At 40.5% G+C, this 142,132-nt stretch overlaps 3 protein-coding genes and 1 long non-coding RNA gene across 4 annotated transcripts; 1 reads left to right on the forward strand and 3 right to left on the reverse strand.

Moving 5' to 3' along the window:
* Positions 1-41,204: 41,204 nt before the first annotated feature.
* On the reverse strand, positions 41,205-78,244 carry LOC311426888 (chondroitin sulfate proteoglycan 4-like). Its single transcript, XM_084503679.1, has 10 exons — positions 78,119-78,244; positions 69,908-70,071; positions 65,731-69,297; positions 64,374-64,844; positions 63,457-63,633; positions 58,297-58,495; positions 54,591-54,722; positions 50,555-50,727; positions 47,378-47,561; positions 41,205-46,853 (listed from the first exon to the last, which is right to left on the reverse strand). The coding sequence occupies exons 1-10, from the start codon at positions 78,204-78,206 to the stop codon at positions 44,800-44,802; spliced, it is 7,209 nt and encodes a 2,402-aa protein (XP_084359805.1). The 5' UTR covers positions 78,207-78,244; the 3' UTR covers positions 41,205-44,799.
* Positions 77,577-115,408, forward strand: LOC311426890. Its single transcript, XR_014687095.1, has 5 exons — positions 77,577-77,897; positions 80,117-80,273; positions 104,454-104,496; positions 109,910-110,063; positions 114,661-115,408. It is a non-coding gene; the product is annotated as an uncharacterized lncRNA (long non-coding RNA).
* On the reverse strand, positions 109,601-118,197 carry ESM1 (endothelial cell specific molecule 1). Its single transcript, XM_084503680.1, has 3 exons — positions 117,613-118,197; positions 113,642-113,797; positions 109,601-111,492 (listed from the first exon to the last, which is right to left on the reverse strand). Exons 1-3 carry the CDS (start codon positions 117,911-117,913, stop codon positions 111,392-111,394), a joined length of 558 nt encoding a protein of 185 aa, XP_084359806.1. The 5' UTR covers positions 117,914-118,197; the 3' UTR covers positions 109,601-111,391.
* Positions 118,198-131,521: 13,324 nt separating this feature from the next.
* Positions 131,522-139,348, reverse strand: LOC311427456 (granzyme A-like). Its single transcript, XM_084504818.1, has 6 exons — positions 139,253-139,348; positions 139,021-139,162; positions 137,367-137,514; positions 133,717-133,986; positions 132,644-132,819; positions 131,522-132,092 (listed from the first exon to the last, which is right to left on the reverse strand). Exons 1-5 carry the CDS (start codon positions 139,311-139,313, stop codon positions 132,649-132,651), a joined length of 792 nt encoding a protein of 263 aa, XP_084360944.1. The 5' UTR covers positions 139,314-139,348; the 3' UTR covers positions 131,522-132,092; positions 132,644-132,648.
* Between the last annotated feature and the right edge of the window lie 2,784 nt (positions 139,349-142,132).

Raw genomic sequence — 142,132 nt, forward strand, 5'->3', positions numbered from 1 at the left:
CTCATCATGAGATTTTCTTGCCTTAGATCCAACTGAAATTTGGATAGGTGCCTTTTCCCTCTTGTCCATTTGCTGTGCTCTTCAGTGAAGGGTCTTGCTCTGTCTTGCTCTAAAAATTTCCTTTTCATAGCTTTGTAATAAAGACTTTTTTTTTTTTTCCTTCAGGATGAGTTTTGAAAAAATATTATTTTCTGTACATACTTTTTGATATGCAAATATTGTTAAAATATTTAAGAATACTTTCATATGTTTCATAACTAACCCTATGTTTTTCATTCTGTGATGTGTCTTCTATAGTTATTCTCAAGAAAAATACTTCCTGAGGACTGCTTTTAATTCCACTTCCCTTTGCCTTGCCATCTGTATTTACTTGAAATGCCTAGGGTGAATTGAAATTTATTTGTAATATTGAGGATAGCTCAAGTCTAATTAAAGATTTTAAACTCTTGCTTTTCCATTTTAACTACATTAACTAATGTTTTATCTAAAGAGAAGTTTTTTGCTTTGTCTTCTTAGCTCATATATTTTTTTATTTTTTCTGAGCAATAAGGCTCTTTTTCAGGCCTGTTCTACATGCAATGCTAGAAGTAGGGAAAAAAATGGCAAGAGTTAAGTAGTAAGTAGAGACTGTTCTCTCCACAGCCTCTCTGTAACTTCTATAACTTTGGAAACAGTTTGGAAGCTGGTGTTATTAAAGATTGATAAAACTGTCCTGGAGTACTAGCATAAAGTTACACCAAAACAAACAAACAAACAAAAACAACAGGAAACAAACAAATAAAAAACACTTTATATTAGCATAAGCTACTCTCTCTTTCTCTCAGAGGTAAAATTTGAGTTCCATACTCCAAAAAAATATTTCTGTCTATCAGGCTGGCTGTTTCACCTCTATGCCTTATCGTCTGTCTATAAAATGAAAATCGTCACACTTCCCTAACATATCTAGCTACAGTATGGAAACATTCATGATATTTCTGGGAACCACAGGTATTATAATTATGTTGGAAATGAGTAATAGGAGAAAGGAGATGATCTGACTCTTTCTTTTTAAGGCCAGAAACAGCAGGAATAATTCTGAAGTTCATTCTAAGACAGCTGAGCTTCTGAATTTCTAAGTGTTTTTCAGACACTGAAATTCACCATTGCAGTTTGATCGCCACCAGATGCCAATGTGCTAACTTTGTCTGGTCAAATTTTACCCGAGGATATTCTTGGACCACAAGACTTCTGTGAGCATTTTGAGCTTTCTGATTCAGGGTCAGTGTCAGTCTTTCAATTTGTAGCTAAACCTGGTCACTGAGGCCTGAAATAAAATCTAAGCTCCTGGAGTTATGGAACTTTATTTATTGAACTACTTCTGTACTATAACTTTCACATTGTATGAAGACTACTGGTATCAGAAATGGCCATGATATATAAGTTGGAGTTGAGTTTCTTAGCACAGATATTTCAATCATTATAAATATACAACACAGGAGAAAACAAACAAATTAGTAAAAAAAAATAAAAATAAAAAAATTCCAGTGCCCAGGGCCAAAATCAAAAGATTACTCAAAACACACCTGATGTGCTGTGGCTGATAATTATTAAGGCAAATTTTTATATAATGTGTCTTACTGTTAAGGTTGTCTCATGCCTCAAATGAAAATGCATATGTTTGAAGTCCTATTGATTTACGCAATAACACTTGCTTCTCAAAATTTCTCTGCTAATGACTCATCAGAGTATGATCTCAGAGAAGAGCAGAGGCAGAAAGAGCATTGTGGCTGCAAAGGTGAAGGCAAGTTACTGAGGGAGATGCAGGGTCATCCATCAGTTGTTAACAAAGTGCTCTTTACATGGGGTACACATGGTGTGTAGGAAAGGATGCAGTGCCTTTTCTCCACCAGGGTATCTTAGAAATGCAATATGGGCAACCAATCAAGCAGTAAAGTATTTTTCCTCCTTCCTAAGCCGTCTTTTATGCAAATAAATTAGTAATTCTCATGATGCATCTGCAAAGCCATAGCTTTGGGCTGCCACTAGGTAAGACACCTCTGACTGCTGAACCACAGCTCTGTGTTGCCTCCTTTATGCTGCATGGGAGAGCTGAACTGGGGGATCAGGCAAGTTCGAGGACTGAACAAGGGAAGGGGGATAAGCACCCACCAGCCACACCAAGGACGGAGAGGGGAGTGGGATTTCTTCTTTGACAGGGATGAGCTGTTCAGTCTGCTCAGCCCATTGCATGGAACACTAAGCTGCTGTTCAGCAAAACAACTTAAACTAGTGACAGCTTGAGCATGAGAGGACAGATCTGGTGTCCTCCACTGCTATTTTCAACTATGGCAAGCTTCTAAAAGAGCTAGACTCTTTGACACAAAGTGCTGACAAAATTTTGCCACTTTATATAAGAATTTGTCTTAAATAGAAACTGATTGAGAACATATATTGCAGTCAGAGAACTGAACTTAGCTGGCCTATTTATAGGAATGCTTTGACTTTTAAAAGTGTTGGATTTTGGTAATTGCTCAAAAGGAAGGATGTGTGGATTTTAGGTGTTGTGGATACCCGTTAGCTAAGAAGTGTGTTCACAGCAGGCCATACGTCTTCCATTCACCACTGTCATCAACAAGACGATGGAAACTTCAGGATCTGACAATGAACTTTGTTTTTTTTTTTAAGTACAATGTCCCTGATCCTAAACCTCCAGGTACCACTGTTCCTTTTTTCCCTCAACTTTAATGATCAAACACTTTCCTTGGAATACACAGTTGTATTTCTAAAAGGTAAATAGTGCAGCTTTCAAAGCTCCAGGCAGAAATACACCTCCATGAACCAAATACCTTGAACTAAACATGCAGGGAGTGCCATGCTTTAGTTTAAGTCTTGCAGGAGCTTGAAAAGATAAGAGCAAATGCAGCTCTGGTCCTGCCTTTCTTTCTTACAAAGACTGGTGAAGTGGTACACTTGTGAACATACACCATGAAGAACCAGCCTGCTAGTGTGTGACGCTTAGGTCAGATTTAATAAAATGTGCTTGCACCACAGGGTGGCTCAGGTGGTGTGCAAAGAAACAAAGAGAATTTCTTTGGGACAACTAGCCCTACTAGCTCAGGGGAGCCAGCCCTAGAAAAGGGGCCCCTGAGGCCCCCCAACCCTCCTGCTTCTTCCACGTGAGAGCATCTTCCAGGCTGCTCCCAACACAGCCTCCTCTGGCCATGCGTGGGCCACTCCATCACAGAGGCTCACGGAAGTCACAGTGGCCACCACTGTCCTGCCTTTCCTCTGGGCCCTATAAAACCAGACCCCTACAGCTGGCCCACCATTCGCTGAGTTTTGAGGATCTCTGACAGCCAACTTGTGTGGCAGGAAGAAGAGCCAAAGCAGCAAGGCAAGTGGCAGGCCTCCTCAGTGTGAGGACATCAGTGCAGTCCAAGGAAGCACCGAGAAGGAGTGCACCTAACAAGAAGTGTCATGGGCAGAGGGATCGCGCCTGTGGCACAAAAGACACCAGTGCCCAAGGGACATTTGGTGCCCAGCCCAAAGACACTTACAGGCGGTACCACTGGCACCGCAATGATGCAGGGAACAGGCTGCCCCCACAGCTGTACAGTGACAGGGGGCCGGGGCCTTCCCGTTGGTGCCATGGTGGCATGGAGCAAAGCCAGGAGCATCAGCTGGACTCATGGAGGAGAGACATGCCTATCGTCCAGAGTACAGCGTGGGACCCAGCCATGGCAGTAAACCAGACGTCAGTGTTGAAACCATGCATGGAAATGAAGCAGACAGTGGCATGGGACCTATGCGTGGAACTGTACGACCTCTTGGTTCAGCAACCTGTTCTGAAAACATTCCAGATGTAAGGCATCCCATTTGGGCAGTCCTGGGCAAGGACTGGCTTGTCCTCCTGCCAAACACTGTGGAGTCCATGGAGTTGGTTCCACCAGAAGATATGGAGGAACCGATGGAAGTGGATCCACCTCGGCCAGACCAGACCTCTGACTACCCCACCATGTCTTTGCTTTCTGCCATGCGAGTGCACCAACAGTGTCGTATGAGTGCCCGGCGAGCTCCTTACTCGTCATGCAGACTCCATCCCAAGCATTAGCTTGGAGCTGCCAAACACCATGGACATCCCACAGGCTTATCTGCAGGATGTCCAGGCAATAAAAAACTCTGTTGCCAATTCTCAGGGGTTGTGTGAGTGCTTCTTTCCCATCCCCCAGCCCTCGTGCAGGAGGCGGCATCCCTTCTGCACAGAGCCTCAAGGAAGAGCACAAGAGAGGACCCAGCTCCCTTTGGGCTGCTGCACTGGGGTGACAGGAGGAGTCCCCAAGGGCCACCATGAGCCTTTAGCATTTGTGAAAATAGAGTGAGGGGTGAAAATAGTAGTGTGTAAGCGATTATAGATGGCTAATTTCTTATATTAGGAGTGAGTTTCTATATCTGAGTAATTGGTAATGACAGACATGGAGAAGGTTGAGGTACTTGACAATCTCAGAGTGCCTCCAACTGCACTGGTCGACAGACTTCCCAAATCTTTAATTTCCATGAACCCATAGATGGAAGCTGGGTGATCAAAGTCCCACCCACTGTAAGTGAAGAGCAGGTTTGAGACCACCTGATGAATCTAAACAGGTACAAGTCTATGGGACCTGATGACATGAATCCCAGGGTCCTGAGGGAACTGGCTGATGTAGTTGCCAAGCCTCTTTCCATCACAGTTGAAAAGTCCTGGCATTCGGGTGATGTCCCTTGTGAGTGGAAAAATGGAAACATCATGCCCCTACTCTACAACAATTAAAACAAAGAATTGAACTAAGAGCACTCCAACAATTACAACAATTAGGAAACATTTCTTCTCAGAAAGAGTGGTCAGGTTTTGAAAAGGGTTGCCCAGTGAAGTGGTTGAGTCACCATCCCTGGGGGTTTTCAAGGAAAGATTGGACCTGGTGTGTAGGGACATGGTTTAGTGGGTGACATTGGTAGTAGGGGGCTAGTTGGACCAGGTGATCTTGAAGGTCTTTTCCAACCTTAATTTTTCAATGTTTCTATCATTCTAACTCTGCTGCTTTACTGTATATTTTGGGCACCACTGAGCTAACTGCTATTGCTGAAAATAACCCCTTCCCAAACACACTTAGGAAATACCATCCCTCATCTTATGAGCAGAAAAAAGACATCATCTCTCACAGAAGATTTGCAGGCATACATTACCATGGCTGCTGAATATATCTCAGACTTGCAAGATTTTATAAAATTTAAAATTACCCCAGCAAATTACAGATATTTTTGGAAGATGACAAGAAGTCAGTGCATACAGGTGCAGGTGCAAAGTAACTGTGAAGAGTGGTTGCTGGTTGTTGCCAGCTGGTGAACTGCCAAAGAGTTTGACACATCTTGCACTTGGGAAATATCTACTCCAAATGTGGTGGTACAGACTGCTCTGTTAACTGTGTGAAACAGTCAGCTAACCGATTTTATCACAAGATGGGAGCTTTCAAAGAGCTTTCATTGACATCCATTCCTCTCTCTAGGATTATCTTTGTTACTATAATGCAAATATACTCTGGCTATGATTTGCATGAACCTCTCTTGATGTGGCCTGTTGTGAACAAGATGTTTCTCTGTGCATCATCTAAAGCACAGAATATAGGCCAAGTGTTTCAGAAGTATATTCATTACTTCACATAGGGAATTGCCACAGTAAAATATTAAATACTGACAGGCCAAAATAATAGCTACATTAAGGTCTCCATTGTGTCATCAATCAAATGCAGATGTCCCAATTAATATTATGCAAACTCATTATTTTGCCTGGAGAATTTCTGGCAGCTAGGGTCATGACAGAAACTGCCTCCTAGGAAATAAAGGATAATCAGGCTAAAAAGGTTCAAAATCTCCTGAAGAAAAATTATAACTGTCAATTTAAAACACAGTGCCATAGCAATCTCTAAAAAAACTTTTATTTAAAAAAAAATGGGGGGAGGGTGGAATATGGGGGGAACGTGGGATAGACTCCAAAAGATCTTGGCAAATGCAGCCTAATTAATGTGAAACACAAAATAAAATTGAGGTCTAATGTATTCCTATGCTTTTAAATTTCAGAAGTTGCATAACATACAATTCAGAACTGATCAATTTTCTTGTGGAATTAAATAAAAACATAAAATATGATTAAGATATCTTCCTTGGCTGTTACCAAATTCTGTACATGCTACATAATACACTTAATTAAGAGCATGGCATGAAAAACAAACTTCTTCCTCCAGGGCAAGTGGAACAGTAGCAGATCATCTTGCTTGATGCTTGCAAATGAGCATGTCTGCAGGTGAACAGATAAACCTGGGCTTCTTTTTAGCGCTAATGAAGAGAAACACATTTTAGATGTAATTCACCTTGTCTATCTGAGGAAATAGGTAAATTAAATCCTATTAAATCCTTACCTCTGTCTTCTCTGTCATCCACGACTATAGTGACAGCTTAGAGACATTAACTTAAACCACAAACAAGGTGAGATAATTTTCATCCACTATGACTAAAATGTTACCAGGTGTTCAAAATAACTATATCAAGTCTTGAAAAATCAAGTCCTAAAATACAAAATATTAAGTATTCAGTAAGGGGTTTGTCTACTTTTACCTAAAAAATATTCCTCTGGCCTCTCAACTTGATGTCAGTAGGTGCTTGTTTGCTCTGCTATCTCTGCAATGTAGGGACATTAGCTACTGGATGATTAGAAGAAACTTCACTCTTCACATCTAACTTTCTTTGGGAATAGGAAGAATTCACTGAAGCCAACTATTCTATGTGGACTGAACACACACAAACCAATGGGTTCAGATGGGATGCATCCACATGTGCTGAGGGAGTTAGTGGGGGTGATTGCTGAACCACACTCTATCATCTTTGAAAGGCGCTGGAGAACAGAAGAGGTGTCTGAAGACTGGAAGATAGCCGGTGTCACTCCAGTCTTCAAGAAGGGCAAGAAGGAGGATTCGGGAAACTACAGGCCACTCAGTCTCACCTCTGTCCCTGGAAAGGTGTTGGGACAGCTTGTTCTGGAAGCCATCTCCAAGCAATTGGAAGAGAAGAAGGTTATGAGGAGTAGTCAGCTTGGATTCAGCAAGGGGAAGTCATGCTCAACCAACCTTGTTGCCTTCTATGATGGCATCACCAGCTGGGTAGATGGGGGGAGAGCGGTGGATGTCATCTACCTTGACTTCAGCAAGGCTTTGATACTATCTCCCATGACATCTTGCTAGAAAAGCTGAGACAGTGTGGGATTGAAGAGTGGACAATAAGGTGGGTTGAGAACTGGCTGACTGGCCGAGCTCAGAGGGTGCTGATTGGTGGCACAGAGTCTGGCTGGAGACCTGTAATTAGTGGTGTTCCCCAGGGGTCGGTGCTGGGTCCGGTCTTGTTCAACATCTTCATCGACGACCTTGATGAGGGAATAGTGTCTGCCCTCAGCAGGTATGCTGATGACACAAAGCTGGGAGGAGTGGCTGACATGCCAGAAGGCTGTGCTGCCATTCAGCGAGAGCTGGACTGGCTGGAGAGATGGGCAGGAAGAAACCAAATGAGGTTTAATAGGAGCAAGTGTAGAGTCCTGCACCTGGGAAGGAACAACTGCACGTATCAATACAGACTGGAGGTGACGTGCTGGAGAGGAGCTCTGAGGAGAAGGACCTGGGGGTCCTGGTGGACGACAGGTTGACCATGAGACAGCAGTGTGCCCTAATGATCAAGAAGGCCAATGGGATCTTGGCGTGCATTAAAAGGAGCATGGCAAGGTCAAGGGAAGTTATCCTCCCCCTCTACTCTGCCCTGGTCAGGCCTCACCTGGAGTACTGTGTCCAGTTCTGGGCTCCCCTGTACAAGAAACACATGGACTTTCTAGAAAGAGTCCAGTGGAGGGCAACAAAGATGATACAGGGCCTGGAGCATCTTTCTTATGAGGAAAGACTGAGTGACCTGAGTCTGTTCAGCCTGGAGAAGAGAAGACTGAGAGACGATCTCATCAATGTGTATAAATACCTGAGGTGTGGGAGACAGAGGGATTTGGCCAACCTCTTTACAGGGGTTTGCGGGGACAGTACAAGGGGCAATGGCCACAAAAATGGATCACGGGAAGTTCTGCACCAACATGCGAAAGAACTTCTTCATGGTGAGGGTGACAGAGCACTGGGACAGGCTGCCCAGGGAGGTTGTAGAGTCTCCTTCTCTGGAGATTTTCAAGGTCCATCTGGATGCCTACTTGGGCAACCTGTTTTAAGGAACCTGCTTTGGCAGGGGAGTTGGACCCGATGATCTTTCAAGGTCCTTTCCAACCCCTACAATGCCGTGATTCTGTGATCCACCTGGACTTCCTATTACAGCTAATGGTACTAGTGCCTTCAGTGTTATTATTTAGACAACTCTGCATTTTCTGTATCTTTAATAAAGGAGACAAGTTCCCAATTTCTTTCACACTGCTCTTCTTTTAAAGTTGTGTGAAGCCAGCTGGCCATGCAATCCACTGACAAAACAACACCTTTACACAGGTCCAGCCTCTTTCATTCACTTATCCTTCTATTTCCCATTGCTGTTCCTCCCAAACCACCTTGATCCCTCCCCTTACATGCCTTTGTTTCCTTTCCTGAATATCCTGTAATCTTCCCCAGCATCCCCTGTCCCCTGGCCATAACCCCTGTCTGTGTCTGGGGAGCCTCTCCCACTGATTCACTGTGTAGGATTTTGGTTTAGGGAGAAGAAAAGAGACATGATCGTGTACTTTTAATTGTCTATGGTTTAAGTAATTAATGTCTTACTTTAAATTAAATCCTTAAAATTTTAATGAAATTTATAAACATCAGACTCTACAATCATCTTCCAAGTTAAAAGAATTAGATTGGGTTTCCTCCTGCTTCTGAAGCTTAAGACACTGTGTGACTTTGATAGCCAGTTACCAGTCACAAATAGCAAGAGTTTGCATAAATTACCCAAAACCAGACAGAGAAATATCTACACACACTGTATTAGTCATGCAATTACAAATGAGTAATCCACTGTTGAAATCATTTTTGTATGTGTTTAGTCCCCAAACAGGAGTGCTACATGCATAAAAACCTGAATTATTTCAAATGAATAATTATTTGAGTAGCTCTAACCACGGCTTAGTGAATGAAACACAGAATGTGATTATCTTTACAACTGGACAATATCATATGCTGTTCCATCAGATGAATTAGCTACTCAAGCCTGTTACAAGAGATGTAAGAAAATGGGGCCATGCTATCAGTCAGTGGCTGCACCACTGGGCTGGTTGCCATTTCACCGCCTTCATAATAAATCCAAATTCTTCTGCTGCTGCTTAGCATAACAATAAAGCCAATCAATTTACCGGCACTGACAACCTTTTTCTAGATTTGAATGTGCAGGTGTCATAAAGTTACTTTAGAGAGACAACTAGCTCAGAAAGTATCTGCTTGCCTTATTTTTGTTAAGCAGAGCCAATTTCTCTAGTGTGTATAGAGGAAGTAGCAGTCTTATTCCCTGTGAAAATTACTGAACCAAACTGTCTTTCCCTTGTGTCTGCATCTCACCCTGCAGCACTGAAAAGGAACAATTAACACAAGTGTCACCTTCAACATCCTCAACAGAGAAGAATTATGCTGTGGCCTCACTTTTCTTTTCCCTCTTCCTGTAGAAAACATGCCCATAATAACATACAAAACTACTGCAAGGTGTGCTCAGATGCAAGACTAAGTAGCCAGGTGGTAACGAAAATGAAAACACCCAGAAATTCACACTGCAGAAACTACAACCAAGGAGGTTACAGCTGCGAGGTCATGCCGATGCCTTTGTATTGGGTTGGGCTGTTTCTTTCCTTTGGGGGTCCACTACCTAGATTCCATAGTCTCACAGAAGAGATTCTGATAAAAGAACTCAGTCTCTTTTTCATTAGGTTTTATATACTGCTTCTTTAAAAGATTTGGAGGTTCAAAAGCTCATCTTGGCTAAATGCCACAGTGGGTGGATTCCCAGCTAAATTCTTCAGGTCTGTAGTGATTTGAGCTATTCCTAATAACCATAATACAGCTCTTGAATTTTCATCTGTTGTCACAGACTTGCTTGTTCTTTGTCAAGACTTACAGTGTCCTAATACCACGGTCAACATCCCTGCTAATGTTTTGTTCTTTGAATGAGAATAATCCTCTTCCATTGTCCCTTCCAATACTTTATTCTGGCATTAGTAATATGCAAATACTAAGTGAAGATTATTATACTCTATTTTTGCTGGCTGTTTCCCTGAGAAATGTATTCTATTTATGGGACATGTAGACACAGCCGGTTCCAATTTTCCTTTTCATGCATAGCAATTTGGGGAAGCCTGCCATATTCCTGTATGTAAAAGCAATCATGCCAGGCTTTTGTTTCAGAGCGCACCCCAGCCTATGGGTCCTTTCTGCTGCCTGGGGAGCTGATCCTTGTGTTCACTTGCCAGATTGTCCTCAGCTTCCTCAGCAGATGTTTCGACCCCTCACTGGGGTCACGGCCAAGGATAATACCAAGAGGGAGACAATACTTCTCAAGCCTAAGGCCTGTTCTCCTCCCACTATTCTGGAATAGGAGTGTCCACACATGGAGTTAATCAAGGGTAAGTCCCAATGCAGACAAGCCCTCACACTAAATGTACCACTCTAAAAGATGCTGAGGCCTCTAACCACATCCTGGGTACGTTGCTACAGGCTCCCTCCGCACCGTGATTTTATGCTGCAATCTAAACCTGAGCATTCAAACTTAACAAAGATGGAACTGCAGGTACCCAGAGATCTGCTATTAACTTCAAGACCTTATGACAAATATTAATGTGATAGCTGTCATACTTCACATAGCCATATAAAAAAAACCTTTGAAAAACTAACTAATTAATCTCCACAATGCTACTGTAGAGAAGATTATCAAATCATAAAGAAGATTATCAGGTGTCTCACACTGCAAATGTTTCAAAACTACATTTAACCTCTACATGTGGATGTCAGGAAAATTATGATTTATCTTTTATCTTTCTAGCTAAGCTAACAAAAGAGAAAACAGTAAGTTTTCTGAGTTTTTTTTTTTTTTTTTTTTTTTTTTTTTTTTTTTTGTAGGGAGGCATGGGGAGAGATTGGGAAAATGATTCAATGTGATGACCCTCTAAATTCCTGTGGGACTCCATGAAAAAAATGATACTTTTTCTACTTTCAAATTTTTTGGACAAAATTAAAGGCAAAGTCCCAATTTCAATTCCCAGTTGCTGCTTTGTAAAACTGGAGTAACTCCACCAAAACCATTGGTATTACACTAGATTTATGCTGCTCTGAGATCAGAATTTGGACTGCAGGCTTTGTGGTCACTGCTTGACTACAAAGCTTTTCAACTTAAGAGTTTTGTAATCCTTTCTCCCAGAATTCTTTTCAGATGAATTTAGGAAGGCACTTCAGACAATGTTGCATTTTTCTTTTAAAAATCTGTGTTTTAGTTAGTGAGCAAGTGTAAGTGTAGTCTTACAAGTACAAAGTAGAATAAAAATAGGAAAAGGAATTAAGAAGTCTGAGTAACTTTCCTTTGTTCTTTCACCAATTGCTAAGATAGCTGGATTTGCTCAGCAAATGCTGGCAGTGGAATTACTATCCAAAAAACAATCAGATAAAGTTCAGATAAACTGTCTTTTTCTGCTCATTTGTCAGCACTTGGCAGGGGTTGCATTGGAGAAGCATTGTCTACAGGAGCATGCTGGGACCTGGCATTTGAAGGTCCTTCAGTTGCATCATCTCTGAAAGCTTGGTCACTCCTGTAGGTCTCCTTTGCCTCTTCCTCCTCCTTGCAGCTTCCCTGTCACACCCCACAGTGGCCACAATCTGGCTGTGCAGGTTATGTCCCACCATGGTGTTCTATTCCAGACCCTCTTTCTGACACCAGACCTGGTGTCTGTCTCTGGCCCAGCCACAGGCATTCTTCCCATGGCAGGTGAAGAACTGTCTTCTAATTCATGGGTACACAATGATCAGGATGTGGTCAAAAGGCATGTAGACTTTCCTGTGGCCCTCCTCTGGATGCCAGCAAAGCAGATGCAATGGAAGAAGACCACGTAGGCTGAGCTGGTGATGGTGCCCAGGCAGAAGGGCCATGAGCAGCCTGCCCTGCCCAGTGCAGCTGGGTCATGTTGTCCATTGCAGCAGAGTCACTGTGCTCCAGAGCTTCCTCAGTGCTTATGCTGTGAACAAAATAACCTTCACACAAGGGATTTTTATTTCATTAGTAACTACTACTACTACCTCACCAACTTCTGAGCACTGATTTGGGTACTGAAAGTAAAAAACAGAGATCATAAACAATCATTTTTCTCCCAGCTTTCTAGTATCGACTTCCCTTATGTTCACCCCAGAGCACATTCAGATGGACCCAGTACCTTTGGTGAGGTGACAACTGGTACAACAAGTCAAATACAGAAGCCAGAGACACCAAGGGAAACTCTCATGCCTGTACCAGGACAAGGCTGGCATTGGGCAAAGGGGCCTGGGCAGAGGGAGCACTTGTGGCTCTGGGGGTTATGGTATTTTGCAGGTATTTTAAGATTTCTGAGGAGGGAGCAGGACAAAAGTGTTTGGGGCTGATAAATGTTACAAGGGCAAGTTTTTCAGGAGCTTGTGGAAGTGTAAGGCTCATACCACAATGTCCTGGGGAAGGCCTAGATATGGGGGAATGGGATGGGTCCAGCCAGATGAGTGAGGAATCAGTGTAGAAAGAGAGAAGGAAAATCATAGACTCATAAGAAAGTTCAGGCTGCAAAGAACTTCAGGAGGTCCCTCACAGTCCCTGCCCACTTTCTTACACAGGGGGATGAAGAGTTCTTGTGCTCTAAGGAAAACATCCTTAATGAGTTGCCTGCTCTGTCCAGCTCCTTTGTCCCTAAGGACAAAGCTCCTGGGGATCTCATCCACTAAGTCTTCAAATAGGTCAAATTTCGCTCTTCAGAAGTTCAGGGCACTGACTTTGCTCTTCACCAGGCCCATATTCCTTGAGATCAGAAACTTAACCAGAGAGTGGTCACTGCAGCCCAGACAGCCTCCAGTCTTAACCTTCTTAATGAGTTCATCCACACTGGTGGGCACCAGCTCCAGTAACACTTCTCCTCTCGTTGGTTTGTCTGGTACCTGAATCAGGACTTTATTTTTAATGCATTCTAGAAATCTCCTGGATTGCTTACAGCCTGCTTTGTTGCCTTCCAGCAGACATCTGGGTGGTTGAAGTCCTCCATCAGGATGAGAGCGTGCTGAGCATGATGCTTCTTGTAGCTGAAGCAAGAAGGCCGCATCCACAGGTGTTTAGATAGGAGAGGATAACTATCAATCCCATTTATTTTTTGAAATCTCACTAGTAGGAAGTCACCTGACTGATACCAATCATTTCATTTCTACTGTGGAGACAAAGTCACAAAGTCCTCAAAAATTCTATCTTGAGACTTCAGCAGCGGCCCAGAAATTATTTATACTTCTTTCTCTCATGTTTGCCCTCTCCCTTACACACACATGCTCCACCCAGATCCCATGAGGCTATCTTTAGACTTACAAGCAGTTTGGATTGTTACTCAAAATCATTGGTTACTGTTGTTTTTATTTTCAAGTCCACCCCAAGAAAACAAACAAACAACAACAACAACAACAACAACAACAAATAAACACTGTAAGATAAACTTCACTTTATCAGAAACTATTAAAAATCTGTAGATGTCAGTGTAGTTTGTAGGCTCGTGAATTTTCATAAAAGCTCAAGTTGTTTAACATCAAAGTCTTTTTTTCATTATTATTATTATTTATTTTTCTGGAAGTTTTAGTCCCCTGTGGTATCCTGCTATGCAGTAACATACTACAACTGGATGCAACAGAAGATGGATGAATCATGGCAAAGATTGACAAATATCACTAATGGAGAATATGTATGAGCTTGTTTGGACATGGACCCCTAGGTCCACACTGATTACAGGATTTAGGAAAACAGGACCTGTCAGCCTGTCATGATATGACGTGTCTCCATTTGGTAATCATGTCAATTCTTGGGTAGCAAGCATGTTATCAGAGGCTCAAAGGAAAGCAGTCATTGAGCTTTGCAAATTGCCAAAGTTTGAGTTAAGTTTTGCGTGTTGATATAATTCAAGATAATTTGAATAAGTCATTTTTCAGATTTTCTGGTATAGATACTATATTCATGCCATGACATAGGCCCTTTTAACCACACAACTGAGTATTTATGTACACAAAGTGTTTTTTCAGAATAACGTATGACTAAGCATTTAAATTTCAGTTTACTAAGCCGAAAATTTAGGTTTTAAAGACCACAGAGTATCTTCCCACATAGTGCAAGCTAAGCTTCAATGGTGTATTTCCTAAATTATGGAAGTTGTCTTGCTGCTTTGCTCGGCTCCATGCATCTTACAAAGAACAACAATATCTCTCCTGTGGAAATAGATGGTCTCTGCACACATTTTAATCTGAGGTGTTCCTGTATGACCCTGTAATTTTAATGACTTTGATAAGAGCTCGATTCCTTCATTATTTTTTTTTATTTTTATTTTTCCCTTGGGAAATCTACATTAGTTTCCAACATCTGTTACCTCTTGACTCCTTGGGAATAATGACTGATATCATTAGTTTGCACACATCAATCTGCCAGTCAATCTGTGCACGTCTCTTCCCCATACTTTCATTCAGTAAAGTGACCTGTTCTGTACTCACCCCGGAGAGTGGGATAAACCCTTCACCTGCACCTAGCACAGGGGCAGCTAGTGCACTTCTTTGTGAGAGGTGATTTTTCAGGTCAGTTCCACAGTGGAGGCCATGGCCCCAACAGCTATGAAACAGTTTGTGCCTCCAGGAAAAGTGAATGTGAAGCATCCTACCTTGACCAGTTCTTGCTTATCTCTGATAGCAGATCTGGAGGAAACTGGCTGAATGACAAAAGTTAAATGTATATTAAAAGTATATATACATGTATATCCAAGTCCGTCAAACACAATAGTTTTATTTGCAAGTGGAAGGAAGCTCTTCAGACTCTCATTTTGACAGTGTTTTTTAAGTGGCCGTGCATTTTACAGAAAAAAAAAAAAAAAAAAGAAAGAAAAAAGAAAAAAAAGATCTGTGTGCTGCAACTCATGCCTATTCAATTGGACCAGCTCCCTGCCACAACATCCCTTACCAGCTCATTGCCACAAACTTCCTTTCAGAAACTCTTGGGTTTCCTTCACACAATCTTATTCCTGTCATGGAAAATAAGTGCCTCTTAGATGCCAGCATTTAGATATAATGATGATAAATGCTATTCAAAGGATGAAAGCATTCAGAATATACATGATGAGGGAAAAAATTAGGCCCTTGTCAGTTATGGTGATCCAAAGTTTCATAGTACTTTTAAAAAATCATATGTATTCATTCTTCCATGGCCAAAATTCAAGTTAGAAAGCATGTTGTCAGCTTTTCAGACTGGAAAATTTTGCCTTCATTTCCTTTCACTTCCTTTTCTCCCTAGTGTAGTACTTCCAGTACTTGCTCAGTCCCATCCCAGAGGTGGTTGAGGGATGATACCTCGCATAGAGGTGTAGCTTGTAGCTGAGTTATTACTCCTGCAAATGGTAACACAGCTTCAATACAAACCACACCTTCCACCAGATTTACCCCTAATATACCTTCATACATTTTGTATACCAAAGCTTTCTGCCCTAGAACATATCATTGTGTTTGCTCTATCTGCATCTCTAATTCAAAGCCAGGGTAGCAAAGGCACAAATAAAGGAAACAGGTCACTAGAATAGGTCACTAGAGGGAGAGGTGGACAGGGTGAGATTCTGTAACACCACATGCCAGTGATGAGCTGGAAACGCCTATGTCCAGTCAGTCTCAAATGGTCTGGGAGAAAAGAAGCACTTTCTCTCATGCTCCTTAGACCTGATTTTTTGTTGCCTTTGCCCTTGTGGTCTCCTTTATATATTGATGTTTGACTGTGAAGTTTATAATAGAAACTCTTAGTTTAGCACTGAGTGCCCATACTACCCCTTAATTTCCCCAAGGACCAAGATAGCTGCTCAGCTCTCCCTTTCATGGTGTAGTAACTCCCAAATTTATCACTGGTATGCACTGCCCTGTGCTCTTCTCATTAGATGCCATTTTTCAGACAAACAATGCCTGTTGCTCCCTCAAGCTGCCCGGATGTGCATTTGTGTAGCCCTGGGAGAGTTTTGCAGGGGGATCTCTATCTAGTGCTACTTCTACAGGGCTCATGTTGCCAGAAATGTCTCAAGCCCTCATCAGCAAAGTGGGGCTTGATGATCTTGAGACTATTTCAGATGCTCATTGAGGTGGGGATTGTAAAGTGTTTTTATTGCTTAAATGGCGTTGCAGTCTGAGAGATGCTAATCCCATTGAAAGCTAATTATAGTTCTCTCAAATATGCAAAGGAAATAGAACTAAAAGAAAAAAAACACGATGGCATGTAGATGCTACTGGTAGAACAGCATGCATTTCCCTCTATTGTGATAACATGAATACAAAAAATGACAGTTTGACAGACATCAGCCATAACATGCTTCCACCAGTATCTCCAGGCTTCATGGTTATCTGCTTTTATTTATCGATGCTCAGAGATGACTTCACAGTGACCTTTTTCCACTGCATTTTGGAGTTTGCCTTTTTTCCTGCCATTTTTCTCCTGGTATTATTCTTCCTGTTATTTTATTTATATTATTTTTTTCCTTGAGGCATTCTGCTATCTACTCATTGCTTCATACTTCCTCCTTATTCACCCCCACGCTTAATTTATTTTTTTCCTTCCTCTCTCTTATTTTTCTATCAATTTCCTATGTACTTCTAAGTTTTCTTTGCTTCCCTCCACATTTTAGCCTGTTGTCTACTCATAAACTTTGAATATTTGGCATCATGATATGAACGTGATTCATCAAAAACATCTAGAAACAAAAACAGTTTCATCCTCACAAGCAGTCCCCTCATCTGATTATGACAACAGTTTGCTACTACTCACCACATTTTATTTTTCTGAAATAGAAAATCATTCCAGCTATGAATGCTTAAGTTGACCTAGCACAGTTTCTCTCACCTCGTCCCTCAGCACAGCATCCTTGGCTACTTCCTCCCTCCCCTGAGCTCACGGGGCTGTGCTCTGACCGAGGGAAGATACAACTGAAGCAAATTTTGGCCCAAGTCAGTTCTGTGGCTGGGTGCAGCAGACAGTCTTGATAAGCACAAGGGCAGAAGTGGGGCATGAAGAAAGAAAGCCATCAGGAGGGGTGGGTGGCAGTACCTCCCCAGCCAGCTCTGAGGCTGCAGGGGAAACTTGTGCCAGTTGAAACCAATGATGACACCAAGACACTACTAAAAATTACTTTGTGCCTTGTCACCATCAGTAGATATGTGAGGAGACTGAATTCAGGTCCAGGACTCCCATTTCTCACCTAAAAGCTATGGGTATTCATTGCAATGTTTCTACTTTTGTCCAATCCCTAGTCAAGGCTTTCTCCAGTCTCAGTTAGAGTCACAAGCTTCTCCTCTGCTATCAGCAAACCACATTGAACTTATAGTGACTTCTATCAGCCTTGCCATGTTTTCTCTGATATCTCTGTGCATTATATTCTGGCTATTTTCTGTATTTTCCCATTTACTGTCTGCACTAGTACAAAAAGAGACACCTCCATTAAATTCCGCAGACTTAATGAAAAATTATATACAGGCTTAATGTTTGCATTTGAAATCAAGTGAGCAAAACATTTTTATAGTGTATGAGAAATAACTGCTCTAGCAAGCATTTTGTTTTGTTTTACTTGTTATTCTCTCTCTCTCTCTCTTTTTTTTTTTTTTAATTAGAAATCAAGACATCACACCTATTTTGTTATCAGCCAGACTTCCAGTGAGTTCACTGGGGTCTAGAGTCCTTGCTACGGACAGATGCAGAGACGTGGCCAACCACAAGCACTCCAACAGTTCACTCAGTAGACCTACTGAAAGTGCCTATAAGACACAATCCATCCCAAACTGCCAATGTCCCAGGACTTGAAAATGTTATATTATTACATCCGCAACCCGAGATATTTTTGCAGCCATCACGTACTGTACAGATGTATACAAATAATATTGCCTAAACCATCACTATGTCCCAGTAGGTCCAGCAACACAGCATGGCACCCGAAGGAGCTTTGGGCAACCACAATGTCAGCAGGATTAGGTCCTTTCAGAATGGAAAACACACTAGAATTATGCTCATATGTCCTTAGTAATCAACAGATACCCAGCAAACAACAGCAGAAAACAGGACAAGCCGGAAAGGAAGGATCACCCTTAATCCACTGCTTTGCGAATGTGCATTGCCATAGACAAAGAAGAGTTCTTTCTCTTACCAAAAAGGACACATAATTTTCAACTACGTGAATGTGTGTGTACTTCTAAGAGGCCATGAAATCACAAATGAAATAGTAAGTCCATATTTATTGTATATGTCTCTACATATATGTGAAATTTGTAAGGGAAACACTGTATCCTTTCAGAAATAGAAGGAGAAAAAAGAAATAAAGGGGAAAAAAAGAACATGCAAGTCTGTGCATTGAAAAAGACAGAAATAAAGGGACTGGCTAAGATCCCATTAGGGGAAGGGTCATGAGCTGGTCAGGATTTCAAGTGCCATCCAGTGTTCAGGGATTGGCAGTGATACAGTTTTGCTGTTCTGCAGTTGGGATTACAACTGGAACACTTCAATACCTGGTGGTTTAACTTAATTCCAGGTTAAAGCCAATGAGTAAAAATGAGTAAAAAGTCATTTTGCTTTCCCATATTTTGTGACTCGAACCCAAATCACCAAAGGGAATGAATGTATACTGCTACGGCCATTGTAAGAGCCATCATGTTTAGACTCAGCTCAATACTGAACAGGTTCAAAGACAGCCTTGTGAAATGATTGCACCAGATCAGGGCTCAGCTGCATTGTTAAAAATATACAAAACACCTCCCTTCCACTAAGCATTCTCTATTTCTCCTTTCAGTATGTATAGAAGTTCAGGCTCCAGAGCTGCCCGGTCACATGCACCACATCCAATGGAGTAGGCGTTGTTGGTGGGCACTATTTCAGTGAATGGTTTAAAGGCAAAGATCAACTGTTTAATTTTCCAGTCTTTATTGTTTTAAGTCAAACCTTCTGTAGTATTTTAATCTACATGGTATCTCTTCATACCATGTGGACTGAAAAATTGGCATGCTTTCAGACACAGCACTATGAAATAACCCATTCTCAGGTGTTATCCGGTGCTTTTAAAAATCATTCATTCCCCTTCCCAAAGCTTTGATCTGAACATACATTAATACAATTGGATGAATATTTAGGGAATGTTTGATATATCTGCCAAGTCCCCTCTTTACAGAAACCTTGCTTCAGAGATTTGGGGATGGTTGGAACAAGTCTGATGCTTTTTTAATATTTATGTGACACGTAGCTGATAATATTTAGCAGCTCACAGGTAGTTTGCCATAATCAAAATAAATGTGTTTTTCAGAAGACAGCAAAACAGACTCTTCAGAGTATTGCTCTGTGGCCTCATTTAGTTGCCACCTGCATGCAACTTCAATGGTTTTAACATATAGCATTTAAATTCTTACAAACACAATTGTGCAAAACTGTCACTCTCTGAAAGATAAAAGAAGGAAGGAAGGAAGGAAGGAAGGAAGGAAGGAAGGAAGGAAGGAAGGAAGGAAGGAAGGAAGGAAGGAAGGAAGGAAGGAAGGAAGGAAGGAAGGAAGGAAGGAAGGAAGGAAGGAAGAGAGAAGAGAGAGAGAAAGAGAAAAAGAGAGAGAGAGAGGAAAGAGAAAGAGAGAAAGAGAGAAAGAGAGAAAGAGAGAAAGAGAGAAAGAGAGAAAGAGAGAAAGAGAGAGAGAGAGGAAGGAAAGAAAGAAAGAAAGAAAGAAAGAAAGAAAGAAAGAAAGAAAGAAAGAAAGAAAGAAAGAAAGAAAGAAAGAAAGAAAGAAAGAAAGAAAGAAAGAAAGAAAGAAAGAAAGAAAGAGGACTTAGTAACTTTCCCTATTTTTCTGGAAAAAAAGGTGGGGGGAGGGAGGGAGAGATTAAATGAACTTGCAGATTCTAAAGACTTTCTGATTTGCCATCTAAAAGGTATGTTTACTCCTGTAGGCCAGGATTTCTCTTTTTCACTTCAGACCTTCTAGTAGCCTACTTTAAAATGACCAGCTAAAAACCCCAGAGAATTTTTCTTTCCCCTTTCTGCTGATACATTTTTGAGTTGTGTGTGTTTTCTTTCCACATGGGGAGTTCTAGTATTTAACATTGCATTGACTGAAACTTGATTTACTTAACTTTTTATTTACAAAGATTATTATTTTCATGCTTCTTATTTGTGTCACTGGAAATAAATGATGCATACATGGCAAGAAATATTAACCAAAACAAATATCACAAAAGTAAAATTAACAAAAATATTAACCAGAACAACTATGCAGAAAGTTTGGATAACATTGTTACCTTGTTAAATACAAACAGCAAATGTTTCTGTGGTAGAAAGCTGGAGCTAACCAACTATGTGTGATAAATGAGGAACTTTATTTTTCTAGCATTCTGGGTGGTAAACATCCTGAGGAAATTGTCAAGAATGGTGTGGTCTAATCATATGAAATGGCAAGTCCTGTGAGTTTGGTGCCTCAGTTCCTCATAGTGAGACAGGAATGCTTGTTGTCTGATTTTACCTCCTACAGGATGTACTCTACCTTCCTTGCTCCTGAACCTTATGGCACACAGGCAGCCTCTGCCCTCATGGCAAGACTTGGCCATAAAAATCTGCCAGCACTGATTGCCTTATAGGACAGGGCCACAACATTTGTAAAGCATGTGGCCAATCTTCCTGAGCCTACAAACTGCATCCCAAACTTTCCTGTGTATAAGTGCCACAGAGTCAGAGGTTCAGGAGGACAAGTGACCATACCAGGGAACAAGGATATCCTGGACGGGTTTGCAAGCAGGAGCAATAATCAGGGTTGACAGCTGCTCAAATGTTGGAACTGGAGCCTGGGACAGAGCCAGGTTGCATTGCACTGTGCAGGGTGTGCAGGTGGACTGGGAAGCACTGGCCTCACGACATTCTCAGCCTCACCTTGTTCCATTGCTGAAGACGGAGCTGGGAACTCAAATGAGCTCTAGGTGGCAGTCCCACCTGAACTGCTTGAGAGCTGCCAATGGCTCAAGAGATCACTGTAGGCTTTCCCTTGTTTGAACAGAAGGGCTTCCTATCTGCTCAGTACCAGAAATAGAAGTAATGTTTATCTTACTACATTAAAAATAGCAGCTGCTAGTTTCATTGAGTCATAAATAGAGTAAAACCCAGGAAGATGCACAGGTTAATGCGCAATGTGAGCCAGATTTCCGTTCAGATTGTATCTTTGCGTGGTCTGGGCTTTTAAGGTCATCGCCATCTGGGAAGCGATATAATTCAATTAGAAGATTCACTTTGACTCAGGACCTCATTTATCTCTTAGAGCTGGCACAATAAATCACAGCTTTGTGAGCAACAGTACAAGACAGTTGCTCTGCCCTCCACCTTGCTCATTGATCTGCCTGAAAAGAATGCATCTGTCTCCAAGATCTGGCACCGGTCTTTGTTCCCCTGGCAGTCTGGCTCCAGGAGCAGAAGTCAGAGCCAAGCAACTGAAGTAGAAATAACACCTAGTAGGAAACAAGTCATTTCCATGCAACTGGAAATGTATGTGCAGTGACCAACCATGTGTAACCAGAAATTGTGTTTGCGAATAAATAGTTCAGGCACTGTTCTGAGTCTGAGTTTGTTGCTGGTGGTGGGCCTCTGCTGAACAGCGGTGCCATTGAAGCTGAGCTTAGTATTCAAGCGTGGTTGAAAAAGCACAGCAATGTGAGTTTACTGCCAAATCTAAAAAGAGCTTAGTAGCTGAGCATAGAATTCTCTACACACTCTACCTTTTGGGGCTGGAGGGGTTATTTTGTAGAGAAAGTCATGTAGGTGGGATTAGCCTGCAAATCGTCTCTGTCAGCAAGTACATTTTCACTTACAGGGATTCTACATGAGACAAAGCACTTGAATTTAGTTTTTTTGTGGATTGTTGTGTCTCCATTCCCTTGTCATGGCCAAGACTACCTACTTTGAAGGTTGCATGGCATTCAACATGCCTTTATACAGATCTAATGCTGTCTAATAGATAAGGTCCTGAACAGACTCAACTGACTGAAAATATAGAAGGGCAGCATAGACTTGGACTAGAAAGAGGCAAATCAGAAGTGATACTGTAAACACCAATAAACTTACACAAAGAGATTTGGGATTAGACTGTTCTCTTTTTCTTTTTCTTATTATCTGAACAAAGTACAGTTGTGGAGCTCCTCACACATTTTCTGGAACAGAAAACCATCACAGGCTTTTTTTTTTTTTTTTTTTTTTTTTTTTTTGAATACAAAAGCACTCCTTTGTCTCTGAAAATCCACATTGTCTCTGAAAATCATCCACAGACTGTTGGAGCACATGGACAAATACCATATGAGGTTCCTCTCTTGATTTACATTTTCAGTAGTTATCCAAGATCAGCCACTGTTGGACACAGAATAATGGAGTAGATGGATCTTTGTGCCAGTATGTTACATGTCTACATTCTTAAATCACTGTTGCATTGGTCTGTTGGAATTATCCCACTCTTCATAGATATCATGCATCATACATGCACTCAGTGTGGAACATGGCATCTTAGTAAATTGGTGCTAACATGGAAGAAATGGGCAGAATTTTTAATGCTATTGGTGTGAACTGCACACCCAAATGTCTCAAAACACTCACACAAGAGAGAGTTTTGACATTAACATTGACATGCTATGCCTCTGTCACGTATTACACATTTTCTCTGTAAATGATTCTGTTTACTCAGAAGGAAACAGGTTTAGAATAAGAAAGGCCTTGTGAACCTCAGGGATAAATGTGATTTCTGGCATACTTACATTCAAATGGCACTCCCTGCTTTTTCAGTTTGTGTAATGCTTGAAAATCAATATGTCACTTTATCTTGATAAAGGCTAAGTGCAGATAATGGATTAATCGGATTATTGGGTTGTGATGAAAATGGTCCCAGGAGAGCACAGATGCACAAAGATGCATGCAGGTTTTGGGACTGTCCAGCAACAACTGAAAAAACTTTGATTTTGTTATGCAAATCATGACTTTTTAATGTAGTGATTCAGCAAATGATTTATAGTGGAGTTTGGGATGCATAATTAATATTGTGTTGGGTTTTTTATTTGTTTGTTTGTTTGTTTTGTGTGTGTTCTGTTTTGTTTTGTTTTTGAACATCAGTGAAGATAGATAACTACTCAGAGTGCCATTCAGAGTATGAATGTCTCAGCCTTCCTGAATTAGCACTTTAAGCACTACAGGTATATAACAAGAAGCACTCTCTTCATCATTTGAAGCAATTCAGACACTGTGCCCTGTGTATGAAATCAGTGTGCCATACAGACAAAACCACAGAAGTCATTTAAAAGCATTTTCCAACACTGCTTCCTGGTTTACTGTCTTTAGTTTATGATCTGTGAACTCTTTCTATCATACTCACAAACAGAAACAGAAGAGCAAGCCAGAAGAAGAGCAAAATTCCCTCTAAATGAACTGCGTGTTCACTGGAAAGACTGGGCAGCTAGGCAAATCAGAAAATCAAGTAGGATTAAATTGTGCCACCTCAGAGAGAATTTACTAAATACACCATTTTCTCCAAAAGCAACCCCTGCTTAATTCAAGGGACCAAGAGAGTGAGTTACCAATTAATTCAATACTACTGCAACTGCAGAGAAGCAGGAAGGGGTGCGCTGCGCTTTTGTTAAGCATTGCTCAATAAGGGAAGCTGCATATGGAAATTAATTCCTTCCCTGCATTTTAGCTGTTAATGCATAAACCAGCACAAACATTCATGACCTAACGTCTGGACAAGGAACTTTCATGCTCTCTCACTTCTTTCTTTCAGTTTGGAACTCGTGGCTTTTTTTTTTTTGTTCATGCTCCTTCAAAATACCATGACAAATGGAAGAAAGAAAAATAAATTTAGGCAGCTAGTGTAATGTAAAAGTTCTTTGATTTGTACCTTTTAGCATACCAAATGTATGCACAGTCAAATTCTAAGCCTTGATAAATGTGAAGGCAGGTTGAATATTAATTTTAAATTTTTAAAAAATTATGAATAATTTATAGACAGAGAAGTTCCCACATTGGTCAGATGAATGATTCACAATGAATAATTCATCCAACTCCATTAAATAATTTTACATCACTGAAACCCCTATGCCAGGCTCCCAGCTGTCTCTTCAAAAATCTGATCACTCTCAAACAATGCAATAACTGCAGTATTAATTCTGAATATTTAAACCATACTTTTAAACTTCTGTACCTATTGAAGGACAGAACAGGCTGGTAGGGGATCAGGAACTGTATGTATCAAGTTCTTTCCACTGAAGTGAAATAATCTGAATTCCCCAGGAAACGAAGACTTATGTTCTTCATTATCAAGCATGGGTCAGCTTTACTGTCATCAGAACTGTTAACACTACAGGTGTACCTGGTCATTCAGTTCAGTTGTGTTTAAGTGATCAACCTCTCCTTGTTTCTACAGGAACTCACTTTATCTGTTTTCTTCTACCTGAGAAAAATTACCTTAAGAATAGTACTTCGTGGTATTGAATTCATTGGTAAGTCTGTTTCTTTTTTTTTTTTTTTTTTCTTTTTTCTTTTTTTGGCAGGTTAATGAGAATGCTGCCAGAAAGCTGAATTTAGTGCAGACAGCCCTAGCAGCACTTGTGACATGTGGCAACTGGGAGGATCTGGTCTTTATTTTGTCAGAACAACCACTGGCCCCAAGGATTATGACATTTCATTTAAAAATATACCAGAGCAAAGCCATTAGGTTAGTAAACAGTTCCTCTTTGCTAGCAGAGAAATCTCTTCAACTTTACTCAGCATTTTGCATCAGATGGTGGATGGTCACAATCTCAAATTCCTGTTTATTTTCAGTGACTCAGCCGTTTCTCCTTTTTCTGCCCTGAAAACAAGCAGTTTCACAGGACTCATTTTCCCTAGACAGAGTATTTGTGAGCAACAGGGCACAAGTCACTTGTCTTCCTTGCTCCTCAGATTGTGACAACTACTCTGATCACTCGTTTCTCTTACTTCCTTCACACTTGATGTCCTTTACTGCATACCTGACTATTCGACTTCACAGATACAAAAAATATGAAGGCCATTTCCTCTTTGTCTTGCATAAGAATTTAGTGTGAGAAATAAGCATCTAGCTCAACGTCTTTTAAAGGGAAGCTAAACTGTACATGAGAAGAGGTATTTTTGAAACAGCACACTGAAGCAAGCTATTGCCCTGGTTTCAGCTGGGATAAGTTAATTTTCTTCCTAGTTGCTGGCATAGTCTTGTGTTTTGGGTTTAGGATAAGAATAAGGTTGATAACATCCTGATGCTTTAGTTGTTGCAGAGCAGTGCTTATACAAAGCCCATGTCTTTTCAGCTCCTTGTGCTGCCCTGCCAGTGAGGAGGCTGGGGGTGCTCCAGGAGCTGGGAGGGGACACAGCCAGGGCAGCTGGCCCAAACTGACCAGAGTGATGTCCCACACCATGTGGCTCAGAAATGAAACTGGGGTGACTGGCTGCGGTGGGGATGGGGCATTGCTCAGGGTCTGGCTGGGCCCTGGTCAGTGGGTGGTGAACATTTGCATTCTGCATCACTTGCTTTGCATATTCTTTTGTTGCTGTTGTTGTTGTTGCTGTTATTCTTATTCTTCTTATTATTATTTCTCTCCCTTTTATTTCCTATGAAACTGTCCTTATCTCAACCCAGATTTTTTTTACTTTTTTTTTTTTTTTTTTTTTTTTTCCCAGTTCTTTCCCCCATCCCCCTGCAAGGGTATGAGGAGTGAGGAAATGGCTGTGTGGTGCTGAGGAGCTGCCTGCTGGGATAAACCACAGTAACTATACATGTCTGTGAAGCTATTGGTATTTTATATTCTCCTCTATCACAAGTAACCCAGTTTAGACATTTTGTCCCTGTGTTATGTTGATGTGAACGCCCTGTCTCTCTTTCTCTCTCTCTCTCTCTTGTGTGTGTGTGACAATAAACAAAATCCCAGCCTGGTTTTATAAGAGGAGATCTCCTTGGGGACCTTGTACACCAGCAGAAGATGGGGCTATTGTTTTCTGATTCTTGATGACACTAGAGCAGTGCATCACACAGCTTTGAGCCACAGGACTCTGATGTTTCCGTGTCGTAACCTCTTATAGTGCCGTTCTCCAGTGCACAGGGGGAAAAATTCTCTTTTCAAAAAGGCTTAAGTATTTGGAGGCTATGTACTTATATATTGGGTCCAAGAACTCAGGCTCACCAAAAAAGTTATGTGAAGGGGATCTGTCTTGTGTTGTACTTGCTGTGTGCTGCATTGAAGTATGAGGCAAACACGGTGTTTGCTAGACCAACACCATGGGATGTTCCCAGGCACTGGCACTTAATGTTGTTACATCACCAGAATTGTCCTCAGCAAGGCTTTGGTGCAAGACAACTAAAAGACTTCCCAAACTTCCTACACATGGCAGTTTCCTAGGCTATGAGCCTTTCCTAGGAGAGTGTCCCAATTGTGGCCATCGTGTCTGGGAAGGCAAGAGGGGTTAAGAGTATGTGAGCTCTCCTAAGAGAAGTGGCTCCTGTTCCAGGTAGAGATCTCTGTCATGTTTAATTTACCAGGATAGCTGCAACCACTAAGCTGAACTCTTACCTGATTGCTATAATTGAGATCTTCTGATTTTAGTTACAAAATCTGGTGTCTATTGGTGTTACTCTGGCCCCTAAACCTGCTCCAGAGGACTCCCAGAACAGCAGGTTACACCCCATCACTGTACTGCCATGCTGTCTGCACGTCTCCCCACTTAACACTGGGTTAAACCCAACCTTTCCATCTTCCTTCTGAAGTTGACGCAAATGATGAGAGACCTTCTCTCTCCACCAGCACCTTCCACTGGAACACCAGAACGGCTAACTGCACCAGGGGGATTTGGGAGCCCCAGCACACAGCTTTCTGGGCAGCTAACACAGGAAATTAGGACTTGCCTTTGGAAAAAAAATAGAAACACTGACAAGTTATTGTGCCTTTGGAATGAAACATAAAACTCATTTTTCCTGGATGGGAAGAGAGAACAAATGCAGTCAACAGCAGCATGATCCAGTGAAGCCAATTTTGTTGTTGTTTTTTTTTTTTTTTTTTTTTTTTTTTATGAGCAGACTGCATATACAATATGAATAATTCTTAGAAAAACTCAGTGGATGGTTGCTGTTTTTCAAATTTTGCTATACAGTTCTTTAGGTCCAGTTGTGGCAAACACTCTTAACAACTTGGCTTAACACAACAATGCTGTGCAACTTTCAGAAAAAGGGAATAGCATGAAGATAGTCTTCTTTGGTCACTTTATCATTCACATAAATCATCAAGGATTCTATAGAAATAAATAGATTAAGAAAAAAAATGAGAATAGAAAAGGAGTAATTTATTCTTTGTGCACTTCCAGAGTGCTTTGTTATTTAAACAGCTGGTCATATTTCTTGTCCTGATCATTTCCACTTTCATTTTTTTCCCTCTGTGTTTCCCTTTCATTCTTTAACCCTACATCAGGCAAAGGAAAAATAAAATTGAGAAGGAGAGGTCCTCATGGAACAACTAGGAAAGCAAAACAATATGTGGGTGGAGGATGGAGAGAATGCACAACAGTGGATTCAGCTGTAACTTCATGCAGTTTGTAGCCTTGCCTTTCCAGACTGCCCAGCAAAAGGCCACATTGCCCAGCTTGGCTTGTTTCAATGAAAGAAAAACCCATGACTCTTGCAACCAGGAAATGTTGACATAATGGAGTTACTAAGAAAACCTAAACTTAGTCATTCTCCAAACTAGATGCATCACAAGCAAGGTTGCACAAACATTATTCACATTACTACCAACTGTTCTTTTGTCTTGACATGGACTGTGACAATCAGGCACCAATTTTTTGTTGGTGCATGAAATAAAGCAGTATCTTCCTTGAATACATTGAAAGGAAACATTGCGCCTGTGGTATGGATGTACCCTGTGAAAAGAGAATAGGTTTATGGCAAGGAAGACTGCATTGCAGAGAATTGCCAGGAGAGGTTCAGATATGGGTGGATATCTTATTCCTCCAGCTGCTATTGTTAATATGCATCTAAAGAAATTGAAATGACCATGAAGAGACATTAATCTTATATTCAAGAATTCTCTTTTAATATCAAAAGCCTGAACAATTAAATGCCTTTAAGCCTACACCACACTTTGATAACTAAAAGTCATCACTGAAGTAGTAGTAGCTGGATATATGGAAGACTGAATCAGTTAAATGCAATTACATAGTTGGATATATGTTGTATGAGGTCTCTGTGTCATGAACTGAGGAGAGGAAAGGAAGAATGAGCTGCATTATTTGACAAGGATGAACAAGGCAAGGACAGGAATAGAAAAACAGATAACAAATGTGGGACCTTACAGAGTTTTGGTGTTATGGGTAGCTTCTTCCCTTTGTGGTGGGAAAGGAGGGGGTGAGTGTCACTGCGGGCATGGGACCATCTGCGTGCAGCACGTTGGTGTGGTTTGTGTGAGCAGCAGTGGGAGTGAGAGGTGCAAAGGCAGGACAGCTGAGCCTGTACACCTGCCTTTGCGTCTCAGCCCAATGCTAAGCCACCTACAGCAACCTCTGCTGTCTGACCAGTTCTATCCGTTAGTTCCCCTATTTTCAGCAATTCATTTTCCATCATCTCCCATTTTCCCAAGAAAGGAATATGGCCAAATTACACCACTTTATACAAAATAAATAACTCAAAAAGTTTTTTGTTTTTTGTTTTTGTTTTTTTTTTGAAAATGTTAACATATAAAGCTTTGTAACAATTCAATGAAGATGAAGGTTCTTACTCAGAAGTGAAAAATTTGAGGCAAAGATAAGGTTTTTATTTAACCATTGCTTCTTAATATCTTCATTTCTCAGGCTCATTGCTTTCTTGTAACTTCATTTTTAGGGTCAGAAAATGTGTGCAAATGATCCCCCACTAAAGCACTTTATCTAAAGGCATGGACTAAGTCAATGCCAGTTAGGATTAGAAGCCAGGATTTCTAAAATTTTGATCTTCCTATTTAATTATCTCTATTTATCTATTCTCTCCTTTTCAGATCATGCAATCACAGGGGAACCAAACAGCTACACATTTTGCCCATCATGTTAAAACAATGAAATATTTGGGTTCTATATTGAACTGGCATGTGAGGTGTATATGGACTAAATTGGAGTTGCTTCTCTTCTGTTCCTGCATACTGTTAAACTTGAGTCCTTGAATAAAAACATTCTCCATTACTACATCAACTTCAAATGAAGTAAGCATGAATTAAATAGAAGGTATATTTTCCTGTGACAGTAAGTGACCACCAGTAATTTCTGGGTAAAGAAAAAGATAGGTTTCACGGTGGAAAGGTCTCGGACAGGACTAACCACAAGCATGTGTCATTCATTATTCACTGTGAAGCTGAAATAATAAGGGGAAAGCTAGTCTGCCTTTAACATTTCAAAGCCAAAGGTCATATTCAAAACATTTTCAGGTTATTAGTAAAACTGAGGTTCTTACATCTGCTATAACCCCCTGAAATATAAATACTTTGCCCTCTCTATATATGTTAAAGTACACAGTTCTGGACATTAGCAATGTAATCCAGGCTCTTCAGAGTGTTGAAAAATATCCCTTTTGGAGTCATTGTCTTTCTAATTGAACTGCAAAAAGGTTTCTTCTGGATAGCATTACCATCAAATGACTCTAAAAAGCATAAAACTACTGAATTACTGAATCTATTTAAACTCCACTCAGAGATCAGTTAGAAAACCCACTACAAATATGTTCTTTCTAAAAATAGGCTTTTGTTTCTAATTTGTGATTTCTGTGTTAAAAGAATTCTCTCAATTGTTTTAATCTCAACAGTTCAACTATCACAATTTAAAATAGCAATGAGGAAGAATAAATGAGCTTTTTTAAAAAAAGTATCATCTTGCCTATGTAATTTGTGTCCTTTAATTTGACAAGTACATTTATTTCCAGACAAGGAATCTCAGGACAGGCACACAGCACCCATCATGTGAGGTTTAATATTAGAAATACAACAATACCAAAAACTTGGCATTAGGGACACTCAAGATGCTTCTGTTTGCAAATTAAATAAATCAAACAGAAAACCTCCATAGTTTAATGGCCTAAAAAATTAAATTAACCCCATTCATTATGGAAAGGTTACTTACACTGCATATACCCCAGAGATTCTGGTCTCTTTACTGATTACTCTGGTAATTTCAATGATAGGGACACCTGTTCTCTGGTGTCCCTGAACACATGGTTCAGGCTACCATCCTTATTTCATCTGGGACGCTAAACAGCAGCCAGATGGCTGCTTGTTATAAGCCTTTTAGGAATTTGAATCCAAAGTGGGAAACAAAGTATGCTTTTCTGAGTTTCCCCAGAGAGTGAGCTGCATCCATACTGTGAAAATCCAGTACAAAACAGCTTAAAAATTTTCCTCATGTGAAATGGACATTTTTTAGCCTGACTTTGTAGGGTAATAAATAAGTTATTTTGTGAATAAATACCAATGTCATTTCATTTTCAAAAGGATTATTAATTTCTTCTGTTTAGAAGTGGTGAAGCACTTGAATTGTGTCCAACAGGGCAGGAGGAGAAGAGCTGTGCTCTTGAAGTACTGCACTGTGAGTACATTGCTGGACTGTGACAGAGGCAAGTGGTTGTAAGCACAAGGCAAATTGACTCTTTCAGTGTAATCATTAATTAACAAAATCCAAAGCAATTATTAGGCAACCTTTCCCATTGTGCTTTTTCCTTTCCAAATCAGAGCCTTAGTAGATCGAGAAAAACATCTGGGACGACACTGACTATGTGCACCAGGGCTCCCATTTAAAACCTAAAGCATCTTCAGTTAGGCATCAAAATCCTTAGCAGGATACCTGGACAGTAGTCAAATTCAAAGATGTGAAGGGCATACTATACCTCTTTTATGAATTTTGGAGAACATCAAGACAATTTTGCTTGTCAGAGCAAGGTGTGAACTAGGCAAGAGCCTCGTGAAAGGCTGCACTTTCATCCTACCACTTCAGAAGTCCATAGTATATTCAGGAAGACGATTCCCATCACAGGTGAAGTCAGAGGCAGGAGATTGTCAGGGTGGGAGAAATGGCAGATCAGGAAGGAGGGATGTGTTCGGGAACTGAGATATGCCACCCTCTTAATTTCCTCTTCCCCAGACAAATGAGGTGGGCAGGATCCCTTTGCTTGGCTGCCGGCATTCCTTTTTCCAGCTCATTGTATCGCTAAGGCACTTCTGTTTGACAAGGCTTATCATGAATTCATAGATTTTAAGTCTCTAAGCCTATTTAAGTCTCTAAGCCTGTTTAAGCCTGTAACTCTCTTGGAGCTACAATACATATTCAGGAAAGACTTTCAGGCTTAATTTGAAGGCTTTTAAGTAAACACAAGCAGGATGACATTCCCAAGTACATTTTTGCAATGGTTAAGTTTTGCACCCAGAAATGTTTCCCATCATTTCTTCACAGTCAGCTTCATATTACTCTGCATTTTTTGGTTTGTTTTGATTCTGTGAAGAGTCACCTGTAGTCAGAAATCTCTTCTCCAGAATTGTAATCTTCTAGGCCATCATCAAAGCAAATGACTTTGGTCACTTTTCGTCTGTGAAGAGAAAGCCTTCTTATAGTCTTCTCATAAGAGCGTGAGGTTTGATTTCCTCAGGTATTCCCCTTCACTAAATCACCCTGTTTTAGATTCCTTTCCTACTTTAACTGTTTTACCAAACATGCACAACAGCATTGAAAAATCTGCTCCTTTCTGCTCTTCTTAATCCAGTACTGAGATAATACTTCATCCTTAAGCCACTTCGACGTTCTTCTGCTTATAAGGTCAAGGATTATCCTTGTCTTTGATCTAATGCAAGACATTGCAGACCAGGTTGAACGGCTTTTTTTGCTGTCACCTATAGTCATCTGCAGTTCCTGGTCAATGTCACTACTTTGTAGGAGACAAACTCAACTCTGACTTATAGTCTTCCTTCAAACACAGTTATGTTTGAAGCTGGTTGCAGGTTTTTCAGAAGCTCAGTCTCTCAGTATCAACCTTTATTGTGTTTACATGGCAAGGTTTTGGTAGAGGGCGGCTGTGGGGGTGGCCGCAGTAAGAAGAGCCCAGCAGCTGCCCCATGTTAGATAAGGGCCAGTTCCCTGGGAGAGAGAGGAGTGAGAAGCAGCCCTGCAGCCCCCAGGTGAGTGCAGCAGGAGGGCAGGAGGTGCTGCAGGCAGGCAGCAGCAGTTCCCCTGTGGCCTATGCAGGGAGAGGCCCCTGGTGGAGCAGGCTGTCCCCCTGCAGCCCATGGGTCCCACATGGAGCAGATCTCCACGCTGCAGCCCCCTCATGGGTGGAGGAGCCCCCGGTGGAGCAGGTGGATGTGGCCTGGAGGAGGCTGCGGCCCATGGAGAGCCCCCGCAGGAGCAGGCCCCGGGCCGGAGCTGCAGCCCGTGGAGAGGAGCCCACGCAGGAGCAGGGGGTCTGGGGAGAGCTGCCCCCACCCGTGGGGGACCCGTGCTGGAGCAGTTTGCTCCTGGGGGATGGACCCCGTGGGATGGAGCCGTGTGGAAGCAGGTCTTGAAGAGCTGCTGCCTGTGGGCAGCCCCCAAAGGCTCAGCTGGGGAAGGACGGCATCCATGGGAGGGACCCCACGGGGAGCAGGGGCAGAGAGGGACCAAGAAGGAGCAGCAGAGACAAAGCATCAGGGACTGACCACAGCCCCCCTTCCCCATTCCCCTGTGCCACTCGGGGGAGGAAGTAGGAGAGGGTGGATGAGAGGAAGGTGTTTTTGGTTTGCTTCTAGTTTTTCACGTGTTAGTGATAGGCAATAAATGGCATCAGTCTCCCTAAGCTGAGTCTGTTTTGCCTGTTAGAGAGCACTGTTAGAGAACTGTTGAGAGATCTCCCTGTCCTTATCTCAACCATTGAGCCCTTTTCATTGTATTTTCTCTCCCTTTCCCTTTGAGGAGGAAGAGTGAGAGTGTGGTTGTGGTGGAGTTCAGCTGCCCAGATGGGTGAAACCACCACCAAGTATCACAGGGAAGAGGAGAAACTGTAGCAGCATGGTAGCAGTTTATCTTTGACAATCACAGAGAACACATTTTAGAACTTAATTCCTCATTCTTCAGCCACCTACAAAACACCATTCTAGCATATTGCTTCTGTGTAGCTGTTTCACACATTTCAGTCTTTCAATATATGCAACACTTGAAAACTTCTTTGAACTACAAATCTCCTTCTTCATTTTTAGCCTGGTTTGCTAAGGGAACAACCCCTGTGCAACTGTGTCATTTACCTGTCTCCCAACTCCAATATCAGTGCTACAGCCAACTTCATCCAACTTTGAAAGGGGTGCAGAGATCTGTAAGATACTATGTTCTTGCAAACTCCATGAAAAAGGGCAGCTGAAAGGAGGAAAGAAGCCCTGTTTAGTATCTCCTGATGAGTGAAACACATGGTCAACTCAGCATCCTCTCTGTTTGAAGAGGCAGCAGCCATCTGGCCAGCACATACACAGATTTTGGCCAATTTGGCAGGATGGGTAGCTCTGCATCAGCCAGAGAATACACCGAAACTTCACTGTGCGAGATACGTAGGAAGAAGCTGCAGGTGAGCCTGCAGAAGAGCAGGGGTCTGTAAAACACAACTCCATGGGAAGCTAGGCCTTGTTCATCTTGCTGTTCGTCATCTTTCAGTTATTCCTTTTAAAGATATGACCGTATTTTTTCATGAGGACAAGGAAAGGAGAACTACTGATAACTTTTGGCTACAATGGCAGATCACCACTGGTCTAGTTAGTTATCATACAACAAAAAAAGGAGTATCAGCACAGATGAGAAACTAGAAAACTCCTTGGGAGCTCACAAAACTCCATGAAAAGATGACAGCATTATACTACTATTCTGTGTCTCCTGGGCCAGTGCATACTGTCACCACCTCACACTGTTGTTGCCATATGCAGATGGCTATGCAGTGTGCATGAAATATCTGAGCTGACCAAACTTTACAGCAGTTTTCTATTAAATATTGCTCTCATTACACTTGATGAGGGACCTTTCTTTCCTTCTTTGTGCTCAGCAATATTGTCGTTAATCTATTTGTAGCTTTGACACATACAGCTGCTTGTATCACTTCCAAATTAATAGAGAAACAGGTTTTGAAATACCCTGACTAGAGCAAACTGTTGGGAAGTCACAAGGGACTTTGACATTGAAACCAGCACCTTTATAATTCTGTGATTCTATAATATTATTTCTATATTCATAAAAGCAGCTTCTAATAAAAGTTATGTCTGCAGCAAGGACAGGCAGTGTTCTCTTAAGGATGTCTCCTGTGTTTTTAAAAACAATCCAAAACACCTTCTTATGAAGTGGTCCCAAGGAAGCTCAAAACCAGCATGGATTAAATGAAACTGTGATTTCATACTGCACACATCTGACAGAGAGAATCTGCTGTGGTAGATTCACATCTGCTGCCAGCTGAGCTCTTTTATCGGTTGTTAAAATAACATTAGAAGCTGGAGCAGCAACGGGAAAACAACTTGTCAAGAAAGAAGCAGGCATAGATTAATATAACTCATTAAAACTGGAAAACAAAGTAAGCATTGTTGCAAGAGCAATGGGAAAAACTGTCTGCTGGGTAACTGCTGGATGACAGTAAAATGTCAGAAAAAGTGCTTTGCATGAGACTGCAAGGAAAATTGTGATATGATTTCTGTGAGACTGTTTATCTGAAAGTAGAAAACAAAAACATCAAAAGTTGTAAAACAATGGGTAAAAAAGCCCCTGTCATTAACATCTAAGGGCAGTTCTCCGGAGAAGAACATTTATGCAATGCCTTTGTGAGAGTGTATTTGAATGCTCAGACACCGCCACTCTGGCAGTTAGCATTTTTTTTTATAATAAATAATAAATTAATAAAGTCTGCAAGCTAGTGGGTTTTCAGGAGGAGGGGAGGTGACAGTCAGAGAGGAATAAGATTTAAATCCAGATTTCCCCAGTGGTACACGGATGTCCCAGTCACTACATGTATGAAAACCATTCCTACCTGCCATCACCACCACTTTCTTTGAATGTAGGGAGTTTGCAAACACAGTGGAAAGGGAGTTTGTATTTCACTTCGTTACCCTAGCCAAGGTGCAGACTACATCAAGAGGCCAAGACTTTGCTTATTCTTCAGCTGCTGCATTTATATGCCCAGTAGCAGAAATAGGACTATTGAGAGATTTTGGGACATATTATTGCTGTCTAGCTTCATTGTCACTCTTGCACTGGTGGATAAATTTGCCAGAATGATGAAAAATTCAGGTCATTTTCTACACTGAATTGGTAGTCCTGGGCCCCAGCCCAGAGTCAAGTCTAAGGCAAGCCCAAAGACTGGCCAGTGTGATGGCAGCCTCTGCCCAGAGCTTCATGCATGCTGATGTGTGCTGTGCTGCACAGTGATGATGCAGCAGGTGCCGTGACACCCTAGTCCTTTTCCTGATTTGCCTCTAAATGAACCATAGAAATATAGAATCATTATGGTTGAAAAAGGCCTTCAAGATCATCTGGTCCAACCATCACCCTACCACCAATATCACCCACTAAAACATGTCTGCAGGCACCACGTCCAAACTTTTCTTGAACACCCCCAGGAACAGTGACTCCACCACCTCCCTGGGCAACCCATCCCAGTGCCTGACTGCTCATTCTGAGAAGAAATGTTTCCTAATTTCCAACTTAAACCTCCCCTGGTGCAACTTGAAGCCATTCCCTCTTGTCCTATCCCAAATTCTCTGCAAAAAGAGGCCGACCCCCAGCTCCCCACACCTTCCTTTCAGGTCACTGTAGAGAGCAATGAGGTCTCCCCTGAGCCTGCTCTTCTCCAGACTAAACAACCCCAGTGCCCTCAGCTGCTCCCCGTAGGACTTGTGTTCCAGGCCCTTCACCATCTTTGTAGCCTTTCTCTGGACATGCTCCAGGGCATCAGTGTCCTTCTTGTAGTGAGGGGCCCACAACTGAACAGAGTAAGCAATCGCTAGATGTTTCTCTTTTTTACAGTGTATGTGGTAAACACAGAGCAAAATCCCAGCATTCACTCCTGTTTCACCCCCTGTGACAGACTTCTCTGGGCTGGGTTTGAAAGAGAAACTTGACACAGAGAAGTCACTTCCAACCAGCCAAGCTACCAGTCAGCAGTGTAGCTGCATGAGTTTCAAACACTGTGATTTCCAAAGGATGTACCAGTCCTGTGTGTCTGCCTGGGATGAACAAGAAACCAGGCCCTTTCCTGTGCCTGGGAAGTCTTCAAGGGCGGGCTGCAGAGGCCCTGCGTCAGGCGTCTCCTTCGCTCCGAGCCACGTGCTCATACGGAAGCCATTAGTCACTTGTGTCACTTGTTCCAGAGTGGTACAAAAGGTTGAGCTCAGAGCAGTTCTTTGTAAATATAAATGCCTCCTGGTAGAAAAACAAACAAGCAAACAAAACAACAACTTCCGTTCCTCTGTGGAAACTGTAAAAATGGAAATAAAACAGCTTCGTGAGATACTTGCTAGATCCACCTTTGGCATTTCTTAAGCATGTGCTGTCAGCATAACCAGTAGCATGACTTCCCCATGTGGTACCCAAGGGATATTTCCAGCTCCTCACTTCCCACAGAAGGGCAGTCCCAGTCTCACCAGACTCTCTGGAGGTCATACAACCAGCTTCATCATTTTTGTTTTCATGTATGGATGGTATCAATTGCCAAGAAAGAAATGCATCTATATTTCTCATCATCAGGAAGGAATACAATGAAGGTGGTTATTGCTACTTATTTTAAAAAAACTCCACTGGGAGACAGAGTTGTAGAAGAGTTGGTCTCCTTTTTTCCTAAATGAATAAAGGTTGGAGAAGTTGCCAACAGCAGCCCTGCCATTCCTTGTCAGCCTTGGGGGGATAGCTACAAAGCCTTTCAGTCATCAGAGTATTAGGAACTTACTGTTACAAAATCTGTGCGCTGGAACTGCTTCTCACGGAACTCTTATGTAAGGAAAAGGAACGTGTATTGTGAGCAGTGAATATTAAACCATGTGACAGATCCATAGTGGAGACATAAATGCTCTCCCTCAGCAGCCAGAACTGTTTGAAGGAAATGGCATTACCCACAACTGACCAGGGCAGACAGTGTCAGTGAGGTAATGGGCAAAGATGAGTTTGGATATGTAGACCTATTAGATCCAAAGCTCATATCTCTAACACCTCAGAGGTGACACACAGTTTACAAACAAATTATTACAATTTCTTCTGGCAGAGGCTCTGATGTATGTATATGATTATATATTCTTGTTCTGGATTTGTGCTAGACCTTCCTCATAATAAAAAAGAGAGAATAATAATAATTAAAAGTTTTTAAAAAGCACAAAAAGGAAGTTAAAATCTAAAGCAGGAACTGGGTATGTCTATGTTTCTTAGCAGAGAACTGCCTTCTGGTCACAGCTGTCAGCCTGAGAATTTCCCAGCAAGGTGGAAGTGGGAAATCTGTGAAACCAGAGTGAAGGAGCTCTGCTACACAACAGCCCCTCCGAGCACCTCCTTCCCCTGCAGCTGTGCTCATTGGGGCACAGGAGGGGACCTCTCCCTGATGCCTGAAGCAGTGCAGAGAGGTCTCACAGAGCAAAGACCTTGCCCTTAGTTGCTGCGAGGGACACCCCAAACCCTGTTTTAGAAACTTCAAGGTAGCTTGGAAACCAAAGAAATGGGAATGGGGTATAAAGTGTCTTTACGTGTAACTTGTGGGTTCAGATTAGGGCTGGCCACATCTCCATTCAGTGGTGACCAACAGTTAAAACCACTCTGCTAGCTCTTAGGTGGCACACAGAGCAGTACCGGGCTTCTGAGGCCAGATCCCATACTTGGAGGCAAGAACCACCAAACAGATATCCCAGCATCCCAGGAATTAGCACAAAGGGGAAAGGCTAAATGATCCTAAGTCCTACAACCAGGAGCAAGGTGATTTAGGGTGGGAAAATTGGTAACTTGTCTCACTGATTCTCAAGCTGCAGCATTCCTAGCAGCATATAGGATCTTGGCTGGATAATCCTGTTTGGCCAAGAGATGGTATGAAGTAGGGAGCTATTTGATTTTTCCAGCTAATTTGTACCACTTCTGCTTACTTCTACACCTGATCTAATTTTAGTCCTAGAGCTGATCTTTAACAGCATTTTGTGCAGCCATGTGTAAATGTGAACAGTCCTCAAGCTACTTTCATTTCTTTCGGGGGCAAGTTCAGGTCCATCTCCATCTGGATTAGTTCAGTGCTCCATGTTGCTCCATGTCAGGACCTTTATCACCACACTTTCAAATACCTTCCAGCATTTACAACTAACAAGAGTTACCACAGTAATTGTGATAACAATCAGTCAAAACCTCAGAAAAGTTCACCCTGTTCCTTTCTGCACTTTGACCAAGACACTGGGTACACTGCAGCTCTATTTTTAAGGCAATATTCATGCCAACAGGCTTTAATATCTGTTATACCCTCTCCGACCCTGCTCAGCAAGACTGGGCAACGGTTATATAAGGAAGGATTTTAGTGATGTGATCTGATGAATCCCCACAACTGGACTTCTTGACAGCCAGACCCCTTTATAAGTCAACATTCTGTATGTTCATGCCATGGCAGGTTTAATTCAGCTAAATCTCATGTAAGCTGCAAAGAGATGCAGAAAAAAGAATAAAAAATAAAAAATAATTTATTTTCTTTCCTTGAATGTCAAGAAAACTTGTCATCTTGATTCTAGGTCTTCTCTGGCAGTGAGGTGACTTCCCCAAGCCCTGTGGCGTGTCGTAGCTCTCTTCCCACAGGCACAGCTCAGCACACCTGCTCTGCCTTTCAGACAAGCCCATGGCTCTGCTGCTAAAAGACCTTCTCTAGTTTTAAAACTTCCCGTCTACCCCAGCAAATGCACTTCTGTCCTGTCCTCCTAGCTACCCAACTTTAATTAACATCTTCCCCAGTGCTCCCTGATAACAAGGCAGCTTCCCCGGTGGCTTTGCATGTCTGAAACCAACTTCCTATGTGTCTCTGCCTTACCGATTCACCCTCATTTATACATATTTGAGATTATCCTTGTATAGAAAATACTTTTGATGCTTCTGATTATTTTTAATTTTCTCTCGAATCTCAGCAATATGTTTTTCTGTGTTATACACAAAAGTTGATATGTAAGATCAAGTTTAATCAGTCATCTGCTAATAATTGAACTTATTTATTCTGATCTATTGCCTCTACTCTTTCAGGAAGCTGTGACGCTCAGTCCGTTCCATACCAGTGCTCAGTCAACTCAGTCTTCTTTTCTCCCCAGTGAATTTATGAGATATGACGCCTCTCTGTGAAGCCATGAAAATGTGATGCAGCTAAAACCTCAGTCTGCAAACAACTTCGTGTTTAGGTAGTGGTTACCAGCACGTAAAAAGCATTACCACAAAAATAACCAAGAAGCAAGACTGGAATTGAGGAAATGAGCGAGCAAAGCAAGCATTTCACCATACCAAGTCTCCCTACAAACAGATGTGAAACTATAGATTTCACCAGTTGCAATGAAAGAACATTTTGTTCTGGGACTGCATTTGGGATACACAAGCTCTGGCAGGAATGATTGTTTCGAACAAGTGAAGATAAATTAATAGAGTTTCCATTGAATATGCCAGGACAATTATTTTCAGCCCATTTAAAAATATTCACAGAATGTACTTCAACATAACATCACGAGGGCTGACTTGAAAAAAAAAATGGTGCAGGCAGAATGTAGGCCTGTAGCTTAGGACACTGAAGTGTATTCACTACTGAATTTGGTCTCTCAGGTCTTAACAGGCTATTGCAGCAAACGCTGCAGCTGGTGCTTATGGATTTCTATGTTTGCTGACAGTCAAGGAGCTGCAGCATGGTGCAGGGGAAGCTGCTGTCCGGCTGCCACCAAAATTTCTAACATTTCAAAAAAGAAATTCCTCATCTCAAGTTACAGAAACAACCACAAACCATCTGAGTTCTGATTAAATAAAAATGAGAAACAGCTCAAACAAAGCATTTCATGTGGTAAGTGGGCAATAATATCTTAATTTAGTATCCTGAAGTTGGGATGAGTTTTATTGTAAATCAAGTTTAAAATTGTATCAACCTAAAACACATAATTGTTCAAATTGTCCTTCTTCCTCCAGTTTAACAATCCTGCTCTGGTATAACTGGAGCAGAAGGTTTATTTGAACAATATCAGGCCTCTTCATTGTTGAAGTCAATCAGATCAGCATTTTCTGACCTAAAACATTTGAAGAATGATTTATAATCAGCTCCAGTACTGGGCCAGGACTCTCACAGTGTGAGCTCAGATGCTGAGATCTTCCCCAGAGAGGCAGCCAAGCAAGATGCACACCAGTTTATTCTGTAAGACCAGCTGCTTAAGTTTTCTCAGTATCTGGTTAGACACTGGACCCACAATTAATAGTAAAACAGCTCAGTAATTCAGCACTACTGAGGCAAATGGCTGACAGGTCATGAGAGGCTTCTCTACTGCCTTATGAAAGAGAGACAAGACAGCACTAGTGTATTAACATTTAAGAAACTGATATTTTAAGACCTTCTAAACATGTGCATTGAAAGAGAAAAAAAAAAAAAAAAGGAAAAAAAAAAAACTTTAATCCTGAAATACACCCAACACAGTGCTGCCTGAGCCAGTTCAAACAAATGTGTTAATTTTGGTGTTATGTTCATGCCAGTGCTGAATGCAGCCAGGTGGATGCATGATGAGGTTTCTCTCCTTTTCCGGCCATGTGCATTATGTTAGAGGCACAGTGCTGGGCACAGCACAACACAGACCTCAGCATGTGTCTCATTTAAAAAAGAAACATCTGAAAGCACATTAGAGCACTGTTACTGGCAGTGGGATCCTGTTCTCTTCTTGCACCACAGTACTCTGTAGGTCTTCAAAGAACACACAAAAACCTACGTGTGTGGATTATAAACAAAACAATTTATTGATTTTATATATATTTTCAAGGCACTTTTTTGCTGCAATTTAAAACTCCATTTGGTAAGAAAGGGAATCCTTCATAAACCACATCTTCAAGAAATAAAACACACAGCTGCAGGACTAAGGAAACAACCAAAAAATTCAAACCAGATCCTGACCATAAACTAGCTATGTTCCTGGAATTACAAAAGGAATCCATAAGTACAAATCATTTGTTTTCCAGAAGACTTTTTTGATTGATAGTTATTTAGGAAACAGAGGATGAGACTTGCTCATTTAGAGTCAACAAGAAGAGACAGGCACCTCAGAAGAACAGCTCACTTCACCTGTATTAAATACCTACGTTAAAAAAAAGATGAACTCTCCTCTTCCAGAGACTATTCTGTATTGTCCACAGGGAGAGCTTACATGAAGGCACTCAATTTTTTTAATACAGACTCAGGATACAATATTAAAGTAAAAAACATACATAATTATCAAATACATTTTGCAATATAACATTTTATATGAAAGCCAGTAATCACTGATACAATATACTTCTCCATATAGAGTTCTCATCAGAATGTTCCAACGTATGGCAGGTATTATGGCAAAGCTGTATCACAGCAGCACCAACTGAGAGAGCAAACTGGTTGCTGGTACACTTCACTGATGAATTAGGCCTTAACATTGTTTTTAATAATTGGGGAAAAAAAAAAAAAAAATCTCAGTGCTTTTGAAATTGAGCCAATACTCAAAATACAACTCCATACTGCCTGATTTACTTGAACATCTGTTGACAGGCAAAAGCATTTTTTTGAAATAGAGAACAAGGGTTTAGTCAATTACGTTTACATAAAAAAGAGCCAGCACAAAATCTGCAACCTTTTCAGCATTTTTCATGTAAAATTTCTTGCTCTAAACATATAAATACAGACATTCAGCAGGTCCATTCAGTTCTGGGGTTCTAAATCCATTGCTGTTATTTTGATTCACTCAATACTATGTCATGATCTCATTTTTTACCATTATCATCATTACTGCAGACCGATGTTACATCTCCACTGCACAGTAAACACAGCAAGTTTGGGCTTCATTGTCTTTACAGTGATACACACTTAGCAACATATTTCACTTCCACATTTATATTCAGCTTTTCAGGGGGCCACAGGACTTTGTCATCAGACTCCAGCAGCCTTATTTTGGTACAGCGTTGGAAACACATCACTTAGTCTCACGGAGTACGATACCTCTTTTGCTGTTGACAGGAAGGTCTCAGTGGTAGAGAAGTGTTAGACATGCTTCTTTAAGTGTCCAGGAAGTGTTGGATTATAGTTCTTTATTCCTCGTTGTAGTGGAGCCTTGAAGAAGGTACAAAGGGATCGGGTTCCTGCTACCAGCTAAAAGGCTTTGGAGGAAGGGTTTTGCAAATGCTCAGCTGACAGCTGGGATCTGGAGGAAGCTGCTGTTTGCTTGGAGCTAGCAGAACAGGTCTCAGGAAATGGCTGGAGATGTGCAACTGCACCTCCACAAAGGATGCTGGTGTGTTCTTGCAATAGCTGACAGTACCACCGCTCTGACTGAGAGTTTCTAAAAACAGTCCCAAAGATTTTCTTTGGAAAAGTGGAAAAAGTCTATATAGAGAGTTTTGTAACACAGGGCTGCAGCAGTCCATCTGGGACATCTCAACATCCCAGCCTTTTACACTGGCAGTGCTGGGTGAGCTCAAGCCTGCTTACAATGGCACCAAGGAAAAATAGTAATGACAGATAAATAAAACTGTGTATTCGGGTTCAAATGTATTTTAGTCTGAGCATACAAAGGGTTCACATCCTTACTCACTATTGCTGTACTAACTCAACCAGCTGAAGATGTGTCCTGTATATTTCTCATAGACACTGACCTCTCTCCTGGGAGTGGGCTCTGAACAATGCATTGTTTCAAAATGCGCCAACTGAGGCTGCCTGTGGCAGAGGGAAAGATTAGAAGGATTGCCCCCACTGCTTGTGTGTTTTGTTCCTGGGACACAGCAGTAAGCAGTGACTTAGTCTGGCCTTCCTCATGGGTGAAAATTTCCTTCAGCTGAAATATATAAATGTCAAAAACATAATCAAGCAGCAACAACAACAAATAAGTACCATGAAATGAATAGCACCAAGGATGTTCAGTCCCATACATTCACTCTACAAAAGCAAGACCGGCAGTATTTGGGCTCAAATGAAAATGTCATTCCAGTGTGAATAATAATAATGCAGCAGTGAGACATCTTGACATTGAGCACAGTGTTTTTACAGGCAAGCTAATTGGAAGCTGTAAAGCAAAGTACAAAAATAGATGAGAAGTTCAGTGGTCAATTTGTCCTCTGAAGTCAACAAGAATTTTGCAGTTTTCAGTGGAAGAAAGAACAGACCTTAACAGGAGGCTGCATATCACTACTGAGGTTGGATTTCCATAAATATAAAAATATCCCCTTTACAGAGAAATTATTGCACATTTTATTAGCAGACCTAAATTAGAGTAGGTAGTACTTGTCACAGGGTATAAGGCACATTTGATCTGCATTCTAGGAGATGAAGGGTAAATTGTGAAACTTCAGAAGGGAGTATGTTTTTAGTCACAGCATTGTTTCTGTCTCTAGTTCCTCAACACATGCTAGTGTGCAGCAAAGGACTTGATGCTGCTGTCATCTAGCTGAACTCACAGACTCCAGAGAGAGTTATGCTTGCTTCACTGAAGGCAGAATTTAGCCCTTAGTCAGGAATATAAAATTTGATATGCACTTGCAGATATAACCTAAGGCTAAAGGTAATGCAGCAGACAGGCTGTCAGATACATTGTTTTTGCCATGTGGATTAGAGGTCATGGATGCATTTTACTAGTCTGCAGACATCAAAGACTAGATTTCAGCAACAAATAAGGAAAACAAAACAAAACAAACAAGAAAAAAGCAACTAACAAAAAAAAACACCTCATAATGTTTTACCAGAACACTTATCCACTGCCACTGCTGTAAATTATTGCTGAGATGAATTCTAGATTTCAAGTTCGCTGATGCAGATGAACACTTGGCGAAATAACACAGCTTTGTTTCTTTAGTACTGGCCTTTGAACAGCCTTCAGGTCAAACCAACATTAAAGAGATTAGCACCTTGACAATTACTTGTAAAAACAGTTGAAAGTTCTTACAACAGAAATGACAGTTCAGGAAAGTACACAAAATCTTTATAGCAAACTTAGTTCTTCAAAATAATTATTATGTTAAAATACACATAATCCACAACAGAAGGTTCTACTTTATCCCTGTCATGGGAAATAAGAAATATTGTATACACAGGATGCACTCAAAATCTACAGTGACAAATTATGCACTGACTTAGGTAGGAATCTTGCTTAAGTATGAACTGGAAATCTTACTCTATGGCCACTGTAACCAGTAAGATTTTTATTATTATTTTGCAGGTATTTGGGTTTTACCTAATAAACAGTGCATCATTTGACTTATAATAAATAAGCATAATAAAGAACAAATTACATGTCAATAGTGTATACTTTCTTTTCCATGCTACCTCAATTAGCATGACCGAAAGCGGCCATGAACTACACCCAGTACTGATTGCGCTTCAAAGTTGGGTTTGTTTTTCGACAATACTGGATCATTTCAGGATCAAGGTTTAACCAGCTATTTTGCAAAGGCTGTTCTACAGTTGGAGAAACCACCATAGGAAGTAGCTGTTCATGTCTTACTGCCATTGGTGTCGAGGCTGTACTTTGCTCAGCTCCCTTCAAGAGAGGGGTCACCGTAACAGTAGGCACAGTCAAGCTTCGTTCCAGACAATGACCTGGACTACTGAGGATTACATCCATCTGATTTTTGACAAGTGGTTTTGCCTTCTCTTTCTTCTGACACATTAGCAAAATGCACACAGAAATAACAGCAATGATGAGCAGCACAGACACCACGACCAGGGGGATAATGATGTACCAAGGGTTGCTGCTTTCACCTGCTTGCTCTCTGGGACTCTTGGCATCAGCCCAATCTGTGGTCTCAATCCCTGCAGATCCCCTCGTTCCCACTGCTAGGTTTAGCAATGGGCCTTCCTCATGTAGATTTCCCCAGTGATTCTGACCTGGGAACATGATTGGGACGGTCTTCTGTGGTGCTACTGTGGGTTCTTCATTATGGGAGGAAACTGGTGCATCGTCCTTTGAGGTACTGTGGATTTTTAAAGCGGTCGTACTGGTTATGACAGGCACTTCAGCTGTAAAACCCTGCACAAGCAGAGGACTATATGGCACTATGGAATACTCAAAATGTCCGACAGCAGGCTGAACATCATCTGCCCTGAGCATAAATGTGAATGAGTCATTTAACAGATCAACACCTGTCATATTTGCATCTATGTCAAGAAGCACAACACCTCTATCAATGTCAGCTTGGGTGAATGTCTGAATATCTTCAAACTCTGCATCATTCACAAACCTTTTTTTTACAATCCTTCCATGAGTTGGGGGCACTAGCACTTCAAATCTAGGATTACTGTTTGTTAAATTAGCTAGCTCAGAAGCATCCAGGTCACTGCTTCTGAATTTATACACAGCTTTATTTGAAATCTGCATGTCAGATACAACTTGCACTAAGGGCTTCATTCTGATTTTCAGTACTTGTCCTGTCAGATTACTTTCTGCAGTGAATATCATAAACTCCAGTACTTCTTCGAACACAGTGAGATTTGTCAGGTGGTACGACAGTCTTCCTGAGTACAAATCTGCTTGCTCAAATTTACTAACCTTCTCGTTTCCAATCATCAGGTGCCCATTCTTTAGAGGCTGAGTTATTTCATACATGATATTAGTGCTCTTTCCATTTGAGACAGCTGAAAGCTGCACATTAGTAATAGTGACAGATGTCTGGCCCTGTGGAAGTGCAACATCGGTAAGGTTGACCAGGACAAGAGCGATTGGTATTACTTCAAGACTGAAAAGTTTGTATAAAGGACGATGTTTACCATCAGTCACACTGAAATAAAACACGCCAGAGGAAGAACTTCCATCCTGTACAAACCAAACCCTACCATTGTCGATATCAGCTTGTGTGAAATCCTGTACAGAGACACTGAGATTGCTCTTCATTGCTAAATAACCATTATTGGGGTTGCTAACTATGGTGTATTTAAGCTCAGCTGGGTTGTTATCTAGGTCTTCAACTTTCAGATTCTCTGACCCCAGCACTGACACATCTCCCTGCAGGACTCTCAAGTGCAGCCTTTTAGTCTTCAGTTCTGGAGCTTGGTCATTCACTGGAACAACAGTGATATTAAATATCTCCTCCAAAACTTCACTATGGGGCTTTGTTGCAGACTTGGTCTTTAGGTTTAACCAAACAGCAAAAGTGAAATTGTCACTAAGTGATTCAGAATTATCGTGCATGTACACAATTCCAAATTTGTCCAGGATGTATTGGGAGAAATTAGGTTTTTCTTTTGTAACATTCCTTTCTCCGACAATAATCACACCATGTAGGGGTAAAGATACAACTTGATACCAGACTTCATACATGGAGCGCTGTACCTCAGGTAGCTTTATCAACAGATTTGAGGCATCTAAATTTGTTTTGTTGATTAACACTCTACCTCCTTCCTGGACTATGGTACCTAGTAGAAACAAAAAGAGATTCTTAGAAACTGACTGTTTCATAGCTGCAACATTTCAGAAATTAGGTAATGTGTTTTAAAAATTCATGATGCTCAAAAAAGAGACTACGGAATCACATATTTCTCTTTAATGGTATCCTCGATTCTCAAATGTCATGGCTAGAAATATATTATCACTGTTCTTAAAATAGACTTGCATATAAGAGATTACATATTCTATTGATCATAGAGCATGATTAAAGAAATATCAGTATCTCAAAGCTCCAGAGGACTCTTTCATTATCTCTATTGTTACAGCAAAATGGAGGATACCAACTACAGCAGTAGGAAGAATCTAACATAGGTGGTTAATCGCATTTTTAAAGACGCAGTGATGCAACTACTATCTACACTATACTCTGTGATGAAAGTATTCCAGTCATTTGCTACCAAAGAAAAATTATCTTTCGTTTTTTCTCATTTGTTCATTGGAATGCTGACAGATCCTAAACAACCAGAAGGCCCAACCAGCACAGCATATTTACCTGTATTTGCTAGAAGACGACTGTTCCGACCATGCCTGGTAATTTCATACGAAATGACAATATTGAACACCTGGAGGTCCAGAGCTGACGGTGGAGAGGAGACGGTAAACGTAAAGAAATCTTCTGCACTCCAGCCAGCTGACTCTGCATCTAAGTGCTCATACATGATCACACCTTCATTCACCTGTTTTGGGGTAAAGATAGCAATAGGTATACGAGGAGATTAATTTTAAATACAGGAGCGTAAGGAGAGAAAAAAATCATAAGACATTGTTCAAGAAAGGGTTTTGTAGCTTAGCTCACACACAATGGCTGTGTATGAAGCTTATATTATGAAGTTATTTTATCCTGCATTTCTCCCTTTGAACATACTCAGTGTTGCCAGACAAGCCTAGTTGAAAAACAGATTTATGCTAGATACAACCACTCATCTGTTCAGACCCAAAACCAAAAGCTAGTATTATCATACAGGATAATCACCAGCTGAAACTACACCAGAAGTTTAAGATCAATACCTTCATACGCTGACACTTCAGTAGGATTCCTAAGAGTCACAAGACTAGAACATTTGCTATTTCTCATTCACTATTTCAGCTTTGCTTGATAATTCATTCTCTGACCTAAAGAAAAGACAGCTACCCATTAAACCCTTCGCAGCTTCCCAGGCAGCTACTGACCTGGCTTGCCTGTATTAGTTTGTAATTGCCAAAGAGATCCCTGTCTACGATGGTGGCAGTTTTAAGTCTACAACTTGTAACATGGGTTACACAGCTTTGCAAACAAACTGAAGGAACTTATTAGCACATGTTCCCATGACATACGCTTGAAAGGTGTGAAAAAGAAATCCAAAAATCCCTGCTGCTATCAAGGATGAGGCACTTAAGCACTACAGAATCTGTAGCTACAGACAGAGCTAATCCTGAAACCACTGAAACAGCCCCCTCCAAGCTCACCAGGGAACAGGCTTCCAGAGGCAAGTTTTCTCACCAGCTTCAAAACTGTCTGATCATACTGCCCATAGAATTCAGACTGATGTGATAAAATCCTACATGCACGTCACCAGGTTTTCCCTATACTGATTTAATCCTTAATGGTTATTATGGGACAAAACACACAGAAGTGGTATTAAAATGTTGTGCTGCTTCAAGATAACCTTCCAAAGCATGCCTCTAGGCCTTCAATTTGGAGAAAGCAAACTAATGTAACAAGAATAGGCATGACATCCTATAAATTCAGCAGTGTTTAGTTATCAACTGTTAATCTTTCTAGTTTTTATACCTTTTTTTTTTTTTTAGTAAGTCGCAAGTCCATGCTAATATCTGCACTGACAAGAAAATGGAATTGGTTAGCATTGCCTTGTTTACCTCTGAAATGACTTTAAATGTAATGATGACATTGTGGCTTGCTGCAAGATGAAAACTCTTCTAAGTTATCATAGAACATACTGTCAGAGAGAAAAAACAACTCATTGAATTTAAAGAACAATTAATTTCCTTATATTGGCTACAAAACAACTGTTCTTGAAAAACTTCACTGGAATGTAATACTGATTTCAGCTTCTTCTTCTTTTTTTTTTTTTTTTTTTTGGCCACAAGGCAATAAGACACTGGACATAAGGAAGATGCACCTCAGCAAAAGTAATAAATTTTTTTTTAATCTAGCTGCATACTACTTTTCAGAAGTAAAATTCCAAGTTCTACAATACAGAATGGAGCCAATGAAGACAAACAACAAAACTAACGCAAAAACTTTCAAATTAAATCAGATTTACAAGCCTTTTATTACCAAACAGAAACTGAAATTCTTATTCTCTGTGTAATGGAGAATATACAATGCTTGCAATATCATTGTCATTTTTTCACTGATATTTAACTTCATGTGGCTACAGCACACTAGACAGTGGAAGTTTATTTTGGATCATTTTTCTTCCCCTTACTCCTCATTCTCTGCCAGAACAAACAGTGAGCTGGTTAGGATACCTTAATTTTACCTGCAATAAATCACTTAGTTCTACTTGTTTGAAGTGAAAGTGGCCAATACAAATACCTCCAACAGAGAAAAGACACACACACATTATTACATCTCAGATCCTTACACAATTTACGAAGTTCAAAGCAAAGTTATCTACACATTAGTAAGAATTAAAGCTATAGAGAAAAAGTGGCATGTTCTGACATGGCACTATCAAATAAACATATGTAGATCATTATCTGTAGGCAAAGAGATCTGAACTTCAAAACTCTACCTGAAAGATCTTGTCTGACATGCCTAACTGTTTCACTTAATGCTCATAAAAACCGTTCATTTTAAGAACAGAAGGAAACAGTATCATTAGTCAGGTTGTTTCAAAGTTTGGTAGGAACTAATAAGAATGCCAACTTTTTTCTCAGTCTTGTTGGTCAAGTATCTGTTTCTAAACAACAGATTTTCTCATTATTTAATTTACCAGGTCAAACAGTCACTTTTTAAATCTGTAAATGTAGACTAAATCCAAATTGTTTCTTATTTTTTCCTTCTGTAAAGTCAGATGATCGAGCTCCTTTTATCTCCCTTGCTAGGATTTTCTGAGAACAACTTACAGCGTGCAGAGCACACAGCTCCATTAAGACTCAGCACACAGACGTAAGTCATCTCAGTTGCAGAAGAATGTTTTCCATCAAGTTACATGAGCTGCCATGTTTTAGCCATTCAAGTGGGGGACCCTGTATCACAGTTAAGATTCTTTAAACACTTAGTATCACAGCCAATCAAGCCAATAAAAGTCCTCTTGGGGACACCCATGAGGACTGTGCACAGCTGAAATGAATCTGTTACCTGGAGTTTTCATACGGCACAAGGCTACTTTTGGCCTTCTGCCAAAAAGTCAAGGCTTCCAACTTCTGACTGCCGGTTAATGGCACCAAAACAGCTCTTCCCAAAAAATACTGTTACAAGCAAAACAGTGGAAATTGCCAGACTCTGCTAGTATCCAGAGAGAGGGGAACAAAGGCTCTTCTTGCATTCATTACTACATGCCAGATATTTAATGACACAGCAAATCTGGGCAATCGCACTGATGGGTCACATATGCTCAGTTACTAAACAGATATAAATGGACCAGGCAAGGAAAAAGCAATTGGGATGCCCTTTGAAGTAACAATCTACCACTGAACTATCCAGTATAAAGTAAATGCTTACCATAGACTGTGTAAAACTGAGGATTTCCTGAGTGGTATTATCAGAATTTACTCTGATCAGCCTTCCAAGTTTGGGGGAAGTTACAATCATAAAAGTTATAGTTCTGTTTCCTGCATTGGTCACATCACTGGTTACAGCTTTCAGATCATGTTGTGAAATAGGTTTCCTGGAACCTAAAAACCAGCAATTAAAAGTAGATTTGCAACAGCAATTTTTCACAAAATGGTAAAATTTTATATGTACAAATCACCCTTTCATCTAGTTATTCTATTTAGCATTTTAATAATGTTTTGTAAAATCATCAGGTTTACCCTTTTCCAGTTACTTCCAAATCACACAACTCTTCCACAATGAGTTCAATCAAAAAGCACATCAGTATAAAGTATCTTTGTTTTACAGAAATGGAAAGGTACAGTTATCTTCAGCACATGTAATTGCTAAATTCTTGTTTCTGCAAAGGCAACCCGAAGTAAAAAGTAGTGCATATATAAGAAGCCCTGCCCCTTTTTTTACATGTCTAGAACTGAATTTAACTCCAGCTGAAGTGACCACTGGCAATGTATTTAGCAATCCCAGTTGCCCACAGAAGGCTGGTTGATTTGGCTGAGAAAAGCCTTAACAAAGCACATTTTTTAATGAATGCACCCAAACCAAAATAAATAATTATCAAAAACTTGAACACTTTATTAATATGAAGGACAATTTTCATTGAATGAAGTTTAAAAAGTAAATACTGAATTAAACAAATAAGAAGGACACTGCACAACAGAAATAATGGCCTGAAATAAAGTATTATTAAGATGGATGGAGGACTGAGGGATTCTTTTAATACACAGCACTGCATTAACCAGTGCCTTCTGACTTGAAGATTATAAAGAGCTTTCTGGAATTTAGCCAAACCATGACAATTTTTGACATAGCTGTGACAAAAACAAATCTAATAGTTTCCTATAATAAAATTAAAAATAAAAAAAAAAAAGACTGGTTTAGTGATTTTTTGATGTACTGTTTCCTGATGATATACACTCAGAAAACTACAAAGGATGTTAACTAATACTTTTAGAAGAGCAATAGATTCACACAGTCCTGTTCCCTCTGAGCCCACTTCTGCCTCCCTTTTTACATTTTTTTTCCTCATCAACAAGCTTTTATAGGTATCAATGCAGAATTTCAGACACTAGCAATACATATCCTTCAGGTTTGCATTATCAGTCTATCTCCACTTAACCTCGGTGTTTATAGATGAGTAAACCAAAATAAGATCTTTCTCCTGTAAAATTTGGAGGTGGGGGAGAAAAATCCTTGAAAAATCCTCTCACTCTATCCAATACAAGGAGTCTCCCTTCTTTTCTCTCTACTGTTCTCCCTCTTCCGTGTGACAGGCAGAAAGGGAAGCATGACCACGTGTTCAGACTACACCAGATGTGATCAGGAATGTAGAACAGAGAGCAAAAGTTCATCAGACCACGCGTATCTGCAAACAGAGTTATTTCTCAATAACTTCATTTATGCAAATCAGGCCCCAGTGCCATAACAAATTGAGACAGAGTAAATCACAAACACGGTTACGCTGTACTGCTGGATATACCTGCTTCGAGTTTTCACAAAGCCCCTGGTCCTTCCCAACGGCCCTGACCTCTCTCAGGAGCTGTGGCTTGACCATGAGGGACTTCACTGTGCAGCAGAGGCTGAGATACCAAGCAGGGCCATGGACACTGGAGTCTCCCACACTCTCCTGTGAAATGGGAACCTCCCCATATATGACTGTCTCCTGTGAGTGGTGAACATCCACACTGAAAATGGGTGAGCACTTTTCTCCTGAGACACCAAAAACCTTCTCCAGCACCTGCAGTGGTTCTGCTCTGGTCCAACACCTCACCAGGGAAGCGACGGTTATTTGCCAGCCAGCAGAGTGGGCAAAGCAAAGGGAAGTGAGAGCACAGCCTGCCTCTTCCCCCGCCTAGGAGCTGAGAGGTCACAAAGCAACACCACCCAAATTCTGCAGAAAGGATCAGAGACAGGGGATGGGTGACAGAGTAGGGCTAAGCTAATCTGTACAAGCGGAACACAATAGTGTAAGGCTGTTATCAGTACCTAATAACTTTGGCCTCTGTTTTTTCTGCCAACTTTTACAACTGGGAAACTACTCTGGTATGAGCATTCTGCCTATCACTACTAAATAGTTATGGATCATCATGTGTGCTGACCAGCCTTGGCAGCTCTGCTTCTGAATACCCACAAGTCTTTCCTTCTCTAGGGACAGCTCATCTTATTCCTTCTTCAGTCAATTGCTTCCCTGAAGAGAGAAAATCTTCACATTCTAGATATCTAGCATACATAAGACAAACTCATGTATCTATCCGTCAGCTTACTGAGCTCACTGAATAAAATCATCTGCTGTTGGATAGAAGAAATCTCTAAACCATATAAACAAATCTGCTATATTCAATGCGAAAGAAGAGAGCAGTACATGCTTTTATAAAATTGCAAAACAATATGCTTGAGAAAATAGTTTATACCCAGTCATGAAAACATGGCAAATTCTTCAGAAAATATTCAAGTTTTACTTCCCTAGAGGGAAGGTTCTTTAAGTTGTCTCTTAACATTTCCCACAGTGCTATAAAATATAGCTAAACACTGGCTATTGTCTTTATGTGTGGGGGTTAAGCAACCGGCACCATCACTGTTTTAATTGTCATTCCACAGTGAGCAAGTACCACTGAAACCTGTACAGCTCCAGAATGTCTTTAAAAATATCAGAAAGAGAACAGGTACAAAAGCTAGCAGTACTTTTTAAAACCAGTATAGGAGTTCTGCTAACTCAAAGCAAGCAACTATTCAGCAGAAAATGTAGGCTTGGATAAATACAGCCTGCAGCGCTGAAGGAAGCACTGTATCTTCCAAGCTGGAGAATGGATAGAAAATCTAGAAACTATTCCCTCTATAGAAGTATCAGGCACACTTTTCTTACAATTATCTTTGCTTTAAGAGGGAATTTCTGTAAATCCCTGTGCCTGAGGCAACCTTACCCACTGAAATCACAGATTAATAAGCCTTTTAAGTGGATTTACGTGAATCTCATTTATATTGACTGAAGAAGATCATGCTGCTACAATCTCATTTTTTGTTGCCTGTGTTTAAGTAGCTTTTGCTGCAAGCCTTTGTTTATGCAGTTTATATTCAGGAAGTCTTAGAAAGTGACATGCTCCTCTTCTGCATGAAATTAATAAATCAAGACACAGATTAATACCTATAGAGATTTCCCATCTCCCTGTGGCTTCCAAGAAAAAAGAAGGCAGCACAAACATGAAGTGTGATACAAGATGTTGCTGAGAGAAGGCTAATCTTTCTTTCTCCTTTAATTCTGCAATTAAAGTCAGATTACTAACTCAATGAGGGATTACTCTTGCTAATGCAAAGCAATATACGACTCTGGTGAGAATCTCTGTATTCATCAACTCCTGTAGGAGTACAGTTTCTTCAAATATAGTACTTAGCTGCTGACACAGCTTGCTGCAAATGCATGAATACAAATTTAAACTGTTCAATCTTTCTGATCCATCAGTGAGTCTCCGCTGCTCTCCGTAACTCTGCTCAAACAGTAAGAAAGTGAACTAGAAACCTGGTGAGCTTAAGTGTGCTATTCAGAGTTCGGTGGACACAAGCTTCACTGTTTTCTCCAGGCAAAAATCCCAACCACCTAAAACAGCCTGAATACTCTAAGCAGCACTTTGCACCTCTAATTCTATGAATATTATATAGAGCTTTTAAATTAATCTGAATGAGGAATGTTGAGAGCTTAGGCAGACAGTGTTTATTGTCACACTGTGCTTATATATTTTACTGCCAAATTCCATCATCCCAAGCACACAGGCATATCAAAAATGTAAAGACCATAAAATAAAAACATTTGAAACAACATAACTGTTCTTTCAAAAAGCACAGAGATAGTTTTTTTTTTCAAGTACAGCTATATATGGTCACCTATGCAATTTTATCAAGTGGACAAAATCATGATAAGGTGTTAAAAACAGACCTGGAAAGACTCCGAGTCCTTTGTTCACTTCAAGACTAATGACTAGAGTCCGAGCTGTGATGCTAAAGATCTGTCGTGGTGCAAAGTTCAAGCCATCTGTTACCTGAAAATTGAAGCCTCCAGACATTGCTCCTGTAGATAACAAAAGCATAAATTTATTTATTTTTTAATCTTATTTTATTTCTTTGGTAATTATTTTTTTTTATTATTATTTTTCTATTTTTCATCTGAACACACACACACTGGACACCTTTTGCTGTAGGCTACAAGTGAAATAAATGCCAAGTCATTCTAAAGCAGTTTTTGATTAGCAATTTTGTGTCTTAACTAGAATTGCATAAATTCAAAATGCAGAGAACAGCACACAAATGAGGAACTCCTGGCTATTACTTACACTGAAAGCCATATATACCACAGCTACAAATAAGCAGAGTGCCCCTTCCCTATTTCCCTCACTGACCTCAGCAGACATGATACCCAGTTAAACTTGGAGAGACACTAGCTCCCAAATTTTCTCCTCTTTTTACATCTTAGGAAGGACCCAAGCACTTAAACAGTCATTTTTGGCATAGAAGTAATTTTGGGTGAAAAATAGAATACTAGAATGCACTTTCATTTCAATTTACTTTTAAAGGACTGGATCAAATCACAGGTTGTTTGCTTTGCTTCTTTGCTCTCCTTCAGCTTTGTTGAATAGGATATGTTGTGACAGCTTAAATTATTTCAGAGGTTATGTTTACTCATAATAAATGCACATTTTTTTCTTTAATCTTAAGACCTATATGTACTTTGGCACACAGTAATGGCAAAATATCTCCAGGAGACTGGGCAGATTCCTGTAAAAGTGCATCTTTTAAAACTGACTTACTGAGGTATATAGTGCTTCCTAAGACTGCCTTTATGTTGACGGTGCCCAGGGTGTTTAACCAGGTAGAAAGAGAGAATGAAAAATTAAAATATTAACTGTTGCAAATGGCTATCATTACCCTCCTGCTTGTTTTGCCTAATGCAGCTATGAGATACTGCTACATGAATATGTATTCTGAAAGTGAAATGTTGCCACGTATTTAAATTTAAAGATCAGAACTCCTTGCCTAACTCTAAATCAACCTATCAGAAGAATCAAATGTGGGTTCTAAGATTATAGTTCACAACTCCCCTACGCTCCTCTCACAACTCCTCTTATATTCAGCCAGGCACCAAAGCAGCTCTGAAAAATCATGCCATACTGTTTTCTTATTTTAAGTCTTTATTCTCTAATGTTTTATTTTCATAAAAATGCACAAGCAGTTGCACATTTGAAGAGGCACTTAAGAGTCTACTAATTGCCTCAAGTTGGTCGAAAAAGGCTTACTCAGCTTCACTTGTTTTTTTTGGCTAACGTAGAGCAACTGTCTGATTGACACAATCAGACATTTTGTCATTGACAGAGCCAGGAAGAGAACTAAATCCTGCTGCTACGGCGGAGCATGTATTGGTTTAACACAATTAATTTTTAAAGGGATATCTGATAGAGGTGATAAAAAGGACACCAGAATGAGTGTTGTAAAAACTGCACTGAGAAGACACTGAGGCTTCAGAACTGACAAGAGGTCATTTCAGTCCTGCCCTAAGAAAAAACAGTGGCAGGGTCTAAGGGCAGACCCCAAACCACAAAAGCTGTGCAGGATCACCCTGGAAGGAAGCGAGGGTGGAAAAGGGAAGGCATTCTCACACTGAAAGAGTGGTACAGAAAAGGAAAGGTACGATCTGGTTCTGCATTATGCAATAGCAAACAAAAGATTTAAGGGGAAAACCTAAGAACAAAGGGGCCGATTTGAAACTCACAGCAGGCAATAAGCAGCTTGATGTAATTCACGAGACAGCAAAGATGAAGGGAAAAAGTTATGAAGACTAATGTTAAAGGCATAAAAGCAATCTTTCTTTTGTACTGTAAAAGACCCTGAGGACAGAGAGTCAGTGCCATGTACAGTTAAAAAAACCCTCTTATAGCTGGAGCAAGCAATGCCAGTGGGTGGAAGAGCCAGTTCAGCCGAGAAGATGCTGCTCTTCCCCTTGGAAAGGCTCACGGCGAGTAGGAAAAGTAGAAGCCAGGCTGGGTAGAACATGAAATGGGCACACTTCCCAGGAAGCTCATAGGCAACAGAGGACTGAAGATGAGGGACAGAGCAGCTGAAAACGAGGTTAAGAAGCATCGTGACACCAACAGGTAAGGGAAGGCTCCAGGATAAGGCTGGGAATAAGATTAGCATAGCAAGCACACTTAAAACAACAGCCCAGGTTGAAGGAGGAAAGAAAATCTCTTACTGAGGAAGGAAAAGAAGTGAAATGTCAAGAGTACTTTCTGAAACACTGAAGGTGATGATGCTGCCAGAGCAGCTGCAAGAGCTGATGCGTGACCTGGGCAATTTTACATTTCAGATTTACTGTACATCCCACACTCCCACTCACTGAAAAATGAAATTTGCTATTGTTTTTACTTTTGTTAATCACGATTCACTTCCTAAGGCTACAGACGTGCATTCGCCCTTTCTGGAACAGAGAGTGAATTCATTTCCTCACACTCAGGCTACCATCTTCCTACCACCACTGAGGTTCTTACATATCAAAGCCTCTGTTGGAACAACATAAACAGCTTGGCTCACTTTTGCTATGTTCTTGACCTTTCATCTCCTGACCAAATTATTTGAGTAGGATAGTAACAGCTCACCAACAGCTGGTTGTAAAGCAACTTCAGCAACACATGCACTCAGCAAGATACTGCACTGGAAGAACACTTTAGAGTGCTTTAACCTGCAGCAAGCCTCAAGGAGCCACAACACAGACCTGGAGAGACTGCAGGACTCAAAGAAGCCCTGGAAGTAATTCCACCTCACCCTAGGGCTGGTGAGGCAGTTCTGGACCTCTTCCACCTCCTAGCCCACAGCAGAAGGTTTATTCCTTCTCTAGCACCAACTTTCTTCTTCCAGCTGGTACAATACAGTAATAGAGCCGGGGCAGGAGAATAGCAGCTCCTGCCTCATAAAAGCCCCACGTGTTCCTCAGACTGGAACCCCACTGGGAAGTTAATTCCTGCAGCTTCTCAGCACTGCCACTTAAGGATCCAGGAGGCTGCCCTGACTTCTTTCATATGGCCCACATATTCTTTCTGCAGCATGAATAACCCAATCTCTAGCTCTTACCACTGGCTTAAAAGAGTCAATGGTTAAAGCTGAATTCATTCACAGCCTTAAGGGAGGTTCACATTACTCAGGTGAGCCATGACTTTATTTGCCCTGAGCTCCTTAGGAACATGAGGGTACTGTGACATGTCTGAGAGACTGCCAGTCCATGAATAACTCAGCAGTGCACTAAGACTAAAAAAAAAATAAAAATTGATTATCAATGACAATGGTCAAAAACATTGATTTTGTATCTCTGCAAGCTGCATGATGATGTTCCCTTACTGCAAACAAAGGTTTCAGTTAGGAGACTGCTATCAACTGAACCTCTAGTGCTTCTTCCAACAGAACACCAGGCTTTCTTGGTGAGCATACACTTAAGTGTACGGGACCCTTCCTGTCTAGGTTGTGAGACCATGGATCACATAACTAGCCATCTGAGATTTTTGTGACATGAGAAGGAGATTCTCAAAGGATTACCAACACAAATAGACCGAATAGGAGCAGTATACTGTCAACAGGTGGTATTTTTTGAAACTACATACCATTGTGTACAAATAACAGCTGCCCTTCCAGTATATGAGCCTGAGTAAAATTAAGGATGCTTTTGTTTGGTGAATCCTTCAGAGCCAAGTGCCCATTGCTAGGTGGAGTAATTGAATATATCAGTTCTGATGGTGAGGAGTCCTTATCTTCTGCAAAGAGGTCATCAGCAGTTATTTCTGTGACTGAACCCACCCAGACCTAGAAAAACAAAAAGAAATAAAAAATAAAGAATAAGAAATGCATGCATATGAAACACAGAAGATAAAAAAAAAAAAAAGAATAAACATTTATGCTGTACAGCACTAGCAGCTATGACAGATTTCCTTATTGTCCATCCAAATTTCTGATCCTGGACTGGAATGGCTAATGCTGGCATGTGGTTTTCAAAAAACAAGATCACAAAATAAGACAACCACAGATATACTCCATCGGTTTTGGTTTTTGAAAGCTGAAGCACAAGTGCTCTATTTGTCAAGCACTACCCAAACTCTTACAAACATAACAAAATTGTATTTTGATAACTGAGTCAAGCAGTTCCCATCCAACACATACACATGAATATTGGAGTCATGTACTTCACAGCAGTCACAGCATTCAATACACTCCACTTTCACTAGAAAAAAGAAGAAAGAAGAAAGAAAAACAGTCCAAGGACAGCACAATCTCTAATACAATTGGAACACTTGTTGCTGCATTATTTCCTTTTAACAGTGCACTAAAAGCCCTTTTTTAGTGTACCAAACAAAGTGTACCACAGAGATGCTCAGTCTGGTGGCAGAGGAAAGAACCATCACCTCTAACAGCTGCTTAGCACTTTGCAAGGTCATGCAGACAGACAAAATAAATAACTAGTATTTGGGAAGATACTACAAAACCTAGTACTTATTTCTAGTAAATCAACATTCTTGGTGTTTTTTGTTTTTGTTTTTGTTTTTTTTTAGCTTAAGATACAAACAAACTGACAGATCCTTTTTTTTGAGCAGAAAGAACTAATGTCTCAGATTCATTCACATCTCACTAGATCATTTATTTGGAAGTGATAAGCAACAGCTCACTTTACTCTTCATCTCTTCTCTATATAGTTAGAATATAGACAAAAGTACTAACAAAGGACAATACGTATTTATCTCAAAATATGGTGAAATTTCTAAATATTCAGAATATCCATGTCAATTCTTTCCATTTAGAGTTCATATCACAGTGTATAATCTTAAAAGTCTGGGTTTTTAACAAACTTATCCTGAGGTTCAAAACACATATTGCATCATTCCTCTCTGTCTTCCTAGGGCCTCACATAACAAATATTTGGTAGAAACATCATACCAAGTGATTAAAGAGGAAATGTGATCCTTGAAGAACGGGCATTTTACTTCTGTCAGAAACAAAATCATCAGCCAGATTTTTCCTTAAGTATCAATACTACTTTTTATTAAAAACTATGGATGAAACCCGATGTTTTTTTTTTTTAAAAGCCACTGGGATTTTTGCCATGACACTTCAATAGAAGAAAGATTTTGGCCTAGATTGTGTCACAAAATATATTCCACAGGAGAAGAGACACTAAGATGAAATTATATATTTTCTAATTAGGAAAATAAGTTTGGAAATGTATGTGTTACATTTTGTAGTGGAAAACATCTTGCAACCAGGAAATTGTTATTTTCTCCCTTTAAATATGTATTTCTCTGAAATGCAGTTACTAGTATCTAAGTTTGATAGAAGATGCCACCTGTGAAAACACAGGATGAGAACTAAGCAAAGTCTGATTGACCAAAAGCAGCACCAAATGCGTACATCAGTGTCACTGGTTTCATAATGAGACCCTTTTGACTCATGTCAGCAGCACTCAATTCTGCACAGAAAGTAAGACGTCACATACAGAATATGCAAACACATAAGAAAGGACAATGCAAATGTTATTGCATATGACTTGGGTTAAATGGAAGTTCGGAGAAAAAAAAAACTCTTATTAAGGGAAAAAATCAGCTTTTTTACCTATAAAGCCAGTGTTTATTGCAATTGTTCCAGCACACTAACACACAATGCTTTTTAAAGTACTGTACATGCTGAGGTCCTCTGTGACCTGTAACATGATCCTCAAGGAATGAAAGGAGATACAAGAGCTGGAAAGGGCTGTAGGGAAGCGGACACTCAGTGCTGCAAGTACTGTGCAAGTGGCTTACTTTCCACTTCTGGGATCAAGCCCTCCTTGAAGAGCACCATGAAAACTGTATCTGAACTTCTAGGATGTAGCAATACACTAATTGTGCATTTGCCTAACAAATTCCACAGACCTGGTCCAAAAAAGGGTTCATGACCCTGCCCGCTGGGAAATAATCCATTCTGCTCTGCTTACAGCATTCAGCTTGTCAGTTATTCCTTCCGTGCTACGTACCCCACCAGACAGTCTATATTCACAGCCATTTTAAAAACTCCAGTAAGTGAATGATTTAAAGAAAATTAAAAAAAAAATCAGTGTTTGATTTTTTTTAAAAAAACAAACCTATTGCTAGGAAAATACGGCCCTCTTGTGGCAACGAGATGATGCAGTCATTTCAGAGCATCACTACTGAAAAATATGCTTAAATGCAGAAACAAATGGAGCAAGTAAGGCCAGGATACTGATTATCTTAGTATTGTCACATTACCCTTTCCTGTCCCCGCTACAGCAAACAAACAAACAAAACATAAAACCAACAATAAAACCAACCAGAATTTTAGGAGATGATGCATAAAATGCTGTATATGAATCCCATAAGCATTTATTGTTTTAATGGAAAAGCTATAAAATAAATGCAAAGATTACTAGCATGCACAACAAAAGCTTTCACTAGAATAAAACTTTCTGTATCTCACATGTTATGTTAATGTAAATACTTCAGCATGTCACAAATTCTCAGCCAGAGGTTAATAAATAAATAAATAAATAACTTTCACTTCCTAAAGAAAACCATAACCACCACCAGAAATATTTGGTTGTGTGTCCTTCTGAAACCCTCTGTGGTGTTCATAACCTTCACGTACACAATGGACACAGTGGTTTGAATAAGGGATGTTACAGATGCCTCAGAAGTACTGCTTTTTCTAGAGCAATGCACAGGTTATTACTCAACATTCATTCACCACTAGCAGCATCGCTGAGGAGCAGAGTCTGCTTGGTCAGCAAGCACCATCCTACACAGGAATGCCCAGCTCATCTCAGCATTTAGCAGCACCATGAAAAATCCATTTTCTCCCTCCTATTTGGGATGTGTGAGGTTGCTTTGAAGAAGGATGATCTTAGCGTATTCTTCCCAGTACGTAACTCACCTGCCACCTTTATTTCAGCATGCACATGCTGAACATATCCAACATATGTGCATTATTAGTACACACTTGTAACAAAACTAAAGCTTATTTCTCAGCAAAAGCTTACGCACGACCGGCAGACCACAGGCACAAAGGCAACATCACGGCTCTGGATATACAAACTGCCTGCACAGCAGAGAGGACCAGCTTTGGCTAAGTTCAGCCGTGTTATCATTGTTCTTGTGAAGCTTGGACTTAAAAGCCATTTTTAGAAAAAGCCACGGGATGCACTGCAGTGCACTACCCTGCCTCAGTGCTCTAAACAGACGGCAGTTCAAAGCCTGCACTGTACCAGAGGGGAGACACAGAAAGAGATCAGAGTGACATACATCCTCCTTGTCTGCTACTAAACATTACCATGTGCTGTGCTGTTATCTACAGGGTACAAATGTGATTAATTTAAGCAAGGAAGATTTTACTTTACCACCTGAATGCTTGTGAAGACAGTTTGTCCTTCTACCAGCACTGTCTGCATAGGGTAGGGTGCCCTGTGCTATGGGCACCTGCAGGTTATCACAGGTTTGCTGCCATCACTGTGAAGATGCATGGTATTACCACTATCGCTGCTTAAAAATTACAGCTTTTCTCCTGAAAAAATGCTGCATACACAACTCAAGGCTACGGTCACCTCCACAGTAACCCATTCTACCTAAGCAACACATGACTAAACATGTAAAATCAAATGTATGCTTTAGGTGCCACCAATTTTTAAACTGCAGCACTGGGAATGATGCAGCCTCAAAATAACCTGATGGGGAAGCGGGGAGGAAGGGGTATGAGGAAGAATGAGAGGATGAAAGAACAAAAGAACAAAAGAGAAAGCAAAAAACAAAAAGCACTGGAGTGACAGTAGTGACTTTTTTCATCACTGGAAGATTAAAAAGCCAGTTATGGTTATTAAGAGCAAAAAGCATAGCATCAGCCTACAATTTTATAATTTTCTTCAGTAATTGGCAGGGGGAAAGAACTAGAAACAAGTTAACACGTGATTTTTCTACCTCACCATACTGAACAATAATAGCTTCAGTGTCTGCAGTAATACCTCAGTGACCTCTACCAGCCTAGATTTTCACTGACTGCATTGTGTTATTACATAGTTAGGACTTTTTTAAAGGATGTCAAAGTCTTATTAAGGGAACATTCCTGTTCTGTATCAGGAATACCCAACACGTAGTTAATTAGCTAATGATGTGCAAGTGAGAATGCTGGTCCCTTCTCCTGTTCTGTCCTACTGGGGGTTCAGGGAGGAGCAACAGCAGGTTGCACCTCAGCAGGTCTGTCCCTTCAGTATATTTAATAGCAAGATGCACACGAGCTGATAGCCATGAAAAGGCAACAGTAAGATATTTGTACTCATTATCAGTACTCTTGGTACTTTTTTAGCTGTCTTTATTAGCAGCCCTGAAGACACCCTGGCAAAGAACACAGAAACACAGCAGTGCTCAAGGTAGAAGATGCCCAACCCCAAAAGCCCTCTGTTAGCCCAAGAGACTTCATGTATCCTTAAAGTTACAAAAAAGCTCAGTGTGCCCTCTAGATAAACTTAGTCTGCTTTACACTACAGCAGCAGAAAACATTCCTCATGACCTCCCCTAAACATTCCTCATTCTTCACCCTAAACACAGATTACCCATGTACTGCATCCCTTTGTTACAACTATTTGATTTAAATCCCAGGACTGCATTCCAAGGAATATTCCAACACTATTGCACTGAATATTCCAATAGATGCAAACCTCACATTCTGTTAATGAAAGCAAATTCAATGATACCAGATTAGAAATCAACATTTTAAAATGATGACAAACATACCTGAAGAATTCTGTTAACTTTTATAACAGGAGCTACATCATTTACTGCTTTAACTGTTACAAACACAGTCTGGGGCAAGCTTTGTTTCCACAGTTCTGTATTATTTACCATAACAGTAAAATTGTCTGTCAGTTCCTCACTGTCATCATGAATGTAGTAGATTAATTCTTGTTCCACCTGAAAAACAGAACAAACTGAAAAATGAGGAAGCTAAGAGAAAACAAATGTGATGTTAAAAAATAGAAGCTTGTAAATCTAGTCATGCCCATCTGGATTTATAGCCTTATAACTTTTTATGACTTCCAAGAATTCATTTGCACTCGCCTGCAAGGAAAAATGGAAAACCCAATCCCACTGTATTTACCACAACATTTCCTTGGAGTTAACCAAAAATAGTGAGTAGTAACAGATGGTAACTTATTATACAGTTTTGCTTCTTAGAACTAACAAACTGCAAATTAGGTTGTCATGCATATACACATTCTCTGTGAGCAAAGAAATAACTTTAAAAATATATGTATTGTTTCCACTTCCCTCCTTGTTCAATCTACATACCATTTCCTCTGGTCAGCTCTTTCCAAGACGTACCCACTGCCTGCCTTAGGTTTCCGCAGTTCCATCTCTTACCTAGCGTGAGTTGCTCATCAGTTTCTTATGATTATAGCACACTGGTATGTGTGACCAGTGGCACACAAGGCAGTGGTGCAGTAGGCCACTAAAACTGGCCGCCTACCTCTCTACACAAATTGACAAGAGAGCAACTGCAGCACTAACACTGCTACAAGGCCAGAACAAAGCTCAAACTCATGCATCTCACCACCTCCCACCAAACCCTCCCACTTCAGACAAAAATTCACATTTAGTAATACAAACAAACTAGAATCATTACTACAGTACAATGAATATAAATGCATTACCTGTTTTCTGGTAAATTTGGTCAACTTTATTCTAGGAACACGAGAATTTTCAATATACCCATGCTTTGGCTGCTCAACTAAAATAAATTCACAGCTGAGTCCTGCAAAGTGTCTACTAGAAATTTTTAGATAGTCTTCCACCAGGGCTTTTGAGCCACCTTCAATTACTGTGAAGTTCTGTACTTCCAAGGGAATCACTCTGGGAATGATGTCTACAGAGACTTCTATTCCACTCACTGTTTGGACACCGTTGGTCACATCCAGAGAAAAATGGTCGTGTAGTTGGTCAGGAACTGTCTGCACATACTGAACCTTGCCCTCATCAACATCCTGCTGTGTGAAGGTCAGAACTGGCTTTTGGTCAGCACCAAGATAACTTCCTTCTGACGAAAATTTCCGAATGTATCCATGTACTGGAACCTGTCTTACTGTGAACACAATCTCAGATGAAGAGCTGTTTTCATGAGCAACCTAAATTTGAAAAACACACCCCAAGATCATTTAAACAGAAACACAAGAAATTATTTAATTATCTTCTGAATTTCTCATTTTTAACACTGGGATTATCAACCTAATTTTTGGCATCCCTGGTTTGGTTACAGGTATATCTGCACATTTCTAGTATGTAAAAATTCTTTAAGTACACAAGTGTTAAATGGCATGGGAGTGTTTTGTAACTCTGAATATGGTTTGTAAATTGTAAAAGGACACACTCTGTAGTTAACTAGTTGCCTGTAGACTTATTAACTGTAGACTCCTGCTTGAAATGAAGACTTCAGCCAGCACAGCAATGTGCTGCAGCAGCCCCCTCGTGGTGGTTACTGTAAGGCTACATGCAAACAATAGGGAGGAAGGTATTAACCAACAAAATACAATCTCTTGTTAATGATTTCATGTTTTTAAAGTCTTATATACAATCCTCCATGTTAATGGGGATAGCTCCAAATGGAATGAAATGAAATCCTTTCTTCCTTGGCATATTCCACCAGTTCAACTAATGACCATACATACAAATGGTTGCCACATCTATAGCAAATATACAAGTAAAGCATCTACAAATATTAACTTTCTCAAGCACCAGTATGTAACAGAGTCAAAGACTACAGTCAGTCCTTCTCTTTCTTTAACATAACTGATTTTCTTTCCTAGGAATGGATGTTAGCTAGTGTCCTTACAGAATCAAGCATCCAGAACAAAGACATGCTAGTGAAAACCAAAAAGAGTTAAAAATGAAAGACAGTTTTGGTGAGCAGAAAGAGTACAGATGCCGCAATCGCTGAGAAAGCAGAGGTGAACACTCCCTACAAGATTGGAGAAACAGACAACACAATTAACTAACTTAATACAGTTAACTTACCTGCAGCTTTCCTTTACTGATTTTAACTGGTTTTCCTTCTTCAACTAAGAGATTGTTATTGTTCACAATCCTCGGTGGCCACTGATGACTTTCCAAATATATGCGAACATGTACACCAGCATCCAGAAGGACATCTTTAGCACGGACTGTAAAGTTAAATGTGTCAATAAGGTTGTTGCTGTCATCATGCCTGTAAGTCACGTATCCCTTTATCAGATCAAGTTGAGTGAAGGAATCTGTCACTAAATTATTTACAAATATTCTTCCATATTTTGGGAAAGTGGATATCTCGTAGGTAATCTCATGATCATTTCTGATGTCTTGGTTTGTAACAGCACTTAGGTTAGCTGTTGTAACAACTTCTTCTTTTCCTTTTTGAACCAGCAGGCCCGTATTATTTGCCAACCTAACAAAAGGATCAGTGGCATTAACTTCTAGGAGGAAAGACGTATAGTGCTTGCCATCTGTCACAAAGAGCACAAAACGCCCAAAATCTGCACCACGGTGTATAAACAGGACTTGCTTTTGCTCCAGGTCTGCTTGCTTGAATTGGTAGAGCCTGTGCAATGTATCATTTGTTAGCACCAAATCCCCATTGGAAATGCCACGTCTAGTGTACAGCAACTGTCCATCGTCAAAGTCAGAATCAGGATCGTGATAGCAGAGGTCTGCCAAAGTTAACAATCGCTGACCATTTCTCACTACGTTAAATACTTTATCGACTACACGTACTGGTTTTTCGTCGTTCTTCAGCTGGACAGAAATGTTGAATCTAATTTCTACTGACAAAGATCCTGCTTCTGGATCAAAGTTTGCCCACTCCCCTGGTTCTTCACTGAAAGCTCTGACAAGGAATTCATCAAACACTGTCTCAGAATCATCATGCACATACATAAGGCGCTTATCACTTATATCTTCACTAGTGAAAGAGGTGAGATTGTCATTACTCTCAAATGAACCTGAAAAATTAATGAGTTTTAATTTCCCATGCTTGGGAAACTTTAAAACTTTGTATTGTAAAGTTCTATTATCCAGTGTTTGCACAAACAATTTTGTGCTTGTTATTAATTCTCCTTCACCTTCAGTAACAGTCAAGCCATTGTTAATCAACAAAACATTTCTGAAATCTGATTTGATGCAGACTTCGAATTCGTAGAAATTTGATTCCAGATATTTTGTTGAAATGAGGAATTTAAATGAATCACGTTTGTCTTCATGGTATCTACTGATTAACTCATACGCCACTTTTTGATCAGTAATATCTTTCTGGCTAAAGACTGAATGTTTTTTCAAAGGCTGGTCATTAAGCAGCATTTGTCCACTCTTTGGTAGGGATAGCAGTTTAAAATGAAGCTCGTCTTCAGGTATTTCTAGATCCGCAAGCACAGCAAAAAGATTATCTGAATTCAGGTACTTCTTTCTTGATTTTTCAATTTCTAGAGGAGTATATTTCACTAAGCTGTACCTTAGCCATTTCACTTGGACTGGAAACACATACTCTTCACTGATTCTGTTTCCTATGCTAACTCTGAATTTAAATTGGTCAGTCACATTGTCCTGCTGAATTTCTTGAAAAGTGCTACAGTATCTCACACGGCTGCGCTGAACAGAGCGTTGAGAAAAAGAGCTGACTTGCTTCCATTCCCTGCTTGAATGCTGTCTTTGGACTTCCCCAAACTGGGGCGGCTCTGTGATCTCGTACCTTATCTCCAGCTCCTGCAGGTTGGCATTTGTTTCAACAGCCAGATGGCTAGGTGTGATCAGAGCTGCAGCACCCTGCAACAGTCTTATTCCTGAGCTGCTGACAACTTTGTAATCCAAAGGAACTGCCATGACACGTAACACAACAGTGTTGCTCACTTTCTCACCATCACTTGCCCTCAGAACAATCCTCGAGTTCTTGACACCTGTGTGAACAAATAAAATATTGCCTTTCCTTAAGTCCTCATTAGAAAAAGTAGCAATAGCTTTTCCAGGATGCTTTGAGTTTTCTAAAAATCCCGCATCTGCATTCATACTTCCAAGAACTGAAAGACTGAGGTCCAGAGGATCTGTATCATTATCTAACACTTTTATCAGGTCACTAGTCAAACGTTTCTTTGAGTTCTCTAACAGAAGAAGTACATTTCCCTCAGGCAGTGTGATCTCAGGAGCATCATTTACTGGAATGATGGTAATGTCAAACACATACTGCTCATTTCCTTGCAAGTACGGGGGCAGGGTGTTTCTGCTGCTGGCAGAAATAGAGAAATTAAAATGATCAGAAGTGTCCTCCGAGCCACCATGGACGTAGAGGATCTTCCCTTGCCACAGGTCCTGCACAGTAAATGCATTTACTTCCTGCACAGCTTCAGCATCCAATTTCAAGTTCCCATGTGAGGGTGGTTGCTTTATTTCAAAAAGAACTTGTGACTGATGGATCCCAAGTTTCTGAAAGTCTAAGTTGACTTTAATATGTTTAGATTCAAGTAAAGCTTGTCCACCCTCTTGCACAATCAAGTTACTCAGAACTAAAAGGTGACTTTTATCTCCCTGGCCCAGTGAGACAGAGCTTTGAGAAGACATGGAAAATGTGGGGGCTGCTTTCGCAGTAGGATATTTTAAAGCCATCTGTAAAGAAAGATTTGTATTAAAAGCACTTTCCGTTTCACATCCAGCTGAAATGTCCTTTGTTACCAGAACATTCTTCAGAGATTTCTTTTCTGAATTGACTTTTAGGTCTCTCAAGCAACCTTTGAAGGACCCTCCTCTGGCATACTTTCCAGACACTGAGGGTAGCTCTAACTTAATTGCTTCTGATCGTGTACTGTCATCTACACCACCTACAAAGAGAGACCCCTTCAGAAGCAGCTTGCTTTGTGGAGGGAATGATTTTTTCACAGTTTCTTCATCCAATGTCAGCTGTAAATATTCTGTGCTAAATTTCAGCTTCACATAGTGCCAATGACCATCATTGACTGGCATACGAGAGGAAAGCTGGGTTCTACTTTGATGTCTTCCAATACACGCTTTAATTAATCCATCTTCCATTTCCATTGCAATGAAATTTCCTGCTTGCCCAGGATGATAAAGCAGCAAGCCACGTGCAGCTGAGGTTTGCAGCGCATACTCCACAACTCCCTCACCATCAACATTCCACAATGGGAAAGAAACATAAGATCTGGAACTGAAGAAACTGATGGGTTCATCTTCACCTGCAAAGAATTCGTCACTGCATCCCACCGAAACTTCATGAATACTTTTAAAGCCAGGAGAAGGTCTCAGGGGCATCAGGATGTCTAGCTGATTAAATGACACGTCATCAATACATCCTCGGAAGTTGGGCAGTGCTCCAACAAGGTCAGGAATGTCAAGTTCACTAGTACCACCTACATAGAATCCATGATCAATATTTAAGTCGTAGAGAATTCCAGGCATTTTTACACTTGTTCTATCATGCTTATCAACTACCAAGGCGATGTTGTCATGTTCATGATGCAGTTCAACCAGATGCCAAGCTAAATCATTCAGCTGAGATCTTTGCTGAGAACGCAGTACTCGTTCCCCCATGCCAAAGTTAATTCTCAGCTGCAAGAGACAGAATATTAAAAATACATCAAAATCCAATGTCGTATTTTTTACAATCATATATTCATATAGACTTGAACAGTTACTTTTCATAAATTTTCGTATTTAGCGTATCGTTTATAAAATGTAATTGGGAAAAAAAAAAATCCCATTAAAATTCAGTCTGGGTTTACCTGTCATCACAACATTGACTTGTATAATTGCAGAAGAGGGAATGAACTACACTCCAGTTCTGCTGAGACCAACAACTCCTGAGAACTCTTGTGACAATAATGTTTCAAGAACTTGCCTTGCAGAATAACTATTATTTGGAACCAACATTTCTAAGATGCTAACAACATTAAATCTGAAATGTTGCCCTTACTGAACCCTCACACCTTGAACAGCGATCTTGATCTTAAACCTAGAAATCTAAGAGGCTTCTAGATAACTAGATTTTTAATAATTATCATTGTGAGAAGCACATACCATGTTTTGAAATTATCAATTATATTATACAAATTTTCCATTCTTTTTAACATAAGCTTCAGGAATTGTTACAGACAACAGCTTAAAGAAAACACTAAATAGAGGCTTTGCATTTCTTTTTTACCATAGCCACAAATCTTACCTGCACCCTTCCTGACTGTAGCTCCATCAAACAATAATCTCTCTTTCCAGCTGCAAGAAAGAGCATTCCATGTGGCTTGCTTGTTCGAAACCGCAACTGTAAAGTTGTCTGTGAGGATGTTTCTGCCTTCTTCAATGCCACATAGCTATCACCATAAAATGATACTAAAAGAAAGGAAAACAAGCAGATTTAGGTACACACACAGAATCTTGTCTATACATATATTAAAAACTCATATTAACTCTCTCTATATTTATTTATATATGTATAAAAATAGACCTCATATATTAAATTCATCCAGTTCAAGCAACTGGGTAAGAGCCCTGTGGCCATACCAGTGTGAACAAGAACTGAATATAGCCCATTATAGTATCTCCAACAATGATCATGGGGAATCATGGCAGAAGCATATTTAACATCTTCCTTCAAACACCGTCCTAGTTTCCAATTATTTTTCATTTCTGATGTTTTCATGAATTTGTCACAGTCTGCCTAAGTGCCACAGGATTTCTCCCTAAAGTACTCCTCTGGTTTCTCTTTGGCCTCATGTAAACATCTTCATCTTTAAGATGTTTCCCCATGTCTCTGTCAGAGACATCCTCTGTCACCTCTGATGAGAAGACCCACAGGTCTCCTAGCGCCTGCAGAACCATATCCTTTCAAATGCTCCCATCTGTCTTTCAGGCTGAAGAGTCCTAGCTTCATCTCTTGGTTCCTATATGCAGCCTTCAACCATCCCTGCTGTCCTGTTGCCCAGTCACTTGGTTTTGTATAGAACTCCTGCAATATTTCACTCTCTTCTCCCCTCTTTACTGCCCTGAAGTACAGTAAAATCAATTAACTTCCTCATTTGACTACTCACTGCCTTTGCCATCTCCTTTATTACTATACTGAACAGCACAAATTGCAAGAGTGACTCCTGCACAGCTCAGCTGTTAACTTCTCTCCTATGCAAAATATCATTTACCCTTTCTTCCTACCTTTTAATCTAAAACTTATCACTCAGTGCCATTTAGAATAACCAAATATGAAGTTGCAGAGAGACAATATTTTCCAGTGTGACACTGGGCAACAGTTTGGTGTTTAAACTGCACTTCCTTAAAAAGAAAAAAATAAATGTAAGCTAAAGCTTTTGCCCTCCACAAAACACTTCAGCGTCAGAATCCATCACTGAAGGTGGGACTGGAAACTCAACATCAGCCTAGGCACTGATCCAACACCAAAGGAGATCTTGGGCCAAGACCACCTACTGTGCCTTGGCGTGATTTCTGCTTCAGTACCCACCAAACTAGGCAGCATGTTATTACAATACAGGAATCAAGTTCATCTTTTAGAATGATTTCTGGCTAAAACCACATTATGAGTGACCTCAAAATGACTCCAGTGCCACAGTTTTAGAAAAGGGGACATTATGTCCTGCTCCATCTGATGTCACTTGTACCACCATGGAAAATAGGTGGAGTTCAACCAACAATACCATCCCCGAAAGCTCCCTTGACACCGTAACACATGCATTCAGCATATCATACAGGAAACAATTCCTTCAGACTGCGTGGGCAGACAATCCATTTTGCAATGTCAGTCCATACCCCAAAGGGAAAAAGAAGGGTGGAAGCAGCTGAGAGTAAGAGTTTGATCTAGCTCAACTATGATTTCCCTTTGTGGGTATTTCTATGTGCTATAGATACAACAGAACAGAACAGCTCAGTTGGAAGGGACCCTCACAGAGCATCGAGTCCAACTGCCTGACCACTTCAGGGCTAACCAAATGTTAAAGCATACTGCTGAGAGCATTGTCCAAACACCTCCTGAGCACAGACAGGCATGGGGCATCAGCCACCTCTCTAGGAAGCCTGTCCCAGTGTTTGACCACCCTCATGGTAAATAATTTTTTCCTAATGTCCAGTCTGCACCTCCCCTGCTGCTGCTCTGCGCCTATCCTGCGCATCCTGCCATCAGGTACCAGGGGGAGAGACTGGCGTCTCCCAGCACAGATACACAAGGCCTCAGAAAACAGAGGTCAAATCATGTGGGACATAAATTTAAAGATCTGCTCAACCTGAGCTACCGGCTAATTTGTGGTCCCCATCTCCCTTCTTTCTCCACTAGAGCACACTCCCAACTCTGATTAGAAAAAACACACAGGGGCTACAAACCCTTCCTAATATTTCTATCATGACAAGTTACACTTACATGAAAACCGTAAGTTTTGAGAATTTTGTTTCAAGTAATTTTACTGAGTATTCCCGAACAGCTCCATCCGTAACAGCTTTCTTAGACGTAAACACAAGAAGCCAGGCCAGACACAGCAGAAGGCTTCAGAATCACACAGCAAGGACTTCACTCTTGTTACCCTGCAGAACCATTAGGCTGGCTCTTTGACCTTTCACTTAGCTTCTTCTCTCTGCTGTTGAAAAGATTACTGAATTCAACTACACTCTGCATTGCTTTTCTCTTGGTTTCTCTCCTCACTGTGCAAAGCAATCAAAGCCTCACCTCTTTTCCATTTCCAAAACTAATAGCCTCCAAAATGTACCTACAAGAAACGACCTCAAACAATCCACACAGTTATTACTTGTGTAGTGCACAAACATCCAAAACCAAAATCAAGACTAAAGACCTAAATGAAATAATGCTTTTTTTTCCACATTTTTCTGTATTGCTCATTTCAGACTCAATTTCATGTCTTCTCAGCAATGTATAAGGACGAACTGATCTTGGAATCGCAATCCAATGCTCACTTCATAACTGGAAGTAATTTAATGCAGGCTTCACATTGCTCAACACCTTTCAGTCTACACTGTTGGCAGGAAACAGCCAAATCCCTGCGTATCTCAACCATACCTTTCCTTACCTTCTACACTCTCGTCCCAAAAAAAGTTGTAAGAGAAGGCTTAGGCTTGGACCTGTAACCCAAAAAGGCTTTTATATTCATGCCAGAGGTTTTTCAGTTCACGTCAGTTGAAAAAGAGGGGCATTTAAAAGATGCTTTCCCTGCCACCTTTTGTATGAAAAACTTGAAATACACGATTTGATCTTCAAGCAGGGAAGAAAAAGACAACATTGCCATACAAGAGAGCATTTGGACAACGTTTTTGTCTTCAAAGTGTTCAGGAGGTATCAGTAAAAATACTTCCAGGCTTTATGAAAGTACAGCTTGAAGCCCCATTAAATGCCCTCAGTGATGCAATTTGAGGTAAACAGTGAGAGACACCTTCAGACTTAATGTGCTTCTGCTGTAACTAAGATGAAAAAAAAAGGGAATGAAACAACATGAGGGCCTGGCAAGGGACAGCAAGAGAATGGGCAGCAGCAGCGTGCAGGGTGTAAAGAACAATGGAGCCTTACTATGTCTAACTGCTTTGTTTTTTCTTCCTGGTGCTGGATTGCAGAGTTGTATCAAAGGATGTGATAACCACCAAACGTCCCTAGATGCAGGCTGAACTGCTCCTTCTACACTGTGCAGGTCCCAACTTTTTTTCTGTTAAGCTAGAGGCAAAACAGCATGCAACCTCACGCACAGATATAATAGGAAGTCTCTACCCTGGGAGAGAATTTGAGTGATGGAAGCAAGTGTTCAGAGACTATGAATACCAAATTTAAGCTGATGTGATATTAATAACTTTTAAAAGCTCTGCTTCTTCTGATTGTACAGCACAAGTGAAGACATTGAAAAGGAAGATGCTTTCAGAGAAAGTGTACCAAATTCCATGTATCTAATATAAGAAAATTCTTACAGCTCTCCACCAGAAAACAAAGCAGAATGAAGGATTAAATGCATCTGCAAGTATTGCACATGGTCTGCACTACAAACATGCCTAAAGCTGGCCCACAGAAACAAACAACCTCTCTAGCCGCTTCCAGGTAACAGAGCTTCACATCCAGGTCCAAGAATCCAGCCAGTGCACCACCAGAAGAGATGTCAGTCCTCCCCAAAGTGAATTCCATAGTGTCCAAAATACCGACTCTACCCCCATAAGATTTTGTAGCATATTTTAGCGTATTTTGTTTGTGCTGAGGTAGCCGGAACCATTTATCAGAACAACTGGAGTGAAGCAATTCATTCACATGCTGCAAGTATCCTTTCCAAAATTTTGTGATTTGTGTGTTTATTTTCATATCCAGTTGTATTTCCTTTCACCTCAAAGCTGCCATTAGTACATCTCAAATCGCTGTGACTACAGGAGAAGCCTAATACAAGAGTACATAAAAATAATTCAGAGAAATAAATACTGGGCTCCAACACCATTACACAATTATTTAAAAGTTTGTTAGTAATTTATACTAAACCTTTTGAATTATACACCTGCTGAGTGATGTGAAAAAGATGATAAATTAGGATAAAGTGAAGTGTTTGTTAAATGAAGCAATCTTCACTGAAAAATAATCCATTCAGGCAGAATATTCTTACTAACATTCTACAGCATGACTAACAACTTCTTGCAACTTTTGGAAAGGTTTACATATAATTTATAGTATATCAGTGATAAAAATCACTATTTTTAAAAAAATATAATACAAATAGTAAAAGAAATAACCATTAAAGTAAACCATAGGTTTCATGGAGTTCTCAAGAGCTGCATCAAGTGGTAAGACAAGAGGAAATGGCCTTAAGTTGCAGTAGGGGAGGTTTAGGTTGGGTACTAGGAAACATGTTTTCACTGAAAGGGTTGTAAGGCATTGGAACAGGCTGCCCAGGGAAGCAGCTGAGTCACCATCCCTGGAGGTCTTCAGAAAACGTGTAGATGTAGTGCTCAGTGACATGGTTTAGAGGTGGAGTTGGCAGTGCTAGGTTAAAGGTTGGACTAGATCATCTTAGAGGTTTTTTCCAAACTAGGTGATACTCTGATTCTAGATCATTCTGGTTATTCAAAGCTCTCTCAAACTACAAGCTAGAAAAATAAAAAATGACAGCAAATACTTTCTTAAAGTAATTTCCCATTTGTTTTTTGCTTCTGATAGGTAATGAAGAAGAATCAGATCAGTAGCTGATTTTTCTCACATTCCTGATTGAAACCTGGCCTTATGTTAGAAAAACTTATTGTCTGTGTGTCCGCCCATTAAAACTAGATTGAACAGGCTTAAGAATACCAACCAGAACATCATTAGCCTGATGAAATGAATAATACCCTTACACAGGTGTAATCTGATATTGATGATAATGCTCTTTTACAGTGAATCTCAATGTCTCTCTCTCTTGCAGAGAGAGGAAAATGTGAACCTCTTTCCAGCCTGATTCAGCAGCACTCACTAGTAATCACCTGGAAAAATAATCACAAAACATATCCTCACAATTAAAAATACACTCCTGTCTTCTTCATTTGATCTTACAGCTGGATGGAACCATATTTAAAATATTCCATTTTTAACCAAGAACTTGCTGCATCATAGATATGATCTAATTCAACCAGTGAGATGGAAAAACATTATAGGCACCGCTGAATATCTTAGGTCATATGGCTTGCTTACAGATCTTTGGTGGGAAACTGGTTAAAAACCTTGTTCTAAACAAGGGGGAGAGGATATAAACTTTAGTCTCTCAGCATTCAGGTGCACTTCTTCCAAATATGCCTGATGATTAAATTACATGGAGATATTCATTGCTTCCTTCCCTCTTTAGCAAGGTTGCCTGAATGCTTTTGTGGTACCGTGTCTAAAAAGTACAAACATATTTCATTATTAAAATGCTTGTGTTCTGCTCCACTTGAAAGGTATGCAAAGACCACACCTGCACAAGCAGCCCAGGGGTGATCAAAATATTAATCAGGAGAAAAAAAGGAAAAAAAAAAAAAAACACAGAAGCTGTCAAACTGCACTTTGGAGGATGCATTTATTAAAGACCTGAAAGCAGAAGACATTCTGATACTTACAAATACCATGGCATGGGACTGTTGGGTTAATGTTGGAAGTGCCTCTTCCCAGATCACACAGTCTAAACTACATTCTCCAACACACAGTCCTGATACTTCATAGAACGGGAGTTTGGTTAATGAAATTTTGCTATGAGGACAAACAGAAGAAATAATGCAGCAGAATGACAGAAAGCAAACAGAGAGCCAAAGGATACTTCATAATGGAGAAGCACAACTTCTTTTGCTTCTTATTCAAGCTAGTAGCAGATGACATTGACAGCACTTCAGGGGCACAGGAAGAATGGACATGGAAAAGGACTGCCAGATTTGCTGGGAAAGCCATTTACAGGTAATGTAACCATAGTGCTGAAGTGAATTCTCAGGGCTGATTCACACTTTACCACTGGTAGATTTAGAGTTAGATTTTGTGGGTAAATCAAATGCTAGTAAGAGTCTGCAAACCTCTGATTCCTGCATGTAATGCAAAACGTACACAGTGAGACACATCCCTGTGTTGCATCCACATGTGCTTCACACACCAGATTTCCAGATAAAAGATAGTCCTATAGCTGAAGCGCTGAACATCAAATGAACAAAGGTAAAATGTTAATTTCTGGTTCCATCAAAGAAACATGCCAAAGAATTGTGCGAACCACTTAACAACCTAATTTCAGTTTACTGCCTAAAAGTTGTTAGCGCTTTGTTTTCCTTCCATCCTCAAATTGTTTTTCAGTTCCTCTCTAAGATCTTTGGGACAAGAATCTCTCTACCTCTGAGCATGGCTACAGTTATAACAGCAACTGTAGTAAAGAGACAAGAGCTAGATTTTGACACATGGTCCTGGTACAGATGCCAGCCCACATGGGATGGTAGAGATCTGCATGACAGCTCTGCTGAAGCATCCTACATTGCTGCACTTGGGCTAGCACAAGCAGCAGGCTGTGATTCTGACATCCTACCTTGCAATCTGGAAATGTTCCCTGCAGCCCTGTATTTACCGTGCACTGCCCGGAATGCTGGGCAGCTCTTACCACAACAGTGAGGCATGAAGTGGTTTGTCAACTTCTCAAAGTACTGTTTGCAAAACCATACTGGTTGGCCTGATATTGCTGCCAGTAAAATCACTGACAAAACCCTTAGACCATGACATTTATGAAAATGCTACTAGCACTAGAGAAATTTCAGTGGCAATCTGATCTCCCAGACATCTGTGATAACTCAAATAACTGTGAGCAATAAAATATCCTCCCTACTCTGCATACAGACTTCTTGTCCATGAAACCTGCAAGAACACTGTTTAGAGCACCATACATTGAAATCCTCTTGCAAAAAGACAAGGGAGGTATAAGAACTGAAGATTTTTTTAAATTACAATTAAACATTAGGCATTAGTTCCTAACTAGTCTACTGATCTAGAGAAAACATTCACAGTACAGTCATAGACAGTGAGACACTTGTAATTTTTAAGGAAAGGGAGTTATAGCAATTAGTTCCTGTCGCATGGGATTGCAAAGCATACTAGACAGGTCAATTCTGCAACTGTTCACTGGTCAAATATTGAAGTGGATATTTAAATAGCAAATCTGATTATCATTCCTTGGTGCTGTAATTACAGTTCACTGGAAGATGAAAACAAATAAATTTCAAACTTCAGCTTTTGGCTGTGCCAGTGGTTTTGGTGACAGCTCTAGAGTAGCACGTCTATTTGCACCACCGTCAGGAAGAGCGGCGGGCCCTTGGCATGTGTGGGAAGCCAGACATCAGCTCAATTTGGATGCCAAAACCCGGCACCCGTTGTCACTGCTTGGTAATGAACATCGAGGCTTCTTGCAAGCCAAAAAGGGGAAGGAACCACAGGGCATACCCTTGCACATGCCGTAGAGCTTTTCTCACGGCACATAACTTCAGTCATACTCACGACTGTTAAAAAAAGAATTTTACGCCAGTTGCTTGCTATTTGTTTGTATTAAAAAAAACTCTGGGACTCTGTCAAGTCCCGGCATCAACCCTGCAGCTGGCAAAAAGCAAATCATGCCTCAGCTGGCAGGCTCGGCCTCCCCTTAGCAGAAACACCTTCCCCTCGCCCCCAAAAGCTGCTGCTGTCGAAAACAAAGCTATTTCTGCACGCCTACCGCCAGGTAAGCCCGGCTGCTCCCACCACAGGCCTCACACTCCGGGGGCTGGGTGCGGGGCTCGCCCCGCCGCAGCCCCCGCCCGAGCCTCCAGCCCCGCGGGGCGCCCCTCCATGGGGGCTCCCCTCCCGCAGGCGCAGCCCCCAGCGCCTCCCTCCCCCTCAACCGGCGCCCTGCCGGCCTGCCCGGAGCCCGGCGGCTGCCCGCGGCATGGCGGCAGCCCCTACCTGCGAGGGCCGGCCGGCCGGCGGCCAGCAGCAGCAGCAGCAGGAGCAGCAGCGCCGCCAGCAGCGGGGCGCTGGGCCCGGCCGCCATGCCGCGGACCGGCCGGGCAGCACCGCCCGCCCCGAGCAACCGGGGGCCCGGCACGGAGCTCGCCGCCCTCCCCCTGCCCCCAGTCCCGCCTCCCCCTACAGAAACACGGCGGGGGCGGCACCGGGAGGGTTGGAGGGCCGGCCCCGGGGCTGCCACAGGCGTCCTGTGGAGTAGGGGTGGCTCCTCGCGGTGTGTTCCCATAGTTTTGTTTCACTTCAAGCACTCAGGTGTCGTTGCGGGGCTCGGCGGCGGTCCCCGGGTTGTCCCAGCAGAGCACAGGAGGAGAAGGGTGTGAAGCCCTGTGCAGAGCACTCAGCGTTGTGGTTGTGTCCAACACTTCTCTCAAAGTCTGCTGCCATCGCTGCATCCCTCAGGCTGGAAGCACTCACGGTGGTCAGCACACAAGGTGGTCAGCACTCCCACATGTGGCCTTGTCCCCACGCAATTCCAAGTGTCTGTTCTGGTGTCCCCTCCAGATCACTCCTAACAAGATCATAGAAGGTTGGAAAAGACCTTCAAGATCATCACGTCCAACCATCACCCTACCACTAATGTCACTGTCACCCACTAAACCACGTCCCTAATCACCATGTCCAACCTTTAGGCCCCCTTGGTTCTCCACCTTTAACCAGCTGTCAGGATATGTGACCCATTAGCCACAGACCTGGGAATAATTAACTATCAGACCCGGGAATGGACGGCACACACAGCCCTGGTGTTGTAGGAGAGTTGTATTAAGCACACCATGTGGCTCAGTAAGCATTTCACCTGTAATTTTTATGGTTTCATTTTGTTTCAAAAATTTAGTTTTGGATTGCTAATTCTCTGATGGCACTGTATGACTCGGATCCTTACATCTAAAATTGATAAACTATGGTTTTTGTACTTCAGAAAACTATTTAAGTATAAATAAATTAAACCGTACACTGATCAAATACTCTAGTGAGGGTGCTATATGCATACAAGGAAAAGAAGTCTGAAATGGACGTATAACAGGTAATAAACAGCACATCACAGTGCCTTTAAACTCCCTTCAAAGAACAGAAGGAAGTACTCTAGATATGTTGTACTTGTACCCTTGTAAATACTATTGCCTTTTGTAATTGTGAAATAAGAAGTCTTATCTACAGCTTTCTTACTAATTCTTTTTGTACCAGATACGGGCTATAACTACAATCATACTTGCATAAAGAAGTAAGTCATATTTTGTTGTAGAATGAATATACAGTAGGTAGACAAAACAAAGTGAAATTATTATAAGCTGTACAGAACTTAAACTAGACAGAGGAAATTCTGCATTTTGCACCTTATCAGTGGTGCCCTGTACTTGAAAGCACAAGGTTCTAGTTTAATTTTTTTTTTAAGAGCATACTTGAACTACTTGTGTATAAGCCACTTATCATACTTAATTCAAATATGCAGACATACCCTTGGTTGCATACATCATCCATGCCAGGAACAGCCTTGCAGTCATAAAATTTTCTCTGATATAATCAGCTGGCAGGGTGCTTTCTAATGTGTCTCAACAGGTCAGTTGTTTTTTTAACTTGTTACTCCACTTACACATAGAACTGGAATTTGTGAGATGAAATGTTACACTAAATAAGCAGAATAAGTAACCTAGATAATATTCCAAGGCTTCAGAAATAAGAAAAGTTGTGATGGAATGAATCTCTTCTGGGTCAGCCGTCTGGTTCCTCTCTTCCTTTGAGGTTTGTAGTCATCATTTAGTCTAGATTTTCCTTAGAAATTTTTGGCAGGCTTTGCTGTCTTCACAATTTTAGAATAATGTACTTGGGTGGAAGCCATGTCCGGTGGGAAATCATAGGGAGTGATCTTCACCCAGATATTATTTAACAGATTATTAAAAATCTCAAAGGCAGAGACCTGATAAACTTATTTCTTTTCAGACTGGTGCTCTAAGAAGATTTGTGCAAACCTTGAGAAGGAGATTCTAAAAATGTATCAAGAGAGTCCAAGACGCAAACCAGAAGGTCAAAAGCAAAAAGGATATAACATGGAATAAAGATCCATAATGTGTCTGAAGCTGGAAAAGCAGGACTGCAGGTGTGTGTCAGTGAAACTCTGTGCTTCTGATGGAAAACCTTGGGGAAAAAATTGCTTTTGCACTGACCATGTATTGCACAGGTATGACAATGTATCCCCAGTTAGGGATATTTGTCTTCTCTAACTAGGTTAGAAGAAAGGTAGTGCTGAGCAAGACATTTGGATGAGAGGCAAGAGACAGGTAAAATGGCAGTATCCTGTACGTGCAGAGGTGTAGAACTAGACATTATTTTTAAATACTTTGTGATTCGTGTCATAGGATGAAATTGGAGGACATGATACATTTGTTTAAGGTATGTACAATTTAAAGTCTATTCCACATTGTAGTTACACTGATATAGTCACAAAAATATACTCAGTCAGTTAATGTGGTCTGTACCTCTACTGAGTAACTCTGCAATCACTGAACTAATTTTGTCATTAAATTGACATTTTTTAGTATGCTCATTTTGACATTACTTCTTGTCCAAAGAAAAGTAATCCACTCTGATGTATGAGAAAGTTCAGCCTGGAGAAGAGAAGGCTCAGTGGGAATCTCATCAATGGGTACAAACATCTGATAGCAGTGTGTGCAGAATAAGGAGCCAGACTTAGCGGTATCCAGTGGAAAGATAAAAGGCAATGGGGAAAAAAAATGAAATAATGGAAATTCTATTTAAATACAAGAATCTTTCTCACATTGAGGGTGGTCGAACGCTGGAACAGGTTTCCCGGAGAGACTCCATCCTTAGTGATGTTCAAAACTTTGTAGGGCACAGCCCTGAAAAACCTGATGTAGGTGACCCTAGTTTGAGAAGAGGAATCAGACAAGATAGCCTCCAGAAGTGCCTTCCAGCCTCTGCTGTCCTGTGATGCTGTGACTCAGGCAGACACTTCATGGCCATGTAAAGCAGGTATTAAGAGACTTCTGAGAAAAGAAAGGCCACATTCTGACAAAGGCCCAAGTGACCTATAGCTTTAATCCACATTTTCTTATGTCCTTCAGGAGTTCCCAAAAAGTCCTACTTGTTTTCAGTGAGACTTGTGTGTTGTGTTTTTTTTTTTTTTAAGAAGTGTAAATCTGAATTCTTCTTTGATTTTAAGCCTTGCATCCTTAGTTCCTGAAAAGCTTTTATTTATTTATTTCTGTTTATTGGTAGGTTTGGTTTGTTGGTTTGGTTTGTGTTTTTGTTTATTTGTTTTGTTTTTATCATCTTTGGCATTTATTACTTAGGACTTTTTGTCTTCAAAGTGCAACAGGACTTGTTCTCTAAACAAATTCCTGGTCATGCAGTCAGACGGGCAGAAATCCAGTATGTAATTTTTTCTGTTTTCTGTTTGTTCTTCCTCATCTGTAGGATTGTTACTGTATGCCAAATGGATATCCTGTAGTCTTGACCTCCATGTGGAATATTTCTGTGAAAATACAAAAAATTTTCCAGCTAGTAAATAGATTCTTTCCTATTAATATCGGAGGTAAGCTTGCCTGCAGGTGACAGTCAGTCAGTCTATCGGTTAAAGCAGAATGCGTGGTATTACTGAGCTCTATAATACCCTGCACATCATTTCCTTTCTATCAATTCCTTTCTATCAGATTTGGTTGGATAAAGATTTTACTGAGAAGAAAGCAGTTTCACGCCATACCAGAAACTACCTTAGAAATTAGTTTCTATTCAATTTTCAATGAACAATACTCTTTGCAAATTGCTGCTGCAGCCAAGATTTTCTTAGGGTCCTCATAGGTTTTAGACCAATTTCAGAAGCCAAAACTGTCCCCAAATTTTGAAGAAAAAAAAAATATATCAAATTTCGTTGGTTTTGGTTAAATTATGCTGATATGACAGTAGTGTAATTATAACAAACACTGAGAAGACAAATATTAATTATTCTGATGGGAAAGATTGAATGCTGCCTGCAAGCAGTTAGGAGATGTTCTGTCCTAATAACTTCAAGATTTCCTGCTAAACAGAAGAAATTAATAATCTTTAGAAAAAAACAGTGGAAAATGAATAATTTATTGTGTTAAAATGGCTTTTTTATTATTATTTCAGTCTTAATTTTAATTTAACACTGTATCAGGTGGCAAATATTCACTTGGATTTTCTGAGTGAGGGGTCAACACTGTGGACTGAAGCTTTGAGGCATGTTAGACACAAGTTACTGATGTATGCTCCGTAGTCATCAAAAACAGACACAGACACAGAACTCTAGTGGTCCATGCAGTTCCATAAAGAGCTTGGCTGTAAAGACACTAGAGGGAGTCCTGAGGCTGCAATATAGTCTTATTCCTGTTATTTCTTAAGTAAATAGTACCTTATAAATAAAAATGTTGTTGAAATACAGCTTCTGGGAAAAATGAAGAGGTGGTTCAATTCAAGTAGGATCAAATGGTATTCAAATTCTAAATTCCAAGTTTTCCAATGATTCATTTACTAAGCCAAGTGAATTTAAAAAGGGCATGGTTAATAAGGACTTTATTTTTCCAGTAAAGAGAATATGTAAAGTCACCATTCAAAATGGAGTAAAAGAATCTCAGATTTTTCTTCTGTGAATTGTCTTACCAGAGATATAAAATCTCTCTACAAAATCTGTGCTCTTCTTGTAATCCCTCATTATCTTGTGATCTTACACAAGTTAGACCATGTAAATTTTCAAGCTGGCAACTGAATTCATATTTACCTTGAAGATCAGGTTACATATTTATAGTAAAAATAATTTTCCAAGAAGTGCATAGGTGAGTTGGGAGCACAAGTTACTGTGGGATGCTGATCCATGCATATTCCTAAACCACTTCAGCAACTTTGACAATTCTGTTTTAGGTGTCTGAAAGAGAAATTTGTGTGCACCCAGAACTGGCTGTCCTCAGTTGCTCAGAATGAAAGTTCATCCTGTGCCAGTGAGATAGCCTAAAGCAAGGCAAGATGCTGTGTTCTGTACAAAGGAAGAGGGTAGTGTTGGCCTTTCTTCCCCTTGGTGGCTCATGCATCAGACCAAGATTTCTTAGCCTGCTTCAGGTATTCTCCATATAATCCCTGCCCTTTCCAAGACATCACAGAGTGCTCAGGTCTTGCTCCTCTCCTGATGTTGGGTGAGCTCTATTAGAGAGATCTGAAGGTATGTTCAGTAATAGATCATCCAGGGAACAAAAATACTCCTCTGTTTCAGCCAGAGTGGCACAACATGAGAGGCTCAGTACAGGAGGCTGCAGCTGCTATTGGGAGGAAGATGTTTTGCTGTTGCAGGACACACAAAAGTTGGTGGGATGACACTGGTGGGCATTGGTGCCCTTCATCTGCAAAGCAATAGCGTGCCATGGAGAAGTTCTTAATGGTAGTCCTCCCTGGACTGTTCACGTGGTCAGCCCAAAAGAGATGTAGTACTGTTACAAGAGCAAGAGGAAAATCACAGCCACCTAGCAGGCCTGCTGCTGTGCTTTCTCTCTGTTGCTAATCAGGGGTGTGGGCCTAACCATTCTCCTCCTCCCCATTTTTTTCCTGTGGATAATAAGGTCCAAGTAATCGGTTTGATTCTGTGCAACAGGCTGTGTGATGGACCTGCTGTCCTCATGTTCATGCCTAAACTGTTATGGCTGCTTCACTACCCCAATGAAAGATGCACCTCCTGACAGTACACTACAGTTTTAGAAAAAACATGCCATGAAGAAGCATAAGTTTGTATTATGAGGCTGCTATGCTGTAGCCTCTGCTTTAATCCCTGTAGGGTATGTGTCAGTGAACACAGGGTGCTATATATGTGGTCTCTTCTAGTAAAAGATCAACCATAGTGCCAGATTTATTGCAATGGCTGGGTACTGCAGTGGTTTCACCCCTGCGGTAAGGGTTGGGGATGCTCTCCTGACAATCCTGAAGAAGCTCCAAGAGACAGAGCGTGGCTATGAGCAGCTTTGGAATGGAGGACCATTCAGGAGCTAACAGGAAAAGGTACGTGTGTTAGGTGCCTTTCTTTTGGGACACTGGATACTGTGTTTGGACAGAATATCTTCACATCATCGCAGCCCACCCAGCCTACTGGTTCCCAAAATCAGGTCCTTAGAAAATCCGGTAGTGCTATCAAAGGGTGTTAGTGATGGCAGCTGAATTTTGGGGTACCAGCTCAAATTAATTAGGCATAAGAATCTGCCCACCCAGAGTTATTTTTTAAAACAGCAGCTTAAAACTGCCTCCTTTTTGTTTTGATTTTGAGTACAACCTCTAGTCATTTCTTAGCAACACGTTTTCTTAATTTACAGGGTACACTGATGAGTATATTAGTTTGCATAATAAGTGTTATTGAAAAATCTGTGATTATTAAAACAGATGTGGGAATTCATTCAGTGTACTGAATGATGCAGCATCTTTAATTTGTGTTATTTTTCTTGTTTGTTGAGTTTCAGTATGTGGAGATGTGTTTCTGTATCTCAGATAGTTACAGACATAACTGCAGGAGTCTGAACAGTCACACTGGCATAAAGAAAATATTTATTTGCCCCAAGATCCGTGTTAAGTGTTGTAGTTGAGTGTCCTCTCCTCTGCAGATCCATATGCAAGTCTCAGGTCATTTCTTTTGAGGGAACCTGTGTAAAGCTTCCGACTCCAGCAGTTTCCCCAGAGAGAATCTCTCAGAACTGGGAGTCCTGAACCAGGTCTTCACCCCTGTCTGCCAAAGCAAAACAACCTGCAGCCAGCCAGAAGTCCAGCAAAAGAAAAACAGAAAAATAACTACAGCAAAACTATGCAAATAATCTTAGCACAGGGAGAAGACTAAAACTCAGCCTTTGTGTAGGTCAAAGGAGGGAGAGGAGCTTGAGGGGATGGTGCTGAAGAAAATGCTTTCATTCCCCTGCCTTCAGCACACTGAAAGAGAGAAGCAAATCCCCAGACAGGGCCTCAGTTCCAGGGCAGTGGCACGTGGACTCCCTCAGGACATCTGAGGAAATTAAGTTCTTAGGTTTTAGTGAAAAACATCATCTAATTCCATGGCATGGCTGATTTAGTGACTACCTAGGGATCAGACACTGCAGCAGCCCATTTACAAGCAACATGTCAGAATGCTGAATAGAAGTAGTGAAACTGAGAAGAACCTTTCATATGGGTTTTCTTTTAAGTTGTGGGTTTTTTTTCTTTCTTTCTTTCTTTCTTTCTTTCTTTCTTTCTTTCTTTCTTTCTTTCTTTCTTTCTTTCTTTCTTTCTTTCTTTCTTTCTTTCTTTTCTGATACACTTTGCTTCACTGATTTCTACAGTTTTACTAATCTTTTTGGTTTCTGAAGGTTTTTTATGCTACTCTGTTTGATCAGTAACTTTGTTGTTTGTAACTCTTCAGCCAGACCTTTACTCTCTAGGAAAATCATTTATATTCATCTATACTGACCTGTTTTTCTCATTTGCCTGTGCAAACAATCCAAATTCTTCCAATAATGGTAATATATCTTTCTTACACCATGTGAATCCTAGATTAGTGAGAATTGTCCTCAGCATCATTGTTATCCTGTCTACACATCTGGTGCCTTTGCAAGCGCTGCTTTTAACATCATTAGAAATGAGTGTTGTATTTACAGCCATTATGCTCTCATACTCGCATGGCTCCCATTCTTGTCGCCTATTTTAAAAAGTGCATTTGCAAATGTATTTTGTATGGCTTTGCTTTTGAAATTACTTACCAAATGGCAGCTGTAGTAGGTTCACACCATTACTATGCAGAAAGCTGTCTCTTTCTGTAAATCAATACCCTCTGTTGATAGTAGCTTTTACATCTGAATTGGGTTCCTGTCGTGCATCCATTTTACACAACTGCTGCTGGGCTTGCTAAATTATCTCTGACTCATGCTAGGTATTTTCACAGTCCTCACAATTTTGACTGTTTTGCTCTTTTAAAGCACTTGCACTGGAAGTAATGAGGACTGCTCTTTTTTCTGTTGGCCATGGGTACAGAATAATGTTGGCTGTGGAAGCATAACAGCATAGGATGGAAAGGACCACCTGGATCATTAAATCCCAATCCCAACTACTGCAGACATTACCTCATGTAATAATCTCTGTTTTTCATTTATTGAGCTCTTTCTTAAAAACATTCAGATGGCTTGGTCTCATCCCTGTCCCAAGCCTGACTCCCCCTCTACAGAACTGCCACATGACATGGTTATCTTCATGGTCTGGAAACTTCTGATTTTAAGTTCCTTACAGGCAGCTGGTATCTCGCTTATGCCAACACTGCTTTTTCATCAGAACAGTTACCAGCCCCTTGGTGTTGAGACCTTTCCTCAATGTATTTGTAGAGAGCAGTGGTTTCCCTCAGCCTGGCTGAGCAAGCCTTGCTCACCTAGCCTCCTCTCGTAAATTTGGCTCCCCGTACCCTTGCCGTTATCACCCTGGTGGCTGTCATCAACCTGCTAACCAGGGGCTGCAGCTTTCTCTCCCTGTGCTGATAGCCATCTCTCCATGGCAGGTCAGCCCAATAGGAATTGCCAGACTACAACCATGCTTCCCTGTGCTGGATGTGTGACGCACCATGGGGACTGGCGTTGGCCTGGTGCCGTGGTAGGATTTAGCACACTTTTTGCAGCAACCTAGAACCCGTTTAGTACACAGTGCATCATGTGCACTATTGTGCCTCTTTATTCCTTAATGTTTGGACATCACCATTTATTTCACATGCATTTTCAAAGCCGTGCTGTTTGCTTTTTGCTGTATCTAAATTAATTACCTCATTGCAATTTTTTCTCAAGAACTCTGCCAGTTCTCCTCTGTCACTTCATCATAAACATTTATTTACCTTGGGTAACCAAAGTGCTCTGGTAAGCAGTTGAGAAACAACTGTAGCCCAGTGGGTCAGGGAATAGTAAAATAGTAAAATGGCAGACTGAAATGAGGTGTGGGGGACTGAGTTGCAGAGTAGACTGTATGTAGATCAGTATCTAGGTTTTTAATATGTTGGGGATATGTTTGTGCAATGCTTTTTATATATGTTTAGGTTTGCCACAGAAGTGAACTTGGAAGAGTGGGATTTGAAGGTTGGGCTGGTGGCTTGGTGCCAAGGTGTTTGGGAGCAGGTGAGAGGATCCAGGAAAGTACAGGAAGGACTTTGACTGAAGAAGAGATAAGAAGAACATCAAAAAGAAGGTTAAATTAGCATCTTTGATCAAGTAGACACTACAAACTCAGAGATGGATGTCCTTGAGTGGGAAAACAAACAATAGTACTGAACTAAAGGTCTCCTAACACCAGGAAAAGCATTTTCATTGAGATTGACAGGGCTGGGATTTAATCCAGAAAGTTTGAATCTTGTACATACAGAAACAGGGAGATATAGCAGGTCTTGAGGTGACATGGTCACCAGTAAAAGCTGATTCCAAACAGCTAGAGATTTTGCAGGGTGGAGGGACAAGTACTTTCATAGCTTCAGTTTTTGTCACTTTGTGGCTAACTTGTTATCTGTTCAGGTTTCTCAGTGTTTCCCAGCCAGGTCAGTTCCTCATACAAAGAAGAACAAGATTGTTTTAATTTTTAATCCCTTAATTTCCTTAAGAAGGAGGAGATCGGTTTTTAAAGCCACCTCTTAACACTTCAAGCATGTTTGACTCATCCTGTCTGGCAGATCCTTCAGTGCCCTAATCAACCCGCTGCGAACACTTCGTTCTGGTGTGTGGTATTCAACCCTGAGAATACACTTTGGAAGCAGCCTGGTTATTGTATCCCACCCCACCGTCCAGACCATCTGAATAGGAGCCAGTTCACTCTGCGTTGTTACTACTGAGGAATGTTTTAGTGGTTTGGGTGGCCCTGCGGGAGCTGGGAGGGAGTAAGACATACTCTGAAACCAGCATGAGTTACAGTTTTGGATAAGCAGAGACTTTCACATCTGTAAATGGTGGCAATGGTACCTACTCCATTTTATGGAGTATCTTGAATACTAAAGATAGTGTTCCTGTAGTCTGCTATGGGGGATATACTGGACTCTAAATTCCTTCCCCGCCTTGTGTGTAAGCAGTTGATAACCCTAACAATCGCCTGCCCCAGTGTCAGGGCACATAGTTCCACATCTCCTACACACCTGCCCAGCCACCCATTCAGGTAGGGGCTGCATCTGCTCCAGAATCAGTAACACTGTTCTGTTTTTTTTTCCAGCTGAGTCCGATCACATGCCATTCTGTGCATCTGCTCTAGGCTGATCGCTGATGGAAGCTTATTCCCTTGCTGTTATTCAGCTAGGAAAGTTTGGCACAAAACAATGTATGGCAAAAAGATCTTCTGAGAGACGTCAGGTTTCACCCTTGAGAGCTGCCACATAGCCAAATCACCTGTCTGTGTTCACGAAGGACTGCTTGTATAAAAAGAAATGTGAACGCAACCCCTGTCTGATCAGAGGTGATGGCAGGATGAATCTACAATGCCTTTCAGTGTAAAATATTGATCAAATAGAGTGATATTTAGTTTTTCTTTTCATCTTTTACTGGTCGTCTCAGATCTATGTGGTCCTGCTGTTCTTCAACTAGTCCTTCAAGGTTTTAGGAAGACAGGGATTGCTTTTCAGTAGTTTAGAAATGATAGCTCTCATCTGCAGTCTTTTCCACACTTTCCAGCTGTGCTCAACACATCAGTAGCACCATCAGCATTAGTAAAACCTGTGTCCTAGTTTTAAACTAGGTCTCTAAACTTGCAGTGACAACCTAAACAGTAGGTATGGTCCTCCCAGCCAGAGCAACCTATGGATATGCTGGCTGAAGCAGAAGCCTGGACACCCACCAGCACTCTGGACTGCAGCATCATACCAGTGGACCTGAGTTAGCGCTGAGAACAGAAATAGGGACAGGTGAGCCGAGTGCTAGTATTACATCCTGAACTGTACCCAAGCAGCTTTGAAGATATGTCCAGTCCCTGAGACAGTTTCAAATGATAAGATTCTTCACATCAGCACCACAGGAGTCATAAGCAACCAGAGATGATTTATTTCAAAACAGAGAGAGTTGGGTGCTCATGGTCAGTCCAACTTCTGCAAGAATCAGGGAGGTCTGGAAAGGGTTGTGGGTGGTGGGTAATGAAAATAAAGAGAAAGAGTTGTTGACAAGGAAAAAAAAAAAGTGTAAAGGAAAAAGGAGCAGAAGTGAAAGAATTTCTTACTTGCTTGCTTACTTGCTTCCTTCCTTACCTTCATTCCTGTCTGCCTTGAAGGTACTAGATATGTGTGTGGCTGTGATGTAGATACTGGAAAGAAGAGAAAACAGAAGAGGTTTCACTGATCATTTATTTCTACTGTCTATCAGCATCTTCTTTAAGGCCAGGGTAATACAGAGAGTTTATAATTATTTCCTAGGCATTCCCAGTCCTGTCTCCCTTCAAAAGCAGGGAAAGTCTGTCTGCTCTTCCTTACATTGCCCGTGAAGTATGATTTTCTGAGGCTCTAGATTTGTATTATTTGTATAGAAGAACAAAACTTTTTATTGTAGCATACTCCAGCCATGCTTCTTCTGCAAATACTTTAACTTTTAAGCACAGCATGTCTGGTTTATTTTGGCTTCCTTACACTTTTTTGCCCAGGATATGAGGAAAATAGACATGCATCTCCACTGCGCTCTTCTCAGCTCTGTGTTCTCAGCACACAGCTGTGCAATTTGCTGGAGACAAGGTTGCTTCTTCTGGCAGGGTTGATCTTATGCTGCCAGTGAGACCCCTTTGAGGCAGATATTGACCAAAATGTCACAAAACTAGAACAAGTTTTGTTTTTCCAGTATCGTCCCAATTTTCCCATTAACAGTGGCAGAGGTCAGCCAAATCTAATACGATCCCTGCAAGAACATCTCAAGCCTATCTCCTTGTGTGGGTGTTTCCTACAGGATAGACTGCCCATGAAGACTGCCTGACTCCCGCCTCGCTCGTACTCGTGTGGCACCACTGAATCCAGTCGAATCCCACTGTTCAAAATCCACTGACAACAAGAGCAGCATCCAACCCCCCGCTGCTCTGCGTTTTACAGGTCTGAGTAATTTTTTCCAAACCGCTTCTGACTCCACTTCAGGACTATAAAACTGATGCTCATAAAATAAAATGCTTGATAGATCAAGTGAGATTTTTTTGTAATTCTTAAAGAGTGAAGAGTTTTGAAAGAAAGCAATTGGTTGCCTTCCTTTGTGTGAATGCGGTTTTTCATATGGAAAAAACAGAATTAGTCATTTGATAGCTGACATTTGAATAGTGTTATGTTGCAGATAGTCATTTTTCACTCAAATATGGTGTGGAGGCTTTTTTCATTAAAAAAAAAAAAAAAAAAAGCCACAGCTTTTAGCCCTGTGATCCAATGAAAATAATTAGAAGTAAGAAAGGGAATCCCTATGGATTGTAGCAGTCCAAGTTTCTTTGACTTCACGAGTACCTGCTGTTTTGACCATCAGAATCCATCTATTGTAAAAATGTTCATAACATTTGGTTTTACTCACAGATGTAGTTTTAATCCTTCACCTGATAGTCAAACAGGGATTTTGCCAGTACAGGCAGAGTTGGAGCTCTATTTTGCAATTGCTCAGAAGCCTCTAAATGCAATGTGACTTCAAAAAAAGACCCAGTGAGAGCATTTCTTTCCCTGATATATAATCTTCTCTGTATGATATTCCCACATCTGTGTAATAGTCCTCAAGAGAAAAGAAAAACAAAGGGAAATGCACTTATTCTATTATTCACCTCTTCCGACAATACCACCATGCAAGGCTTGAAGCTCTCTGTCATCCAGCAGCAGGAAGAATTTCCTTAGCGCTTCCAGCCCTTTTTCCCTAAAGTGTTGAGCATCCACCAGCTCCTTCCAGCTCCAAATCAAACCACTGTGTGCTGAGTTGTTTTCAAAACCCAGGCAATCTGTTCACCTGCTGAGAGAATGGCGTTAGGAGTTGTACACATCGAAACCAAAGGGTATGATGTCTTGGAACTTAATATTCCCTGGCGGCTGCTGTTTCAGATGTCCAGATGAAGCAATTGTGGTATTTTGACTGTTTAACACCTCCCTCCTATGTTAATTTTCAGTGGAAGAACTTGTGTTAAACTTGCAGTTTGTCAAAGACACCACAAAGTCATCCAGTATTTCTGCTTTTAAAATTAAGTAACTGGTAACTGACTGGTGAGGATATGCACAAGCCAGCACAGATGTGGCAGGCACCAAATCAGTATCAGGCAAAGAAACATTTGTAAATGTGAATGGAGATGCTGTGGGGATCATCTAGACTTGTGAAAAAGAAAGTCCAATAATTAATCACTGGAATTTGAATATTACAGTGATTTGCTTTTCCTTGCAGAACTTGTGCATCAGACTAATAGGACCCCAAGGCCAGCTGAGATAGAAACTGACTGAGTTTTGCTCCAGCAAATGCAGCAATGCTGATTTATCCCATCTGAACATCTGAGTTGGTGTTGTCATGTGTTACCATGGTGGCAAAGGTTTGATCCAGACAGCTAACTGAATAACATAGCATGCTGGGGTTTAATTCTTATTTTTTCTAGTAGTACTAAGTCAAATTACAGATCCTACCCATAGAAAAGAAAGAGTTTTCTTTTTCTCTTTGTCTTGTTAATATTACAAGCAACAGCAAGAGTAACATGAAAAAGAGGTACAGAAATACTGAGACAATATTTTATGAGTAACTTCTACAAACTTGCATTTGTTGAGATACAGCCCCACAGCAAGCTGGGATGTTTGGCCACATTTGTCTGCAAATATTTAGGTGTGCTCCAGGATCTGACACCTACAGCTCATGGCAAAAGATCAAAATCTTAGGGTATTATATACCGTTCATTTACCAATATACGTGTGATTCATTCCTAGTTTTCTGATGACATATTCCCCTCTTCTCCTCATCTTGACTTCTACAGATGTAAATCAGAAAATATATGCAGTCCTTTCTCAGAACTGGTTTGATACCTAGGAGATGTTCACTAGGTGTTTTAAGAAATTCATAGTAAGCATGCAGGGTTGTCACATTGTTTTTCCACTACTGGGGAATAATGCTGAACTTGAAATAGTTTCTCTCTCTTTGCTAATGATTTTCTGAAAAACACTGAAAACAATCAAAGAAGCAGTTTTCTCTAAAGTATTTGTTTCTTCTACAAATGCTTGCAGAATGGTGTGAACTATTCGAGTTTTCAATTCTGGGACTAAATAAATAAAAAAAATGTGGAAAAGTGTTTTGGGTCTACCTTGAAAAAAAAAATGTAAGCATAGTGAAATAGAGTTGGTCTGCTTATAGCATAAGGATGTTGAAGCACTTCTAAATACCAAGCAGATGAGTTTGCAGACTTCATTTACCACAGCAACACTAATTTCTTGTTTCTCAGGGGCAGGAGGGATAACAGGCAGCTTTAAAACATGTTTAATTGCATTTAGCTGAGTTTGACCTTAAGCATGCCTTTCAGCTTTGGTTTTTGATCATGACAAATAATCAATTGAAAGAATACTTTTAAGAACTCAAAAGCCAAAAATAACACCTCTGCTGCCAACACCACCTCCCTTTCCCATCCAGCTCTGAAAAGTACTTCCTTTCCTCTCTTTCTCCTCTATCCAGCCATGTCTTCCACCAAGCCCTGAGGCTGGGGCCTGGAAGCACACAGGAAGGCAGCTGGGGAGGGAGGAGATGAAAGCATTTGAGGTATGGAGAGGATAGAGATGTTTTCTCTTGATTCTTATATACTTTCTAAGCATCCTGCCTGCCTTAGAGGGGAAAGACAGCTTATCTGCCAGCCACCGTTAATTTCTTTTAAACCAATATCCTTTTCCTAGTCCACTATTTGGAAAATGGTGAAATGTCTCGAAGTGCCATTTCAAAAGAACATTTGAAAAATTTAATACGCAAACTTTTTAAAATACGGGTCTTGAATTTTCTAGAAGTATCGAAATCATCTACTTTCTTTCACTCTGAGAATCCACCTAAAATGTGCAGATAGCTCCATCCAGCCCCAGCAGTGCCTTTTTTAACAAACTGGATTTCTGCAGCCTGCTCCAGTGCTTTGTCAGATCCCAAAAGTCATCTGCAGCCTACCAGCCACCAACGTACATCTTGATAAATCGTGTTTTTCATTCCATGTGAACTGGGTTTTGTTCTTGTTTATACACAGCGGTATAAAACAGCTCCTATTGTCCATTGTTCCCTTATGTACTTTCAGAAAAACCTGTTTGTCGCTGGCAGCCTTCTCTTGGAGGAATGTGATGCAGAGCACAGATAAAAGCACGAGCATCTGTTAAGATGATTGGCATTATCCTGACAACAGTGTAAAAATCATCTGCTTGGGATGGCAAGCAGGCACAAGACAAACAAAATCAACATCAGCTTCAATTTTCAGTGAGTATGATAAAGCATATGGTGTAATTCAAGGAGGCTGTACAAAGCTTGTTGCTTATTTCCTAGACATCCTAGTCATGGCAGTCATGCACACGCTGATTCATTCAGCAGGAGCTGACGCTTACATAGGTGCTAAGCACCAAAATACTTTTGAAGATAATAGCATAGATAAAGGCAAAAAAAAATAAGTAATAATAAAAAAATCTTCAAATACTAGTCCATCACTGGGAGCTTTAAGGAATGTCTATAAGTCCCAGATGCTGGTACTTATCAGGATGAAAGTGTTGATGCTTTATTTCAGCCCTGAGTGATGGAAGAAAGTCTTCCACAGTCACTGGTGCTATTTCAGACAACACTAAGAAAATTCTTGATGTTTTCACATTCAGGCTTTGACCTGACCTGACCCTGCTTAACTTTAAAATCTGACAAGCGTAGTCTGGAATTATGTTTCTGTAACTAAGGATTGAATGCATTTTTAAATGCTCTAAGCCTTCTACTAAAAATGCTAGTCTTCTATTCAAGACTCATTGCTCTGTTTGGGTTTTGCATAGCTGATTTTGCCTTGGCATCCCTAAAAATATTTCTGTACGGAAAAATTGCTGCAAATTGACATCCTATGTGTTGTTTTGTTTTTTTTTTATATATATATTTCTCTGTATTTTTAATGAGGAAGTAAGAAGCTTCACTCCTCTCTGCTGAAATTCACTGTGGTGTTTCTGCAGTGAGATTTTCTTCTATTTGCTGGCTATATTCAAAAACATAATCTTCCTGAAAGAGACCAACTGTTACTATTCCTTACAATCTCTCCTCCTCACTTAACATAAAGTGTTTTATTTTCGGTTTTGTAATATGAAATGCAACAAATCATTTCAGATGCTTTCAACAAATATATCAAACTCCCTACTGATGTCCCTAAACATCAGTAAGTGCAAATAGCTTTGGAAAGCCTTCTGCAAGAACCCAGTCTCCTGCACCACCATAACTGGATCAAAGTGACATGACTGGCATGCAGAAGAGGGAAAGACACTCTCCTATCACTGATGTTTCTCTGTGGGCTACATGGAGATATCAGGTTGATACTTTGATAGATTGCAATCTGTTTTCAGCAGCTGACCCAGACATAACATCATCATTTCCTGATTATATTGATATGTGTTTCTATTATTTGCTTATTTTGCGCCTTGAGAAACAATTCCTTTTTGTTGTTCAACTGTAAACAGCATTGCAAGGCCTCATATTAAATCATAATTATTTACCATGCTGTTCACGCACCTTTGTCCCTGGGGAATGTGGTGACGTGAATTTACAGGAAGATCGGGGTATTTCTCACCAACAGTTTCCTGTTATTGATATGCTTTTGTTTAGTTGTGATCTTTTTTTTACCCTTTCAGGTTCTCAGGGGAAAAATAAACAGGCACACGACATTAATCACACTCCTCGGGTATCGTATTGGAGGTCTCACAAATATTTGCGGTGTGGAATTGTGAACTGGGCTTGGATCTTTCCAAAGCACCAGTGACTGGTTGTTATTCCTTCTTACTGAGTCTCCTATTGTGACAAATGATTCCAATAATTCTTAAAAATTCTTTTGTGATCGTGTTCCCTTTTAGGAGCCAATGAGGTTCAAAAGTTTATGAAGACAACCTTGAAAGTTTTGCAATTGTGTCCTTTTAAGAGATAAAACAGGTCGTGTGGAGATACAGAAGTAATTCAAAAGTCTAGAGTTCTTTCAGAAAATACTAGCAAATGTGGCCAAAAAATGTGTTTTTCAAGATGCTTTGCCAACTTCTTTTCTTCATAGATAAATGAAGATTTTAGTTGTGGAGAGCCCATTTACTTTCTACAGAAAGGTAGGATATAAATTATATTCACTAGCATGCCAAAAGGCACAGCATAATAACCAGGGTAGTAGCACACATATAACACATAAATCTTAAATCTTTCTGCACAATTTTTGGCTATCCTACTTTTATTTCTGTCTCTGTGGACCTGTGGTGCACTCCTATCCAGTGACCTTTGTGTAGTATCGTGATTTTGCAATACAGAGTTATAGCACAATAACCAAGAAATTTAATATCAACCCAGAGTTTGGAAAGTTTAGATTTTTTTTCCTTGAAGTGATTGTAGAAATATTGTGGTAAAAGGCAAAATGGCAGTATCTTCCACAGAACCCACACAAGCAAGACCACCGAGGGACAGATAGATCTGCTGGCTTGGCCAGCAGATTCTTTTGAGAAGTCATTCAAGGAATATCACAAGCAGCACAGTAGCTATTCAGGTTCACTACCAAAACCTCAATGTTTTATATTTTTGGTTCATGTCTTGGTAAGTAGCATCTTTCTGAGAAATTGTGTTGTAAGATTCAGAGCAAAATATTGCAATCAAGGCTACATGTCCATATCCTATTAGTGTCTGCAGATTCATCATGTTTGGTGCTTACTGCTCTGCTTTAAATGAGGGACACTATTATTTTCCTGCACTACTTCTGCTAGCACTACAAACTACTAAGGATCGGCCAACAAAAGCTGTACGCGATAAAATCAGAAGAAAAATCCATGTTACACGATTTCATACATGTTTTTTTTAAGTACATTGCTGTCTCCTTTCAGAGTATTTAACTTCTAGATCACATGTAGATTTTATCTAAATTCTTTAAATACCCACTTTTACTCCTTCCAGAAGTCTAAGTAATGCAAAAGGCTCTGTAAAATGTTCTCTATGGCCATGCACATTAAGAGCACAGTCCTGCTTCCACTGGATTCTTGTGTATTTGGCCTCATCTGTAAGCTCAGCCAAGTGTTATCTGGCCACTTCACAGATGAGGAAATTCTAAGAAATCTCAGGTTAAAAGGTTATTCTAGTTGTGACATCTCATCTGTAATTCCAGGCCTTGAAAACAATTTGTTTCAATTTGTTTCAGACGTATTCTCTCCCAGCAGTGACAGTTTAAGATTTCACAACCTGAGCAAAAGAAACCTTTTTCTTTCTGGAAACTCCCACTCGAAAAAGAAAAAATAAAATAAAATTTTGAAGAAATCCACAACAAAGCTTCCTATCTGTTTTTGTTCTCCAAGCACATTTATCGCTCAAACCATAGGAGCATGCATTCCCACAAATGAAATTCTTTCCATCCTCAGTAAAACTCACCACTGACAGAGGAACTCCCACATGCACCAGCAAGCTCACCTCCTCTCTTTTATATCACACTTGAAGACCTTGTTTGCTTGGAGATACACATGGAGACCTCTAGACGGGTTCTCCTTTTACTTTCTCCAGCATGTTGCCCTTTTATTAGCACCTGTTCAGATTTCTTCTTAGTTCCATGGTCTCGCTATGGGTGAGCAATAGCATGGTCTGCATAAAATTGTGGCTTAGTGTTTGCTTCATACAGTTGAAGTGTCCTTTAACCTGCCATCAGAGCTGATCAACCTGGTGAAGATGGACTGCGTTAAAATGTTTTACAAATGAATGAAATTCCATATTCAGTTGTCATATCCGCAGTTACTCACCCTCTGAACGCTCAGAGTTTTAACACAGTTCTTCCTTCCTCGGTAAGGGTTTAAGATAGGAATCTAGATCTTCTATTTAAGTTCCAGACAGGACGGAAGGAAGTCGGAATTACATTTCATCCAAGAAGTTTCAGGCTCTTCGTTCCTCCTGGACAGAGTGTTTGGGGTTGATATTTGGGCCCAGTCCTCAGTAGAGAGGAAGGGAAAGGTTGCATCATTTCTCTGAGTCACTGACCATTTTGTTGTTGTTCTTGCTCTGTGGTTCTTGTTCTCTGCTAGCTACCTCAGGAGCCGTTGCCACCAAGATGGTGAGACTAGATTGTACTTTGCTATATCTTTACATGTTCTGTGATGTAGGTATTTTTATTGTCTCTCTGGTGATTTTTTGTGATTATTTTTTCCTGCCATGGTCAAAAGTTATTTCTGTTATTGCTAAGTGTCTTTGGGAAGCAGAGACATCAGTTATGATCATGATAGAATCATAGCACCAGAGGGGAATACCTTCCTCTCTGCATAGATGCTCATGGCCACTTTGGTTGGCTTTGTTTGACCAACTGTTTGCTCTCATACATGTACTTGTCACACTTAGGAGGAAAAATGATCTAGAAAACTGATGAAGGCTAGAAGGTATTTGGAGGGTAATGACAGCTTACTAAAAGCTTACAAGTCTCTCCTGTTTCCACAGTTCATTATCTCGTGGGGAAAGATTAACTTCACACAAGATGTACACTTATCTGTTAAATCAGCTGCTTAAATCAGTGTTGCCCTCATGATATTTCTTCACCATTTCCAACCTTGGTATACCTACAAAAGTTATTTTAACACAGAAATGAAAATAATATAATGGTATATATCTAAGTTGAAAGTTTTGAATGGTATTCATGTGACCTAGCTCAAACAACTGCAGGGTGTCAACCTATGGCCAATCTATTCTTCTGTTCTACTGAAAATCGGTAAAGAAGAGTGAGTTCTGAGCTATCATTCCTCTCACCCTCTAGAGGACATAAAAGTAGGTTAGAAGAGCGTGTGTAGATGTCACAGCTCTGATGTGGGTTTAGGAGCATAGAGATATAGCATGAAAGCAAATGAGGTTGTGGCTGCAGCTATATGGAGGTTTTACACACAGAAGTGTTGGGTGGAGGGGACATCTGGAGCACCTGAGTCCCATCCACTCCAGACAAGGCTCACCATCACTAGATCAGGTCATCCATAGCTTTGTGCAGCCATCTGTAGACCTAGGACTAACGCACACAAACTGGACACACCATTGACCTCTCTTAGTCCCTTGGTCTCCATAGCATCTCTCTGTTCAGGGTGTTAAGTCCCACCCTGGTTCCTCTAAGTGTATGTGTTTTCCCTTCCTCTCATTTAAGCAGTTTTTCATCACTGCTGTTTTTTTGTTTGTTTGTTTGTTTGTTTTTTGGCATTGTTCATCAAGTAAGTGTGAACTCAAGAATACAGAGGTACCCAGCATAGAAACGTGGATATAAATTCATTCTGCTCTGTTTAAGGATTTCAGTGATCTCGGGCCCCCAGAAAATCTCTATGATACTCTGCCAGTTTTAATGTTTAAATGCAGTATTTCCAAATAGCATCAGTTTTAGCTGAGAAAGGAGAACATGTGTCTATTCCAGTCCGAGTGCTGAAGACATTTCAGCTGTGGTGATGTCCTGCTGATTTATTTAGCTAATGAGAGCTGAGCCTTAGCAATTGGGATATTGACATAGAAATGACAGTATTTGTGTGCAGATAATCTGTCCATTGATACCAGAGATGTTAATGGTGCCCCACACTTGTGAGCTGCAAAGTACTCTCGTCTTATGGAAGGAAATGTGCAAATACTTTTTAAAGTTTCTCATTTGAGTAAGGTTTACAATACTACTTATATGCTTAAACCTTAACACACCAGTCAGAGATGGTCCCAATGGAGAGCTGCACTGCCAGCCACTTAGGTCTACCACAGAGAGTCCATTTTTAAAACATAAAAACCCACTCTCTCTTCTCTTGCAAAATATTTATTCTTGCTTTTCCTAAACTTTGTTTTTCTCCAACATTTTTCAGATATTGGTGCCAATGTCATTTACAATGATTCTGGCTCTGAGTACAATATATTAAACTCTTCCTTTCCACACAAAACAAACAAATGAAAAGAGAAACAGAAAATCCTTTATCTGTTGTCTTTTTTTTTTTTTTTTTCAAAAGTAAATAGTTACCCATTGTTTTATAACCACAAATCACTAGTGAATGTTACCAAAAACATTCTGGGAAAAATGAAGGACAATATAGATACCGCTAAACAGATCTTAGTTTAAAAAATATATATGTTATCACAGTAATATGCATTGATTTTATTTATAGAACTTCCCTTTAAAGCACAAAATATAAATTTGCACTTACAGGGAGTTATGTTATGATACATAGATATATGTTTTTCATTATTTTTTCACTGAATTTCACATAAAATTCAGGAAGCCACTACTGAAAAAAAATGCCCAGCAGTATCCAAACCTGCAGTGTTCCCAGAACCCTTTGCTGCTGACTTCAAGGAAAAATAACAAACTGATAAGTCATAATTTCAATGTTGCATCTCTTGTTGATTCTTTGCTTGATCCTACCCACTTTCTCCCATTGTATTTTGGATTCTTGTGATGCCATCCAGCCAAAATCCAACTTAAAGAGGAGATTTAAATCAGCATGAGCTAAGCAATTCATTTCAGCAGAGGTTGTACAGTCCCAGGGAAGTTTGCACAGGTAAATAAATGATTTCATTCTTAATGACAAGAAGAGAGCAGAACACTTGGCTCTTCCCCTTGGAAAACAGGCTTTGTTGGCATTATAATTTGATCAAATTGCCACTCCACAGTGGGCTGGTGCATCATGGTAACATTGGCTCCGAGCCTGAAGAAAATTGCCAACAAAAGCCTTAATAGGTATGCAGTTATTCCGGAAAAAGTCTCCTGTCAGCAGAGCTTATTCCACTTTCAAACAGATTTCAACTATGCCAAGAAAAGTACTCTCTTGCTCAGGTGAAGAGATGGTGCCAGTATTGCTGAAACAAAACACCTCTGAGGTGTAGATAGCCGTGTAGTGTGCATGCATTACATGTCCATGGGGTGAGCCCCATGGGAGGCACACAGCCCAGTCGGTCCCCTGCCAAGAGATGCAGCCTGGATGTGCCTTAAAGCACATCACAGAAATATGGTCATCCCCTGCACCTGCTCTGTCCACAGCCTGATGGCAAAATCTTTACTTAGCTTGGTTGGTTTGTTTTGTCTTAAGAGATGGCTTCAGGTGGACTTCAGAAGGACCCACTTGTCACATCCCTGCCAGGCTGCTCAGATGGGTCCTCACCCCGCAGCCCACATGCACAAGAACACTGCTGTCTGTGTTCACATCAACCCACAGCAGTGCCCAGACACTGCAGAGGTGGCACCTCCAGCCCAGGAGCAGCCACGTGGGACTGTGGGTTTGTGGCACATACAGGCAGTATGCTGCGTCCGGAGGGTAACACCTCTGCAGCCCTCATAGCTACACCCAAAGCACTTCAGGAGGGTTGTGAATGTGATGCAAGGGGGGAAGCATGGGTACAGGTTTGGGAAGCATATTTGCTTGTTTTTATTTCTCCCCAGAATATCAAGGATGGGTGAGTATTCAGTGGAAGTCCATTTTCTTCCAAACTTGGAAATACTCCACAGGATTGGGGATTTTCCAAAATTCCAACTTGCAAGACACAAAGAAAGTTCTTTTCACAAAATGATGCCTCATTTTAACAAAATAAGAGGTAAATGACAAACCTCAAGCAAAAGAAGACTTGCTGTTTAGTTGGTAATGTGTGTCTGAGTTCAAGCAAGGTGTCTGGCTTTTTTATTTTTATTTTTTTTTATGTACTTTATTATTAACAGACTATTTCTCAAATATAACTTTTGACTGAATCATTTATTTCAAACAGGAGGACATCATGGGGCTGATGAAAACATTTGAAAGTGCTAAGTGTAAAATCAGAAAGAAAAATATTTACCTTTCATGAAGGCATGATGGCAATGAGAAGATTCTGGAGACATTTTCAGCTGCTGCTTGGAAACTTGGCACCATGGCCAAGGGACTCGTTCTTGTAGTCTTTATTCCCCTGATACAAAGCTGCACTCGGCCTTCTGTAAGCACTCATGGGGAAAGCACTGCAGAAACAGACCCATTTGTTCTCAAGAAGAAAAATCCTAACATGTTGGATTCAGTCAAAAAAAAAAAAAAAAAAAAAAAAAAAAAGACAATTTTCAACATCTCAAGAATTAGCAGGAGACCTGAGTCTGTTTCCAGCTCTCCCACATCTGATGGGTAAACCTGGCTATGATACACCAGGATTTTAGGTCTCACTTTCTTTCTCTTTAAATAGGAAAGGGAAATGTGGTTTAGAGATAAAGATGCAGTTATTATTCAAGAGGTAGATATAGCTATTATTTTTTATTACCAGTGCAGGACATAGTATTTTCATGATACCATTAAAAGCTTTTCAGCTTCCAACACTGGCTCAATATTTTTCTATTTTTTTCTGTTTTCTTTTCTGCATGTTCCAGATCATGGAAGGAAACTTACCCTTATCAGGAAAAATTGGACCGAAATAGAATAAAAAGTAAACATTTTAAATTAAATTAAATTAAGGTAAATAATTTAAACTTGTGGTGTGAGAGTGGAAATAGATAATGATTTTTAGACTATGATGTCTTTCTGTTGTTCGGAATTTGAAGTGAAGGAGACATTTTTTCTGCTGACATTACTTTCTCTGCACCTTGGAAAAACATCTCTGGTGATAAAAATATAAAAGATCTTTTTAGAGCAAGAATTAGAAAAAAATGTCAGGCAGGAAGAAACAAATTAGCATAGTAGAGAGACTGAATTTACTTTAGCACAGCAAGAGGCAAGAAGAGAACATTGAATAGGATCCTGAAGTGCTCCTGCAATACAGACAATAGTAATATAACATTATCCATACATGTGAACATACTGCTAGCCTGATTTTTCTTTTTTTGACAGCTCATGGTATTGAGTCATGGAGGGAATATCAGGAATATTGAATAAAGATTATGAGCTATAGGTGTGATAAATCCCCATTCATGTTAACTTTTCAAGTGTATGTATCCACACATTTGCATGCTCAGCTAATGGGGTTAATTCGTGTGTGCTTTTGTCAGAGCAGCATGGGTTTGAACAGCCCCACACGGGACTGGGACTTCTTTGTACTTCACTCCATAAGCTCACAGGAAGACATGGTCTTTGTCCCAAAGCATTTTAATGTCTACGTAGAAACAATGGCATGAAACAAAAGGAGGGAAGCAGAGAGGGAAAGGGACAATGAGGTCTCGCAGTTACGTGAGTCAACTCCATGTACAATAGAATTGACCTGAATCATCTGAAAGGCTCCTCGGGTAAATAGCTTTACTGTCCTGGGATGTGTCCGGGCAGCTGTTGCTTTTACACAGCTTTGATGGTCTGTCTATTCAGTTTTTGTTCTGATGTGGAGGATGGAGGATGTTGTTTGCCTTGTAGAAGAAGGAGACCTGGTTTTGAAAAGGGAAGTAGGACTTCCAGGTTTCCATGCCACTGCAATGGTTTTGGGAAATAAAGTGAAACATTGGACATACAGTGTTTTTTGCAGCATGTCTGATGACTACAACAAGAACAGATACTGTTTTTATTATCTGTCCTAGACTTTTCCATCTCTAGAGTCTCGGCAGGCTCAGAGATATATTTGGACAGGGAGGATATATTGGACAGGGATATATTTTGGAGTAGAGAGGATCCTCCTGTGATTTAATTTATATTCCCCAAGAAATCAATAAAATTTAATTGCAGCTGACAATTAGCAAAATTCATGTATACCTTCTGTCTTATCTAAAAGCATATTTGTGTGAAGAAATGCTAGTCCCAAAATATCTATGTGAACAAAAATGTTTTCACATGAATCTTCCTGGAGAAACAGTTGTGTAAATGCACAAGCCTGCTAGAAACAAACATCTGGCCAGAGCTGAAAAAAGCATTCATGACTCCTTTGCAAACTTACTGAGCCGAAATGAATCAAACCAACATTATCCATGTCTTGCTTAGAGCTTCTTCATTAAAATTGCAAGGCTCTAAGATACAGAATAACTACACATCCTTCACTGTAATCAAGTCCCCCATGCCAAACCATAGAAAACAGAAGTCAGACTAATACACATCCTTCTTATTATTAAAGTATTGGAGGTTTGCCTCACAAATGTTCTGCAAGTACTTCGTGGAAGAGCATAATCCAACACAAAGGTCACCAGCTATAGCTATCTGGAGGGAGCCCTTGCTCTGGCACAGGGTACCATGAGTGGAACAGCTGGTCTCCTTCTTCCTCGGTTTGCCATCTGCAATCTGTAGTGCCTTCCTGTCTATGGCAGGAGCAACAGGGAACACTAGCAGTGGTGAGATGCTCATGAAATTTTAAAGGAAGCACCATAACATGGTGAAAGGCTTTTATTATCCATCACACTCCATGCTGTAATTTTCATATGTAAAATGTTCTTGTCTGGTCAGCACAGTCTCATCTGAGTTTCTTTATAAATTACATCGGTGCTTTTTAGAGCGCAAGAGCTACAGGTAGCTCATTTGCTATTTCTCTGTATGTGAGCGCTGCCAGATGAACTCTAAGTGCTTCTGTCTCCTTCCTTATTAAGGATGCTATTTATAGCCCCTTTGGCTGCATTCCACCTGAGGATCAGATTGTTTACATAGAGTGAGGATATATTGTGTTTTTCTAAATAGAGAGCACATTTTTTTGATTCATAAAAAAAATTCTTTTCCCTGAATAACATAATGGACAGATCGTACTTCTCACTTCTGGCTGAAATTCCAAGGTGTTCCAGAAAAAAAAATGGGATAGTAAGGATATTCAAGTGCACGCAGGAAAATAAAGAGTGTCCAAGTAATAAACACAAATAAATACACATAAATGCAAGTAAAGGTCATTTATCTCAATCAAATGTTTAACACAGGTTTTTGGTTGCATTTCTTGCATCATGTCCTCTCTTCTACTAACAATATATGAAGTTCTGCACAGTTTCATCTTTCTTAGGCAGTGCTACTGATCCCATTATTTCTTTTTCAGAAATTTTGCTGTTTTCTTTTTTGGATGCAGGATGGAGTTAAGACTTTTGAAGATCTACAAATCCAAATGGAAAAAGAAAATGGTAGATGGTGTACAACATTAAATGGCAGTTTATGTGGATATATAACCTATTATATCTTTCTTTTTTTCTTCCACAAAGTTCCACATGTATTACAAAAGTAATCATGTCTTGGAAGAACAAAAGAGTCCTTGTATGTGACATGATATGCTTTTTTCCTTTTTCCATTGTTTTTCAGTTCTTCAGCTTCTCTTCACATCACAGGGAAAAATATTACAAAGGTAAGAGCTATTGTCTCCATCCCAGTGTTTAAAAACAAAACTTTAAAAAAGTAAAATAAAAATAAAAATGGGACATTTTATTACTATGGTATTGCAGCAGTTTCCAGGATAGTAACACATGGAGTGGGCATAAACTCACATGTTTAACCAGGTAGTGAAAACGTATCAGCCAAGAGAGCTGCTTTTGGCATATCAGTTTGATCCTAGGGAATTAAGTGTCCTAAGACGGAATTCTTATCCAGTATATTGCAAGAAAGGCCAGTGTGTGGCCATTGAGCCAGTTATAGGCTCAGGCTTATGCGGAGAATTAAGTTAATTATCTTCTCACCTCCCATTAATTCCAGCCACTGCTGCAACATACAGTTGCAGCCTGCCCCTGGAATGCAGCCTTTTAGCTGCCTTAAAGCCTGGTCTTTTCTTTCCATTACTGCAAAGTTAAGAGCCTAAAGAAAAGAAATAAAGGTTTAAAAATGAAAAATAGACAGGAAGTTTAAACTGAAGTGGCTAGAAAGGGAGTTTGAGTACCCACCACCCTGAAAAGGCACCCACAAAGCCGAATGGTGGTGCCGGGCTGGTTGGCAAGGGGGAGCAGGCCAGCTTCAGGCCCCATAGTTGAGTTCACTAATGTGCTGTGGGCAACTGGGAGGCTTACTGGGATCACGTCAAAGAATGAACACTGTGGGGCTGGGGGTTAAGGTTGGGTGGTGCCTCTTTCCCAGATAAATCACGTCAGATACCAGAAAAACAAGGGTTTCCAGGAAGCCATCCTGCCTTGGACTAAAACTTGTGCGAAGCTGCAGGTGGGCCACTGGTTCATGAAGTGACCAGGCTGAGGGCTGCCCAGCCTCTCCGCTCACAGCCAAGTCTTTCAGGGCTGTTTTGGGGCACAGCACAAGCATCTCTGCCATCTCCACTGGTAGGTGCCATGCAGGATGGTTCCCTACCTTCCTGTTTATCTTTTTACCTGGTCACTGGAGAGACTGACCAGTATACTGGAGAGGTCCTGGGAAGAAGAAAACAATCTGTTTGTGGACTGGACCCATAGGTCTCATTTTTAGTCGTTAGTTTTCTCAATTACTGAACAGTAAGCTACCAATATATTTACTACCTCTTACCTTTTTTTCCCCCCGACGTGTAAAGGCACTAATAAGTATGCTGCAATGCCATATAATACTTTCTATTCCAGCCTGTACCATAGGATGTTGCAGACACCATTATGGTACAAAGAATATGCCATTTTAGAGTGTCATCTGAAATTCACAGAGGAATAAAAAGCCTATATCCCTTCCACAATTCAAATAAAATATCAAAAATATATTTCCAGCATAGACCAACTTTTAATGACAAACAGCCTTATCAGCTTAAACTGTGCAAAACATCTTTAATGCACTTTTAAGTTCAATTTCCTTGTACAAATACATTCACACAAGTGTTGTTAGACATATCACTGCCTAATCACCAGAGTGTGATTAACAGTATAAATTTGCCTCTGTGATCTACCCAGACATATGCATTAGAGCAAACACACTAAAGTATATGTTTTAGAGGAAAATATATTTATTATCACCTCTGTACATACTTGATATCTATTTAAATGGACTGTCAGGTCACAGCAGTGTTTTGAAGGTATTTCCTGACACCTGCAGAGTTGGTAAATATTTCCTGTTTTTGTTGTGTCTGTTGAAAATAGGAATTTTACAAGCTGGAACAGATAACTTGACAAGTACCATGATCCCTAGTCTAGCAGGTCTTAGTGTGGTTTCCACTGGGGTTTGTGACTGTTCAAGGGCTGGACAGTCCTTGATTATCCTTGGGCTGACAAAATGGCATGTTGTTGCTTTCTTGCTCTCCCAAAATAGGCACTACTGCTACTCAAGCACAGTCATTTGTGTATCTGTGTCCTGAGCAGCCACCAATGATACAAAACCCAGCTCTGTGGCTTAATTTTTGCAGAATGGGTGAGTATAGCAATTATATAGGTGATAATACAGCAAGATCTCTGAAAGCTGAAGCATTCTTTCCTGTCTCTCAAGCAGTAAGCACGCTGTGCATTTCCGGGTTAGGCAAGATGCTCCGTGTAAACAAAAAAAACTGTGTTTGGACGAAGAACAAGGCAGAGATTTCCTTAACTTTATTAGTATGCTGTGCTCCTGATCCTCCCTGATCCCCTCCCATCCACCATGCTCCCAAACCAGTTGCAGTTCAGACTCACGTGCTGGCTCCCTTCTCACTTTTGAACGCTGTCAAGTAAATACTCAACTGAAATTCAGAGCAGGAGTTAATTGTGCATAAGCTGATCTTCACTGTTCTAATGAGACTCAATTGATCTTTTCATGAAACAACAAAATTCACATAGTACTTCTGCTCTCGGCAAACGCCAGGCATATAAAAGTATTATATGATAAATTAGGACAGCCAAAATCATATGAACATTACTTGAAAAAAATCTTTCTTCCTCACAAGAGAAACATCTATTTTTGAAGAACAAATAATGGATTGGAATGCCATTGAAATCCAAACACAATATTAGTATGTTCCTGAAAAAAAAAAAAAGGTACAATACTGAGGGAGAATGCACAAGAGCCCTTGCAGCTGTGTCACACTTTCCTGTTTGTTATTTTTAGTTTTCTATTCCCGCTTTTTATTTTGGGCTTTGCTTTGCTTCCTATGCAGCTTCCCTTTAACTCCTGTATAGCTCTTTCTTACATATTTCAGGCACATGGCTTTTTTTTTTCCTAATTTTTTTTCTCTCTTTTTTTTTTTTTTTTTTTCAAAGGAAACCCAGGCAGTACTGTCCAGTTTCAGGAACTTATGTTTCTTTTGGCAGGGGTCGAGTTCTTGGTTTTCTGAAGGCATTTAGGAAATTTACATTGCTAGTTTTCAGCTTTGAACATGATAAGGGTTTATAACCATAAGAAAAACATCAGCTCACAAGGAGAATGCAAGTCTGCACTTTGGTATGTCCTGGTCCACTTTGCACCTGGGAAACTGATGGCATCTGGACCAACATTACAGTTCCAGGACAGCATTTAACAAAAAAAGGAACAAAAATGGGTTCTGGTTTTAAAACACTGTATTATGATTTTTTTTTTCTTTCTTGTTTATATATTGAAGTATTTGCAATCTTGTACAGACATACAGCTTGTCTTAGCACAGGAAATGTTATCACCCCTTAACATTGTACTACAAATATCCCATTTCTGAGTAGTTTGCTTTCAGGCCAGGATCTATCCACACAGAATTTGTTAAGAACATCAGTTGATGCCTAAAAAAGATATTTGAGGGGTGGTGGGTGAAGAAAAGACTTTATTTCCCTCACAATAAACTTAACTGCAGGAAAAGGTTTATGAGTGTGCACAAGTAGACTCAGAAATCGGTAGCCACTTGTTAAAACCTGGAAGATTTTGAAATTGGTATCATGATTTCTAGGACTTGGCTCCCAACAGAAACCGAAAGCTTGGGGCTGGCAATATTGATACTGTCCAACAGTAAGTATGAAATCAGAGTACACAGAAAAGAAGTGAAAGTATCTGCTTCCCTCCTGAACCTTTCCTCCCCCTACTTTAGAAAGCTTTTATTGATTGCCAGGGTGGACACAACCTAAGCAGAAGGTGAGATCGGACTCAGCCAACTCATAAAGGCAAATAATGGGACACCAGAAACCTGAAAATTTCACACAGTAGGTGCACAGTAGCTGGTCTCAGTTCTGGTATTAGGTAAAGTAGAGCTATCTTTCAATACTGCTGCTCACTTCAGTGAACAGGATAATGCAGGAGCGAGTTAAAATGGTCATACTAGGACAGGCTGAAGATCCGTCTAGCCCCATATCCTCTTCACAATGGCACTTAGCAATCTCACATCCAGACAGACTGCCATTCTTTTTCCCATCCTGGGTGGCACCTACCAGCAAAGGTGGCAGAGATGCTTGTGCTGTGTGGCAAAACAGCCCTGAAAGACTTGGCTGTGGGAGGAGAGGCTGGGCAGCCCTCAGCCTGGTCTTCATGAACTTCATGAACTGGTGGCCCACCAGTGGGGGTTGGCCTGTTCTCCCATGTGCCTGGTGACAGGATGAGGGGGAATGGTCTGAAGTAGTGCCAGGGGAGGTTTAGGTTGGATATTAGGAAGAACTTCTTTACCGAAAGGGTTGTCAGGCATTGGAATGGGCTGACCAGGGAAGTGGTGGAGTCACCATCCCTGGAGGTCTTTAAAAGACGTTTAGGTGTAGAGCTTAGGGATATGGTTTAGTGGAGGGCTGGTTAGTGTTAGGTCAGAGGTTGGACTTGGTGATCTTGGAGGTCTCTTCCAACCTAGATGATTCTGTGATTCTGTGAGTGTGCAGTGGGAAGCCAGTACAGATGTGAAAAGAAAGGTCAAAAGATGAAAGAGTAGAAAATAGAGAGGCAGGCTAAGAGCCCGTGGTCCCATAATCCTCATTTCATCATTTGCATCATTCCTTCTACGACATTAATTTCACTGCCACTAGTACCAGCAGGTAGAAGTTTCAAATGATAATGGGTACAATTTTCTTCCATTATAATTTCACATTGGAAGCTATTGTGTGTGGATCAATCTCTCACAAGGACAGCTGAAGAAATACAAAAGAATTTTATAAATTGGATGGAAAGGAAAGAAAGCATCCCTAAACGGTTTGCAGATGTCTCCCTCCTTCTCCTTTCATCCTTTATTTGCTACGTGTGAATCTGTAGGTTACATCCATACGGTAAATCAAACAATGCCAGGGAATCACAGCCACTGGTCCCTGGCATGGCAGTGGCCTGACCTGTGAGAGGGCTCCCAGACCTTTCCTGTGCTCGGGGATCAGCCAGGGAGGGACTATTCCCAGCGAGCAGCCTGGGCCCAGACACCTTGTGTTGGAGGTGGAGGTGGTTGAAAGACAGTGACACAAGCCATTCTGGACACAAGCCATTCCCTGCCACTCAGCTTCAGCAAAGAATGGTCCCCAGCAAATTCACTCAAGTAGATGCAGGCAATGTAAAAGTACTTCTATGGATTTGGGAGCAAAACTGTGCTGAGCTTGCATGCGTAGTGGCTCTGCCATCACCAATCTTACTCTGTCATTAATGGATAGACACAACAGTGATGCTTTCAGTCATGTTTGTTTTTTTTTTTTATTGAACAATAATAACATATACTTTTAAAAATCAACCAGCTTATTAGATTTACATTCAAGAACTCATAATGTCATTTATGACACTTGCAAAATAGTAATAATGTATGCAAATATTTACTACATTCTTTAAATAATTCTCTTCAGTCTGCTGAAGGAACATGGTTTTGATCCTGCTCTCACTGAAATTGAGAAAAGATTACTTTTTATATCAATAGATGAGAAGCAATATCGTTGCCTATAAATATCCCCAGATAATATTATGCTCTCTCTATCTCTCTACAGGTTAAAATGTGGTATATGCTAGTTCAAGATTTGTATTTATGTTTCTTGGACTGTCATGGCAAGAGGACCTGTGCTGCCCTACTGATGTCTGGATGTTCGCTGCTGTTATTGTCCTTTTGTTCTGACACGGCACGGCTCAGTGCTTCCCTCCCAGGTGAGAGCACACTGCTTTCACTGAAGCTGGCTTTGCATCAGGGTTTGGACTCTTGAAAGTCTTTGGAGTTTCCTGTTCATAGTTTTAAGGTGTGTTTTGAGACTCTGCACCAAACCTTGCCTGTGGTACTGCATGCTCCTTCTCTCACTGAGGCTCACATTGCTTTCAGAGGAAATAATTCAATTCAAAACTGCATTTCCAATGAGCTTGCTCTGCCTTAGGTGGCAGTTCATGCAATCCAGGTTCACTCAGATATAGCTGCATTCATTTCCATTGTGTGAGGATCTGGTTGTCTCTAAATGTGTTAGAAAACCCATCAAAGTGTAGATTATTATGTTACAAATTCATAATCCAGTTTGGGCTGAATGATGGACTGACAGTTCCTACAGCACTCTAAAGTAGATAAATTATGGGGCAGGAGCCAGTGATGAGGATGGAAAGTACGAAGACCCACTTGCTGATGTCTGGCTTTGATCCCAGGCTTCCCCAAGGAATGCAAGCATTGCCTTAATGGCACCAAAATAGCTGCTTTATCGAAACATATACATTTAAATAATGCTAAACAGCTTTTTTTCTTTTCAGATCATCCTCTACAAATCTGTATAATTTACTGAGCATCTGTTTCTCTGTACAGAATTTAACTTTAGAAATCTACCTTAATACAATATATGACTGCAGTATCTCAGCTAAGTTTTTCATAATATATAAACTTAAATGCTGTGTGTTTTCTTCCTGAAGAAAGGTGTATTTATCTCCAAGGGATTGTCACCAAATTTAAAAAAAAAAAAAAAAAAAAAAAAGGAACAGAAAATTATGGGTGACTAACATTGGCTTATTTCATTCACACTTCTGTGCTCCTACATTGGTATTTATTATTCTTGTCAGTGTGACTCAGGAGGGGCATTGCTTTCTATCCTGGCATTTGTTGATGTGCATTTCTTTTGCAATAGTTGCACACACCCAAACTGTCCACTGAATTCGGTGAGAGCTTTCCTGGCCTGAGGCTGCAAGAATCAGCCTTTGTCATTATTTAAATGAATTGTGTTGTGTCTTTTTTTTTTTTTTTTTCAATATTACTATACATTCAGCAATCCACAATATGTTTCTCTGCTCAAATACTTATCAAAACAAATATCAAAAATCATATACACTGTACAGTCTATTTTTAAGTAAACATTTTTTCTCATGAAAAACAGAATCACAATTGGCCTTCAGAGGTTACATTTTCATATGATATAGATCTACTTTGTTCTTAAAGTGTGTTGTTGCATATTCAATAATCTGTGAGAAATGCATTCACTTGACAGTCTTATTAGCGTCAGTAAATATCAGCGAGGATTTAGCCATTTCATTACCGGAGACCGAATTGCTTTCTCCTTAACAAATTCCTCTTTTACAGAATTGCCATCCCCTGATGCCATGTCGTTCTCTGAAAATATAATTAAGAAAAAAAATAAATAGTAAATTTCATAATAATGAGAAAAATAGAATATTTTCCTGCAGCAATGTTCCTGTCTTGGGGAACACCTAGAAAAAGGTCAGTTGACAACTCTTCTTGCAGGAATCAAGCTGAATGCCTCCAGTTAGCCGGTCACAAAATTTCTGCTAAATTATGGCACAAGGCAGATGTGTTTTCTAATAGTTTAAGCATAAGGCAGGTGACCTGAGTTCAGTTTCCAGTTCTCACTGTAACACTCACATGTGACATGGGACCAAACCACACATCCTCACAGGGATAGCTACAGCAGTAAATTAAAGATGCCTGCAGCTATTCTCTGGCTGAGGCCAGCTGGCATACAATAGCTTGATCCATGCCATTAAGCTCTCTTGTGCTCCAAAAAAAATAAAAATAAAAAAGTAAAAGATATCCCGTTTGTCTACTGGAAGTGGTTCCTGGCTCACGCTAATTCCTGAGCTGTGGCTGAGGCTGCTTGGCAGGGCTGGCTGGCCTGGGGCAAAGCACGCCAACTGCTGCCCTACTGTTTGACAAAGAAGGTGATCACATTGCAATACACAGGAACACACTTTGGCACTCTTTAATTCACTAGAGCAGATGTAGCCACAATGCCTATATAAATTAGTGTCAGAAACTCATCCAATTAAAATACAGAAGCATTCACAGCTGTTTTAATTAGCTGAGAATCTGTTCTGGGTTACAGAGCTGACTCTGAAGACCACAATCAAATCAAATCTTGCATGGTCATCCCATGAACTACTGCACACAGAGGTCCTGGTTCAGTGATGAACTTCTGAGGGACAGATTTCAGCATAAAATCTTTATATGGGTGAAAAAGTTCCGTTTGTTTCCATGGGGTCAGGATTTCATCCTGGCTGCTATCAGGCAACGTGGTGAACACTGAGCATGCTGAAGGCTTGGGACAAAACTCGAGGAAGAGGGAAGGGGTGGAAGCACCGAGGAAAACAGGCTACCTGGGAAGATCTGGAGTATAGACTAGGCAGAGAAAAAAAGCAAGACAGGAATGATTTTCATGATGTCTTAGTGCCTAATAATAAAGGCAAAAGAACACAATCACACAGGAAAATCAGGAAGGATCAGGACTGATCCATCTTGCAAAGCGTTTTTCAAAAATCCTTTTAAAAGTAGTAGGAGCATAGGCTCAAGCAGTTTGTTTCTGTCTAAGCTTTTCTAACTAAAGAGTGGGAGGAAGATAAGTACCAAGGCAACAAACTCTAGATACTTTAATATAACAGGAGAAAATCAAAACAAGGCAAACAAACTGTAGCAGGAGGAGAAATATAATTCAAAAACTTTGGGATGAAATTTTAAAGAAGACAGTAAGATCTAGGATTAAGTCTCTGATATTTATTTAAAATGCTTGTATTTCTTTTCATTTTGATTGTGTTTAAATTTTGGGTAAATACAGTTTGGTTAGATATACCTCAGTGTCATCAAGAAAAAGAGTCAAAAGAGGAAGAAAAATTAATCACAGCTATAAAAAAATATATATATATTCCAGCTTTTCACATCTTAAAAAAAAAAAAAAAAAAAAAACTTGAAAAATCTGTTACAGGCTTCACAAACAGTCTTAAACATAATAATTTATTCCAAAGATATTGGAATAATTAAACTAAGGCATTTCATAAAACAGCTCATTGACATCTGAAAAGGTAGAAAACTGTCTTCATGAGAAAAAGGTATTATTTTTACTGTATATAGCTGACAGTGGTAAAATAATCCAGTGAAATTGTATTTGGATTTCATCTGAACTAGCTAATGCAAGTCCTAGCATATCCTCCCTTTGCACAGGTGGCATCACACTGCTAGTACATTCAACAGCTGCAAAGTATTTTGCCCATGTTAGGAGTTCAAAATGCTTTTACCATGTTTTACAGCTCACATAAATCCTTGCCTTATGTTAAGAGAGCTGCCAACAAGGGAAAAGAAAGAAAAAAAAAAAAAAAGAAAAAAAAAAGCTATGTATCTTGTGTTGTTAGCTGTTTGCCTGTTTGCACGGGTCCACCAAAGTACACACCACTCATGCACAGCATGCACAGCGTGCTAGTAGATCACATAGAAGGCAATTTCTGCTAAAATCACCTGCCCCACCAAGTCTTACCTGTGTGTGAAATTATTTTTCGTCGATTTGGAGGCTTTGAAGCAGACAGCTGAAAAAACGGGAACTTCAAGCACTTCCCAGTTACTCTGTCACAGATGCCAGACGGGCAATTGCAGGTTTTCCTGCACTCCATGCCATAGGTACCGTAGGGACACTCTGAAAATAAAATTAAAAAATAAAAAATAAAATAGAGAAGGCTGTATAGCACTGCAGTCATCAGTGATCCAACTCAGCACTCTCAATAGCTGGCCTGCATATAATAGCTGGCCTGAAACTGCCGTAGTATTAAATTGCAAGTATAAAGCAATATGCATATGCGAACATGTAATCACAGAGGATGTCATTAAAGGATTAGCATTGCATTTAGAGAAGAACACTTCCAAAAGTTTCTGAGCCCACTGCTTGGGCACAACATTACCTAACCTGGGGGACCCGCAGGACTTGGAGCTGCCAGCTCCGAGGCTGCCTGCAGCAGGAGCACGGCACCAGCTGGGAGACAGCCACTGGCATGACCCCGAGGAGCTCTCCAGGGTGGCAGTGCATCCTCCTGTCCCCAAACCCCGGCAAGGTGAGGAACGCTCCCAGGGATGTGCAGGGATGTGCATGTATGAAAAGACTACTCAAAGGTCTGCCTTCCGCTGGCCAGCATCAGCAAGCTCACACACATCTCCAGCCTAGCGAGCAAGTGTGCTCAAAAAGGATCACGGCACTAAAAGGTCTGTCTGCTGATATACTGCATCTGGCCATGTACTGCCCCATTTCTGATCTCCCATCCCTGAGCAAGCTGGCAGAGAAGCACCAGAAGGCAGATGTCAGGTTGGAAACTAAAGTTACTTGGCAAAGATTAAATCAGGTGCAGAAGGTTTGCCCCATCCCATGACAGATACAGATTGCTTGATAGGGGATGCTTTGCCTGTGCTAGATTGTGTAATGCTTCAGAGTGTTTAAGCCTGGTGTCACAACACTTTTCATCCTCTCTTTTTCTGTTTTCCTCTCTTTTGCTGTTTGTACATTTCCAGGACGCAAACTTAAATGATGGAGACAAGGAAAATCCAGTTCCAGCATTCTCTTTCCAAACCACCCAAGAAGAGATCATCCCAAGTGGTGTTTGGGGTGTAGCAGGAGAAGGATCTGTATGCTCAAACTATACTTTCCAACCCAGGGTGTATGGTCACCCTAAATGAGAAGTCCCAGAGAGTTTCCCTTTCAAGTCCTAAAAGCAGATGAATTCTGTGTTAGACCAAGGATCCATCTAGCCCATGCTGCCACAAAATACTTCAGAAAAATGATGATCATAGAACATACGATACTTTCCTGTCATGACTTACCACATGTGACACCTCCCTATCACGTCTTCCTTTTCTCTCCCATTTCAAGCTCTGGGAATTCCCAAACCAGACGTGGTTTCTGTGCATTTAACATCCCACAACACAGTTGTCCTTCTCTGCCCAGTTTCCTCTTGAATCAATGCAAATATTTAGTTTTGCTATACAACCTAGACTATCTGGAAGATCAGGCTAATGAGGCCAACATTTGACAGTTCTCTGCATGCCCAATGGGTATACATTTGTAAAGGAAAAGCACTTTAAAAACAGCCAGCTCCCTCCTGGGCACTGTGCAGTGACTCCCTCCAGCCCAGAGGATCTCACTGAGCTTTGCCACCTTCCCCAGCAAGGGGGAAGCATCCCAACAAAGGATGCTCTTTGATCTGCAGTTTGTCCAAGTAAAGCAAAACCCAGATCCTGACCAAAAAAAAAAAAAAAAAAAAAAAAAAGTAGTCTGCTTGTGCAGAGTCCTCCCTGAAAGACAAGCTGTGAGGGCTGACAGCATGGGGCATTAATCTGCGTGTTGTGGCTGCTCAGCCACCCAGCTCAGCGATGTGGGTTGCAAAGCTGGGCACAACAGAGTGGAAAAAAGCCTGAGTCCACAGTGCTTGGCTCCATGTGCAGTAATCCTGGCATTGATGATGCTCGTCAGGTCTGGTGAAACTGAGAGATCTGAGTCAATTCTGCCATTCAAAGGTTATGTTCAGCAGGAACCTGCTCCTACGTTAATTAGCAAGTAGCCTACAGTGATTTAAGGGAAACAAGAGCAGACTCTCACTGTGACAGAAATGTCTCAAACTAAGAGTCTATTTACAAATAGAAGGACAGAGTACCTTTCTTTCTTAGTCTGATTTGGATGATAATAACATTGTTACTGATAAGAATACGATACACTCTTATAACACTTTTTAGATAAGAACCACCAAAAATATTAATTAATACTCAGAAAACTGCTCAGACACACACAGGGCATACTCTACACATTCTAGAATTAAGAAATTAAAGAAAAGGTTAACTTAACTTGTAGACAAATAGGTTATTTGTCTACAACTCTAAAGTAAATCAGTCACATGCCATTAGAGAGAATCCAATCACGCTCGCTACATAAATTATTACAAGCATGAAAGTTATTAAAATGAGTGAGTGATCTACTATCATGGTTATAAATGCATACCTAAAATAATAATACTTGGTCTGATGAAGTTCACATAGTTACAGAAAGAGATTGCACTATCTCAGAGCTGATATCTCAGAGCTGATCAGAGATTAAAAAGAATAATTAGAAATGAGATATATATATAGTATTATATATCTATAATATCTAGTGCAAATCTGTATATGGGGAATACAAGCTTTAAATACCAACTTAAAGTTTAGCTATGGCTTTATTGAAATCAATGAGAGAGTTTTCATTGACTCACTGGGAGAAAGAATTTTACATTTTCTACAGAGCTTCCAAGACTCAGCTACAGAGATTCGGATCTCATGTCTCTCAGTGTTGCTTTTTTCCCATTTCAAGCTTTCTATTGAAAATATATTTACATGAGGATATTGAAAAGTACAGAATAGTTCAAAAAACTGTTAAAAGAACTAGAGCTGGTACCTTGCACTGCAGCATTTTTAATAAACTGAAGATCAGTCAGCTATCTCTGGAAAATACTATTTTGGTGGGTGCACCAAAGTCACTATCTTTATGCGTAAATTCTAACCTTTAGAGACAAGAGGAGTGTTTCCAGTTTCACCCTCAAACATGCACATTAATACATTTTTACATGTCAATGTAAATAAACGTGTGCTTTATGCAAGTCATCCTGAATGATTTTTGCAGCGTCTGGTCCTAAGTCATGCCTTGAGCTGAGACTATTAATACTCCTAACATTTAACTGCCAAAACGCCTCTGTGTTTAAGGAAGTTATTCAGAGGCATATCTGTATCTGCTTACTGAAGTGGTACACGAACACAGGAAAACTCACTGCTTCCACGCTTTGCAAAGCATCAGCTTTAAAAGCTTTCCTCCTACCTCTCATCAGCTTGATACCCCCTCTCCTTTAGAAGATTCTCCTTTTTGCACAGAACAACAATAGCTCTTAACTGAAAAATGCCGTCATGACAAAAGACATCAGCATGCAGCCTACCTGGCGTCAGCTGGGAGCAGTGGCTGCCTGCTCCTCTCCACTCCAGCTCCTGCTCTTTATCCCTGCCTGTCATGCAGGAAGGTCTCTGCCTCCCCTGACCACATTCCCGGAGCAGCTGGGTACCTCAGAGGCAGGAGTGAATGACACACGACAGCGTCCCGTGGCAAGGTTGGACGTGCAAGATTAAGGTCTCTGCAAGTTACACAAAGGCACCCAGCCGCTCAGCAGAAGGGTCAGGACTAGCACCTGTGTCTCCAAAGTCCCAGTCACAAGCCTTATCTCCATGCCCACCCCATCCAGATTTCCTCACAGGTGTCCCCAGGTCTAAACAACACTCTCCCATCAACAAGGCTGTTCCTTCCTACGTGTAACACCTGTTAATACCAGCAGGTATTTTTCACTTTCTTCTTGGCTAGGGGCCTGTTTCAGACCTTCCAAGCAGGAGGCAAGTCCTACAGGTCGGCTGCTGTCAAACTGCCACAGCGGGTGCATGCAAAGTGAAGGTCGTTACCTTTGCAGATACCAAATTCATCACCAAAGTCATCCTCCTCAGTGTAAAACTGGCACTTCAGCCCCGGGCCACACTTGACACCATCCATACCGGAGACGGTGCGGTAGCAAGTCTCCCCCAGCGCGGCCGCGCACACCCTGCAGCAGCCGCAGTCATCCAGCACCGTCCGCTTACAGCGCAAGGTGCTTTTGCATGCATTGCTCTCACAGGGCTCAGGGCAATCTACTGCATATTTTGCACTCCAAGCGGTTCCAGCGTGCATGGGCGTCAGCAGGAGTGTGAGCAGCAGGAAGACCTTCATGTCTTGCGGGGGTCAATGCTCGGTCCCAAAGAGCAGGTTTTAATGTTCAGCCCGGTGCCTGGTGCTGAGGGAAGCAGCAGTACAGAATCCAAAGCGGTAGCTGCACACATCAGCCTACAAGTTTATGAGCTTTATACAGCGTGTTGCCCACATGCTGCACCGTCGTCAGCTTCCTCAATCCGGCAGCGCTGCTCCTGCCAGCCTCCCCTGTTTCAGTTTATGAAATCCAGGATGAAGGTTGGATTAGCACTCTGCTGCCATCCAGGAATTGAAAAGCCTGAGCTGATGTAATCTGTTATGTTTAGTTGGTTGTTTTGCATGAGGACTGAAAACTCTCTCACATCCGTCTCAAATGCTCAAGGACGTCTGCCAAAAGGAAAGAAAAAAAAAAACACACACACAACCAAAAAAAAAAAAAGAGAGAGAGACAAGTAGGTTGCATACCTTCCTTCAGGACAGGGATGGCTCTGAGGCGGGCGCTGCTGACAGCACCGCTCTGCCCTGCACACACAGCTCCTGCGGCCAGAGGAAAATCACACCGACTCGCCTTCCAGCTGAAAGGATAATTTTGCAAAGAGCAAAGATTTGCTTTCCCCTTCGAGGGGAGGTGGGCAGTTGCTGCAAAGCGCAACATGAGATCATGCCATTTAATGTCCGAGTTCAGATATTTCAGCACCGTTTTTCCTGCCTGCTCTGAAATGGTACTTTTTAATAAGTATTTAGGTAGGGATGAATTAAACATTTCACTCAGAGGTTATTGCTAGAAACAGGTCAGACAGAAACCAGGATTTTGTGGGATCTTCCGCAGGAAGTCGAGGAAAATGGTCAATGGGATGCCCCTGACCTCACAACCAAAGGGGGAAATCCCCATCTGTCACCAATATCGGCTGCACAGCCCAAATGTGGATCCAGAGGGACTGATTCTCCCCTCCTTTACACTACCTCTACCCTGACCAAGCTCTGTGGGATGCCCTGGTGTTGCTCCTGAATGAAACTAATGTAAATAAACTGAAAATAAGCCTCAATTTCCCCTCAACCCCTCTTAGACTTCTTTCACGCTGCCAGAGACTTGACAAGAAACAGCAAACAAGCTAGGAGTTCAGCACAACAGACAAGCCACCAGAGAGATGGAAATTTCTGCTCTAGAGAAAGATCTGCAGGAAAGGAGAAAAGGAACAAACCTAATCATAAAGAAATCTCTGAACAGCAAAAATTGCTGCCACCGAAGTTACTGGGAAGAGAGTCAAAGTAAACTTGTAGGTGGCTAGCTTGCCATTTGGGAATCCTGCATCTCGCGTGGGCTGAGGATGCTGCCAGGAGGCTGCCAAATAGAAGGAAAGGCTGGAAATATGCTGGAAATACAGGGGATCAGGAAAGCCTTTTCTTCATGAATGCAAATGTTTATTGATAGGTCCTAAACAAAATGCTTGACTCTTCTGCCTTGAGAGGAGGCAAAGAAAACCAACATATAGTACATTGCATTTTAGGAAATGTTTCTGGTATATATGGTATATGTGGCCATAAGGGAGGGGAGGGGAGGGGAGGGGAGGGGAGGGGAGGGGAGAGGAGAGGAGAGGAGAGGAGAGGAGAGGAGAGGAGAGGAGAGGAGAGGAGAGGAGAGGAGAGGAGAGGAGAGGAGAGGAGAGGAGAGGAGAGGAGAGGAGAGGAGAGGAGAGGAGAGGAGAGGAGAGGAGAGGAGAGGAGAGGAGAGGAGAGGAGAGGAGAGGAGAGGAGAGGAGAGGAGAGGAGAGGAGAGGAGAGGAGAGGAGAGGAGAGGAGAGGAGAGGAGAGGAGAGGAGAGGAGAGGAGAGGAGAGGAGAGGAGAGGAGAGGAGAGGAGAGGAGAGGAGAGGAGAGGAGAGGAGAGGAGAGGAGAGGAGAGGAGAGGAGAGGAGAGGAGAGGAGAGGAGAGGAGAGGAGTAAGTAATAATTCAATAAGTAATAAATAATAATTCAGTACTTCTAATCACAGTGGGCAGATGTAAGAAGTTTACATGCCTGTTTTCATACATAATTCAAGATGACAAACAGTGAGTTTAAAGTGTAAAATTAAAACATCAGGGCTGAAGTCTCATACAAACTACACGAGTTCTACCGGTAGCCATGAAGAGCAGTAGTAGAAAACCTTATCTTCAAAATTGCATGTAGCTGTCCTCTGGGAAGGGAGGGAAATACTGTAAGCATGGAAGTGAAGACCGCAGCTAAAACTGTGGGGAAACAAAAGTGTAAGATTATAGCAGGGAGATAAATCAGAAATGGATGTACTACCCTCGACCCCGTCACAGTCACAACACAGCCAAAGCAGAGCAGTCACCATTTCAAGCCTCATGCCTCAAACTCTTTGCAAGGGTGAATTAGCACAAAGCAGCAGGTTGCATACTCAGTGCACAAGACCTTACAGGTCTGGAGCAACCAGGAGCATGAACTGTCTCCCTTAAGTCACTCCCTTAAGTTAATTCACACCTGCCCTTAAATTCAGATCTGCTTGTTCACTAACAGGTAACAGAAGAGTGTGCAGACCCATCCACAAGCGCACTTTGCCATTTATGCCTGGTAATAAACATCAGCTGGTAAAATCCTTTTATGTATGTATGTTTAGGAAATGCTCCTTGCATGAACACCAAATGAGATCTGAAAGGGCAGCATTTCACATTTGGGTTTCTCACAGGGAAAATGTCCTAGGGAGATGATAAATAAAAAAATTACACACAGATGTGGTGAGGAAAAGAAATCGTAAAAGAAATCAGCACACTCCCCTAGCAACAAGCCAATATTATTTGGAATAAAATGGAAACTGCATTCTGTGCTTGGAGCTAGAAGCCAAAGTAAATTATTATAATGGATCAAAAAATACATGTAATGGAAGAAAACAATATGAATAGATAGAGGTCTGGCTAATACATGAGTGTCATAGAGAAAATAATGATCTTCCACACTGTCCACTGAGTTGTGAAATAAATCCTGTGTTCAATACCTCTGGTATTAGTGTTTCTTTGTTGTTTTACCTGTTCAATCCATTAAGCTTTTCTTTCCAATGAACAGCTTGATCCTGTAAAGCCCTGAACTAAGTTCTCCCTTGAAAATTGCTGTGATGGGAATTAATGAAGCTTCCCCAACTATCAACAGCAGAAAAATTGGCACCATTATTTAACTTGTGGTATAAATATACTTTAAATGTGGGAGATTTTCTGGATCAGATCAGATCAGTGGTAGAAATTTTTCAAATTTACAGTACAATTTGTCTTGCTGCCAGTTTACATCATAATTACATCACCATATATAAGGTTTGTCATTCCTGCTGGAAGCAGGAAGGGTTTCAGCCCTTAGGTCTGACAGGGAGCTGAGCGACCACAGCTTCAACATCAGTGAGCTGTGAACTGTGGTTCCAGCTGAGTACTTCAGAGCACAATTTTTCTACTTTGCTAATTATCCATTTCTTAAGCAAAAGCAACTTGTGTGGGGGTCTCAAGGTTGTATTTATACCTTATGAGAAGTCTGACCCACTTGTTAAAGATAATCATGAAATGACACACCTTGTGACACATGATTAACCTGTGGCTGATACACAGAAATCTATCCATTAGGCCAATACTCCCAGGCTTAGTTCATTTTACTCTTCAAATCGAGTATCCATCACTTCTAACTTAAGTATTTTGATCGCTGCAGTCATCCAGCCTTTTGAACATGTAAAGTTGGGATAAGCAGGAAGCATTAATACCTCCTTGAACATTGGAAAAGGTTTAACACATGACCCTTGTTGCTGATTTCCAAAAGGCAGTCCCTAAACTAAAAATATGATACCATGCATTCCTGAATGATCCAGTGTTTTCCCAGGCTTCCTTTACAAAAAGCCATAAGCACAATACTACACCTCAAGCAAAGATTCAAAGGGAAACACCGAAAGGAAGCTGAGCTGCAAAGTCCAAAATAAAAAGCCAGAAATAGGAAGTAAAAGATAAGAATCAGGAAAGTGAGATAGCAGCAAGGACTCCCCTTTGTATGATTTCTTTTCTTGTATCTTTTCAATGAGTTGCTAATTACTCTTTGTTTCGACTGTAGCATGGCAACTGGGCTTCACTCTGGTAAAAATAGATGCTTTGGGACATTTCCTACTTGCTGTCGGCAAGAGGTATTTACATCCTTTCTACAGGCAGACCAGGTGCTATGCAGAGAACTGGGCAGACTGGACACCTCTACGCAGACCTCAGTAGCTACTACAGAAATGGCTGGATATGGTAGCATTATCTGCAGAGATCCTCAGGAGCTACAGCCATAGCATGTTCAAAGCATATTAAAAGCAAGCCCAGTCTGAGAAATGGAAGCCAAACTGCATGGGGAAGCAACACAGCTCCACATAACTTTTTGTCTTTCTATCAATTAATTTGTGAATTAAGTCAAATAATTCCACTGAGCTTGGAGAACATATTTAAGAGACCAAAAAAGAAGTATATCAGAGATGTGGAAAAGGTCTACTACATGGTAACAGCGGTCAGCATTCTCTGAGGCAGGCATGTCTAGGTTTGTCACACAACATAAATATGCAGTTGAATTGGGAAAAGTTAATGAAAAATGTGTTGTGATTCTTTCATGCTGAAGTCTTTATTTGCTACTTTAAAATCATCTACATTTCCAGGGGAAGAAAGGCTTCTCAGTACTGACCATTTCTAAGATCTACAATAGTTAGTTTCCTGAAAGTATGAAGAAGTCACATACCTTCTCTACTTCAGAAAATCTGCTTCGCTGGATATAATGCTAAATTTGATCCTTCACAGCCCAGACTAGAGTCTTACCTTCACTGCCTCACCACCTCATCAAAAGTTTTGTCAGCAGCTTTCTCTTGTGAGAAACAGCTACATGTCCACCTAGGAGACTATGGCTTTTCCACAAAGAAAAACATCTCTGCTCCTATTCATAGGAACTGATTTTCAAGCACCTAGGGTAAAAAAAAAAAAAAAAAAAAAAAAAAAAAAAAAAAAAACCTTGGACATGAATTTCAGGTAAAATAAACCAGTATGTCAGTATGTGAATAATGGTTCTTTGGATGTTTTACTTAGGTGCTCAGGTGCATATATTTTGCCCTTATAGTACACGGTTTTAAACATGAGATAATGTGTGAGAGATTTTGCTTCTTGCTATTTCATAGAAGTAGCTGATGTAGGAATATACTGATTGCTGTATTGCCATGCAGGAGTTCACTGTAACACGAGAATAAAACATGAGACTTGAAAAAGTGTTTTAATTAGATTTTTTATGATATAAATGATAACACAATGGTCAACAAAAATGGCATATATCATGAATTTTATTATTTTCCTACCTGGTATGATCTGTAAATGTATTCTCATTTTACCAGTCTCTGACAACTGATCTGAATTCCTGGCTGAAAAATGTTTGTTCTTAGCACCTGTGCAGAATCTCAGTGCAGCACTTGGTTTTCAGGTCCTAGCTATAAATTTCAGAAGCAAACTTTTTAGGATTGGTGGGGCATATCTTTTTACTTGTAGCCCAAGCTGATTTTGGTCTTTGTTCTTTAAGAAAAAAAGCAACATCTCTGTACACAATGATGGGAATAAAACCATACCTTAGACATTGGTGTGATTTCTGCTTTTCTGTACTAAAACACGTTTTTGAAAATTTTGTTACATTTAAACAGTGTTATTGTCTTACAACATTAACATTTATGAAAATGATTTAGCTATGCTTTTATTATAGTCGAGACTATGTATATTGACTAAGTAGCTGTTTCCTGTAATGAATGACAAAGCTATTAAAAGCTCAGCTCATGCTGTGCTCCTTGGGATGCCGACAAGAAAGTCTGTGGTCATATGTGTGAGATGTTGTTACTTGTTGTGTTTGGGACAGGTGTCCTCATGAGTTAATATTTCCAGGTAGTATTTGCAATATCACTGGGACCTTTCCACTGGCAGAGAAAAAAAAAAAAAAAAAAAAAAAAAAAAAAAGAGCTAATTCATTTAGATAAGCATTATGATGAAATGTTTATCAACCATTTTTTTATATTGGGAAGAAATCTCTCTTCCTTTTCATAAGTACCCATCTTTGAAGCATAAGCACTTACAAGAATAATTAGATGATCCCAGAAAGGCCATAAGAGGAAATTAGCATCTCCTAGGTGATAAAATTTCAGGGAAGAGGCAGCCAAAGGCTGAAAGCAGGAAGGACACTGGTGGGAGCTATTAAAGAAATTTCCATTGTGATACATGCACCTTCTTTCCCTAGGATAAGTGGCTGTTTCTACCCCTGCTTCTCTCTGCCTCACAATCTTTTCATCTCACACTTAGCCCTAATTCTCCTGTTTTTCTTCAATGCTGACATTTCCTTCTCTTTATTTAAATGTCCTCTCTCTCTCTGTTTTACAGCTTTATTCTTCACAAGTCTACTTATGCCACATGCAAAATATCCCCTAAACTAAGAGTGGAATAAGAATATGCCCTTTCAGCCCATCTTCACTGTTTTCTCTTGCTCAGTCATCACACTTGTACACATCTTGGCTAGCCATCCTGAAGCTTCTGAGAATTTGGACTACCTGGTGCAGAGCCTTCTTCAAGCAGGAGAACCTTGACAGTTGTTCTTCAGGCATTTCCATGTTATATGCAATTGATATCTACTTCAGCAAACGGATTTGGACACAATTTAAATGAAAATCTTGGTTTCCATGAAAAAGGGTGCCAGTCAAGGTCTTGCAGAACAATGCCCTTGGTGGGACCTAGCACCAAGCAGGTCAACAGATCCATTTGTTTCCCCAAGGAGTTAGCAGGATTTTCATGTATGCACATGCTTCCTACATCCTTTGTCTTTTGCCTCATTAATCACGTCTGTATTTTCAAATATTTGAATACATTTCCCTTTTTTTATTGCAGTGCACATATTGTGGGTGAACACAGATGCTCATGACATAACTGTTCTGCCACCCCTTTCACTAGGGCCGTGATTTCACACAACGCTTTCAGCACATTATGATCTCCTCTGCTGCAAAGAATGAAAGCCAGTTCAAAGCTTTTTGTGTGTGTGTGTGTTTTCCCCTCAAAGGAAAGGAATGTTTGCAAACAAGCTCTAATTAGAAAGCAATGAGGGGTAACAGCTGCACATTGCCTGTGATAAGTTTGTGTTTCATTAAACAACAAAACTGCCAGAAAGCTTAGAATTATAAGCAATAAACCTAAAAATGCCTCATCACTTCCAAGTCTATTTTAGCTCAGATCTCATTATTTTCTACCTTCTTAATATATTGCTAAAGAAAAAGTCTTATCACTAAGCAGTGTTACAAGTGCAGAACACAACCCTGTGTTCTTTTTCAGACAAACTTGCCTTCTGCTTCAGCTCAGGGAGACCTACTATTCTAAATTTGTGCCTAATTTAAATTAATTAATTAATTAATAATTAATTAATCAATTAATACTAAATTAGTGCATAAATTCTGGATTGACTTTAAGACGATTTTTTGTTTACGGTTATTTATTTATTTACTTTTATTATTATTTACTTTTATTTATATAAAGAAAAAATTTAATTCAGAGCTGAAAACCTCCTTGAAATGAATTGATTTTCTTTCCTCACTGAAAGAATATACAAAAAACTTAAGCACTGACCTATTTTAACTACCGTCTAATGGCAGGTAAAATATGTTCAAATGAACCAAAGCAACTTTGAGTGGGACTTCTTAGAAATTTGGTAATTTATACGCATTTATATTCCTGCAACATATTTGAGTGAATGAAATAAAATATTGTGAGTTCATTGCTTTACTTTATTCATAGATCAACTCAAATTATTTAATCAGAAACTTGATGTTAATTTTCAGTCATATAATCAAAAGCCCAGAAGCTTAATCTTTTAAGACAAATGCTTGGGGAAAAACAAATAAATAGATGGAAAGATAGATAGATAAAATTAATTTTTAAAAAGACTAAATTATTCAAAGCTGCAGCTATTTTCCCAAATTATGAATCTGCCAGGTTGAACATGTGATTTCTGCACAGAGGTATACTCTTCTTTAGCTTTATTTTTTGAATTATCACAGACTGACCAGTTAGTTTAGCTTCCCGTTGCTGATAAACTACATAAGCCTGCAGCGTTTCTGAAATATTTTGCAATCAGAAATATCAGAAATTAGATGATTTATACAAAATAGTACAGATACGATTCAGCCCCAAATGCTGTATTCCAGTTGACCCCATGAATCCTTTTCACGGTGCCAGGGGTTGATCTACAATGTGACAGACTGCAGACATTGTCTGGCTGTTGGGTTATCTCATCCTGCCTGTCAAAGGGGACCAGGAGAAGGCCAGCTACTGATGGTTATTGACAGGAGGAAGCAGCCCCAAAGCTGTGGCCCATGAGATATTCCCTGATATGGATCCCATGAGGGCAGCTTGGCCAGAGATTGGCAACAGTATCTTCAGTTCTACCTTAAGTGGTTTATTCTGTATTCTAAAATGTAAAAAGCTTTTCATTTCATAAAGCAACGCTGATAAGAAAATGAGCCTGTTCTCTACAACTAGAGGGAAAGGACATTGTTGTTGTTGTCTACTGCCTGTTGTAAGTGCATGAACCAGGACTCATGAATGAGTGCCCGTGCCCATTGAAACCCACCTACAGTCACCAGCAGTATTTGGCTAGGCAAGTGAATAATTGTGCACTCTCTGTGAACATTTGTTACTTCAACTCTGCTAAGACCAGTGCTAGGACAGGACTGTGGTTTTTGGAACAGGTTGCAAATGCCCTGGGGTGAAAGCCACATCACTGTCAGCATGGTTCACTGCTATTTGAAAATGCCAAGGCTTTTGCATACAAGATAGTCCTCCTTCTTTTCAAACATCTGCTTTTATCTGATACCAAGGGGGCTGAAAAGATGATTTATGTGGCTTTGGTAATGGCAGTTCGAGATATGGATGTTCCAAGAAACCTTGACATCAGATTCTGATAGGTAAAGTCCCCTACATGATTTCAAGATAACCTGAGCAACCACGTGTCATTTATTCATTTAAACAGAAATCATTAATTAACTACTCATGCTACTCATGACTAATAATCTTGATTACAGTAATTTACGAGTGATTAACATTTTTTTTTCATTTTCTGAATCATGTTAGTTTTGATTATTACTTGTCTTTTCTTTTTTTTTTTTTTTAATGTGGCTGTGAAGAGGCTTGATATTTTATCTAAATAAAGGCTTTGTGACAGTGTGTTCATAGGGAAGAATTCTTATTTTTTACAAGCAAATGTGCATATGAATGAGATTTGTGAAAATCAACTACTTATTCATTGAATCTATGTTGTGGTTTAACCCAGACGGCAGCTAAACACCACACAGCCGTTCGCTCACCCTCTCCCCTCCCTCTATGGGATGGGGGAGAGAAATGGAAAAGTGAAGCCTGTGGGTTGAGATAAAGACAGTTTATTAAGACAGAAAAATATAATAATAATAACAATAATGATGATAATAGTACTACTACTACTAATGTGTATGAAACAAGTGATGCACAATGCAATTACTCACCACCCGCTGACCAATGCCCAGCCTAACCCCGAGCAGTCTGGCTCCCCTCACCCCAGCTAGCCCCCCCTATATGTTGTTCAGCATGACCCCAAATGGTACGGAATACCCCTTTGGCTAGTTTGGGTCACCTGTCCTGGCTCTGTCCCCTCCCAGCTCTTGCTGCACCCCCAGCCTGCCTGCTGGCAGGACAGAGTGAGAAGCTTGGTGTAAGCAGTGCTCTGCAACAATTAAAACATCAGCGTGTTATCAGCACTCTTCTCATCCTAATCCAAAACATAGCACTCTACCAGCTACTAGGAGGAAAATTAGTTCTGTCCTAACTGAAACCAGGATAACATAGTATGTGCATTTGGAAGTTGCTAAGATCTGTTAGTTTCTGTTCTAATTTTGATTAAAAATAAGGTTTTATCTTTCTCATGGAGTTGCACTTTGTTGTGACAAGGATGTGGGTCTTGCTGCAGCTTTTAGGATCAATCACATTTTTTCTAATTGGTGGCTGATTTATAAGGCACATTTCACAGCTAATTTCAAAGGCTTTGAAGCAACCTGTTCCATGGTAAATTTAACCTACATGCATTTTGATACATATCTGTTATTACATATTATTAGTAAATCCAAAAAGAATTTCTTCAGAAGTTTGTGAGGTTATAAATATATTGGAATGGAGGTATCTGAAACATGTGCCAAATCTTTAATAAGATGAGGATAAATTTTGGAAACTGGTAAATCATGACTAAAAGATATTAAGCATTTAAAAATCACTTGCTATAACTTGTCAGCCTGTGGTAAACTGACCTATTCAGACTTTGAGTGTCTTCTGGGTTTGTCTTTAATTCTCTTTGGTAAATATCCAAGAAAATTATCTGGAAAATCTGATGGTTTTGTTTGTTTTAATTCTGTTCTCTAAATGTTTCTTCCTGATGCCAGATTAAGGTGCCCAAGATGAAAGTTACTTTTATTAGCTTGCTAGACAGGCAGGTGGTTCTGTAGCCAGAAGATAAAACAAAGACTTAGACTAGAAGCTGTGGAGGCTATCCATGCTCCAAACACATCATGTTTTCAGGAAGCAGCATTTGTTGACAATAGATAATGCCACCCTCTACACTGAGAACTAGAAGTTTGTTTAAAGAAAAAAAAATTATTCCCACAGTAGACATAAAATGCATTAGATGCACAGCCAAAACAAGTACAAAACATCAGTCAGTACTGCCCAGTACAAAGGCAAGGTGGCAGAAGGAGCTAAGGACTAAAACTAACTAGTATGCACATCCCTGTGAGATGTGTGAACATGAGTTGTCAGCCCCCTCTGTTGGATAGAGAGCTATTAACCATATAACAGCACAGTGTGCTCTCTGGCAGCGCCATACATCACATGTCAGTGCCATATGTCATGTCATGCATGGTCTGGTCAGCCTTAGGGGCTGCTGTCCATGCCCAGCCATGACTACATGACAGGTGATGAACAACAGCTCGGATTCCTTAGCACATACTCCTTAAGAAATGCTGCTTAACCCGAAGACCTCAGTAAAAACAGAAACAGTTGCAAATGTAAAAAAAAAAGTGAACTCCGTCTATGTGTACTCAGACAAAGTTAACTCAGCCTACACCTTGCTGCAAAGTGCAAGGGAACCTGGTCCTGGCCTAGGGCAGAAGGATTCCTGGGACAGGACTGCTTTAATCCACTGTGAACTTTCCAGTAAAGATAAAACCAGATAGTATGGGAGACCTCGTCTGGTGTAAGCTGGCAAGAAATGTGAAAGGGGACACCTCACAAAAACCTAGAGATTAGTGTTGATTTGTGACAGGTTGAAAGAAACAAGACTGGATTCCTCCTGCTGAAGGAAAGTGGAATTGCAAAGGCTGTGCTGGAAACCTGAAATCTTCAGTAATCTCCAGCACAAGCTGCTAAGTATGAGCTCCTCTCAGTTGAATAAGAGCATAAGCTTAATTTCTTCAGGCTTCATGGGTGTTTGCTATTGTTCAACTGGAGCTACTTTCTGTGGCTTTCCTGTTTGCAGCTCAGTTCTGTGAACCACCCAGCAGAGGTTTCAGCAGCAAGTGATACTAGTGGCCAAGCAGTTTAGCCAAAAACTCTCAGCCATCCCTAAACCTTTGCCTACCCTGTGCTGCAGGGTAGTCAGCTTTCTACCATGTGCTTTCACTGTAGTTAATAAAATGCAGAATTGCAGGGCATTTTGCTTCTCTGCTGCAAAACTCCTACCACAGTACCTGGCCCACACTGCACATAACCCAGAGGGGCTTGTGGGCAGGAACTCTAGCAAGCCACGGGGATCTGAGCCCCTATAACGAGGAAGACGTTTATCACCTTGTTTTTTCTTGGGTGTGTTGACACCCAACAAAACTTTTACAAAATTGCATTCAGTTTCAACAACCAAATTGATGGGTGCTTGTGAATATACAGCTTTCTGAATGTGGGATACAAGTACTACGGCATAGGAACATTCAGCCTTGCGCCTGTTACACAAAAAAGATGAGGCACTGATCTATTTATCTGCATGCAACTATGAGCATGAAAGCATTTGTCTTACAAAAGCAAACTGTTTATTGAAAGCAAGACTAGGTCTGATATTATATGTAGACACGTTTGAGTGTGTGTGCATATAAAACCCAGGTGTACATGTACTACTCAGCCCCTAATACTCATAAAGCAACCCACAGGGAAATTACATTGATATAACTGCCAGCCAGGGAGTTTTGCTCTGAGAACAGGCAGTAACCTCCAAATTGCAGCCATCAAAGTGTACCATAGACTGCAGTACAACAGTATCCCTCCAGCAGCAATCCCTCCAACTAGGCTATATTGACTTACCCTGTGCATGGCAATGGCAGCCATGTAAGAACTGTCATGTAAAATGAAAAACTATATTGCTCTGAGAGCAATCACTTAGCATAAAATGGAGAATAGTTGTAGAGGCAGCAGGATTTATCTGACTGTGGTGTTACTTGCAGTATAGTCTGTAAGCAAAGCCAGAGAGAAACCGTTTATAAGAAATATCTGTGGGACTATTACTATTTCCGATGTAATTTTAGGTATGCTATTTTTGCTCATTTCCCTCCACTGCCTCAGAGCTTAGTACAGCTTTGCCGCCTATGACTAGTCAAATTACCTAAGCAGCAAGTATGCAATGACCAAAATCCTAGCCAAAAATGAGTGATTTTTCTAATTTCTGCCTTAGCAGACTTCAAGCATTTGCAGGATGGCGGGGTTGGGCTGGCTATAACTTGAGTGAGCCCCACGTTTGGGTGGCTCATGATGTCAGGGGGATTGCTGGTTACACTGTGCTGCCCACAGACTGTGGACTCCAGGACTCTCTCTCCAGGACTTGGACCTGCAGTGGGCCCAGCTCCATGGGACAAATGACCATGGGTAGACTGGGGAGGCCCCAGGGACTGCTTGGGGCAGTTAAGGTCTGCTGCATCCCTCTGGGCCTGGTGGCAATGCCCTTTCACTTGCTACACAACCCATAAAGGAAGACGGTGTAAATGAAGTAAAGAGATTATAGGGGATCACACATACAGTATCTGAACTGGAATTAACTGCTGGGTTATGGTTTCCACACTGTATCACTTCAGTGAATCTATGACATGGTCCTGGGCCCCTGCTTGAGTAGGAGTATTGGACCAAATGGACTTCAGAGGTCCTTCCAACCTCAGCCTTTCTGATATTACCCATCAGTAGCAGAGATAAGACTACTGTAAGGGAAATCCTTGCCTTTGGGAGATGAAACACCAACATTACTGGGCTGTGGAGTGTGAAGAGTCTCCTGTAGAACAGGAAGTAAGATATCCTTGCTGTCATTTAACTTACAAAGGTAAAAGGGGCCAAATTATTTGCCACCTCCTTTGCGGCCTTCCAGACAAAAAGTGTTAACAGCAGTATGCTATTCTTTGCATTTTAATATCATATGCCTATTTTTTCCATTTTTTCCCAATTTCCATCTGTGTTCAAAGCCTCAGCAAATTCATTGACATCTTTTGACAAGTGTCCATGACCTTCAGTGAGAACTGGATGAAACCCCCATAAAACTTATAGGCAAGTTTCATTACACCATTACAGATCACCAACACAGCTTTGAAATGTCCATTTGCTCCTTTATTTGCAGAGCTTTTACAAGACAGCTTTCCTTTGCTCAGCTAAGTGATACAGCTGTTGATCAATAACCAAGGCAACCACACTGAAGTGCTGTAGTTATTTATTTGTGCCTCTGAAAGATCTCAGAGTTTACAGCATTTAATACAATAACCAAAGAACCAGAGAAACCCTGCAGATTGTCACTTCCAAATGCCTGGCAAAAAAAGAGATCTTGAGAATATTTGGAAGGACATGGGAGAACAACAAGCTAACCACAGGCTTATTCAGAAACACACCAGGTACTTCTGGTATCAGAAGTTTACTGAAATCCACATCAAAATCACTGTGCTTTATTTGTTTGTTTCTTTTTTTTTTTTTTTTAATAGGTAATATACAAGCACTATATTTTTTTTAGAGAAATATAGTTATGCTCGTTACAATGAACAGTAATGCTTTTTTCAACAGACAGTTGTAATTCTTTCTTCAGCTGTGAAGAATGGTATCATGAACCAAGATCTGAGAAGAGATGATTTTGTTGATTTGAGCATGAAGAAAGGGAGGGAAAATAACCTAGAAGAAAAATGTAAATTATTTTTTTCACACTAACAATGTAAGATTAGCTGGAAAAAATATTTATCAGCTTATTATTTTAGATCTGAAAATTAAATTAGTTAAATATTTAGTAACAGTTAAAGTATATAGTATTGAAAAAAAAAAAAGTCAAACTGACGCATTTGAACATTTCAAGTTTTTTTATTAGTTTTTCTCATTCAGTAGACATTTCATTAACTATCAGTCTGAATTTGAATTTTTCTGTGAATACACATTCAAAAATATTGTTTTATCCCAGTCACAATGGAAAAGATGAGTAGTACTTTCCCATCACACCAAAAAATAGGGTGAAATCCAATACAAATTGTGTTGTCTAAGAGGCAGTTTCCCACTAAAGATTAGTAAACATTTTATTTATACAAAAGGGAATATTTTCAACTTTCTCATAAACCTGTGGTGGTGTTAGTAAAGGAGTAAAGCTAGGACCTACTTTGTAAAGTTGGCAGTGTAAGGCAAAATCTAGTTCTAAAGCACAGCACAGTATCTATTAAATCTAGTAAAATTCTTGCCTTTCTTACGGCACTCTGTTATGGGAAACTGTTTCTTTTATCCAGTCAATATAGTTTTTAGTCAGTCGTGTGTAAACTCCAGGCAAGTGTCCTCTAGGTCCTTTTTCACAATTTTCTCCAAAAGAAACAATCCCACTGTAGTGACCACAACAGATGAGCGGCCCACCAGAGTCTCCCTGAATGAAAAAAAAAAAAAAAAGAAGAAAAAAAGAAAGAGAGCTATCAATGTGTTTGCTTCTATCAAGAGGAAAAAATGATAAAATAAAATAAAATAAAATTTAATAAAATAAAATAATTTTTATTTTTAATTTAAAGTTTTAATGACATTTTAATTAAAAATAATATTTAATTTAATAAATTTAAATAAAATAAATGATGTGTAAACACATCATTTTGGAAACATTGCTTCTGACCTGTTCTAACCTATGAAATGCATCAGATGGCATAGGGCACTTCAGGGGAGTTGGGTGAGGTATGAGGTGTGTGGATGCTTGTAAAGCCTGATGGAGTCTTTGGTGTAAATGTCGTAGACCAGCACAGTGCTATTATAATCTCATTTCATTTTTTTTCAGTTTGTCTTTTTTATTGTTGTTATAAATTGAGTTACACTTCCGTAGCAACTGGCCTTTCTGGATTATCATAGAATCATAAAATCATAGAATTAGGCACAGAAAATGTCAAAAGGAAGATCTAAGCAGAAATTTTGAATGTACAGTTAAATTTGTACTATTTGGATGGGGACATCTGGAAAGGATCAGATGATTCAGACTGAAAGGTCTTCTGTCCATCAGGTACAAGTGGATTCTAAGGAGAACAGCTTGAAGAAATGCACCTGAATTCAACTGAGGTAATTCCCAGGCTCAAAGTCCCATACTCTAGATCTTGTTTTGTACAGTGACCAAAACTACCCAAAGTTTTAACACTGCTTTTTCGCAGCACTAAAATGTCTTATAAATGTTTTTAAATCCTCTATTAATCTGGTCAGTTTGCAAAGTGTCTAATGCTGCTTTGTTCCTGGTGAAAAGGAACAACTGTTAAAAGCACATCCCCTCATCTTTGTAACTGCTTCTTACTTGGCAAGCATCGCTCCTTCGAAACTTCTTTCTCCCTCTAGCACACAACATGTTGCTGGTTATTTTCACTTTTTTTTTAATATACTGTTTTTCACAAATTTTTCTATCAACAATTTTAATAGTTGTTTCCCGAAGACATTCTGATGGCTTTCCTGAAGATGTGACTCCCCATCCAGCCACCGTGCACTCTGTGCCATGTTTGATATCTTCAACACATTCAGGCAGATGCAAAGGTTGCACATATTTATTCAGATTTGCCACACGATCCAGCTGGAGAAAAAACAAATAAATAAATAAATAAAAATGCTTTTTCATGCAGAGAGGAAGGAAGATATATATCACTAATTCAGTGGGCTAAATAGTCTATTTTTATATTTTTACCAGCATTTTCTCTCCTAATAAACCACTTTTCAATATTTAGGAACTGATTCTGAACTTGCTTGCACTTCTGTGGATCCAGAAGTACTTTCCTTATGTCTGTATAGCAATTCTGTAACCACGGCAGCATTAATGAGTTCACACCCAGATTTCCCATTGATTACAGGAGGAAATTAAAAAACTATGCAGGTTTCCTTGTTAGATCTGTGTCCTGTTCAAGAACCTAACATGCCACTGAACTGCTGTGTTGAAATCAGAGCCTGGTGTTTTGCTGACATGCAGACAATTGAAATGGACCAAATAACAAAGATGTAAATAAAAGTCATAAGCAATTAGACGTGACAGCAGAGACCTAAACTGTGAAAAAGTAGGTCTTGAAGTCTTTAGACTGACAGGCTTTTCCTCTGAGAGACTCAAAAGCGCTTAAATGATTCAAACCTTATGTGTTTTGTTGGCCTTTATGTGACAGATTCATCCTTCAGCATAGGCCAATTAAAGTCTGTAAATGCAAACATAACAAAACATGATCGCATATCCTCGACACATTTACTAAGGACTCGCAGCTACAGAACTAAGCTTATTTTCTGTTTTACACATGATCACTACACCACGACTGATTTCACAGGTGCTTACATGTTTTGCTGAATGGTTGTCAGTTAAATAATTCTGGCTTTATACATTATTTATACATTTATACATTATTTTTTTTCAAAGGAACTACAACAAATCAGATGTTTACCTCCCTCCAAAAACATGGATTATTGTGTCATATGCTGGTGGAAATTTCCAAAGATAGAAAGTTTATCGCTAGTCACTTAACACTCCACCACAGCAGAACTGTAGTAATGGGAGGTGAGCCCTGGTGCTACCACTATCCCTGTTACTATGTCAAATTCAAACCATGGATGTTATGCTATTTTCATCATTCTGGAACAGAGCTGTAACTTTCTGCTCTAGAAATAACATTTTCTAGGGATCCATTTTGGTATAGTGTTCATGCTCATCAAATAACTTGGGGTTTCTGATAAGCTGGTGGTGGACAGAGGCACAGCCAGTGAAATGAAACTGCCTGTCTTTGCACTGAAGTAGATGAAGAATTGTTACTGACATCTGAGGGAAGGGGCTTCTCATACTTGGACAGCGATAAGTCACTGAGGACACAAACGGCTGTAAATGCACCAGCTAGTTTCAGAAAAAGACATTGCTAGTTTCTTTCCTGTGTCATTACACCAAACTGGTAATAACATCTAACTATGAGAAATCAGGTTCAAGTCATCAGATCTTTTTCCATATAATTCCACCAATTATTTCAGAAGAGTGGTAATATTCTTAATATGGTGCACTGTATTAAGAGCTGTAGTACTCTTAGTATCAGTTACTTTAAATATACATCTCGTCTTTCCTGTTAAAATAATTCTTGATTAACAGAACATAATATTAAAACATAGCCTGAATATAAGTCCATATGTGGTTTCTTAGGCATTGTACAGAAGTCATGACATTTCTAAAGATATAGCAAGATGATCACAGAATCATAGAACAGCTGAGGTTGGAAGGGACCTCTGAAGATTGTCAAATCCAAATACCCTTCAAGCAGGATCACCTAGAGGACGTTGAGCAGGAACAGCGGGATTTGAGTACCTCCAGAGAAGGAGACTCCACAGCCTTTCTGAGCAACCTGTGCTCTGTCACCCTCACAGTAAAGAAGTGCCCCCCCTTATATTCAGCTGGAACCTCCTGTGCTTCAGTTTGTGCCCATTGCCTCTTGTCCTGTCTCTGGGCACAACTTAAAAGAGTCTAGCCCCATCTACTCAACACCCTCCCCTCAGATATTTATACACTTTGATGAGGTCTCCCCTCAGTCTTCTCTTTTCCAGGCTAAACAGGCCCAGCCTGTCCTTGTCTGACAGGTGCTCTAGTCCACTCATCATCTTCATAGTCCTCCTCTGGACTCACTCCAGTAGCTCCATGTCCCTCTTGTACTGGGGAACCCAGAACTGAACACAGTACTCCAGGTGGGGCCTCACCAGGGCTGAGTAGAGGGGGAGGATCAACTCCCTTGGCCTGCTGGCAGCACTCTTCCAAATGCAGCCCAGGATCCCATCAGCCGTCTTGGCCACAAGGGCACAGTGCTGGCTCATGGTCAGCCTGCTGTCCACCAGGACTCCCAGGTCTCTCTCTGCAGAGCTGCTCTCCAGCAGGCCAGCCCCCAGCCTGTACTGGTGCTTGGGGTTATTCCTCCCTACATGAAGGACCCTGCACTTGCCTTTACTGAACTTCATGGAGTTCCACTTGGCCCATCTCTCTATCCTGTCCATGTCCCTCTGAATGGCAGCACAGCCCTCTGGGGTATCAGCCACTCATCCCAGCTTTGTGTTATCAGCAAGCTTGCTGAGGGTGCACTCTGTTCCATCATCCAGGTCATAGATGAATAAACTGAACAAGTGTGGACCCAGTACTGACCCCTGGGGGACACCACTAGCCTCCAAGTAGACTTTTCACTGTCCTCCTTGGTGGCTTTGGACTGGCCCTGAAACTGATGGTACAGGAATCCATTCCTCCAGAACCATTTTGACCATCTACAGATTTTCTGTACAGACACTGGACACCCTATTCAAAACACCCATGGCTGACTCCATGTGAATCTGAGTGCTGCATTAATGGAGTTCTCACTGCAGGCACACACGGGGCATGAGCTAGGATGAGCCAGGAGCCGGTACTCAGCAAATCCCTGTTCCACACAGGCATCCAGGATGATGGTGTCAGCTAACACCTTTCCATGCCTCATTCTACAGCATCCTGAGCCTTTTTCACTGTGTGACCACTCTGTGCTCCTAGAACTGAATTCTTCTATGTCTTTATTATCTGGACTTATACTTTATGTGGACACACAAAATAAAGAATATGTTTCATCCCCATTTTCACTCAGTCCAGCACAATGCATCCCCTCGGAGTACAGCTGTGGCCCAGACTCTATTGTATACATCACTTCAGTACCGCCTTTGATAACTGACAAAATGTGATTTGGGTTTTCAGAAGGGTTGCAGCAGTGAGTACATAAAAACGAGTTTTACAACTGAATGATCTTGAAATGTCATTGTTGCTCAGCCTGCCACTGATCCTGTAACCTTATCTAGATTAGTAGAACCAAAAGCAGAGTTTTCTGAGATGTTGTTAAAACAATATACTCTAATATCAAAGAATAGCCAAAAAGATCATCAGCAATATTCATTTTGTAATAATAATTAAAAAATAATAATAATTAACAGTACCTTGAGGAGCATTATATCATTTGTCTTGGAAGACTCGTTAAACTGGGGATGACAAAATATATTCATAATCTTAAATATCTGCTGTTCTTTTTCATGTATGGATGCTCGGTGGGCTCCAAGAACAACTCTGAATTCTTCTTTTTTCAATCTAAAATTTAATGAAAGTACAGGAAGATATGGTCACTACTGGAACAGAGAGCAACATCTCTCAAGATAATCAAAAGCTGTGTAACACAATTAACAATTCCATTTTACAACAACTTATTTAAAAATATGGAAAGATACTGTTCATTTTGATAGCTTGACATGAGCTTGTGTTTTCCTCTACAAAGTAGCATTTCTTTACCTTGAATATCATTTAGTAAAATAACTGCATGATAGCTGACCTTCAAAGGATTCCAGAGTTTTGAATTAATGTCACAGAAAAGCTTACTGACTTTTTAGGAAAAGTGTCTTGCACAAGGATTGCTGTGGATTGCCAGTGGATTTATGATCTAATCTTGCAAAGGATTGAAACATGTCTGGCTAATAACACAGAGGTTGTCTTACTGGCATCAGAGTGATGTCAATACACACATCAACACTCAGTATTCATGCTTAACATTATACATGAAGGTAAGTGTGAACATCTTTAATATTAATAATACTTTTGTCCTCAACTTCACCAAATGCAGCTCAGCCCAAGAAGAAGAATGGGTGTTGCCTACTTCAAGACACCCCTGAAGAATATTACAAAGTAAGACTGACAAAACCCACAGAAAGTTATACATCCAGTTTCTGAGGACAGCTAGTAAAAGTCAAGCAACTCATAAATCTCCCTCTCTCCTAAGATCTCTGAGTGTCATCAGAAACCCATTTATGCATGTCTGTCTTTCTTGCTCTTGCCCTTCTCAACTTAATGCAGCCCAGTAAGAAGATGCTGCCAGAACCCAGTAAGAAGATGCTGCCAGAAGACACACTACTGGGTTCCTGTGCTTCATTTTCAGAATACAAACTCAGTACACACAGGACAACTCTTTCAAGCCAGAATAAAGACTTTATCAAACCAAAAAAAAAAAAAAAAAAAAAAAAAAAAAAGTTATTTTCTTCATTCTAGCTGTATGTCCCAGTGAAAGATATAATTTATTTATTTGTATGTAAATTTTTGCTTGTGAAAATGACTGCAGCCATGGGGTATCCAACCTGGGGAAGGGATGCTTGCACCCACATTTGAATGGTCAAAAGGACACGGCTTCTTGTCATAGTCACAGCTCTGGCATTTAGTTTTTGTGCACCCAGACAGGGCATTTACAGTGAAGGGAACAGTGGTTACATCTAATTCGGCTTCATCTCAGGGTGTTCTAGGTTCTTACACAGTGGTAAGTTATATACACTTTGCAATATAAAAGTCTCTCAGACACTGCTGTTTCAAGTGAATAATGCATTGGGTCTGTTAACAGCACAGTCAGTGTCCTGCAGCACTAACTAATCTGACTAGTGAAGGAAACAGTCCTCAATGCAGATCAGTAGTTAAGAAACAACTTAAAGCAGGATGAAAAGAGAGAGAATTGCAGCTTTACCAATCCTTCAATATCCACCTTTCGTCACTTACAGGCTTGCACACCATGCCCCACCTCTGCGAAGCGTTGTGACTGCCGCAGCATAAGACACTTACGTACAGTGCGCTGCTGTCAAAACCCACTGGTCACCCACCAGAGCTCCTCCACACACAGTTGAATTCTTTTTCTGGATGGCAGCCATGTAGGGCCGGGAATGGGGAGGCACAGGGTGTCCTCCGATAATGTCACTGCAGCCATCTGAAATGCAAACGAAGGGTAATTTATTACTTACGTGTTATCCAGATGAAGTGGGAATCTGGATATTTTTATCCTTAGAGGACCACTTACATCTCAGAGGTAGGATAACAGCAATTAGAGAGAGAAGAAGAGCTAACAGCTGGCTGGTCATAGCTGTTACTTCTTACTCATGAGAGCATTGTAAATTACAGTACTGTCTTTCTATTTAAATGTTCTCTACAGGATATGGTGGTTAGTACGTTTTATAAAAAGCACTCTCTTGAAGTTTCTTTACTTCCTTAATAGTGCATTGTGTTAACTGTAGCTCAGTTTCTTTAGGTTCTTTCTTTGGGTTTCTTTAAAACCTGTATATTCCTTGAATCCCCACCACTCATCAATTCACATCTCACAGGAACTTCAGCAGACCTCCATGTGTCTGACACCAGAAAATAAATTACTAAGACAATTCCTGAGCATTATATGGGATGAATGTGTAATAAAACTGTAGCATGACAGTTAATTCAACAACTCTTGCAACTCTAAAGAAAGGCAAGTGAACAAATGAGAGAACAAACAAAGGGACAACCTGAAAAGGATTCACAGAAACTGAGAGGGAGAACTCAGGACATGTGGAGTACAGAGTTCATTCCCAAGCAGTGGGCAAAGCCAGCAGCAGCAGCAGCCATAATCCTCTACAGAATTATACTGTCCAGGCAACATTTTCAGTTGAAAGGACAATGAGGATTCATACATTAAGTTTAGGAGAGCCACTGAGAACTGTCAGAAATCTGTTGGTTGATAGCTTAGGAATACCTCACACAAAAGACAAGCTACACATATGAAAGGCACAGCAAATTGTTTTTTTCATAGTAATAACTTCTAAGGGTGCAGGGTTCAGATACAAAAACCCGAAGAGCATCCAAGTGTCAAATGCAGACAAAATATCTAGTCAGTGGTCACAAGAAAAAAGATTAAAAGACACAGTGGTGGGAGAGACTTTACTGTGCTAACCACTCTGTCTGCACCCGTTTTTCACAGAGTGCTGGTAAACCACTACAAAAATAGCATGTAATCAGATCAAGAACTTTAAAAAAATGAATAAATAAAATAAAATAAAAAATCTGTTATCTTAAGTACCCTAGAAAAGAATCAGAAAGCAATACGTCTAGCTCTCATTGATCTTATTTAATTCAAGAGAATAGCAACTCTGAAGATTGTTGAATGAAATTGATTATAAAATTGAGATGTTTATTTCTATGACATAGAATCTTACCGTAAAAATGGAAAACATGTATACAAGGCAACATTACATATTTTGTATTTCAGAAAACTCTTCCAAAGCTTTTTTTAAAATAAAACACATGACTTTCAGAATTAATCAACTCATAAAAGGACTAGCACTAGTTACCCCAAAGTCATTCTCCATCTTCAAGCTAATCCCAGGACTTATTCACACACCAGAGGCTACCTCTGCAAATCAGTGCTTTGGCCCAGAGGGTCCTAAAGGCATGATTAGGTTCAAGTTTTTTATGGCTTTACCCTCACAGTGGCTTAAGTGGCTGGCTTAAAAAACACTGCAAAACCTACAGCTACAGAGAGACTAAATGGGCAGCAGCCCCATGTTCTTACCAGGCAGGACAAGGCCTGAGCTTCCACAACATAATACCTGATGGTGCTTTATTTCTGTCAGGTACACACAGTTTTATAGGCGTGGTGTTGATTCTCTACAAAGCTTTGAGGACTCTCTAAATTAACTGTGCTACTAATTTTTTTTTCTGTGATATCACACAGCAAATAGGCAAAAATAAACCAGGAGTATTGCACATAGATGAGACAGATGAGACAACAGAAAAATACTATGACACTGGTATGAAAGAAGAAAGTGAAATAGGCATTCTGAGTAGAAAAGAGTGTTCAGAGCAAGAAATATTGTCAAGTTGAATAAAACTGAAATCAAAATGGGGAGCAAGATGAGAAAAGAGTATTAAGATCAGTAGGTAATGTATGGTTTAACAAGACTAAGACAAGAAAATTTCTAAATGCAAGTCATTTCACCATAACAAACCTTTAATCCCAGATCTTGACCACACTGAATATTCAGGCAGTTCAAAAGATCATCCTATAAAAGTTAATATAAACGTGGTCGTCTTTGCTCATTTGTTCTGGGGACCTGCTGTTCTCAGGTAAACAAACACAGGATGCAAGTGACAACCATTTTTTCCCAACCTCTTCCAGCTAACTTCTTAGCAACTCACTCCCTTAGTTCAACTCCTTTCTTCACATGCAGGACCCCACCTTGCCAAGACCAAGTGCCAAGGCAGGCATGATCACACCACTCATAGCAGTGAAATAGCAGTGGCCCACACTTTACCCTCTTGGAAAATTTTGCAAAAATTAATCAGCTTGCAGAGGGAGCCAATAATACATGGTGGTTACATTGTGAAGTGCTTTGTGTTACAGGAACGTGTCTGCTAGAGTGTGGGTGCAGAATGAAGAAAGCCAGTGTTGCTCATCCCTAGGCATGAGTGACAAGCTCGGGATATGTGCTCATTGGGAATCACAGAATCACAGAACCACAGAACTGAAGGGGTTGGAAGGGAGCTCTAGAGATCATCTAGAGATCATCGGGTCCAACCCCCTGCCAAGGCAGGTTCCTTAGAGCAGGCTGCCCAGGTAGGTGTCCAGATGGGCCTTGAATATCTCCAGAGAAGGAGACTCCACAACCTCCCTGCGCAGCCTGTCCCAGTGCTCCATCACCCTCACCATGAAGTTCTTTTGCATGTTGGTGGGGAAATTCCTGTGCTCCATTTTGTGGCCATTGCTCCTTGTCTTGTCCCCGCAAACCCATGAAAAGAGGTTGGCCAAGTCCTTCTGTCTCCCAAACTTAAGATATTTGTAAACATTAATAAGATCCCCTCTCAGTCTTCTTTTCTCCATGCTGAACAGACCCAGGTCTTTTAGCTTTTCCACATAGGGAAGATGCTCCAGGCC

Source organism: Aythya ferina (genome assembly GCF_964211825.1).
Source record: "Aythya ferina genome assembly, chromosome: Z".
Taxonomy (NCBI): domain Eukaryota; kingdom Metazoa; phylum Chordata; class Aves; order Anseriformes; family Anatidae; genus Aythya; species Aythya ferina.

Bases quoted from the DNA above. Each gene is read 5' to 3' on its own strand.
- LOC311426888 (XM_084503679.1), bottom strand. From the start codon at position 78,206: ATGGCGGCCGGGCCCAGCGCCCCGCTGCTGGCGGCGCTGCTGCTCCTG. The intron at 50,728-54,590 runs GTCTGTTTTTAA...GCTGGTTTTTAG, and splicing joins AGGACTCGGAGTCTTTCCAG to GTTCCAGGAAACCTATTTCA. The intron at 46,854-47,377 runs GTAAATATGCTG...TGTTTCTACTAG, and splicing joins TCGTCTTCTAGCAAATACAG to GTACCATAGTCCAGGAAGGA.
- ESM1 (XM_084503680.1), bottom strand. From the start codon at position 117,913: ATGAAGGTCTTCCTGCTGCTCACACTCCTGCTGACGCCCATGCACGCT. The intron at 113,798-117,612 runs GTAACGACCTTC...TTTTATTTTCAG, and splicing joins TGAATTTGGTATCTGCAAAG to AGTGTCCCTACGGTACCTAT. The intron at 111,493-113,641 runs GTAAGACTTGGT...TTATATTTTCAG, and splicing joins AAAAATAATTTCACACACAG to AGAACGACATGGCATCAGGG.
- LOC311427456 (XM_084504818.1), bottom strand. From the start codon at position 139,313: ATGACCAGCCAGCTGTTAGCTCTTCTTCTCTCTCTAATTGCTGTTATC. The intron at 139,163-139,252 runs GTAAGTGGTCCT...TTTGCATTTCAG, and splicing joins TGTTATCCTACCTCTGAGAT to ATGGCTGCAGTGACATTATC. The intron at 132,820-133,716 runs GTAAGAAGCAGT...TTTTTCATTCAG, and splicing joins GAAGGAGCGATGCTTGCCAA to GGAGACTCTGGTGGGCCGCT.